Here is a 117,691-nt window from a genome sequence, read left to right on the forward strand (position 1 = left end):
CATCTCATTCTAATGGCTAACCTGTCGCCTTCCTTCGTGTCGTTATTAATGACCTGGGTATTTAAAGAAGAGTCCTTCTGCACATTAAACACAAACTCCTTTTCCAAAAACACATTCTCTCTGTCTCCACTCTTCACTATCTTTTTTCTTTTCAAACACTCATACCCATCTTCTTCGGTCAAGCCCTCTTACCATGGCATCAGTGAAAAGTCAAGGCTCTTCCCGCAGTAAAGGGAAAGAAATCACTTCCGACCCTCCCGCCGTATCTGATGTAGGCGAGGTGACAGAACACTTTGAGTCGGAGCAGTCCATTGGGGAAGTGACATAGCGTGACCCCGACAGTGAATGCGCCCCTCTGATCGATCCTTGGTACAAAGTCCACCCTCACTTCCCAAAGGTCTCTGACGACTATACGCCACCGCCGCCGGGTCACGTGTGGCTCGCCCTTGGCCAGCGGAACCCCAACGTCTCTTGGGCTCCGTTAGCATCCTCCATCCCTAATCTAGCCATTCGCCAAGGCATCTCACTTCCCGTGCCCATCCATTTCGAATTTGGGTCGGATACTGCCTTGGGTTGGAGAGAATGGGTAAATAATGAGTTAATCTGATGTGGGTTTCGTGGGGTTGTTGCAACGAGCCGGTGTCTTGAAAGCCATCGTCTCATCTCGCTGCCTGTCAAACTTCCGGGACCTCTACAACCTTCGACACTTGGTCTGACTGTGGTGTACCACCACCTACACCTTCTTTTTCTCGTGCGGCGAACTCACCATTACCCTTGAAGATGTGGCCAATCAGTTACTTCTGCCTATTCTCGATGATGCCGATCCTGCCAGTCTGGAATTTTGTCTAGAAGAAGAGGCTATTGAGGCCAAACTGAGGAAGAGGATGGCCGGAAATGCCAAATTGTAATACTGGGTTAGTTCTTCTTCTAAGTTCTCTGTAGCTGCCCGCCATGCGGCTTTTGTTGCGTTTTGGCTTTGTAAAATTGTTTTTGGGTCCCACCCCCACTATGCCATAAAGCCTTTATACTTTCGTTTAGCCATCAAAATATCTGCTGGGGTGAGCCTGCAGTTGGCCACCATGTTCTTAGGGCATCTATATGTCCAATTAGACATCCTGCGGAGTGATGAGAGTCAGGCGGGATCCTATCATATAGTTACTTCTTCCATCCATTGTACTATCTTGCAGCAGTTGTTATTTGAGCGTTGTGCTCAATATTTGACAAAGTGTAAACCTGCTCGTTTTGCTAGAGATAAGTAGTAAACATGTCCGAGGGTAATCACTGATTTTTGCGGTAGATTTGAGTCTAATTTTCCGCTTGCTTTCCGCTGGTCTGGCTTGAAGCCCATTGGTTATTCTGTTGTTGAGTCTTTTGATGAAGGTGTTGGTTTTTCTTAGAGGGCTTATAGAAATTTGGGTGCAAATTATACATGCATAGATTCTGCCATGGGTTCGTTTGTTGATATTGTTGGGACTACTACTCCCTTGGCTACTTTTGACGAGACGGGGATCACTTATTTGGCGGCCACTAATGCCGAATGGCTGCCTTACTTAGCCGATAAAGGCATCAAGTTCGTTCACTATCCTGCTAACCGAGTAAGAAGACAGTTTGGGTTAGATCAGGATATTCCCGCTGACATTTCCTTCCTTATGGAGTCTCCTACTTCGATTCGCCCTTTTTTGCGGTATACTGCCTTTGAATTCTGGAGGCAGTGTTTCAGTGCAGTTATAGTTCCCGGTTCACTAAGGGAGGGCCTCTGCACTCCTCCCATGCATGGTTATTGGCAAGCGATGATGACTATATTCGAGAATGAGCTAGTAGGTAGTCGCGGCTTCTCTCTTATTCCCCCTGATGGGCTCAGTATGGTCATCTCGGTTAACCCTCGCTTACTTCTTCCTTCCAAATCTGCTTTGACATATGCCAGAAGACAGAACTGGTCAGCCATCTTCGAATGGGATACAGAGAAAGAGGGATGATACTGGCATGCTGGCGATTATCCTCCCGGTTGGGAGAAAAAGGTTAAAGTGAAAAACATTTATGCACTAAGTAAGAAAGCTTCTGCCAAGCTTAAATCTGCCGGTAAATCCAAGCCTGCCACTCCATTGCCACCTACAGGTGCTTCCCTGGCCAGCAGAACCTGAGGCAGCAAAAGGAAGACAACTCCTCATCTCGTGTCTACTACTGAGCGGAGGGTAAGTTATCTTCTTTTTTTTTTTTTAGAAAATACCTCTTAACTTTCTTGCGGCTAACCTTGTTAATTTCCTCCTCCTCTTTTCTTTTAGTCTAAGCATAAGGAGGACTCGTCAGTTACCTGCCCTATTCTACTTGATGAGCCCGAATCTAAGGTATGTCTCTTTTCTTCACTTCTCTTTTCTTTTTTTTTTCTTTGCACGTGCTCCCTCTGCCACATGTCTTTTGTTTGCCTTATATAGTTAATAGATCATTTGGTCTTCACATCAGTATTTATATTCCCCTTCTCTCTCTCTTTTTTTTTTTTAGGAGGAGCCCGAACCTCTCTCTGTATATCGCCCTACTGCCGAAGAGATCTTCGCCTCCATGGTGGTACCCATGGAGGGCTTTTTTGATGGGGCCGATGTGGCATTCGCAACACCCACTCCCTCCACTGCTGCACATAAGGTTCCTGCCAAAGCTCCCACCCCTTCCGCCGAGCTGGTACCCAGAGAAGAGGGTACTCATACCGAAGGGGTTGGTGAGACTACACCTCTGTCTGCCGAGACACCCGCTCCTCCAGAGAGAGCCATTTCTCCTGCTGCCGTTTAGACCAAGACTGCTTCCTCTGTTCTGCCACTTGTTATTTCCACCAGTGACCCCTTTGCGCCTCTCTTCCAGGCTACAAAGGACGGTGCTTCTCTGGTTGTTACTCCTTCCTCCATTCCCGGTTCTGCTACACGTGGTCCTGACACAGACTTATCCTCTGAGGGGTCCGATGACATTCTTGAAGATCCTGATGATGCGCCTATCCTGAAAAAGAGGATTTCTGATTCTGACGAAGAGGAGAGTACTCCACCCGAGCCTGACTTTATGGGTATGTTTCTTCTCTTCTTTTCTGCTAAGTTCACTTCCTTTTTTTTTTTTTTTTTTTATATATGTACTTGCGTTTCATCTATACGCCTATCTCCCTGCTTGCAGAGACTTTTGAGGGGCCAGGAGTCGCAGCAGGCATAGGAAGGCCTGCTCCTGCCATACCCGTAGCACCCATTCCTGCCGCACTTTCTGCACCTTTTTCAACTAAACCCACTGCACCTGCTTCTACTGTACCCACTATAACCACAGTACTTGTTTCTGCTGTACCCGCAGTACTTGTTTTTGCTGTACCCGTAGCTCCCATTCCTGCTGGCCCTGGAAAGTTTCCTTTCCCCTTTATTTTCTCCTTCATTTTTTTTTTTTGTAAATCTTTTCTTCCCAGACCATGGCTTCTCATTTTGCCTTGCGTTTTTTTTTATAGGTCCGCTTCCCACTGCTCCTTCTCAGTTTGAGGCGGGCAGCAGTTCTGTCGCCATCCCAGACCCTGCGAATGATGCTGCAACTTTCTTTGCCCGCTTTGATTAGCCAGAGGTTAATGACCTTGGCCCGGAAAACTTCTGGGCTTCTGGTCCTCCTTACGTGGATTTTTATGGTTTTCGAGTTCCTGAGGATTGCGTTTCTCACTTGGTGATGATCTACAGCAACCGTGGCGATTTTATGCAAGAATTTCGTCTTGGCCGTTCTACTAGGGAGCATTTCTTGAAGATGTTGGGATGCATGCCAAACGACATTGAGCACAGCTTTGTTGACACTGTCTCTATCGAAAGGATCCTGCAGTAGAGGATCGTGATTCAGGAGCTTATCAGCGTGAGTTTTGCTGTGGGGTTTGTTCTAGATCACCTCCGTGAGGTTGCCCGAGCCCTTTTTATGAGGAGAGTTCAGCCAGCTGTTGATGTTATAGATGCCCGGATCGAGATTCTAAAGAAAGAGTTGGCAAACTTAGAGGGTCGTCGCGAGCGCCTTCTTTTTGGCATTGGTGGGCCCAATCATTTTGGAAACCAGACTCTCATTTCCAGACTCCATTGATGACGATGCAGTTTCCTTCCCCTTTTTTTCTTTCCTTCTTTTATTATGTCGTCCAGAACACTTATATATTTCCTATAGCATTTATTTGGCATGTGTTTGCCACAGTTTGGGTTTGTAATCATGATGCTATACTTTGCTACTACTTTTACTATTGCTATGACATGGTGCTAATACTTCGTAATTTTTCATTACATATTCATGAAAGCATGTTACAATTTTTTTTCTATGACATAATCATTTGAAGGAAAGAAAAAGTAAAGGAAACATAAAAGTTTTTAACAAGACAAAAGAAAAGGGACAACCACATAACTTTTTTCCCTAGGCATAATAACGTTTCAGCCACTTCCCATTGATGGGATCCATTAAGTCTCTGCCATCCATTTGAGTTAGACGGTAATACCCACTTTAATGCGCTTCCCTTATCACAAGGGGTCCTTCCCACTTTGGTGCAAACTTAGATGGTCCTGCTAGGCCTCGCTTGACATAGTCTGCCACCTTTAGCACAAGTTGTCCTTCTGCGAACACTCTTTCCTTGGTCATTTCTGCCATAGGCTTCAATCATCTTTTGTCTGTATCTGCGACTATGTTCTTGGGCCTTTTCTCTCTTTCATCAAGTCCTTCTAGATCTTCGCACCTTTCTGCTGCAAAGACTTCTCCCTCCTTTTCTTTTTCTCGCATCTGCATGACTCTCAGGGACGGTGTCATTATTTATGTCGAGCTTACTACCTCAGTTCCATAGACTAAGGAAAAAGGTAAAAAGCCTGTGGCTAACTTTGGTGATTTTCTATAAGCCCAAAAAGCGTCTGGCAGGTGCAACGCCCATCCTCCCATATACTCTTGGCTCATTTTACTGATAATCTTTATGAGAGTTTTGTAATAAGGCGATGACCAGTGGTGCTTGACTTGGTAAAACTCTAGCATCTTCCTTACATCACTGTTGACAAATGGTGTGCCATTGTCACTAATGATCTTGTGGGGCACCCCAAACCTTACCATTATATTTTCTTTGATGAAATTTGCCACTGCTCCTCCTGTGGCCTTACGGAGTGGTACTGCCTCTGCCCACTCAGTAAAATACTCTGTAGCCACTAATATTCATATGTATCCACGTGATGGTGAGTTAACTGGTCCTATTAAATCTAGCCCCCAAGTGTGGAAAGGCCATGGAGTGACCATGCTATGTAAATTCTGCAGATGGGTATTGAAAGTTCAATTAGTGTATAAAACACTATGAACGTTTAGACCCCCAATAGCAAAATTACCAATTCAAGCTTTATGATAAACAATAAGTGTGCGGAAAATGAACACAAGCTATAAATAGAACTGGTAAACAATCTAAGCCAATTAAAATCACATCCACAGCAGAAAATAAAAGGCAAAGATCAAGGGAAGAGAGATGCAAACACAAGGACAACACACGATGTGTTATCGAAGAGGAAACCGAAGCCGTCAGCGTAAAACCTCTCCGCCGCCCTCCAAGCGGTAAGTAATCCACTAGAAAATGTAGTTGGGATACATGAACAGCAATAGACCCTCCAAGCCTAATCTACCCAGTGTACCTAAGCCCTCCAAGCTTCTTGCTCCAACGAGATTGCGCCGAACCTATTTCTTTTCTAACTTCTCGGATTCCGCTACTTGACCATAGCATCAACCAATGTGAAATTGGTTCTTTCCTAACTGCTTCCCAAAGCACCAAACAGCCCTTTCACAGTAATAGATATGGTGAGAAAAGGTTTTGGTAAAAAGCCTCTCAAGGATTTAATAATAGAGAGGAAGAGAGTTGAGGAATTTGAAGAGTCTCTTAAGTAAAGATTGTGGATGAATCAATCTTATTTTTCTTTAGGGTTTCTCTCTCAAAATTCTCTCTAGAAGATCTCTTTCTTTTATGGGTATAAGGGGTATTTATACTGGGGTGAGAATGGAATGTGAAGAGTCAGGTTTTTCAAAACAGGGCTGGCTTGCGGCTTGACTGAGTCGCGAGTTCCAGCCGCAAGGTAATTGAACGGCCAGTTGTCCTATTTTGTCCTGTAATGCTCCAGCGAGCATGACGCTTCAACTTCTGGCATGCCTGGCACGTGTGCAGCTTCTGACGACTTGCAGTCACGAGTCACCCGCGAGATCCAGTCGCGAGTCCCTGTTTTTCTTGCACACTCTTGAGCAATTCTTCACACTATCTCACTCACTACCCTTACAAGAATCCCACCTAAATACAAGGTTACTAATTGCTGAAATACAAGTAAATTTGGCACGGAATAAAGCCAACAAGATGGTTGATTAAATTCAACCTTACAGGTATGAATCAAGTTGGCTTGTACTTGACAACTGTGGCACTTTTTTACAAATTCTACCATATCTCTTTTCATGGTAGGCCAGTAGTAGCCCATCTGCAACAGGCATCTGTAAAGTTTTTTCTTACCCTGGTGTTCACCACATTCCCCTGAATGTACTTTTTTTATCATTTCTTTTGCTTCTTCAGGGCCCCAACACCTCAAAGGGTCCCCATCATATCCTTTTTTGAAAAGGTCCATGTTATGCAAGAAGTAATGTGTTGCCAACCTCTTAAACTTGTATCTTTCACTGTGCTTTTGTGGCAGGTTGCCTTCTGTTAGGTACTGTATGAAAGGGCTTCTCCAATCCTCACTGACGAATACAGTGTAACTTTCCTCCCTATCTACCGCAAGCGGCAAATCCCACACTGGGTTTGGACTTGATCTGCATTTTTACCCATACTTGGCCAATAGAAGCCTGCCCTTTGAAGTCTACGGTAAAGGCTGACTTCCCCGCAGGACCCATAAGTATTGTCATGTACTTCTTTCAATTTTCTCTAGGCTTCCTCCTGCCCCACACATCTGGACAAGATCCCACCTGGCATTCTACGGTATAACTCCTCTCTTACCAAGGCGTAATCTTTTAGTATTTTTAATTATGCGGCATCTTCTCCCTTTATCAAGACTTCCCTTATAGGGATTCACCAATCCCCTTCGCCCTGTTCCTCCCGGAACTTTTCCTTCAACACCTCAATGATGGATTCTTCCCTTTTGTTGACTTCTATCCTAGTGCTATCCCCTTTGAAAATTATTTACGACCCCAGTGCGGCTAATGCGTCCGTAAACCGGTTTTCGTTTCTTGAAGCATGCTCTATTTCGAAGGTTGAGAATTTTTCTTCCATCCTCTGGGCCATCGCTTTGTATGGGGCTAGGCTAGGCTCTTTTAAAGAAAAGCTTCCCTTAGCCTGGCAAACGACTAGGTTCAAATCTCCCAATACTCTCAAATGTTTGACTCCCATTTCGAAAGCCATGGCTAGCCCGATTAGGTAGGCTTCGTATTCCGCCGTGTTATTTGAACAGGGGAATTTCAGCTTGAACAATAGTGCCACTGCCTTGTCTTCTTCATGATATAAGACTACTCCCACCCCTCCAGACTAGGTAGTAGAAGACCTATCAAACTTCATTACCCATTGTTCTCTGACCTCTTCTGCCATGGCTACTTCCCCTGGAATTCAATCATCTAGCGGGAATGCCTCCTCTCCTGGAAACTATTCCAATAGATCCGCTATAACTTGACTTTTCACCGCCCTAGGCATCCCCATTCTCAAGTCGTATTGTGACAATTGTAACAACCATTGGGATATTCTGCTGGAGAGGATTGGTTGCTATAACAAAGCTTTAATGGCATGAGACTTAGTCATCAGCCATACTTCGTAGGCCAAGAAATAATGATGCAACCTCTGCGAAGCATATACAATGGTCAGGCATGCTCTCTCTGCCCTTGGGTAACGAGTTTCTGCATCTTTTAAGGCGCGACTGATGTAGTATATTGGCTGCTCGACGCCACCTCCATCCTCCTAGGCAATTAGTGCACCAATGGCATACGAGTTGGTGGCCAAGTAAAGTAGCAGTGGTTTTTTGTAGATAGGGGCCTGCACCATGGTGAGGTTCATCATTATCTGCTGCAACCTCTTTAAGGCCGTTTGCTGCGCTTCTCCCCACTCAAAACTTTGCCCCTTCTTGAGCAGCTTGGTGAAAGCAGAAGTGATTGATGCCAACCCAGGAATGAATCTCCGGATATATGAGACTTTTCCTAAGAAACTTTTTAACTCTTTTACTGTGATCGGAGGTCTCATAGTCGCTATGGCCGTGGCTTTGGCCGAGTCCACATCTATCCCCCTGCTGTGAACCAGGAAACCCAAGAATTTCCCAAAGGACACCTCAAAAATGCGCACTTGGGGTTCATTCTTAGCTTAAAGGCTCTGCATCTTTCAAATACCCTTTTCAACACGTAGAAGTGTTCTTCTCTCCTTTTTGATTTAACCACTATATCAGCCACATAGTCCTACAGTTTTTGGTGCATCATGTCGTGAAATATGGCTGTCATTGCTCGTTAATAAGCCGCACCTGCATTTTTTAACCCGAAGGGCATCACAGTGTAGTAGAAATTGCCCATGGGCGTTTTGAAAGCAGTTTTCTCTACATCCTTTGGTGCCATCCTGATCTGATTGTATCCGCTGAAACCATCCATGAACGAAAACATGGCACTTCTTGCTGCAGAATCTATCAGTAAATCCATGTTTGGCAATGGGAACTCGTCCTTTGGACAGGCTTTGCTGAGATTTCTGAAATCTACACAGCATCTTATCTGGTCGTTCTTCTTCTTTACTGGTACTATGTTGGATAGCCAGCGAGGATGTTAAATAGGCTTGATGAATCCTGCTGCTAGCGATTTCTGCACTTCTTTGACTATCTGCCCTTCTATTTCTGTGTGAAATATCCTGGCAGGCTGGGCCACCGGCTTGGCCTCTAGGTCTACATTTAATGTATGTACAACTAGCCCAAGGTCTAATCCTGACATTTCACTGTAGTCCCAAACGAAAACGTCTTTGAACTCTTTCAACAGCAGTATCAGTTCTGACTTCTCTTTTTCTGTCAGACTTGCACTAATTAAGATAGGCCTTGGTTCTTGTGAATTAGACCCTAGGTCAACTTCTTCCAATTCTTCTTTTGCCATAACCTGTGCGTCTTTTTCTACCACAACTTCCCCATCCTTTTCTTCTTCCTTTCCCAAACTTTCTTGAGCGACACAACACACCAAACTCCCGTGTTGCCATTCTTGGGTGAGGCCTGCTTGCATCTCACTCGTGGGCCCCACGCGCCTTCATAACTTATACACAATCCTGTCATCAAGGCCTCAGACCCTGATGCATTGGGGTGTGTTATCTGACTCTACGACAGGCACTTCTTTTCTTTTCTTCTTTCTCGCCAGTAGCTCCCTTAGATTGGGTTCTGGGTCACCTTGGACATCTTCCCATCTAGGCACGAAGGTACCTTATGGCTTTGAAACTGAGCTTTCCCCGGATGGAGACCATTAGTCGTAAAACATGGTTTCCACTAAGTGAGCTTCTGCTTGCTCAAATGGCGAGGGGTTTGCAGCTATACGTATCATCCTGCCATTCAATCTTCCTTTTACACACTGATGATAGGTGGACGGGACCAATCGGTGTTTGTGCAGCCAAGGCCTTCCCAAAAGCACATGATAAGATACTTCCGTTCTGACCACATGTAAACGAGCTAAAGAAACTATAGGACCTACTTTCAACCACAACTGAATGTGGCCTGCGGTGTACTCGCCTTTTCCGCCGAACCCTGTTACTTCCATCGGGCATCCTTGGATCTTTCTTTCTGAAATTCCTGCTGCTTGCAAGGTGCTCAACGGAATGAGGTTTACGGAGGCACCTGTATCTACCAAGGCCCTCTTGATTGGGATTTGGTTTATGGATGCTGCCAAATAGAGAGGCCTCCTATGATCTGGGTGTCCCACCTCCATATCCTCATTGCTAAATGTGATCTCGGTTGATTCTTGTAGGAGGGCTCTGTCTTCTGGCATTTCTGTTGATAAGCACTCTACCCCTGCCTCGGAGGTGATACTCACCAAAGCCTCTGTGGCTATCTTCCTTTCCTTTGCTGTGAGTCCCAACTGGTCAAACAAATTTTTGAATTTGGCACTCTACTGTAGAGTGGTAATCGCCATGGCAAGCAGGGCCAAGTTCTCCTCCTCACCTTCCCCCGAGTCTACGCATATTACCACTACTGCTATACCCTTTCCCTTGTGGTTCAGGAGTGGGTTTCTTTGGACTTCCTGTTGGGTTAACTCCAATGTGCCTTCTTTAATCCTGCAGTGCACCAATCTGCGGAGCGCCCAGCATTCTGTGGTGGGATGTTGTACATAGTTGTGCAGGTGGCAGAAGAGAGGATCTCTTCTTTCTTCCTCCGTGGGTTCTCTAGAAACCTGGTTGGGTTTAAAGATTTCGTTCGTTATCCATTTGTCTAGCAGCACATCTAACTCCTTAGGAGTACATGGTATGGATGGGGGCGTATCATATTCCCTCCCTTCAGTTTTCCTTCTCTACTCTCCAGTGGTCACTGCCATAGCCTACAGGGCGTTTCTTTTGTCTGAACTTGGTTTTACGGACTAGGCTGTCTTCTTGGCTTTCTGCAACAGCTGTGCAAACTGAGAAATTTCTAGATTTTCCAAGACAGCGCTGAATTCCCGAATCATGTTAGTCGTGCACATTTCTACTAAGGTCCGTTCTTCACAGTGGTCATAGCAGTCAAGTGCTATGTCCCTGAACCTCTTGATGTATTCCATCAAATCTTTGTCATTCATTTGTTTGGTTGCTTGCAGAGTTGCAAGCATTACTATGTCCTCTCCGTGGAAGTACTTAGTGCAAAATACATCCACCATGTCATCCCAGGTTGGGATCGATCTTGGTTTTAGGCCGATTTACCAGGTGTATGCCCGGTCACACAGTGACTTTGAAAACTCTCGAAGACATAAGTCTTCGTCTGCGGTGTAAGGGCCAAGGGTATTAATAAACTTGCTCACGTGCTCAATTGCACTTCCCTTCCTGCCATCGTATTGTACAAAAGCCCTTGGTTCATACCTCTCGGGGTATGGTTTGTTGAGTACTTTTAGTGGGTAAGGAGGCTTTTGTGCGTAAAACCTATCCTTAGGTGTTTTGGCTCTCTCTTGTTCTAGGAGAGCCGCTACTTCAGCCATAGTAATGAAACACTGTTCTGCGTTCCGTGGGACACCTCCTGCTAGTGTCTCTTCTCTGTCTGCCACATGCTCTGGGACATGCTGGTTTCCTTTCTCCTTCGTCTTGTCTGCTTTTAGTTGACGGATTTCTTCCATCATTTGTTGCTGCGAGTGCTGTAGTGATTGCAATACTTCAATAAAAGTACTAACATTGTCCGTGGGAATTCTTGGCTACAGTTGAGGATCAGCCCCCGTTCTGTTGGCACCTTCTATTTGGTTAGGTTGCTGTTGGTGAGGCGTTGTTGGCCTGGACTCTGCTTGTGAGGGTACGGCACTTATATTTCGTGTCATTCTGAACTTTGGTGGCACTGTTTGCGAGGGGTTCTGTTTTTTCACCCATATCTGCTTCCCAACTCCCCAGCAGGGTCGCCAATTGTAAGGTGGTAGGCTATGCTAGTGGTGTTGGGCTGCTTCCTGCGGCACTAAACTTAAGTTTTCTGGATAAGGGAGTTGGGACCGGTCCAACTGCAACTCAAGTTGGTCCGACTTGTGTGCAAACTAGGCCAGGTCTGCCAAGAACGTGCTTACCGCAAGCAGAACTGTTTCAGGTAAGTTGTGGCAAACAGACATAATAATAATAAAATAAACAAAATATTTGGCCACTCAGTGGGAAATGACCAAACAGCCCTTGAACACAATTACAGCAGCAATATTAATCATTTTACGGAAGGGAAAGAACAAAACAGAAGTTAACAAGTATTAATATGTATGGATTAATCAGAATGTTAGGAAAATCAACTAAAGTCCGGTCCGTAGAAGCAAAGCCAGAGAGGAAAGAACATTCCTTCTCAACGCAGTTAATCTCTTAGGAAAAAGTCCTGTCATGGAGATTAACTGTCCTGAGGGAAACGGGCCTGAGTGGTTTTTTGCATAGAGGCTCCTTGAGGTTTTCACAGAGAGAAGGATTTCATGAGGGAGAGAGGGAATCAATCTACCGGTGCATGTCTGCCGTTCTAAGTCTCACTTTGTCTTTCTTTTTGGTTGTTTTCTTTCTTTCTGTCCCACTCGTTTTTTTTTTTTTTTTTTTTTTTTTTTTTTTTTTTTTTTTTTTTTTCTGTTTCTCAATTTCTCTTTTCAAGTTCCTATTTCTTAGTCAAAGTTCCCGTCGTTCCTCCCCCCCTCTCCTCATGGTAAGACCCTCTTTTTATAGTTTCTGCCATGACCAGATTTTACTATTTTAGCCCTTAACTCCCTTTGTTTGGTCTGGGTGTACTAGCCGACCATCACTGTTCCGTCTGTGTGCCACCCTCCCATCACCAGACAAAGAAGAGTATTTTGCTTGCTTGTTTGTCGTGGCACCCTTTCCTGCTACTGTCTGGGTTCTTTCTCTCTCCCTATCCCTCATGGCATGCACTTAGTGGTTCCAACTCAGCTTGCCTCTTTTGGGTAGTAAGTCATCCCAACAAAACACCTCCCCGAAAGAGCCTGAGCCGAAACCTTCAAAATAGATTTTTCCCCTCTCCCCACCACCAAACCATGCCCTCTGAATCTCTGACCCCCGACCTCACTATGCTCTGTATTGGCTGGGTACAGGTTGGTAGTGCCTGGGCCTTGTGCGTGACTTCCTTCCACATGTGTCCAAAATCTGTCTACTGCCCATTCGTCTGCCGTGGTCTGGAGACTTGCCTGTCTGACTTGCCGTCCGTTTTCTTTGACCTTTTATGTGGGCTGCTTTTTGATTTCCCACTCCTCTTAGGAGCTGGGCTTTATTTGATGATGGGCCTTATATTTCTTTGGCCCACTTCTTGATTTCCCTCATTTCCTGCCATATTGTTCTGTTATTCCTGCTATAATGATTTAATCCTGCTGGGCCTCTTTAGGCCAGCCGTTTACTCTTTCTCCCAGTGGCTTGGTATGTCCACTAGTTTCTTTTCTTACTTATGGGCTCCAGTGTCCCTTTTGTCTTTCTCTTAGGCGTCCTTGGTCCATTTGCTTTCTTTGGGCTTCCTTGGCCCTTTTGCTAATTCTGCATTCCCATGAGCTTTTACTAACTTCATTGGGCTTCCCCGGCCCAATAACCTTATTTTCATCCTTCGGGTTCATGGGCCTGCCGTAAACCCCTTACTTTCCTAGTTTGCATTACTTTGGGCTTGTGGCGGCCCTTTCTCACTTTTCTACATCATACACTGTTCATGGGATGCTATTTCTCTCTTTCCAGGCTTCTTTAAGCCCACTTGCCTCTTCAAGGCCCATTTGTTTATTTCTTGGGCCTGTGATCCATTATTCCTGCCGCTTGAGCCTAATGGTTTTGCTGTCTACTTGCCAATTCTTTGCTGCCCTTGTTATTGGACTTTCCTTCTTTCTACCTAGATTCTCACAAATGGCCCTCAACACTGGGGTATAAAGTTATTTCCTTTCCTTCTAATATCTAATTGGGAACCCTATTTAAAGCTTCCATAATTCACTATTATATGCAGCTAATCATGGATTAATGAAATCTGGTTTGAAATTTTTTTTTCCAAGCTTGGCTAATTTTAAGAAACTTAAGTGGTTTTAGGACTACAAACTATTTTACAACTGTTTTGTCATAACTTCGTTGTGACAAACTGTAAGTGATTGTCTATTATTTACATATGGACCTACCGTTTCTTTTTTACCAGTCATATTCTACCACATCACAGTTGTAGAAAAGAAGTTATGAAATAAATTGTGGTCCTAGATTTTTTTTCCCCAATCCCTCTTTCTTTGCTTGGTGTTAATTTCTAGATTTTGACATTTTGTCCTTCTTTCTACTACTGCGTCACTACAAAAAACGCGCTTTAGAGCTGCGTTTTGGAGCTGCGTTTTTTAAAAACGCAGCTTCAGTATACTGTTTGAGCTGCATTTTTTAAAAATGCAGCTTCAGGATACTGTTTGAGCTGCGTTTTACAAAAACGCAACTCCACCATTGGATGTATAGCTGCGTTTACTAAAAAAACGCAGCTTTAGACCCCTCCAGGAATTTTTTTTTTTTTTTTTCAATATTTCCTAAAGCTGCGTTTAACAAACGCAGCTTAAACTGAAACTGAAACTGAAATTGAAAACACTGTAGCGAAATAATTTTTAAATGTGTAAATAGTGTTGTGGGACCCATTTTTAATGAAAAAGTTGTTAAAAAGTGTAATTTGTGGGTCCATGAACAGTACATCTGAGCACTGTTCATGGAAAATCTGGTCAACAAATGCGGCTTAGAAAAAAAAAAAAAAAAAAAAAGGAAAACGCAGAATTAGTGAACGTGGACGCGCAAACGCGCAATCCAAACACAGTTAGAGCTGCATTTTATTAAACGCAGCTTAAAAACGTCTGGAGCTGCGTTTAATCAAACACAGCTTTATATAAATGTATGAGAGCTGTCTAGAACTGCGTTTGATTAAACGCAACTCCAGATATGTTTAAGCTACATTTAATCGAACGCAGCTCTAGGATTGCTATAAAATTTATAAAAAAAAAACCCTAAATCTCAACACAATTGACCCAAAACCTTTGAAAAATCACTCTCAGCTCTCTCAACCTAGCTCCCCGATCCCTAATCTGGCCGCCGTGCCCGCACAACCTCTCGCCGCCGTGCACTCAACCAACCCACAAACCTCACGCCTTTTAGCCTCCCTCGTCAATCAGTAAGCTCTCTCTCTCTCTCTCTCTCTCTCTCTCTCTCTCTCTCTCACATAGATCCTCTCTCTCAATACCCATGTTTCTGTTTCTCTGTTTTCATTGACACCCTTCATAAAAAATTTGATCTTTTTGTGCTGCATATTTGTTTGCTCCGATGGGATTTAGATCTGTGTGATTTAAAGGTATTTTTTTGATTTGCTAAATTGTGTAGTATGGTTTAATGGGTACTAATTTATGTTGGGTTTATTATTGTTTCTCGTTTTTGGATTGGTATAGGTGAGGATTCAATTGGGTCAGGGATCAGCAGGCTCGGTAGCGAGGAACATGCTTAAGGAGGAGGGCTTTGGTGCCTTTTACAAGGTTTGGTTCTACAAAATAATAAAAAGTTTGGATTTTTATACAATATGATCTGTTTATCTTAGCTATAAAGACATGTATGTGTTTTCAAGTATCGAACTTGGTTTTTGTTATTCAAGATCTGTATTAAAAAAATGGATCTTTACAATGATTTAGTTGAGGATTTAAATTTATCATATAGTGTGTACATTAGGGTGATATCCTCATTATTTTCAAATGAGCTATATGATTTGGAATCCCAAAGTGCATTCATGTCAGATAGACTTATATCAGACAACATCCTTGTAGCCTTTGAAACCCTTCATCACCTTAAGACAAAAACAAAAGGGAAATCTGGATTCATGGCCATTAAGCTCGATATGAGCAAAGCATATGACAGAGTGGAATGGGCATTCTTAGAAAAAGTAATGGAAAAATTGGGCTTTGATAATAGGTGGATCACACTTGTTAGTTCTTGCATTCGATTTGTCTCCTTCTCTGTGTTGGTTAATGGTGAACCCCATGGTAATTTCACTCCTAATAGGGGACTCCGCCAAGGAGATCCACTGTCACCTTATTTGTTTCTCTTGTGTGCAGAAGGGTTACATTCACTTATTCAACAAGCTGAAATTTCAGGCACAATCAAAGGAGTCTCCCTTTGTAGTACGGGTCCAAAAGTTTCACACTTGTTCTTTGCCGATGATAGCTTGCTCTTTTGTAGGGCAAAATCACAAGAGGCGAGTTCTATCATGGAGATTCTGAAACAGTATGAAGAAGCATCAGGGCAACAAATAAACCGAGAAAAAACTCAACTCTTCTTTAGTCCCAATACGGATCCACATGTGCAAGAGGAAATAAAGACTTTGCTAGGAGTGGCAGCTACTACTAATTATGAAAAATATCTCGGTTTACCCTCTTTTGTGGGGAGAGGAAAAAAACAAAGTTTTGGCTACATTAGGGAGAGGATTTGGCATAAGATGCAAGGGTGGAAAGAAAGATTACTATCACAAGGCGGGAGAGAAGTGTTAATAAAAGCGGTCCTTCAAGCTATGCCCACTTTCACCATGGGATGCTTCAAAATCCCAAAAAGTCTTTGTAAGGATATTGAATCCCTAATTTGGAAATTTTGGTGGGGTTATAAGGGGGAAGCACGAAAAATTCATTGGGTGGGATGGAAAAAATTATGCAAGTCAAAGAGCCACGGATGGTTGGGATTCAAGGATATTGAACTCTTCAATATTGCTATGCTAGGCAAGCAAGTTTGGAGATTGATCCATAACAAAGACTCTCTCTTCTACAAGGTGTTTAAAGCCAAATATTTCCCCAATTGTTCAATTCTGGATGAGGGGGTAAAGGAGAATGGGTCATATGCTTGGCAAAGCATTCTAAAAGCACGAGGGGTGGTGAGGATGGGGTCAAAATGGAGAATTGGAGATGGACAATCTGTCAGGATCCGTGGGGACAAATGGCTACCTGATTTGTTCTCTAGCCGTGTGGTGTCTCCACAGAAAAATTTCCCAAACAACACTCGAGTCTGTGCTCTTATTGATGAGGAAAATAGATGCTGGATGGAGGATCGGATACGTGAGGAATTTCTGCCACATGAAGCTGAAGCAATCCTTAGCCTTCCGTTGAGTTTCAACGGCAAAGAGGACAGGTTAATATGGGCTGAAACGGCGAATGGTTTTTACACCACTAAGTCAGCATACCGACTATTGTTACAGGCAGCAGAGGCAGCGGTCCCTGGCACATCAAACTCAGCGGCTTAGAAGCCATTCTGGCAGGAGCTTTGGTCGCTGAACGTGCCTAATAAAATTCGTCACTTCTTGTGGCGCGCGGCAAACGACTCCCTTCCAACAAAAAAGAACTTGCAGAAGAGAAATATCATTCAAGACACAACTTGTGATCGTTGTAGAGGTGATACTGAAGATGGAATCCACGCAATATGGGGCTGCCAAATGATCAAACAAGTTTGGTGGGAGCTGGAAAAGTGCAGAGAATTCTTGAACGACCATTTTGCTAGCTTCCATGACCTGCTGCAAGGAATCCTTGCCCAGAAAAATCCACACTTCGCTGAGCTATTTGCCTTTATTGGGTGGAGCATTTGGCATGATCGAAACGCAAGGAGGTTGGGCTCACCTTCTCTGCCAATTGAGAAAATTTACAGAGTCGCTGTGGAGCGCTTAAAGGAGTTTCATTCAGTCCAAGAAGATCCGAGAACACAGTTAACGGTGCATCACCCGACTCACTGGCTGCCACCGTCGCCCTCAGTGTATAAGGTGAATTTTGATGGATCCACTTTTCAGAACATCGTTGCTGCCGGTCTGGGCGTGGTTGTACGTGATTCAGAGGGTTTAGTCATTGCGGCGCTATCGGAACGAATCCATTTGCCTCCAACTGTAGCAGCTTTGGAAGCGTTGGCTTGCAGAAGATCCATCGTATTCGCAAATGAACTTGGGCTGCAGGATGTGGTTTTCGAAGGCGATTCAGAGGTTATCTTTAAACTTCTCACAGCAAAGCAACCTTGCATGACAACATTTGGACACATTATTGAAGATTCATGCTCCCTAGCATCAACATTCAGGTCAGCCACCTTCACTCACACCAAGCGCCAGGGTAACAAAGTTGCAGACAAACTCGCTAAGCTAGCGAAAAATTTGTATGAACCACAAGTATGGTTAGAGGAAATTCATTGTAATGTAACAGAGCTTGTATCTGCGGATAGGATTTTCATGCATGTTTAATGATAAGTTTCTTTCCGGTTTCTCAAAAAAAAAAAAAAAAAAGCTATATGGTTTGGATTGTGTTAAGTATTTGCCCGTTGTTTAGTTTGGTGTATGAATTTATGTAGAGGGTGCTTGTTTAAATGTCAGAATAAGAGGCTAATGAAAGGTCACATGCTTAATGGTGTAATTTAATTTGGCCGTAATTATTGTGATTTGTTTGATTCAAATTGTACCTATGTGTTGTGTCTTGATATTTGGTCCCTCCCTCCCCCGTCTGGCAACACACACATTGCACACACAAAAGCACATTAGTTGGTCTAATTGCATTATAAATTGGGTATTGACACTTTGTACTTTATAGTTAATTTTTTTTTTTTAAATTCTCATCTAAAGTATCAAATTGTTTATGTAATATGCTTTAGATTTTATATAATTTCGTTGGTTTTAATTTATGGTTTTTGTGTGGTAAGAAACAAATAGGATTGGATTTTGATGTAATGACAAGTACTTTTTATCCAAATGATGATTTTTAATGTTCAAAGTTTGGAGTCAGATAACATCATAACACTATTTGCTTACCAATTTTTTCAAACCTCACACAAGTAGAGCCCTATCTATTGTCAAACTATTGTTGTTTTGCTCTCGCTGCATATGTTCTTAGGTCCACTCTGCCATCTTTTTCTTAAGTGTATTATGAATGGCTTTCATTTGTACTAATAAGAGAAGTATGATAACCAAGTTTTATATGTATTATTTTAGGTGCATCATCAATTCCTTATTAGAGTGTCTCAAATTCTTTTTTTGATATCGTGTTTGTGTGTTACAGCATGGTCTATATGTACTACTGTTGGAGATATGGCTCACAAACCTGCATACTTTGTGCCTGGTAAGCTCTAATTTTTATGTCAACTTGGGGTGAGAATCATATGCTCAGTATAGTGAAAAAAAAAAAACTGAATAAAGGTGGATAGCAGCCTTATATGACATGATATTCTTGGTCAATAAAACAATAGCATAAGCAAATCTCAATAGAAGACCATCAAAACACTACAAAAAATATTAGAGCACCTCAAAATTCTGTTTAAGTATAAAGATAAACATGCTTGGCTATCTAAAGAATTAATTCAACTCAATAGAGGCAATTAAACATAAAAAAGGAAATCAATAAGACTCTCTGATTTAAAATTAGAAAGAAACATGTATAATTAAAAGAAGGAAGAATTGTGAGGAATATCTAAATAAGGACTAAAGGAAATGCATTGTGTGGGATAATATTGTCACCAAGCTTATCAAGTGCTTTGACTAGAGTCAAGGTGGTTGAGCAATGAGGCATGGATTTGTTGATTTTTTTTTAAAAGAGATAGTTTTAATATATGGCATCCGCTCGTGATGATTGTTTTTATTGAATTCTTAAATTAGTTACGTTTAAGGCAAACAACTGATTTTTATACATAGTTGGGGTCTTCAAAAATTATCAACAAACTCAAGATCAATAAAAAAATCCACCAGTCTTTTTTTACTTTTATTTTATTGGTGAATTAGGTAGAACATGTAACTTTCCCCTAAAGTTTAACCAACACAAACCTGAAAAGAAAGATGTTTTATTTATCTTACTCAAATACTTTAAGGTGTTTCCCTACTTCTTTCAGATCTTTTGGTGCAATAGGGCAGTGCCTCAGTTCTACAAAAAAACGCAGCTATAGGCAAAAATCTATGGGAGGCTGTAGCCGTGTTTCTAAAACGCAGCACAAAGCAGGTCTATAGTCGCATTTTTTATAAAAACGCAGCTATAGACTCGGTTTGGGCTGCGTTTTTAGAAACGCAACTCTAGGTCCCCGCAGGGGGCTATAGCCTCGCTGCATAGGCTGTGTTTGGAAACGCAGTTATAAAAACGCAGCTATAGGCTATAGCTGCGTTTTGCAAATGCAGCTATAGTCCTCTTTTTTTGTAGTGCGTGATAATTTCAAACAACCATACCTTTGATCACTTTATTTTATCCCTCTTTCCATTATTTGATATTTAATAAGCCTAGACGTTGATTAATAAGTTTATCTTCTTCTTTTTTTTTTCTTTTTTCTTTTTTTCTTTTTTTACCTACACATGTTCCCCACTTCCCCTTGAGAACGCGTTTGTAATCTTTCTAGGAAAAGGTTTTTTGTGAGCCCAAGTACTGTTTCTAGGAAAAGGACTGGCAATAGTCTATAAGGCTTCCTCATGGTAAACAAATATAGAGATTAAATTTTATAAAATTCCAAAACCAGATTTTAAGCTCTAAGGGTGTGATTGCTTAGGAAAGTGGGAGTAGCTGGGATTTATCTTTCTTTATTTCACATTCAATGTTACAACACCAAAAAGCCATCTACTCCCTCAATATCTATATTCAAAATCCAATATTTTCATTTCCTAAATCCTAAAATATCAAACGAAACTAATGACATGGTCAAAATTCCTGATTTAGAGCAGAATTTCTAAAGACCCTACATGGCCAGTAAAGTTTGTGTCGTGTGTTAAGACCAATTCAAAGGTTGATCAGCAACAAAGTAAGGGGGTTATTTGGTGGGAAAAAACTAGACATGGCAAAACGGGTCAGACCCGTTTTGACCCGACCCGTTTGACCTGCAACCCGTTTGACCCGTAACCCGATTGACCCGTTTAAAAATGACCCGTTTTAACCCGTGACCCGTTTTGACCCGCGACCCGATTGACCCGAGACCCGATTGACCTGACCCGAACCCGAACCCGAACCCGACCCGCACATTTTGTCACGTTTACCAATGTTGAGTAGATTTAGATTGAGGTGTAATTTTTATAAAATATTTACTTATTCTTTTTTACTTAATATGTTATGTACTCCATTATAGTTTGTTATTTTTTACTTGCCACCTTTATTTTCTCTTCCTACTTTAAATAGATTAAAGATTATACCAAGATTAGTTTCTAGAAAGCTGGAACAGGAGTTGCACCAAATTTGGGTATCAATTCAAGTGTTTAGTGGTAATTGGTAACAATATCACTAGTGAGAATCTAATCACAATTAAGGAACTCATAAACAATTGACAGATTGCATCTATTTCAAAAAAAAAAAAAAAAAATTGTTTGAAAAATACGGGTCAACTCGACCCGACTCACGACCCGACTCAACCCGCGACCCGTTTGACCCGCAACCCGATTGACCCGTTTTAAAAATGACCCGTTTTGACCCGTGACCCGTTTAACCCGCAAACCCGATTGACCCGACCCGAACCCGACCCGACCCGCCCGTTTTACCACGTCTAGAAAAAACTAATGTTAAGCTGTTTTCATTGCATACTTCACATCCATTCTACTTCTTTAGCTTTATCAAATGTTTGAACTTAAAGAAAGTGTTTTAACTTTTAAAATTGAAAACGTTAGAAAGACCTAACTTACATGCTCACATTCTTAAAGAAACATGACCAAAATGACAAATCAAAGCCAAAATTGTCAAGTTACATGACCAATGACCTCTTAACTTATATGCCTACCTCTTTCCCTTGTAAGAAGAGCAAGGAGGGTTGAAATTGTGGATTCAAACCCACTATACTCAACAATAAAAAATTAAAACCTTTAAAGAATTTAGGTGACAAGTTGTTAAATATTGTGGATTCAAATCCACTACAAATTCAAATACGTTGTTAAATATTAAGGTTATTACAACTGGTTTCAAACAAAATTAGGTTTAGGTTGTTGAAATTTTTTATTTAAAGGCAAAAGAAATTATATGTAGTGATTTTTTTGGCCAGGTCAGGGGTTCAATGAACCCCTTGGCTGGCTGTAGCGCCGCCCATGTGGTGGACCTTTTCAACTCTTGGTATAAATTTAAAGTTCACGGTTCTCTGTTCAGGAGCTAAGACTTTAAGCTCTTTCTCTTTGGGTTTTCTTGGAGCTATGGAACCAGAAATAACGACGCTAGGGAGCTCTATCCCAGTTCCTTGTGTTCAAGAGCTAGCAAAGGAGACGACAAGCAGAGTCCCACCACGTTATGTTCGTTTTCCTAATGAGCCTCCCATCATATCTGACACCACTTCTTTACCCCAAGTCCCAGTCATCGACATGCAAAGGTTATTTTCTGCAGAATTTGTGGACACAGAGTTGGAGAAGTTACACTATGCAAGCAAGGAATGGGGTTTCTTCCAGGTTATCCTCTCTCTCTCTCTCTTTCTCTCTCTCTCTCTCTCTTTCTCTCTGTGTGTGTGAAAAGAATGTTTAGGAGTGGAAAACTATACCTGTCTTACTGAATCTGAACAAACATGATCAAAATAATCGGTGGTTAAGTGGTAAAAAAAGGAATTAGAGAAAGAGATAAGATATGATTTGATGTAAAACATGACAAAGTGAGAAGAAAACTCTTCCTAACAAAAAAGAGTCGACTTCACTCTGTTTATGATTTCCTATTTTATTTCTTATAGTACGAGACTGTACGACTGTACAAGGATAGTAGATTATACAACTTTTAAAGTTACAAACTTGGTCAGGCCACAAAGAAGAGTAGGCATTCTATATTGTTCGTTAACTTCTGAGTTTATAATTATCTTCTTCTTTCTTTTTTCTTTAATATAAAAAACTAGTTTAAATATATTTTATTTTGAATGAAGCCTATTCCTCTTGCGCAGTTAATTAATCATGGGGTGAGCATTTCATTGGTGGAGAAGGTGAAAGTAGGCATTCAAGAACTCTTTAATCTGCCGATGGAAGAGAAGAAGAAGTTATGGCAATTACCAGGAGATCTTGAGGGGTTTGGACAGGCCTTTGTTGTGTCTGAGGAACAAAAGCTTGATTGGGGAGACATGTTCTACGTGGTCACACGTCCAATCCATTTGAGAAAGCCTCACTTGTTCCCCAAGATCCCACTCCCATTCAAGTCTCTCTCTCTCTCTCTCTCTCTCTTCACAATGATTGGTACATCCTTTTTTAAAAAAAAACAAAACAATTTATATCTCTCTTACAATAATTGGTACTTCCTTTATTTTTTCTTGACTCAATAATTTGTACTTTTTTTATTAATTGTTTTCATAAACTTATTTTTAAAAACAAAACAATTTATATGGTGTTTAAGATATGAATCTTAGTTCTTTTCAAGCAAGGTTGTGAGCCAATTTAAATTATGTATATTATAATTTGGCATGTGAAGGAATCAAAACAAAAGGCCAAATTATAGAGAAATGTTGCTTGTGAGCGATAATGAGAAGACAAAATAATTAAGATAGATGGTGGTGGAATATGTCAAGTCTTTCAGTTGAAAAATGAACATTCACTTGTCACATTCATGACAAATAGGCATGCAGCATTGTCCACTCATAAAAAACTTCTCTGATCCAATTAAAGAGTCTCGCATATCAGCTCAATTTGCACTTTATGGTATTTCCAATAAAGACAATCAAAGGTTTAAATCCCCTTTCCTCCTTCTCAAAAAAAAAAATCTATGTCCCAAATACCAATTCCAAACAACTTATTAGCTAGCTCTTGACAATAATAATAAATAATTAAGAACACTGTTATATATATATATATATATATATATATATAGAGAGAGAGAGAGAGAGAGAGAGAGGCAACACTAACTTTTTTTTCTAGTTGGGTTTACTCAAAGTCTAATTACTATTCTGGTGATTAACTATCTTCCTTCACATGTAGAGATAATTTAGACGCTTACTCAGCAGAGCTTAAAGACCTTGCCATAAAAATACTTGAACTGATGGCAAAAGCTCTAAGAATGGAACATAATGACATGAGGAGCCTGTTTGAAGAAGGGCTTCAGGGAATGAGAATGAACTACTATCCTCCATGCCCACAACCTGAGCTTGCGATTGGCCTCAATGCTCACTCAGATTCTGTGGGCTTAACTATCCTCCTCCAAGTCAATGAAATGGAAGGCCTCCAGATAAGGAAAGATGGGAGGTGGATTTCAGTCAAACCTCTCCCTAATGCCTTTATTGTCAACATTGGCGACATTTTGGAGGTAAATACCAATTTTTTGAGTAATTATTCAATGCTCTCTAAATAATATGTTTTCTCCACTCACATAATTACAAGTGTCACTAATTAATTAAATGATAAGGCCTATATTCATGCTAGCTAGCAAAATTGCTTCCAAACTATTGAGTGATTTTTCTAAAGTTTCCATCTTCCTATCCATTTAGCTAAAGAACTAAGGTTCATTCCTTAAAACATAATTAAAGATACATAAACCCACCAAATCCTTTTGCAATATACTCAATTTTAAGGCACTCAAAAGTCAAAGCAAGACCAGATAGAAAAGAAATTCTTAAAAAAATAATAAAAAAATAAAAAGAGTTATTCCAAAATTAAACTACAATCTTTAGCATACTATTTCCCATAACTATCTTATATGACAAACTATAACTAGCAATCTATTACTTTCGCATGATCCCACTACTTTTCCTCTACTAACAATTGACCACATAAAATAGTTGTGGCAAAAGATATGTAAAGTTTTTGCTCCTAGAATATTCTAAAAATTATATCTAAGGACTTAGATTGGATCTCATGTCCAGTTGCGCTAGACTCATTGAAATAATGACACGTACATAATCAACAGTAGACAAATAGGATCATTTGGATGGATCCAGTGCAACTGGACACTAGACCCACTTCTTACCCTATATTTAATTGTTCTTTCTTTTCATTTGGACACCTTATCTTGAATCAAACAAAATCATGAGCTACCACAGTCCAAAACTACCATTATTGGTTTTCCATGAATTATTTGGCAGATTGTGACAAATGGAATTTACCGTAGCATCGAGCATCGGGCAACTGTTAACTCAGAAAAGGAGAGGCTTTCTGTGGCCACATTTTACAGCCCAAGCCTAGAAGCAGATATGGGTCCAGCACCATGCCTTATTACTCCAGAATCTCCAGCATTGTTCAAAAGAATAGGCGTTGCTGATTATATCAGGGAACTTTTCTCACGCGAACTCGATGGAAAGGCATTCATTGATTCCATGAGGATCCAGAAAGGCACTTAAGACTTGAGAGACACTCTCGAGTTTAAAACCTATATATTGTATGTGCGTGCTACTAGCTTGTATACTTAAATCTGGTTTGATTAAATGCATCCAGATTTGAATAAACGCAATATTCATAAAAAAATTGTTTTTTTTTTTTTTGATGGGGATGTAGATTGAATGACCTGCAAACTCTTTGGTCAGATTACTAGAAGGGATAACCAATAACTCGCGAAAATCTGAGAAAATCATTCTACAATCTGAGAATTGGACATTAGGAAAGCATGAAAAGTTCGGTACTTATAGGTGATGTCAATATACCTATATATCAATACTGCTTCACAAAATGTGTGCAAATACTTGAAAACCCAACTACAGTGCTAGTTCACATTCTCTACAGTTTATTTTTTCGACAGTCGTGAAAGAAACAAAATACATTCAATTAAATATTGAAAGCAAGCCACTATACGGCAGAAAAGCATGGGGGCATAAGGACACATTCACACATGAAACAACCACTAGGCACTAAAACATACATTTGAAAGAAACAAATACTAGATTTTAATATACGACAATGCCCTCCATTCTCATTGATTATTTCTTTCTCATAAAACTCCTTATGGGGTATAAGGATTAAGGAGGCTACATCTCTTAATCTCATTGCCAAGATTCTTAAATTTCTCGGATACCACATCACTATCACCATTAAATATGGTTTCCTCAGACAGACCATTTCAAACCCACTTTAGTCCAGATCACTCACAGCTATAATGATATATCAAGTCAATAAAATGAAGTGGCTATAACTGTGATTAAATAAACTTTCTCAATTAACCATAGATTATTAGGATAATGAAACTAGAAAGATATTCCTCTGCCAGGAGGAATGGTTCAAATTGCCAGCTAATATAAAAATGCACCCAGCAACAATACAAAATTCATTTAAACTAAAGAAAAAAAGAAGAAAAAAAATACGGAATATATGACAAAGCTTAGAACAAGGGAAACTTAGCCAATAAATTATTGTACATTGAATATTAATTATGTCCTTTGTCACAGAAAACACCACAAGCAAAGAATCTAACTAAACTGCCACAGCTTAACATTTCTCCCGAAATCAACTCAACCGATTTCAAAACAAAAATTTGGCATATTCTGCCATATTTCCATAGTAACCCCATTATCAACTTTGTCAACTGAAAATTCTTCACCTACTCAAGCATAATATAACTCACACACCAAGAGAGAGAGAGAGAGAGAGACCAACATATCACTAAGTAATTTACTCAAAAACAAACAGATTAAAAATAGAAGTTGCAGCATAAAATCTACTATTTTTAAAATAGAAAAATAATGTACAGAAATTGTTAAATATGTTACATATATCGCTATGCTATGCGGACCAATGGCTTCATTCCCTATTCATGACCTGAAGTATATTAATCCCTAAATTCCAACAATACCTTTAAGTGATAAATTTGTCATATACTATGTTGGAACCGAGAAAAACCCTTACAGCAGGCATAGGGGTGGCCCAACATAATTTGAGGCCTAAGGCGAAAAATTTATACTGGGCTTTTATTATGTAAATATTAATTAAACAAAATTATTTAATACTAATCAAATTAAGTTTAATTTGATACATTAAATACATAAATAATACCAACTAGACTAATGTTAATTTCATATAGAGAATTGAATATCATAATTGAATTATAAATATTAATAAAAATAAATAAAAATATATTGCAATTGAAAAAGATACTTTATTTTGGATATAAGACGATGCATAGTTAAATAAAGTTGTAATCTAATTTTTAATTTTATATTTTGATTTTAAGAGAGAGAGATAGATATTATTTGGTGTGTGACTTTGTAGGATATTAGTTTACAAAAATCAAAGTCTCAAACTATCAGAAGAGATTAATCTATAATTGATGATTTAACACATTTGCAACATCTTTTTGAAATATTTTAGGATTTCAATTAAGTTAAGGTTCTATTAGTCTCATAATTTGAGTCTTAATAGAAATGAAAAAGGAAAATACGCTAATTAAAAAGCACTATAAAATGTTCAAAATATAACGTGACGTTGTCTCTCATTAATGAACTTCATCAATTTAACTAACTAGTCGCTAACCCGTGCGATGCACGGGAAAGCTACTAAAAATGAGATCAACTCTAAAATTAGAATCATTTTGCGAGTTAGACTACAAAATTAGGTAAAAGAATTAATTTCATGTTACAGTCTAGTTTTTTATTGGTAGCAAAATCACTTGCATGATCAAATTTGGTCTCAATGGATTAAGTGCAAATCCTTCATCTAGACATTCAAGTATTAGGATAAATGATGTGTTTTTGATAGGTAAAAATTAAGATAAAAAACAATTACACATATACACATAACAAAAAATATATATATATATATATATATATATATATATATATATATATATATATATATATATATTGTTTACCAAAGAACCTCAAATATGTAAAATTTGCCAAAAAGATACACCACGTATTATGCCTAGCAACCCTACAAAACCAAAAAAAAAAAAAGAGCATTAAGTTTTCTATTTTTCCTGGAAAAAAAAAGTTGAAATACAGCAGTAAATTTTATAACCATGAACAAAAAAGAATTAAAGATATCAACTATTCTAATTATTTCTCTTTTGATGTTGGTTATCCAACATGTTCTCAGGACCAAATAGAAAAAGGGCCACTCAAAATCAAATAAACCCATTTGCAAATCACAATTTCAAATACAACCCACTATAAAATTCCCCTTAAAACAACCATACATCCTCTGTAATCTGTATCCTGTCTCTTATCTTTGTCTCTCTCTCACGCAGATTTTTTATTTTTGATTTTAACAAAAAAATTCAGCATTGTAATATTAAAAAGTGTCTATCCAATGGTGACACACAACATACGAAAAGTGTTGCTTTTACTGGATTACTCTTAGCACTTCTATAAAACGTCAATTTTCCTCATTAATGGCACAATACAATCTTTTTGAGACATTTTATCAAACACACATCATGCATTATTGTTGCAACCATTCCCTGCATATAATGTGATCAAAGAACTACCTAGAATTTCAACAATAATAGATACCATAACACCTCCAAAACATAGTCAAATTAAAATTTCAACAATAAATGACTGTAATCAAGAGTATAATGGAAACAAACAACACAATAGTTACAGTTCCAAAATCCAAAAATCAAAAAAAACTTTCCAATTCCTTCAAAATCATCTATGTTTGTATATGTAATCATAAGGAAACGTTTTGACATTTACATTAGTTACACACGGGTATAAACAATTAAACATAGATTCTTACCTGAGTCTCAGTCCGAGTCGCACAAATAAACCTAATCTCCTCTTCCAAATCTTGCTTCAGGGCTCGCACAAATCGGACTGGTATTATATTTGCTACTTGAGCAAGTTTAGACCAGATGGTTTCTAAGAAGAGAGAGGAGGGGTCGCATGCTATAGGAGTTTTGGGTGAGGATTTGGGGAGAAGGAGATGGTTTCTGAGAATAAATAGGAGTGGTCGCATGTTACAGGTTTTAGTTTTAGTTTTTATAGTTTTTAGAAAAAATTTCAGAGTTGGGTTTTGAGGGAAGGAAAAGGATAGAGATTTGGGAAATTTCAGAGTTGGGTTTTGAGGGAAGGAAAAGGATAGAGATTTGGGTTTTGGGGGAAGGAGAAGGGTAGAGAGATTTTCAAAGCTGGTGGCTTCGACAAAGGTGGAGCGGTTGTGCTAGAGAAGGTGGAGTAGTTAAGGCGGAGTCGTTGAGTCGTGGGAGAGGAGGACCGATGTTGGTTTGGGTTTGGGTTTCAAAATTATGTCAGGGAAGAGTATTTAGTTAGAAGAAGGGGAATATATATATTTAATTAAAAATAAATAAATCAGATTTAAAAATTAAAAAAAAATGCTGATGTGGAAAATTGTGGAGAGTTCAAAGGCTTCGGTTTTATATATATATATATATATAGATGATTGTTTATATCACTTTTTTGTGATTAATAACATAACAATTTGTAAGCCAATAGTAAAATTTGTAATATCCTTAACATCATTAATAAAAAAAATTACAACCTTTAGAAAATATATATATATTTATATAGTTTTATAAAAATTTGGACTTTTAACTATAAAAAATTGGGCCTTTTTTCCTAAGAAAATTTTTGTTTTTTGGTGGGGCCTTAGGCCTAGGCCTAACTTGCCTAGGCCTTGAGCCGGCCCTGAGCAGGCATCAGTGTAATCTCTGAACCTAAAATTCACACAACAAAAATAATTGTCAGGAAAAGCCTTAAAATAAGTGGCATATTAAAGGTAACTATATCAGGATTTAGAGTATGTCATTAATGGAAAGAACAAGAATGACAAAAGAAGAAACGAACCTCTACACTATTTACAGCACCAAAAAATAAAATTAGTTAATATCAGATGAAATGCTTTGAGGTTGAAGTTGCAATTTTTCTACTGCAGTGGTCATAAATGGAACAAGTCTCGTGATGACATGCACATGAAGGTATGCATGCGATATTGGACCACTTTCTGGTTTATTGTGATACAAGTATGCTATATTGGACCACTTTCTGGTTTATTGTGACACTTTTCTCTTTTTTTTTGAGTAAAGGTTTATTGTGATACAAGTACGCAATATTGGAACACTTGCTGATTTAATGTGATATGCTGTAACCACTATATTAGTTTTCTTGCCATTTTCACATCCTATTTATCAGAGGAAAAGTAAAACATGTTGTTCAATGGATTGTGATCCTTCATAATAGAAAGCTTCACTCCATGCACCTTAAAAATACACTAAAAGATCTCAAAAAAAGTGGGTTGACCAACTAAATGGCCCTTAATAGTTTAATAACACTCTCCCTCAATCTAACAATAGGCTATAATTTTTCAAATCTTTTTTTATAAGAGGTTATAATTTAGCAAAGTTTCAAGCTAAATGGAGATGTTCAACATGTTTAGGATACTAGACTACATATTAACAAGGTGATTCAAGAGTTGGTGCTAGCATCAAGTGCAAGAGTTCCTATCCTTAAACACTTTAAGACTCAAGGCCAAGTTGTCTCCAACCAAGGGAGAATGATCCAAGGAATGTGAAGACAATTTTATTTTAGTTTAGTTTATTTAATTTTTAGAGGCAAGTGTATCTTTTCCTATTGGTCTATTGGATTTTATTTTAAGTCATATAAGCTAATTTGGTTATTTGTATCTTATTTTATTCAATAATTAGGCTTTGGCTCCAATCTAATAGGGTTAGGATTTAGTCCTAATAGTCTTTATAGGTGTACAACTGTACTCCTAACACAAGTTTATGATGAATAAATTTCTATTGGAATTTTTCCATTGACTTGGTGTTGATTCCTAGATTTTTTATCCTACTTGGTGTAGATTCCAAGCAACCCTAGGCACCAATTCCTAAGTTCATTTTTATTTTTTTTGTTCTTATTAATTCTCAATTCCCTCTTGGAAGGAAGTTATGGTGTTTGGTGGTAGTTTACTAAACCATACTCTAGCTGGACCTTTCAAGGTTGTAGGAAAGGCTCTGCACATAATTTCATCTAGAACACCTTGAAGATGCATGGTTGTCTTGAACGTGGCAATGAGATCACAAGGGTCACGTGTCCTGTCATACGAATCCAGTGTGGGCATTTTGAACTTGGAAGGCAATGGATGACAGTGATGGACGCAACAAAGGGGGAATCTGTCCTGTGGACGAGATCATCCACATGGTTCACTCTTCTCATGGAATCCTTCATTTCTTCCATAGCTCTCTTCATCTAGTCCATTTCTCTCTCCAAATGCGGTACCCTTTGAGTGACAGTGCCCCTAGACTGGTCCCTTTCAACATTGTTCTCAACACCTTCACATCTTGAGTTTTGGTCTCGTTCTCCACCATGTTGCTAACGTTGCATGTTAACTTCTCTAGTTAACTCTTGGTTTTGTTGTGTCAGTTTGCCATCACTGCCACCATGGACTATAACTGTTGCTGGACAGTTATGAGGGGTGGTGGTGCGTGATTTGGGTGACTGGAGGCGTTTCCACTCTCCTGGTGTCCAGGACTAGTAGCCATTGACCTAGTCCGAACCATGCAGTCTTTTTTTCTTGGAAAATAGAAAAGTTGATAGAAACTCTCTTTTTCCCACTGATGGCCCCAACTGATGAAGCACGAAAATCAGTAGGCTGAAATACTTCGGACTATGGTAATGGCTATGAATCTTGACAAGAAAGAAAGAACTGTCAAAGGTGACCGGTGTGACCCGGCCAAGGACCCTCCGATGGTTAAGTCAATTTTCTCTCTAGGACACAAGGGAAGAAAATGGTGAATGGTCTGGACTTACCTTGGGTGAATAGAATTTACTCCTTTTATAGAGAGTTAGACGTTAGTCTACTTGTTTGGATCTATTACCATCGTGGGTAATGTTGGCGGTTGATAAAAAAAAGGGTTATATGGAGCGTTGTGTGTGAAATTCCTTCCATGTATCATGCAACGTGTCGTATTCTCTATTATGTGAACATAATGGAGAATCATCCACAAAACTCACCAAGTATAATTTGGTCGTCCATGTACTAGTCATCCGTAGATCATCTCGTCTATGGAAGACTACGTTATATAATCTAGTAATTAATGGACAAGTACCATCGGATGAGTTGATGTAATTTTGTCTGTGCTTTGGACGACGACACAAGGACGAGTAACACTAAGTGTTAATCCCCATCAGAACTAATTTAATAAATAGTAATATATTTCATAATCATATTTTCGTAAATGTAATATATAATTTATGTCATACCAAAATTAAAACAATACAATTTTTCTTAGGAATTCAAAAGGTTGAAAAAAATATTAATTTTTTAATAAAAATTATTTATAACATTTTGTGTATCATTAAAAAGTAACTAAAATTTGGAAATTATTTTTTAGTTTTAAAAAAAAATTCAAACCCAATTTTTTCTACCGTACAATCAAAAACACCGAGAAATGTATAAAAAAAATTATAATATTGAACAAAACTACAATTCAAATAAAAAAGAAAGGGAAAAATAAAACTCACATCCAAGTCAAACTCATTCTCCTGAATATGTAAAACATTTGAAATGTGATGTGATCAAGCCAAATATTCAATGCATAATCAAATTCATAAATTTTAACCTATGATACAAAATGATTGTAATCAAGACAAATATTGTGTTTATACTGTTATAATCTAATCTAACATCTAATCCAACATGCGAAAAATAAATAGATAAATAAATCATTTTAAACTCGAAATTGAATTTGTTTTCTTAAAAATCTCAAAAAAATACACTAATGAGATAAGGAAGATGAGATATACAAAATATTTGTAAATGCTTAAAAACAATTACTCACGCATCTAAAACATCATATAATAAAAATATAACAATTTGGTGCTAATTTGTTAAACAATATATTTACAAATAGTGAAAGGAAGCAGCACAAAAACCATCTTCTTCAACTGCACTAATTGTTATTCATCATATTGTCCAAACTATTTTGTTGTTTTCCAAATAAATTAAAACCCGACAATAACACAAAATATGGACATATTATAATATAATTTTTCCTCAAATCTGGTCAACAACATTAAAAGTATTTAGTGTTGCAAATAAAATGATAAAAAGAAAAATACTTGCATCAAGGAACACATATGAGTTATTCAATAATAAGACAATGGGTGTACAAATTAACTTCATAAAAAATCCAACAAAAAAAAAAGAAAAAAAAAAGAAAGAATGAGAGAGAGAGGACCTTTTTTGTGTGAGAAAATAAAATATGCATAAAATGGGAGAGAGTAACAAATTTATAGTGAGAAGATGAGAATGAGAAGAGACAAAATAAAGTAAGATAAATAGGCAAATTATATATAAAGTTAAAACCACCTAAGATGAATTTGTAAATATCCAATGTATTTATATATTTAATAATGTCAAAAAAAATTTTAAAAGAAATGAAAAAAAAATAATGATGTGGCAATGATGTGGAGGATGAGGTGGCTTAACATGAGCATAATAACAATAAATACTACGCTTCAACTTTTAGATATATATATAGATTAATCTAGGTCTGATTTTTGCTGGCAATCAAACTAAGCAAAATTTCATGGTTTTAAATATAATATAAAAATAATCTAATCACATGGTTAGATTTTAATCAAATTTAGTGCCTGTTTGTTTTAGCTTTCCCAACCCAAAAAGCCCGTTTTGAAACTACAAATACAAAAAGCCCGTTTGGTTAGGTATAAAAAGCAACTTTTTGGAAAAAGTTGCGTTTTGGGTTTGTGAAGAGAACACGCATTCGCAGAATGGAGCTCTGAGGAGCATTTTACAAAAGCTCCTGCGCGTTGATGAATTTATCCATTGGGTTATTGGTTCAGCTTCCAAATTGCCCTCACTTTTACTTAAAACTCTAACTTTGCCCTTTTCTCTTCTCCCTCATATTCTTGCTCCTCTGTTACAGACCAACACCAGTCAAGAAAGTTTCAACCAAATACAAACACAGCACCACCCAACTATCATCGGTCTACCACCACAACCCATTTCAACATTTGATAATCCAAACACAAAATCAACAAAATCAAACCAAAAACAACTCAAGATCAACACAAAACAACTTAAAATCAACTCAAACCCCATTGGAAAACTCATCCCAAACCCAACTCAAAATCAACCCAAAACAAAATCAACTCAAAATCAAACCCAAAATCCACAGAAAATCAACTCAAAATTAAACCATTAACTGAAAACCCATAACCCAAACCCAAAATCAAAATCAAATACAAAACCAATGGTGGCAGAAACTTAAGGGATCTGAGAATTAAGGAGAGAGATGAGGGATTTCCTTATGTTTCAATCATCTTCATCTTCTTCATGATCATCATCATCTTCTCTCTTCCTTGTAGCTTTCGAACTGTCAAAAAAAAAAAGAGATGCAGAGACTTTTGAGGGATGAGAGAGGTGCGAAGACTTTGTGGGTTAAGGGAAAGTGAGAGGCAGATACTTTATGGGTTAGGTGGGGTAGGTGGGAAATAATAAAAAAAGTGAGAAAAAATATTATTTTAATAAAAAAGTGTGGTATAATAGAAAAAGTAAGTTTTTTGTGTAAAATAGACGGAATCTTTTAGACATACTGATGCAGTTGCTCTTATATCTCTAAACTTTTTAAATTAGTACTATTTTTTTTTAGAAAAAAAAATAGTGCTATGGATAGAATATTTTTATAACAATTTCATAATAAGTTGTTATTGGTTCTCATCTAAACCTATTAGTGACATTACTTTTTTTTTTCTACCATTAACAACTTGTCATATAAACTTTGTTGTGAAATTTTTGTGAAAATATTATGTTCGTAACTTGCATTAAGAGAGGTAATTAAAACAAAGAATTCTTTTTATATATATCTTGTCATTTTTGGTAATTTATAACTCAAACTGCCACTTTTAAAAGTATTAGCCAAATACTCAATTTTTTCAAAAAACACTTTTTAACAGCTTTTACCAAACACTCAGCTTTTTAAAAAAAAACACTTTTTCATACTGTACTTTTTGAAAATTTCACTTTTTCAAAAAGTCCAGTTTCAAAAAACTGAACCAAACTCACCCTTAGTCAACTACATAAAAACCGTTAAAAATAAATATAAATAAAAATGAGGTTTGACCATTAAAACTATGAGATCCTTTAATTGAGGACTCAAACTTCTGTTAAAATTTAGAGCCCGACAAAATATGGTATCATCATGGCATGGAGCATGTCCTTGATGCTTTCTAACTCAATGGGCATGTATGATAAACGGCTTTGGCAAACTCTTAGAGCATCCTCATCAATATGTATAAAGTTGTATAAAATGAAAAAAGTAACCGATTTTACACATTTTGAGCAAAAAAACACCCACATCAGTGGATGTAAAATTGTGTATAAATGCACAATTGCTACAGTAACCATGCATATATGCATGGTTACTGTAGCAATTGTGCATTTAATATTTTAATAATTTCCCAATTTGGCTCCCTTTTTTCTCTCTCTTCTTCCTCTGAAACGACCAACACCGGTCAAGAAAGTATCACCCAAATACAAACACAGCACCACCTAACTATCACCGGTCTACCACCACAACCCATTTCAACCTAGATGATCAAAACCAAGCACCACCCAACCATCAACGGTCTACCACCACAACCCATTTCAACATTTGATAATCCAAACACAAAATCAACAAAATCAAACCAAAGATAACTCAAAATCAACACAAAAAAAAAAAAAACTTAAAATCAACTCAAACCCCATTGGAAAACCCATCCCAAACCCAACTCAAAATCAACCCAAAACAAAATCAACCAAAAATCAAACCCAAAATCCACAGAAAATCAACTCAAAATTAAACCATTAACTGAAAACCTATAACCCAAACCCAAAATCAAAATCAAATACAAATCCAATGGTGGCAGAGACTTAAGGGATCTGAGAATTAAGGAGAGAGATGAGGGATTTCCTTATGTTTCAATCATCTTCATCTTCTTCATCATCATCATCTTCTTCTCTCTTCCTTGTAGCTTTCGAACTGTCAAAAAAAAAAAAAAAGATGCAGAGACTTTGAGGGATGAGAGAGAGGCAGAGTTTGTGGGTTAGGAGAAAGTGAGAGGCGGAGAGTTTGAGGGGTGAGAGGCAGAGGCTTTTTTTTTTTTTTTTTTTTTTGAAAATGGGGGCCTTTATGGCTATATTTTACCCCCGGGCAGGGCGCTGATCTAACATAGGCTCAGGCCGTTCTAGCCAAATCGTGCGGGGGGTTAACCCCACTAAGGATGCCCACCAACAATTGGCTGTGGATAGACATGGCAAAACGGGCGGGTCGGGTCGGGTTCGGGTCGGGTCAATCGGGTTGCGGGTCGGGTCGGGTTGACTCGTATTTTTCACATGAAATTTTTTATTTTTTTATTTTTTTTATAAAGAAAACAATATGTATTTGCCATTTGTATAGTTATGCAACATATTACTTGATGTAAAATGCATTATTTTGAATTCACTACTTATATCAAGAATAAACTCAGTTAAACTTATTAATACTTATTCAATAATTTTAAAATTATACAAATCCTAACATTGCTATCTAAAACAAAACAACACAAAGGTAAGTAAAACAAATATACAAGTTTTATTTTTACACAATATCAACATTCCAAAAAAAAAAATTACAAATGACTTATTGGATAATTCATTTGATAAATAATAAAAACATATAAGAAAGTTACAATTTTAAAAATTAATTTCATAATCTATTATCAATTGTGGTTGACACTCTATTTCAATTTGAGATATACATTAAAGTTTGATTGCTTACTTATTTATACTTAGTCTCTTTTATGAAGATCATATCATTGTTAAACAGCACACACTCTAGGAAATATCATAATTTATTTTGAAAAGCCGTTTATTTTGAACATAAATTGTTAAAAAATAGATCTAAGCATTCATAATTTATGCTAATTTGATATTTTGGTTTTACTACTTTCACACTTATGAATGTGTCTCACACATATCTAAAATTTTAAATTTGTTTTTAACTTTACTGTAACCAGATTATTTTGGCATGTACTTTACTATTTGATATCTAAAAATCTTTACTCATTACAGAATGCTCAACCATTTATTTTTTAATTAATTTGCATGCAGTTATGTAAATGTATCAATTGTTTCCTTAAAGCTCACAATAAACAATTAAACCAATATTGTCTTAATTTCACCATTTTTTTTTACCAAAAAAAAAAGTTTTAAAAAAATGGTTCGGATTCGGGTCGGGTCGGGTTGACCCTCAAAAAACACGGGTCGGGTCACGGGTCAACCCGTTTTTGCTTCGGGTCAAAAAATCGGGTTCGGGTCGGGTTATAAAATTCTGACCCGTTTTGCCATGTCTAGCTGTGGAGGTAAAGGCAGAGACTTTGTGGTTTAGGTTGGGGTAGGTGGGAAATAATAAAAAAGTGAGAAAAATATTATTTTAATAAAAAAAGTGTGTATAATAGATAAATTGATGTAGGTATTTTGTAAAAATAATGATATAAAATAATTTTAAAAAAAAAAGTAATTTTTTGTGTAAAATAAACGAAATTTTTTTAAGGTACTGACGTAGTTGCTCTATTATATGAATGCATCTTTTTTTAACTAACCAAAAAATAAAATCTAACAGTGATTCACTCAAAACCAGTTTCAAAATAAAATAAAATAAATAATAGAAGGCAAGCGTTGAAAGTTACACCAATGTGAGGTCTACCATGCATCCAATGCACACTATATTTTCTCCTGATGTTGACATGCCTTGTAGATATTTTCAACAACTGGTACAAGTTTAAAGTTCAAAGTTCTCTGTTCAGGAGCTAAGACTTTAAGTTGTTTCTCATTGGGTTTTGTTGGAGCTATGGAACAGAAAACAACGATCCTAGGGGGCTCTATCCCAGTTCCTTGGGTTCAAGAGCTAGCAAAGGAAACACCAAGCACAGTGCCACCACGTTACGTGCGTTTCGATGATGAGCCTCCCATCAAATCTGACACCGCTTCTTTACCCCAAGTCCCAGTCATCGACATGCAAAGGTTATTTTCAGCAGAATTTAGGGACTCGGAATTGGATAAGTTGGACCAAGCAAGCAAGGAATGGGGTTTCTTCCAGGTTTCATCTCTCTCTCTCTTTCTCTGATAAGAATATTTAGGAGTGAAAAAGTTGTACCTGTTTACATTCTATATGTACTAGTTACTTACAGAATCTGAAGAATCCTAATCAAAATAATTGGGGTTAAAGGGTGAGAGAGAGAGAGAGAGAGAGAGGGGGGATTTGGTGAAGAAACATGACAGAGTTTCCTTCAATCAATTCAACAGTGAATCAATTCAATGGTGGAGCCACTAGGATCACCAGCATCATGGATGCAAAATTTTCTAATACCACTTTATTTATTTTATTAACTCATTTCACAATTTACCATACATTCTTATTTTTACTTACAACCCAATAAAATAAAATACACTACTTAAATGAATAATATATTAAAAAAATACTCATTTTTCGCTCTTCTCCCATCTTTCTCTTTCCTCTCTTCCTCTGTCTCTATTTCTCCAGCAACCACCGCGTGAAAGAGATGAGCTCAACCAGACAGCCATCCGCCACCCCACCACCACACACACCCCAGCAACCACCAAAAAAAAAAACCAGCAACCCCACGGACCCACCACCACTACCCCATTCAGCCTCCCACCACCACCTCCAACCAGTGGCGGAGCCAGGATTTTAGTATAGAGGGGGCAAAATTTAAAAAAAAAATATATATTAAAAGTAAAATTAATCTAAAAAATATTAATCACTAATAATAACAAAATAAATAAACAATTGCAAGAAAATATGAATATATTTCATAGTATTAAAATAAATAAACAAAAATAACCAATTCATAATCATAGTTACTACAAATTTTACAAACTGATGTGGTAAAAATGTAATTAGTGTTATCTAAACAATATAATGAATATATGTTTGAAATGATTTTTTGTGATTGGTGAGATGCCAATTTGTAAGACATAAGTAGTAAAATTTGTAATATCTCTAACATCACTCAATGATAAAATTTATGTGAAAATAATGATATTAAATAAATAAATAAAAAATAGTGAAATAGGTGCAATACTGGACATACAAAAGCTGCTTATAAGAATAGTGAAATTGGTGAAAAGGTACATGGTTTGGTCTTTGAGAGCAACTTCTTTTTCCTTTCTTTTTCCTGTGTCACTTTCAAGTGGGAGTCCTTTTTTTCTTTTTCTTTTTTTCTCTATGTCAGGGAGTAACTAAAGTAGAATACAAATGCAAGGATCTTTTAGGAGTCAGGGGGGGCAGGTGCCCCCCCTCGCCCCCCTCTGGCTCCGCCCCTGCCTCCAACACACAAAAATCCACAAATTCACCTTCACTAAACCCATAAACCACCACCAACAACAACCAAAACAACCCCAAAACCCATTAAACCCTTTTCAAAAAAAAAAAAAACAAAACCCACCGATAAGCAAACTCATCACCACCACCGATCTACATGGACCCAAACCTTGCCACCTAACCACAAACCCAAACCACAGCACCGCCAAGCTACATGGATCCAAACTTCGCCACCTCCGCGGACCCAAACCATGCTTAGCACCGCCAATCTACACCTATTTGAGTGAGAGAGCAAGGTTTGAGAGAGGGAGAAAGAGAGAGCGAGGCCTGGTCTGAGAAAGGGAGAAAGGGAGAGAACGGTGGCTTTTGATCTAAGATAAGTAAAAATTGTAATATTTTTCTAAATGTTGACACATATCTATTGACACCTTTGGTTATATATCTATTTGTTTATAAAATACTTCTTTTTTTTTTTTTTTTTTTTTGGTAAGATTATAAAATACTTCATTTGCGTGCTGGAAATGTTTATAATTTTTTTACATTAGCATTTTTATATTAATTTTTTCCTAACATGGGTGTACAAAGATATTTGAGAATCGGACTATTCCCTGAGTACGTGTAGTCCTCCTTCTCACACACATCAAGAAATTATATAAGAATCCTTTGAATCTCAACATGTGGTTAGGAGTTTTAAATTTATGGTCTGTTTGGGATCTACTTATTTTGCTGAAATTGAAAATTTTGTGCTAAAAGTATTGTAAATAAAAATAAAAGTTTGCTGAAATAGTATAGTGTAACCTATAAATAGTACTAAAAAGTGCAATGAGATTTATGAATAATAGCAAAAATAAGCTGAATAGTAAAATAAGTTAACAAAAATAATTTTGCCAAATGCACACTTAGAATCTCGTGGATCTGAGCAAGTCTTAAGAACCACTAGATGTGATATTTTACACTGCTCTATAACATTTGGTTCCCTCAAAGATATATTTTTGACTTTGTCATTAAATCCATTACACAATTTATAAGACCGCACACATGTATTATCATATAATTAAATCATTTCAACAAGTCACATGAGTATATAAGTAGATCATGTAACTAAAAACACACTATTTTTCAAATTGCCAGCTAATAAATTGGAGAAACTTTTCTCAAAGCCAATTTGTATGAAAATTCTGCCAGACAAAAGAGTGGACTATATTTGGTTAAGATTAAAAAATAATTTTCTTATAAAGATAAGTTGGCATTCTATAATGTTTTTTTTTTTTTTTCATATAGAAAACTATTTTAAATATACATTATGTTTTTTAGGTTTTTAAAAAATGGAAATATGTTGTGTAGTTAATAAATCATGGGGTGAGCACTTCATTGATGGAGAAGGTGAAAGTAGGCATGCAAGAATTCTTTAATCTGCCGAGGGAAGAGAAGAAGAAGCTATGGCAACTACCAGGAAGTATTGAGGGGTTTGGGCAAGCCTTTGTTGTGTCCGATGAGCAGAAACTTGATTGGGGAGACATGTTCTACACGAACACGCTTCCAATCCATTTGAGGAACTTTTTCCTCAAGATCCCTCTCCCATTCAGGTCTCATCTCATCTCTCTCTCTCTCTCTCTCTCTCTCTCCAATTAAGAAACTAAATTGGTATTTCTTTTTTTTTTTTTTTTCTAATATTTGTTCAGCTAAAGAGGATACACAATATAATAAAATGAAAAGATCACAGCCAAACATAGGACAATGATGAAAAAAATTAGGAAATGTATGGTGAATCTTTTTTTTTTTTTTAGGTAACACTAACTCCTTTTCTAGATTTGCTTACTCAAAGCTGATTCCTGTTCTAGTGATTAAACTATATTCCGTCACATGCATGTAGAGATAACTTAGATGCTTACTCAATAGAGGTTAGAGACGTTGCCAAAAAGATACTTGAACTGATGGCAAAAGCTCTAAGAATGGAACATAATGACATGAGAAACCTGTTTGAAGGAGGATTTCAGGGAATGAGGATGAACTACTATCCTCCATGCCCTCAACCAGAGCTTGTGATGGGCCTCAATGCTCACTCAGATTCTGTGGCCTTAACAATCCTCCTCCAAATTAATGAAATGGAAGGTCTCCAGATAACGAAAAATGGAAGGTGGATTCCAGTAAAGCCTCTCCCTAATGCTTTTATTGTCAACGTTGGTGACATTTTGGAGGTAAATTCCAAATTTTCGAGTAATTAGTCAATACTCCTAGAATAATGCTTTCTCCTCTCACTAATTACATATATGGTGGGACCATATATGTAAGTCTCACATAATACATATATTGTTTATTTTACCCATAAATATTTTTGCATACCCTGATCACAAATCAATCCAGCCCAAAACAACACAATAATTAGGTACTTAATGTATTATTTATATTAGTGATTCAAAAAAAAAAAAAAATAGTAAAGTTAGTACTTGTTTGAATATATATAGGATTGGTTAGGTAGACACTTAGTGTAATATTTTTGTATGGTATGGATGAATGTAGGTCAATAAATAGTATAGTGTTAGTGGGTTACATTTTGATCTTTTAATTTAGTTTAATATATTTTTATAAAAATAAAGTCAACTGCATAAAACTAAAAAATGTTATACAAACTTAATAAAATAAAATGGTCACACCAAGTGACTTTGACAAAAGATAATATAACAACTAATAATAAATTATCATGTAACAATTTTAAAATATTAAAACTCATAAAAGAAAATTGTAAAATTTCATGTATTTGAGTTTTTTTCTCTTGTCTTGATAACTTAATATATTTAAGTTAACTTTTTATTACATTTTGTTTAATTTAAGTTTTTTAATCAGTAATGACCCCTAAAAAAATTCCTGGAGCCACCACTAGGTGGGACCTATATTTCATGTGAGAGCAGCATTGATTTCTACTACTGAATTATTTTTATAAATTTTTCATCTTTCAACCGGATAAAGTTTAATTACAAAATTGGTTACAACTTTACTCAATAAAACAAACATTATTACATATTTTGAAAATTTAATCATTGAATTACATGTTTTTTACTCTCTTAATACACATGTCAAATTTTGTATCAATCAAATATTATTATTTACTATATGATCTATAATCTTATATTTTATGCATAATTTTAAATTTCAAAAACTTGCAATTTAATCAATTTATTGACGACATAGTTATTGATCTTTAATTTTCTCGAAATTGTTTATACATGGAAGATATAAGAAGAAGATGTAATCTAATATAGTGGATTTGTCAAAATTCACCTCCAATAAAAAGATATTGAGTAAGGTTTAGACTACAACCAATTTTGTAACTAAATTCTGTCCCTTTCAATCCATTAAGCTAAAGAACTGAGGTCCTAATACTAATAATTAGCTCTAAAACATAATAAAAAACCAAATCACAGACTTCGACTCACCAAAATGCTCAATCTTTTAGGAGCTCAAAAGTCAAAGCAAGCTAGAAAGAACAGAAATGCAAAAAAATAAAAATAAAAAAATTGTTTTTTCTTTTCGCTTGGATACACTTATATATAGAAGCAAACATAAGCATGATCTACCAAAGTCCAAACACTACCATAATTGGTTTTCCATCCGTTGTTTTCCAGATTGTGACAAATGGAATTTACCGTAGCATCGAGCATAGGGCAACTGTTAACTCAGCAAAGGAGAGGCTCTCCATGGCCACATTTTACAGCCCAAGACTAGAAGCAGATATTGGTCCAGCACCAAGCCTTATCACTCCAGAATCACCAGCATTGTTCAAGACAATTAGTGTGATAGATTTTTTCAGGGGAAGTCTCTTACATAAACTCGATGGGAAGGCATACATTGATGGCATGAGGATCCAGAATGAGGAACAGAAATGCAATTGAGAGTTGAGGCATACCTTTGAGTTTAAGTAAGGAAATAAATGGCATAAAACCTATATTATATATGTGTGCTAGTGGCTTGTCTACTAAGTCTGGTTTAATTAAATGCAAGACAGATTCAAATAATTGCAATATTCATTCTAAAATCGTTTGTTTTGCCAAAGCAGGACCAAGAGAACTTATAACTCCACAGTAGTAAATAATAGACCACTAGATTTACAGCATGCAGATAGCACAGCACATGCAATTGATTGACCTGCTAACTCTTGGGGATAATTAACTGGCAGAAATGGGAGGAAATCATTCTGCAATCTGAGAATTGGATATTAGGAAAGCTTAAAAAGTTCGAAACTAATATGTAATGTAAATATACCTATATATCAATAATGCTTCACAAAAATTGTGTGCAAACATTTGAAAACCAATAAAGTTAGTGCCAAACTCAATTAGCTAGCACCTCCTAGCATTTCAGACAAAAACATCCCAACTTCAAATTCCCCCACTCTAGACTATCAATGTATCAACCAAAAAAAAAACCCTACTGTGTTAGTTCATATTCTCTAGTCTCTACAATGATTCATTAGTATAGGCAATTAATTTTTTAGACAGCAATCTTGAAGGAACCAATATACATTCGATTAAATATTAAAAGCAAGCCACGCTATATGGCAGAATAAGCATTGCAACCACTAAGAATCTCATTGCCAAGATTCATAGTCCAGATCAATCTCAGCTAATGATATCTCAGGTCAACAAAATGAAGAGGCTATAGCTGTGATTAAATAAAGCTCTCTCTATTAACCATAGATTCTTAGGAGAATGACAACTTTTAAGATATTCCTCTGCCAGGAGAATGGTTCAAATGGTCAACCCAGCAACAAATACTAAATTTGTAGAAACTGGAGAAAAAAAAATCAGAACTTATTATAAAGCTTAGAAGAAAATAATCTTAGCCATTAAATTATTGTACACTGAATATTATTTATGTCCTTTGTCAGAGCAAACGCCGCTAGCTTAGCTAGACTGCCCAAGCTTAGCATTTCTCCACAAATCAACTCAACAAATTTTAAAACAAAATTTTTGCATATTCTGACATAGCAACCCCAGTATCAAATATGTCAACTGAAAATTTTCACCTACTCAAGCATAATATAAATCACACACCAAGAGAGAGTGATCAACAAATTACTGGGAAATATACTCAAAAACAAACAAAATAAAAATAGAAGTAACATCCGCTATTTTCAAAAAGACAAAGTTTAGCTACAAAATTGATTATAGCTTAAAACTACAACCTTACTTAATATTTTTTTTATTGGAGGTAAATTTTGACAAATCCACCATTAGATTACATTTTCTTCTTATATCCACTATGTTTATAAAATTTCTAGAAAATTAAAGATTAATAGATATGTCATCAATAAATTGTTTAGATTGCAAGTTTTTTTAGTTTAAAATTCTGCATAAAATATAATCTTATAGATTATATAGCAAATAATATTTAATTGGTACAAAATTTGATATGTGTACTAAGAGCATAAAGAATATGCAATCTAACAGTTAGATTTTTGAAATATGTAGTAATGTTAATGATATTGAATAAGATTGTAGCCTTAGACTACAACTAATTTTATAACTAAACTTTGTTCTTTTCAAAATAGAAAATAATGTACAAAAATTGTTAATATGTTACATATATCACTATGCTATGAGGACCAATGGCTTCATTCCTTATTCATGAACTGAAGTATATTAATCCCTAAATTTCAAGTTTTCAACAGTACCTTTACATGATAAATTTGTCATATGTTATGATGGAACAGAGCAAAACCCTTATAGCAAGCATCAGTGTAATCTTTGAACCTAACATTGACACAGCAAAAAGAAATATAAGGAAAAGCCTTAAAATAAGCGGCATATTAAGATCTATAGTAAGAAAGAAAGAGAATGACAAAAGAAGGAATGAACCTCTTCACTATTTACACCACCAAAAAAATAAAATTAGTTACTGTCAAATGCAATGCTACGAGGTTGAAGCTGCAATTTTTTTCTCTGCAGTGGTCATAAATGGAACAAGTCTCATGTAATGACATGCACATGAAAGTATGTATGCAAGTTGCCATGTCAAATCCTATTTATCAGAGGAAAAGTAAAACATGGTGTTCAATGGATTGTGATCCTTTGTAACAAAACGCTTTTCACTGCATGCACCTTAAAAACACACTGAAGCATCTCAAAAAAGTGGGCTGACCAAACAAATTGGCCCTTAATAGTTTAACATCACTCATCCCTCAATCTAACAACAGGTTATAATTTAGACTACAAGTATTAGTAAGAATCAAGAGTTGGTGAAACTTGAAAATATCAAGTGCAAGAGTTCCTATTCTTCAACACTTCAAGACTCAAGAGTGATTATTTATTCTTTCCACATTATATATTTTTAAAAATTTATTTATCATTTTCTTCCTTTTTTGATACAGTAATTATTCTTTTCACATTATTGATTATTCTATACCTAACACATTTGTTCTGTTCACACCTTTATCAACCATTACGCATGCAAAACAACTAACAAGACTCGAGTGAGATAGTATCATGTTTGGTGGGGAACCATTTTTAAACATTTTTTTCACAATTTTTTTACTTCATACATCAGTAGGTTGTATAAACACTGCCAATCAATTAATTTCTTGTATCTTTGTTTCAAAATTAAAAAGCAAGAACCACAACTGTAAAAAGTTCTAGAACCCTCTCTCTAAATAGAATATCTGATCTTTATTGATTGAAGAAGAGTGAATACAATAAATGAATCTATACACTGTTGCTATCTATATATACAATCTGAGTAAGCAAACAATCCAAATCATCAAGCCACGTGTACAAGCTATAACTGCTGCTTATGTCATGCTTCTATCCACATGGCAGAGCTCCTTCATACGTGTGAATGAAGTGTTCATGATAAGGAACTGATTCAATTGCTCTGGACTTATCCAATTGCTCTGAATTTCAATTCCTTGAGTACTGCCCTGTTCTCCATCTCTGTTCTTATATCTGCTAATAGCATGGGTGCATTCCTCCTTACTTTTTACAACAATTCCATTATTAAAGAGCAGAGGGTTTTCTCACAACCACAAGAACACGTCGTAGATAGAGAGGAGAGAGAGGCACCGAGCTCTCTACTGAGAGAGAGAAATTGGGTAAAATCTCTTGCTGTCTTGTGATTTGTTTTTGCTACGATTTGTATTTATTCAGTCAATAGTAGTAAAAGGTACATGTATGACTATTATTCAATTTGGAAGCAGGCCGAGAGTTGAAATCTAAGATGCTAAAGAAACAGCTATTGAGTTTGAGTTATTGTAAACTTTAAGGAGAAATTTACGATTTTTAAGCCTACATAGTTTTGAATTGCCAAGACTGTATAGCCAGACCAGCCAGCAAAATCTCCTAGACAAAGAGCTAAAGTGCTTCAGAGGGAAGCTAAGAGGCCAAAACAGGATGCTGATTAATCAAAACAACTAGCTAGACAGGTAGGAGCAAGTAATAGACGCTAATCAACAATTCAAGAGTCAAAACAACATGCAAAAAATTCCAAACCATAGACTAAACAACTAGTCCTAACGACTAGACGGCCTGAAGATGAGTAAGAAGGTATTGAAACCGCTATTGTAGAAATAGAAATACTATTAGGCCTATTTCTATGCCAATTGCAACTTAGTTAGCTACACATATTATGCTACAACATGCCGAAATCAAAACAAAAAAAGATATTATCATGAGAGTAGAGATCACAGAGCAGGAGGGTAGGATTGTCATCCATGTTGTCCAAAAGGAACTTGGAAATTGGAATGTGAAACAAAAATACATTGGCATGAATGCGAACTCATGACAATCAATTTCTAACCTTTTTTTTTTTTTTTTTTTTTGGTTTGAGTTATACATAATTACACAAGGAACAATACCAAATCTGATTTTTCATTCTTGATAAATTTGATGCCATGGTTGAAAACAGAAAAGGAACTTCCAATCTTATCATTCTTGTAATGTCACTCTAAGGATGCTGTTTAATAAACTGGGGACATTAGTACTTCAACATTTCAAAACTCAAGCTCGAGTTTGCACCAACTAAGGGAGACTGATGCAACCGTCATAGTTCTAGGAAAAACAAATTCAAATACCTTGAAATTCAAGAATTGTGATCTAGTTTCAATGTGGGGTCATCTAGGCACCTTTAATAGACTACATTCTAGTTTCTTTGTGATGTTTGTAGTTCAAATCACACCTCCTTCTCTCCTAATATCTACTTAATCAAAAACAAAAGTACTAAGTTTGTTTAAGCTAGAAAGTTACAAGTACAATTTTAATTCAGTTTTACTATAATAAAGGTATTCCTGTAATTTCTAGATTTTATGGAGCAGAGCGTATCAAATGTCTATGATTATTATTTTATATTTATTTTGAGAAATTTTTCTGTTTGGTAAGTGCTTAATTTTCTTTGTTATCAAAAGTCCTAGTTGGTGTGAGCACCAAAATTTCTTGTTGATCTGATTGATCATACTTAACATCGATTGATGTTATTGGATATTGATACATTTTAGAATTAATATTTTATCTGCTCTAATTTCTGTATTTAATGTAATTGATTGTGAATTATTTCCATTGCTTACTTGGGTATAAAGTTATTTCCTTTCCTTCTAATATCTAATTGGGAACCCTATTTAAAGCTTCCATAATTCACTATCATAGGCAGCTGATCATGGATTAATGAAATCTGGTTTGAAATTTTTTTCCAAGCTTGCCTAACTCTAAGAAACTTAAAAAGTTCTAGGACTACAAACTATCTTACAACTATTTTGTCATAACTTCGATATGACAAGCTGCAAGTGATTGTCTATCATTTACATATGGACCCACCGTTTCTTTTACCAGTTACATTCTACCACATCACAATTGTGGAAATGAAGTTATGAAATAAATTGTGGTCCTAGATTTTTTTCCCCAATCCCTCTTTCTTTGCTTGGTGTTAATTTCTAGATTTTGACATTTTGTCCTTCTTTCTACTACTGCGTGATAATTTCAAACAACCATACCTTTGATCACTTTATTTTATCCCTCTTTCCATTATTTGATATTTAATAAGCCTAGACGTTGATTAATAATTTTATCTTCTTCTTTTTTTTCTTTTTTTACCTACACATGTTCCTCTTGAGAACGCGTTTGTAATCTTTCTAGGAAAAGGTTTTTTGTGAGCCCCAGTACTGTTTCTAGGAAAAGGACTGGCAATAGTCTATAAGGCTTCCTCATGGTAAACAAATATAGAGATTAAATTTTATAAAATTCCAAAACCAGATTTTAAGCTCTAAGGGTGTGATTGCTTAGGAAAGTGGGAGTAGCTGGGATTTATCTTTCTTTATTTCACGTTCAAATAATTCAATGTTACAACACCAAAAAGCCATCTACTCCCTCAATATCTATATTCAAAATCCAATATTTTCATTTCCTAAATCCTAAAATATCAAACGAAACTAATGACATGGTCAAAATTCCTGATTTAGAGCAGAATTTCTAAAGACCCTACACGGCCAGTAAAGCTTTTGTCTTGTGTCAAGACCAATTCAAAGGTTGATTAGCAACAAAGTAAAGGGGTAAAAGAAAATTTGGTGGGAAAAAACCTTTGTAATGTTAAGCTGTTTTCACTGCATACGACACATCCATTCTACTTCTTTAGCTTTATCAAATGTTTGAACTTAAAGAAAGTGTTTTAACTTTTAAAATTGAAAACGTTAGAAAGACTTCCATGCTCACATTCTTAAAGAAACATGACCAAAATGACAAATCAAAGCCAAAATTGTCAAGTTACATGACCAATGACCTCTTAACTTATATGCGAACCTCTTTCCCTTGTAAGAGCAAGGAGGGTTGAAATTGTGGATTCAAACCCACTATACTCAACAATAAAAAATTAAAACCTTTAAAAAATTTTAAAAAGTTCAGATACATGCTCCAAGAACCCAAAAAAAAAAAAAATTTACAGATACGTACTCCACTACAAATTCAAATACGTTGTTAAGTGTCAGGTGCTTAGAGATACGTACTCCATTTTTTCTGCAAACCATGTAGGACTGTTGATTTCTTATACCTTGAAGGTTTGGTGTAATTTATTTAAAACGAAAGGGAAGTTGGAACTTGGCAGTTGGCAGTTGGCAACGCATGTATGTACGTATATAGAAAAATGGGGAAGGCAAGTAGGTTTCTTAAGAAAATTGTGATGTTAACGGGTCTTGTAGCAGTGGCTTCAGAATTTTTTTCTAGTGGGGTCATAGTGTTGGAGTTAGGAATAGTTTTGAGAAAAAGTTTATTTATTTATTTTGTTTAACAAAGAAGCAATTTTAGCAATAATGCTACTAATGCAATACTTTCATAATAAAATTTAAGTGACAAGTTGTTAAAAGTATATAAAAAAGTTATGTTAATTGTTAGTCTAGATAAAAACCAATTGCTATATACCACTTAACTTTTTTTGTAAAATTATTGTGAAAATAGCACTAAGATAATTATATTTAAACTTATTTCAACTGAGTAATTCTACGGTACCCCCCAAAAAAATGGGGGGTACGGTACCCACTAGTAGGTAACCTGCAATACTAGGTTACTTTTTTCTCACATTTGATGGTTCCATCCTCACATTGTGCAGTTCTAACATCACATGTGACAGTTCTTTTCTCACATTTGGTGGTTCCCTTACTTTTTTCTCACATTTGATGGTTTTATCCTCACATTGTGCAGTTCCAACATCACATGTGATAGTTCTTTTCTCACATTGTGCAATTCCCTTACTTTTTTTTCTCACATTTGATGGTTCTATCCTCACATTATGCGGTTCCAACATCACATGTGATAGTTCTTTTGTCACATTGGGTGGTTCCCTTACTTTTTTCTCACACTTGACGGTTCCATCCTCACATTGTGCAATTCCAACATCACATGTGACAGTTCTTTTCTCACATTTGATGGTTCCCTTACTTTTTTTCTCATATTTGACGATTTCATCCTCACATTGTGCAGTTCTAACATCACATATGATAGTTCTTTTCTAACATTTGGTGGTTCCTTTACTTTTTTTTCTCACATTTGACGTATCTATCCTTACATTGTACAGTTTCAATATCACATGTGACAGTTCTTTTGTCACATTTGGTGGTTCTGTTACTTTTTTTTCCACATTTAACAGTTCTATCCTCACATTGTGCAGTTTTAACATCACATGTGACTGTTTTTTGTCACATTGGGTGGTTCCCTTACTTTTTTCTCACACTTGACGGTTCCATTTTTACGTTTTGCAGTTCCAACATCACATGTAACAGTTCTTTTGTCACATTTGGTGGTTCTCTTTTTTTTTTTTTTTCACACTTGACGATTTCATCCTCACATTGTGCAATTCCAACATCACATGTGACAATTTTTTTCTCACATTTGATAGTTCCATTGTTATATTAAGCAGTACCAACATCGCATCTGTTCTATTTTTGTCACATGTGACAGTTCTTTTCTCATATTTGGTGATTCATTTACTTTTTTCCTCACATTTGACGGTTTCATCCTTACAATATGCAGTTCCAACATCACATGTGATAATTGTTTTCTCACATTTGGTAGCTCCTTTACTTTTTTTTTCTCACATTTGACTGTTCCATCCTCACATTGTGCGGTTCCAACATTACATGCAACAATTCTTTTGTCATATTGGGTGGTTCTCTTACTTTTTTCTCATACTTGACGGTTCCATCCTCACTTTGTGCAGTTCTAATATCACATATGACAGTTCTTTTCTCACATTTGGTGGTTCCCTTACTTTTTTCTCACATTTGACGGTTCCATCCTCACATTGTGCAATTCCAACATCACATATGACAATTCGTCCATAGTGTCATCCAAGACCAGAAAGGTCATCCAAGTGCAAGAAGGTCGTCCAGCATGGAGTCACCTGGACGACTGCCAAACACTTAGAAATTTTCAGAGTAAATCTATATCCAAAAGTTTATGATTCGGACCATGTTCTACTATTTTGAAGTTGGAGCAAAATTCTTATTCATCGCTCTAAATTCCCACTAAGTTCTTAACTTCTGATGGCAGTTGTAGAAGTTAAGTTTGAACCTTCTAGCTTCCATCCACGTTGAGGAAATTACTAAACAAGTAACCATTTCTAAGCTCACTATAAAAGGAATTAGCCATATGAATTCAAAGTAAATTTTTCACCACTTATAGAGTTGGAATTCCTGAGTTCAAGAGAGAAAACTAACTTAAGCATCAGAGAGTTCTTGGCTACTTATATTTTTTAGGCATTTTCATTAGATCCACGTGTGCAGAAGTGTCAAATGACTGTGTCCGACACAGGTATAACCACCCATCTAAAGTGTCTATGCAATTTTGTTTCATAAAATTATTATTACATTTAGACCCATCTAAAACAAAATAAACATCCCAAAAAATTTCCACAATAACAAAAATTACCAATAGAAAAGCTAAAAACAATAAGCATAATTGATCGATTTTATCTAAAATAAACAGCCAAGTCCTTTTTAAAAAAATTATCAAAATAGTTTTGTCATTGAGAGTTTAGCATATCGATCACAATGATAAGTGTGAGCCTCATTTGAGTCAGCAGAGCCTCTACTAGCTAAGTCTGAGAAAGTCCTAATAGCAATGAAATGTTTTCATTATTGAAGACTTATTGGTGCCACAAAATACCCTTAAAACCATAAAATCATAAAAATGACCGAAATACCCTCAAAACTTAAAAAATGACCAAAAATACTCCCCTAAGACTTGAAAACAACCAAAATTACCCCCAAAACTCTCTAAAATTACCAGAATAAGTTGTACTTTTTGTATACTTATTGAAACTTAAAAGATGATAAGTTATCTAAAAAAGCTCTCTAGCATGTACGGTTTTCAATAAGTTTGGTGTGAGCTCATAATTTCAAAATAATTTTATGTAAAAGTTCAATGTTACATTGATGGTTTCCCTTTCTTCTTCTTGTTTTTTTTTAAGGCTAAATGAAATTACTAAGATAGTTAGGTTTAAATGAAGCATCAATACTAACTTTTCAATTAATTAAAAATTATCTTTTAGTTAACACTATTAATAAAAATTTTAAAATATCTAATAAAAGTTTGATTATTTACTTCTACTATTTTTTTCAATTTTTTTTTCCACACTCTTACTTCTACTAACTCCATCAACAACTTTGGACACCCCTAATACGAAATTTTTTTGAAGCCAACATTAAATCCCGTGTTCACAACCACTAAATTTGGCAATTTGAACTCTAATCAGACTTGCACTGCACAAAAAGAAATTTCAATGTTCAAATAGATACTTGTTTGTTAAGCACTAAGATTATACCATCTTAAACAAAATTGTTGGGAACAACAATTTTTCACTAGTGATGGTTTCAATGACACTTCTTTTGCATCCATATCATCTTAAAAAAATAGATCAAATAACTCTGCATGTTTTGATGTATGATTTTTTTTTCCATTTAACATGATTTTTGAAACAATTTTTTTAGTTGGCATGTTTTTGAAACATATTTGTAAACTAGCATTTTGAGTATGAGTCTTAAAGACTCGAGATTGCTTAAGAAACTCAAGCCTTTAAGACTCGAGTACAAGATCAAGTTCTAGTAATTCATATATATAGAACTCATTCACAATATTTTATTTGCAAAAAATAAAAAATAAAAAATTATACATTTTATATATTCATCAAGACAAGATTAACTACGACATAAAGATGCAACTTGCTCAATGATTTGATTATACAATAGCAACAATATAAGGCAAAAATAATGTCATAGTCATGACTCATGACAAGTCTATTCCATAGTCCATACTTCAACTTTTTTTTTTCCTGGGGCCAAACTTGATTCTTGCATTCCCTAAGGCGGCCAAACCTGATTCTTGCATTCCCTAAGGCCAAAACTGCAATTGACCAGTTGGAATAAAAAAAGAGTTATTTATTAGACATGGTGTAGTAGGTTTTGGCAGGGCACAGTCCAAGATTTCCCTGACGTACCATTCCAAGGGTCCAATAGTAGCATAGTAAACTTTTGAGAGCTCCTGCAACCTGGTGCATTTCTCAATCTAGCGAATCACCTTCAAGACTGCATAACATGCATATAAAATAGCTTAACATCACTTTAAAGTTTCTAACAAATAATTTCACAAATATCTCCTATGCATTTCCAAAATCAAAACTAAAATAAAATATATTTAAAAATCTAATATGTATAGATCAATTTTAAGATTATACACACTCCAAGTTTAAACCAAGGAACATATTAACAAATCAATTTTCACATTAAGAAAATCAATTGGTTATCACCAGGAATATGATGACAAAGAAGATCCTTTACAAAGCAAAGCCCAAGTTATTAAACTTTCAATCAAAACTTCAACGACTAATGCACAATTTACTATCAAACTACCTGCCAAAAGTTGGGGAAACTTAGACACAAAGCTTGAGAATACACACACACACACGCATATCTATGGGAAAACAGGTCATAATTGGGATCCTAAAGTTGACAGAACTATAACATTGCAAACTTCTTTTTTTTTTTTTGGAGAAGCCAACCTGGAAGTCTAGGAAGGAAATTTATTGAAAAATAACAGCAATAATGTGACAAAATGAAGATTGTTCAAATTTTTAGGTCCAAGAATGGTTTGGTTTTTGGAAATTAAATTCAATGAAATGGAATTTGATGACTTAAATTATATCTGTACCACAAGGGCATACATTCTTTGCCAAAATATGCATTCCTACAAAATGGAAAGTGAGTTCCTACTCCTTTGGGATGATTCCTTGAAATTGGCAGAATATACCTAATCTACTTCCCACATTACACAATTTCTACAATAAAAAATAAAATAGCCTACACCAATGACACATAATCCTGTGCATCAAAATCAGGCACCAAGACATTTTATTCCTCAATTTGCATTCCATGGGAACAAACTTAACTAATCTCCTCTAATTTAACCATATATATACACATAGAACTACGGCAAGCATGTAGAAATCACAAGAAATTATAAATTATAACATTGAGAGGAAATAAATAAAAATAAATAAAAAATACGAATAGAGTAAACTAATAATGCAAACCTAAAAGAAAAAACAATTGGTTGGATCTGTTGCTCATACAAAAGCTTAATGATTGTTTTGGCATGGAAAATTGTTTTTGGACCTATAATTAGGCTAGGTGCTAATGAATAACTAGCATTAGTAAGTTAGTACTCTCTCGAGAACTTTGTAAACATTATGTCAAAAGAGAAACAAAGCAAGTGACTTTAGGATATAATTTAAAATAACCATAATGAGACTAAATCCTTTCTACCATACTTCCATTTGTGGATTGAGGAAGGGTGCTTGCCAATGGTAATATAGCGGATGCTGAAATGACAAGGAATGAACCAAATTTGATGGCTGGGAACTTGAACTCTGCACATTAAAGTAAAAAAAAATTAATGTAGCCACTACATGAGCAACTAACTATATAGGCAAGAGGAATGGTATTTAGGGATGGCTAAAGCAAAACCTAGTTGCCAGGAACAATATTTGGGGTAGACAACTGGTTACTTCCACCTTTTTCTTTCTTTGAACTTTTCTCATGACAACTCTTGATCTGATGTTTACCACCATGAGCATGATCCTTTTTCTTCGGCCCATTTAAATTAGGTTGTTCAAATTATCTCCAATAATTAATTCATTATTGCCATCTTTATCTTTAAGTACATTTGCATCTTCAATATCCTTTGCATCGAATAAAGGAATGAAGGGTTCTTATCTTGTTGCTTCTGAAAATTAATCAGTAAGCCTCGTGCATTTCCCTCTGTCATAGCATTTCTCCTCCTTGAACACAAATAGTTGTTATAATCTAATAAAAGATAACCCAAATTTTCTCGACCCTCTACGGCTCTACTTGACTACTCATAAAGTTTCTATTGAATCCCATACTTATAGGCCATATCCACTTCAATGGCTTGGGTAGCAGTTACTTTTCTTTGTGAGGGCAACATGTGAGCTTGTTCATGAGGTACAATTATGCTCCTTTTTAAAAGCCCACAAAGGTAGAACTGTTGGGTGACTTTGCTTAAAAACCAAAACTTAAGTTTGACTCTCCTGGACTTCCAAAGTATTTGATTTGTGGGCTATTACATTTGTGTGTGCAGGGATAAATGTACAAACTATAAAGGTGGGCATCTTTCAAATTTGCTTAAGAGCAAGTTGAACTGTATGCTTAATTTGTAATTGTGTATGGCATGTCCAAGCTAAAACATAGTTGTCACATTGTCACAGAAAGAAGCATTTAATTTTTTGATAGGTAGAAAGAACTTGATTTATATTTTAGATTTGCTTATCTCTCATATTAGAAGCTCTTAATCTATTGAATAGAGCCCCAAGTTATTATAAAGACTCATCATTGTATGTAATTTATAACTTGAAGATTTAATATTATATAGATTACAGTACAAGATGTTGAAACCACATATATGAGAGAAAAACAAAAGATTGGATGGATAGACAAGATAACTAGCAATGGTAAAACATACCTTCAGGACGAATTTCTGACCAAGCGTGCCTTAAAAAATCAAATCAAATCCAAAATTAGAAACTTGAAACTATAATGCTTTAAGTTGATGATACTTAATATTTGGCACTGAAATATGAAACCAGTACAAGAAGAATAAGGCTAATTTGTCAAAATAGTCGCCTTTCAAGTCTCTCTCCTTGAGACATGGTTTCTAGGAACAAAATTTTCAGCAAGCTCGATGAAGGAACAAGTAGTGAGGGCATACGAGGAAATTGAAAGGTGAAATACCCAAACCAAATTAATCCAAAAATTAAAAATAAACGCACGAATCTTACCCAAAACCTAGAATATGAAATACTGAATCAAATCTAACCAAAACTAAAACCCAAATCAAATAAAAAGAAACACAGTTTCTCAATTGCCCATAAAAATTCTTACCGATAGCAATGGCGGAAGGTTTGCAGTGGTGGCTGCTGTGTAGTAGTGATAGGCTGATAGCTGTGGCACATCGCCTCTCAAGGTTCTCGTTCAACAGAGCTTAAAACCTCTTCGGTTTTTTTTTTTTTTTTTTTTTGTTTTTATACTTTAACCAGATTAGCCGGTAACTGGTATCCATACTAAAATTAATTAACGACCAGGATTAAAGGGAAGTAATATGAAAGGTTAAGATTGGAGTGGGTACCGTACCCCCAAAAAAAAGAGGGGGTACAGTAGAATGACCCATTTCAACTGGTTTCAAATAAAAATTAAGTTGAGGGTGTTGAAATTTTTTATTTAGGGGTAAAAAAAAATATTATATATATAGTGTTTTTTTTTTTTTTTTTTTTTTTGGGCCAGGTCAGGGGTTCAATGAACCCCTTGGCTGGCTGTAGCGCCGCCCATATGTGGTAGACCTTTTCAACTCTTGGTATAAATCTAAAGTTCACGGTTCTCTGTTCAGAAGCTAAGACTTTAAGCTCTTTCTCTTTGGGTTTTCTTGGAGCTATGGAACCGGAAATAACGACGCTAGGGAGCTCTATCCCAGTTCCTTGTGTTCAAGAGCTAGCAAAGGAGAAGACAAGCACAGTCAGACCACGTTATGTGCGTTTTCCTAATGAGCCTCCCATCATATCTGACACCACTTCTTTACCCCAAGTCCCAGTCATCGACATGCAAAGATTATTTTCTGCAGAGTTCATGGACACAGAGTTGGAGAAGTTACACTATGCAAGCAAGGAATGGGGTTTCTTCCAGGTTATCCTCTCTCTCTCTCTCTCTCTCTCTCTCTGAAATGAATGTTTAGGAGTGGAAAACTGTACCTGTCTTACTAAATCTGAACAAACATGATCAAAATAATCGGTGGTTAAGTGGTCAAAAAAAGAATTAGAGAAAGAGATAAGATATGATTTGATGTAAAACATGACAAAGTGAGAAGAAAACTCTTCTTGAGAGCATTCACAGCAGTGGTGCTATATTGGTATATTGGTATTTTTTAGCTCCTCAGTCACCAAAAACATGCTCTAACAATGAAGCTTGTTAGAAATACTGGAAGATTGTATTGTATTTCTTAATGAGAGAATATACATCAGAGCCTTATATAGGAGGCGTAAGTGTGCGGTACAAGTAAAGTGTAGTGCAAGTACAAGTGTGCTATACAAGAAAGGTAATTGGGCCTAAAACCCATAATATAATATAATATACATTAACAGCCCCCCTCAAACTCAAGGTGGATGTGAGACCAACTTGAGGTTGTCAACTAAATCACGAGTGCGTCTCTTAGGAAGTGACTTGGTGAAGATATCTGCAAGTTGATCTTTGGAGGAGACGGAGAAGAGCTTAAGAGCACCATGGACAAGATGATAACGGATAAAATGACAATCAATCTCGATGTGTTTAGTCCGTTCATGAAAGACATCATTGTGAGCAATATGAATGGCACTCTGGTTGTCACAATAAAGGGGAGTAGCAGAGGAGGTGGACACACCCAAATCCTTAAGAAGCCAGCGTAGCCAAAGGAGCTCAGATGTGGTATCAGCAAGGGCACGATATTCTGCTTCAGTACTAGAGCGGGCCACAAAAGTTTGTTTCTTACTTCGCCAAGAAATCAAAGAAGAACCAAGGAGAAAGCAATAACCTGTAGTGGACCTGCGATCAGTGGGATCCCCTGCCTAATCAGCATCAGAAAATGCACGAAGTACAAGAGGAGACTGAGCTGAGTAGAAAAGGCCATGGAAGAGAGTGCCCTTCAGATATCGAAGAATGCGCAGAACAGCAGCATAGTGAGTAGATCGTGGAGCAGACAGATACTGGCTCACCTGATGAACAGCATAGGAGATGTCTGGACGAGTAACTGTGAGATAAACTAGGCTGCCAACCAATCGTCTGTAAAGAGAAGGATTAGACAATGGTTTCCCCCCCGAGGGTGTCAAATGCGCATTAAGTTCAACCGGAGTGTCAACAGTCTTGCTGTCAGTGAGTCCAGCTCGAGATAAAAGGTCAGAAGCATACTTGGCTTGAGTAATATAAAGACCATCTGTGGAATGAGTAATTTCAAGACCCAAGAAATAACTGAGATGTCCAAGATCTTTCATCTCAAATTGCTGACTGAGAAAATCCTTGAGTTCTTGAATGCCACTGAGGTCATCACCAGTTATGATCATATCATCCACATATAGAAGAAGCAAAATGGTGCCTTTATCAGTACGACGAAGAAATAAGGCAGAATCATACGGACTGGCAGTGTAACCCAAGCGAAAGATAGTGGAGCTGAACTTGGCAAACCAAGCTCGTGGAGCTTGTTTAAGACCATAAAGTGCACGTCGAAGATGACAAACCTTGTTTGAGTCAACAGAGAGACCAGGAGGAGGTTGCATATAGACTGCTTCACTCAAATCCCCATTAAGGAAAGCATTTTTAACATCCATCTGAAAAAGATCCCATTTACTAGCAGCAGCAACAGCTAAGAGGGCACGAACAGATGAGATACGAGCAACTGGAGCAAAAGTCTCTTCATAATCAATCCCATACTCCTGTGTAAAACCTTTTGCAACAAGACGAGCCTTGTAGCGCTCAATGGACCCATCAGAGCGAGTCTTGATCTTATAGATCCACTTACAACCAACCACAGACTGTCCAGGAGGAAGAGTGACCAGATCCCAGGTATGGTTTTTGGTTAATGCATCAAGTTCCTCTTTCATTGCAATCTGCCATAAAGGGTCAGTGGAGGCCTCACGATAGGTTTGAGGCTCGTGAAGTGTAGCAAGGGCAGTGTAACAATGATAGTCAAGTAAATGTGTAGGAACGGATCTTACCCGGGTTGAGTGGCGATGTGGAATGTCTTGTGGAGGATCTTCAGGCGGAGCAGGAGCAGGGGACCCAGGCTCAAGGTGGGGTAGCTCGTCATCAACCTGTTCATCTTCAACCTGTCTAGGAGAAGCATCAAAAATATCTGGAGAGAAGTCCAAAGAAGGATCAAAAGTATTTGTAGAAGGAACAAGAGACTCGTCTGGAAAGATTTCTAAAACAGAGGAGTTAGTCAAGGAAGAACGAAAGTGAGAGAGCTCAACAAACAATCGGTGTTCCCAAAAGACAACATTACGAGAAACACGAAGACGATGAGAGACAGGATCATAACACCTATACCCCTTTTGAGTTTCGCCATAACCAAGGAAACAACAAAGTCTAGATCGAGGCTCAAGTTTGTTGTGCTCATGAGGCTGAAGAAGAACGAAACAAGCAGATCCAAAGGATCGAAGGTGATGATAATCAGGAGGTGACCCAAAGAGACGCTCATACGGAGTCTGATTATGAATGACAGCACTTGGAATGCGATTAATCGCATGAACAGCATTAAGAGCAGCTTCACCCCAAAATGGGGCAGGAACTTTGGCAGAAAGAAGAAGAGCACGAATAGTGTCAAGAATATGACGAAGTTTTCTTTCGGCTCGACCATTTTGCTGAGAGGTACCTGGACAAGTTAGATGATGCACAGTGCCATAGGAATGTAACAAAGCTTGAAAAGCATATTGAGTATATTCAAGAGCATTATCAGAACGAAAAGTTTTGATACGTTTGGAGAATTGGGTTTCAACCATTTTGGCAAAGTTGCTGTATATTGGTAAAATTTCAGAACGAGATTTCATAGGAAATATCCAACTATAACGAGAATAATCATCAATAAAGACAACAAAATATCGAGATCCACCAATACTAGCAACAGAAGAAGGCCCCCAAACATCAGAATGAATTAACTCAAAAATACTATTAGAAAAGGATTCACTGTTATTAAAAGGCAAAGCTGGTTGTTTTCCTAACTGACATGAAGTACAATCAAAATTTTCTTTGGACACAGAACCCAACAGACCCCTAGAAGCTAACTGTTGTACCCGAGAAGATGATGCATGACCAAGACGAGAATGCCAAAGTGCAAGAGATGGTAAGGAAGAAACTGCAGCAGCTGCAGCAGCAACAGAAACAGGAGCAACAGGTGGAAGATGAAGATTGTCCACGGGAAACATACGCCCAACTCTAGGGCCGGTCCCAAGCTCTTGTCCCGTCCTCGGATCCTGCACAATACACCCAGAATAGTCAAAAATAAGGCGATAACCTAATTCAGCTAATTGTCCCACAGAGCACAAATTATAGGATAGGTCAGGTACATGGAAGACTCCAGGAACAGAAAGGTTAGAGGTTGAAACAAAACCTAAACTATTTCCATGCATGGTGGAACCATCAGCTATATGAATATTTAGAGGATGTGGTGCAGGGTCAAGTTTGGAGAATAAGGATGAGTGAGGTGTCATGTGATTGCAGCAGGCAGAATCAAAAAGCCAAGTTTGAGACTTACCGGGTAGAACAGATAGGGCAGTGGAAAGAGATGCATTACCAGCCATACGAACAGCCTGAGCTATGATCTCCTGTAGTTCAGTGGGGGAGAGGTTGATAGTGGATCCAGAAGACTGGGACTCAGCTGAGGTGGAAGCCATTGGCGGAGTAGGCTCAGTATTAGCAACAGCAGCAGTAGATTTGTTGCGACGGAAACAAGTCTCAATGGTGTGGCCAGAACGCTTGCAATAGTTGCAGACTTTTTTGTTGGATTGCTTGCGACGATTGTGAGAGCCAGAGGAATCACTTGATTGCTGAGGTTGCTCTATGAGTGGAGTAGATGGAGTAATAGCCAAAACATTGAGCTTATTCTGGGCTTGAAGGGTTGCAAGACGAGCTTCTTCTCTAACTAGCTCATTCACAGCAGTATCAAGAGAGGGAGCAGGACTGCGATTTAGAAGCTGACCTCGAATGGGCTCAAAGTCCTTGTGAAGTGACATCAGGAATTCATAGAGGCGAAATTCATCTCTGATGGAAGCATATTGCTGAGCATCCTTTGAGCATGCCCAAGTTGGATCAGAAAGGTCAATTTGGTCCCAAATGTAGCGAAGCTGATCATAATAGTCATTGATGGATTGCCCTGGTTCTTGCCTGAGTTGATGCAATTCAACCACTAACTGATATTTCATGGATCCATGAGTAGTGGAGTACCTTTTGGCCAACATATCCCATGCAAATTATGCCTAAAACCCATAATATAATATAATATACATTAACAAAGCTAAATCTATTTTTTTTAGCTTCATTGCTACAGTGCACATCTATAGATAGATGTGCACTGTTCATGAGAGCTAAAAATAATAATAATATTTTAATAAATTTCTCTCTCTTCTTTCATTTAAAAAATATTTTCTCTTTCTTTCTTTTTCAATGTTTCTCTCTCTGGCTTCTCTTCTTTCTTCCTTTTTCCTTCTCATTTTTTTTTTCTCTCCCTCATCTACTCTCTGCTTCGCCGACTGTTCTGGGTTCATCTTCATCGCCCAGTCCTTCATTGCTAATCTTCATCGCCCTTTCCTTCATCGCCATCCCATCTCTGGGTTCTGTGATGGCGATTTGGCTGGATTTCATGGTGGCTGTGGGCGGTTGTTCTTGGTTGGCCATGGTGGTGGATCGGTTTGTGGTGTTTTTATTGTAGTGAGATATTGTAATGAGATGGAATATTTTATTGTAGTAGATATATTATTTTATTGTGATGTTTATATTATTTTATTGTGTTGAAAGCTAAAATAAATCCACTGCTGCAGCATGTGTATTGGTAAAATAAATAAAGTAACTTTTTGTGTAGCTAAATTGCTAAATTTTTAGCTCCACTGCTATGGATGCTCAAAAAAGAGTTGACTTTACTCTGTTTATGATTTCCTATTTTATTTCTTATAGTACGAGACTGTACGACTGTACAAGGATAGTAGATTATATAACTTTTAAAGTTACAACCTTGGTCAGGCCACAAAGAAGAGTTGGCATTCTATATTGTTCGGAAGCTTCTGAGTTTATAATTATCTTTTTTTTTCTTTAATATAAAAAACTGGTTTAAATATATTTTAGTTTGAATGGAGTTTATTCCTCTTGCGCAGTTAATTAATCATGGGGTGAGCATTTCATTGGTGGAAAAGGTGAAAGTTGGCATTCAAGAACTCTTTAATCTCCCAATGGAAGAGAAGAAGAAGTTATGGCAATTACCAGGAGATATTGAGGGGTTTGGACAAACCTTTGTTGTGTCTGAGGAACAAAAGCTTGATTGGGGAGACATGTTCAAAATGGTCACACATCCAATCCATTTGAGAAAGCCTCACTTGTTCCCCAAGATCCCACTCCCATTCAAGTATCTCTCTCTCTCTCTCTCAATCTTTCTCTCTCTCTCCCTCTCTCTTCAAAATAATTGGTACTTCTTTTATTCCTCTTTCTTGACTCATTAATTTGTACTTTTTTTATTAATTATTTTCAAGAACTTATTTTTAAAAACAAAAAAAATTTATATCTCTCTCACAATAATTGGTACTTCTTTTATTTTTTCTTGATTTAATAATTTGTACATTTTTTTATTAATTGTTTTCAAAAAATTATTTTTTAAAACAAAACAATTTATATGGTATTTCCTGGTAAACCATGAGCTAACATTAACACTAAAAATTCACAAGTCTGTTACAATGCATTAGCCTTATCAAAAGCCAAAATAGCCTCCACCTCAAGCGGTGGGTTACAAAAAATAGCAAAATTATACAAGGACTGCACTCCAATTTAGCCAATGCATCAGCACACTGGTTAGCTTCAAAATAAGCATGGATCACCTTGCAATTCTTGTTTGGGAACTCCTTCAAAAGGTTCCTATAATCAGTTAAGAGTGGTTCCATTAATAAATTTCCAACTCTACCTTTGTGGATGACGGGGAATCCCAGATATCTACCAAGATTATAGGTTGCAAGGATCCCCAATCCCCTACACATAGTCCTTTTCCTCCTTGCGGTGACATTAGGAGAGAAGAAGACTCTAGACTTACCATAATTGACCTTTTGCCCAGCCAAGTTACAAAAATTGTTGATAACTTCCATTATGGCATTGCAATTCTTGGTATTAGCTTTGGCAAAAAGCATAATGTCATCTACAAAGAAAACATGGGAGAAGCTAGGACCTCTTCTGGAAGCTCTGACCATATCCCACTTATTTTCTTCACACATTTTGGTAATTTAAGCCCTAAGAAATTCCATACATAAAAGGAACAGATAGGGTGAAATGGGATCACCTTGTCTAATTCCCCTCAAGGGACAAAAAGATTGAAGTTTGCTTCCATTGAAGAGTAGAGAGGTTGATGTTGTTGACACACAGCTTAGGATTAGCTTAATAATGTTCTCAGGGAACCCAAAGTGAATAAGCACCATCCTAATGAAACTCCACTCCAAACGATCATAGGCTTTCTCCAAGTCTGTCTTCACTACCATATAACCATCTTTACCTCTCCTTTTCCCAAGAGAGTAAATAGGTTCTTGGGCAATGATTACATTATATGCTCCTCTTCTCCCTTCAAGGAATGCAGCTTGCATTGGAGATATGAGTCTAAGTAGTAGGGGTCTAATTCTCTGAACTAGGATTTTAGAGATAATTTTATACACAATATTGCATAAGCTTATAGGTCTGTATTGGCTAACTGTCTCAGGTCCCAATTGTTTAGGAATCAAAGCAATAAGAGTTTGGTTAAGGTAATTAGGAATTTTCTGATTAGCAAAAAATTTCTTCACTTCACTTCTCACTGATTCCCCAACCATAAGCCAGAACCTCTAATAGAAACCAGCATGCATCCTATCACTTCCCGGGGCTTTGTATGGCTTCATGGATCTAAGGGCATCCCATATCTCTTTATCAGAAGGCATCAGACGCACAGAATTGGCTTCATTCTCATCTAGCCTCATGCACCACTCAAAATCCCAGCTTTAAACCAAAGGGCAGGTAGTTTGGTCAGTCTGGTATAGCTTTACAAAACTATTGGTAAAAACCTCTTGTACTTGTTCCACATTATGAATCCAAACTCCCTCATCATTCAAAATGCTGGTAATTCTGTTCTTACTCCTTCTAGCCAGAGTAGTCAAATGAAAATAGGAAGTGTTTCTCTCTCCAAAAATGGTCCAATCGACCCTAGATTTCATTACCCACAATTCTTCTTCAAGCTGTAAAATCTCATTGTATTCTCCAGATAGCTGCTCTTGGAGATTGATCAGGAAGCTATTAGGATTATTGGCAAGAGCTCTTTGCACTTCCAGCAATCTTGCCATAATCTATCTCTTGCTCACAAATATATTTCCAAAGACTTCATTATTCCAAATTTGGGTTTTGTGAGTGAATCTAGTGACAGCTCTAGCTAGATCATCTTCCATGCCAGCCCAAAATTCCCTAACAATGGCTGGAAAGTCATTATGGCTCAACCACATGAGTTGGAATCTAAAAGGATGATTGGAGGTATTAGTCAGATTAGGGCACAAATTAAGCAAGAGAGGGCAATGATCAAAGTTAACTCTAGCCAGATGAGTTACATTAGCTTCAGGAAAAGAAGATTTCCAATCAGGGTTAGCCCAAACTCTATCAATTCTACATTGGATGAGACCCCCCCCCCCCCAACTCTCTCTTGTTAGTCCAAGTAAATTTTGGCCCTGAGAACCCCAAATCCATCATTTGACAATCATTCATATAATCTAGAATAGCCCTCACTCTTCTTAGATAGATAGGATTACCCCCAGCCTTTTCCCCCTCAGTAATAACCTCATTAAAGTCCCCCTTAATAGCCCAAGGGAGATCATGCAAAGTGGCTATCAATTTAAGGTTTTCCCATAACATGCATCTTTCTACAAACCTAGGACTAGCATAAATGCACTAATAATCCAACTAAGGGATTGAGACCTTACCCGAATAATGGCATGGATCTCTTGTTCAATTGAAGCCAGGACTTCCACTTGCACCAAATCAGTCCTCCAGAGCAGCTTAATGCCCCCCCAGCAAAGCCAATAGTATCTGCTACCACCAACCCATCAAAAGGCAAGGATTTAATCATCTCCACAGCTTTAGCACCACTCATTCTAGTTTCTGTAATCACCATCAGAATTGGAGCATGCCATTCCACCAAGTCCATCACTGTCTTTCTGAATTGGGGTTTCATAGCACCCCTACAATTCCAAATCAGAATATTCATTATATTGAATGGGGTTTTTGCAGAATCCAAATGCACCAAGGAAGAAGAATCCTTAGTGTCTCTCAATCTCCATGCTCCCATCACCTCTGCCTTCCTCACCAAACTCTCTCGGAACAGAGTGATCGAGTGGTGCACCATTCCCATCTCCCCAATTGTTGCCCTTGTAAAACAATGCCCACTTCTCTGCTCTCTCCATGGTTGCTAAAGCTCAGGGCGTTAGACTCCCCTTCTTTACTCGTTTTTTCTGGTCTTGCTTCAAACCTAGCTACGTTTGAAAAAAGAAAAAGGACTTTGGCTCAGCCTAGTATCCTTTGATGGGCTTGTACTAGCCCCAAACACAAACATGCCCTCTTCCTTACCCAGGCCCATTACGCTTTTATGATTTCCAACAGTAACTTTGGCCTTTTGTCTGGGGTTGGCATGAGATCCCTTCCTATTTAAACCTTTTCCATCAACTATCTTATTGTGATAAGACAAGGTGTTCTTAGACTCTTCCCTAGGTGACCTAGCAGCCTGGATTTGTGGCGCCTTTCTTTTCCCCGCTGCCCTGTCTACTTCCCCTGCTCTAGGCAAGGTCTTATCATAAGGCGTTTGGGAGGACTCATTAGTTTGGCTCATAAATGAGCCATTTAGTTTGTCTCGGGCCCTGTTCATCTGCTTATGCCGGGTCACTATCATCCAATCGCCATATTCATCTTGTTGGCTAGCAGGGGCTTTCTCCACCTCTGGTGGTGTTGCTACACCTCCCTGCTCCTCCTGGCCTCCACCACTCTGCTCCTCTTCAACACCCTTACTATTCCCATGGACTAAGAATGGACACATTTCCCTATTATGCCCAATTCTTGCACACACAAAGCAAAGAGTACCAATACCTTCATACTGAATGCTCTGTTTGAGCCTCCCTAGGTAGATGGTTCAAACAAGTGGCTTGTCAAGGTTGACCTGTACACACAAATGGGCAAAACGCCCTCTAGTCACGTTGGCAGTGTAAGCATCAATATGTAGAACAGGACCAATAGCTCTACCAATCTTTAACAGAGCATTGTATTCATAGAACTCAATAGGTAGTTCTGGTAGTCTAATCCACATTGCAACTGATGAAAGAGTTACCGAAGAAGCTTGAAATTCAGGCTCCCACTGCCTAATGGCTAGGAAGTGCCGCCTTATGAACCAAGGGCCTCCCTTTAGAATGTTATCAACATCTCACTAAGTTCAAATTTGATTAGAAAAAAAATCAAATCCCAAATCAATGCAATCCATGCCTCCCCTTGGATTCCACATACTCTGAAGCTTAAAGACGAGAAAAGAGTAACCCACCTTCCTCCCAAAAGGCTTGATGATGAGGGCTTGATACAAAGGTGCTCTCATACGGGTTTTATCACCCCCAGAAAAGCACACTCTGATACTGCCATCTTGTGCATGTTCTTCCTCATTGTCAGATTCAATATCTTCATGCATGGCACTAGCAAAGCCAAAGGCTTTCTCAAATGCCCCAGGAATTTATCCCACCAACTTATCTCTGTAACTTCCTACATTAGCATGTATATTATCTTCCTTGTCCTCTGCTACCTAATGACTATCCTTGAATTTCCTGGTACTGTGGGCCAGCGTATCCACTTCCTCATCAAAGCGTTTCAAGTTTTCTCTCTCCATAATGTTAGACTGGAATATCTAATTTATATGATATTTAGGATTGCAATCTTAGTTCTTTTCAAGCAAAGTTGTGAGCTAGTTTAAATTATGTATATTATAATTTGGCATATGAAGGAATCAAAACAAAAGGCCAAACTATAGAGAAATGCTGCTAGTGAGCGATAAAGAGAAGACAAAATGATTAAGATAGATGGTGGTGGAATATGTCAAGTCTTTCAATTGAAAAATGAACTTTCACTTGTCACATTCATGACAAATAGGCATGCAGCATTGTCCACTCATAAAAACGCTATATCAACTTCTATGATCCAATTAAAGAGTCTCACAGATCAGCTCAATTTGCACTTTATGATATTTCCAATAGAGATGTTCAAGATTTAAATCCCCTCTCCTCCCTCCCAAAAAAAAAAAACAAAATCTATGTCCCAAATACTAATTCCAAACAACTTATTAGCTAGCTCTTGACAATAATAATAAATAATTAAGAAAACTGTCTTTTATATATATATATATATATATATATATATATATATATGAGATAAGTTCAAGTTACACCTAGTTCAACTCTAAAGAATTACACATTTTCTACATTATTAAATTTAAGTAAATCTAACGGTCAAAAAATTAAACTCATTAATGTTGATTACCATCCCATTTATTTTCCCTTATTTATGAATTTCCATATTTGTCTCTAGTACTCCTAAAATGTGCTCACATTCTCTCTCTTCTCTCCTGAGTTTGTATCTTTGAATTGCTTGGTGAGCTCCCATGTAGAATATAAATTTGTAAAAAACTAAGGACAATGGCAAGAATTTTTTATTTTTTTTAGAATCAAACAGTTGCAGGACACAATCCAATACTATCAAGCGTCTCTGTGGAAATATTTTTTCAATGGTTTGGGACCATGATATATTATAATCCAATACTACCAACTATCAAGGATATTATCCAATAAAATCATAGTAGTGATTGGTGGCCAAATTTGGGACCTTTGGGTATGATCAACGTCAAAGATGCTCAACGCCAATCAACTGGGGTAATAATCCTCAGTTCCACCTTCACCAAATCACTAGAATCACTACTATGATTTTATTTATTTCAACAAACACTAGATTTCAAAACATAAAATGAAAATTTATCCATATCTGCATAAAAAGAAAGTAAGATCGAGTCACTTGATTTGCTTCTCCTCTCTCTCTTTTTTTTGAAGTAAGATTGAGTCATTTAAATGAAAATCTGTCCAGATCTACTGATCTGCATAAAATTTAAAAATTTGGTGTACATTTTTGCCGAAACAGGAGGTTTGGTTATGGTGGGGTGCTCTTTAGTAGAGATAAATATGATTTGCAAGGTATTGAAAATGGCTGTGTACCCTCTAATCAAGGGGAAAGCGGAAACCAATTAAATAGGAAAATAGAGAAAAAATGCTAATATTAATTAGGCAAAAAGTGGAAAATAATAGTAATATTTAATGATTTTTTTTTAACCATTGGATATTTTAGAAATCTATGGTATAAAAAATGTGAAACTTTGTAAAAATTGTACCAGGTATAACTTGAACCTCTCTCTCTCTCTCTCTCTCTCTCTCTCTAAGAATGAGAGAGAGAGAGAAAGAGAGGCATCATTAACTTTTTTCTAGTTGGGTTTACTCAAAGTCTAATTACTATTATGGTGATTAACCATCTTCCTTCACATGTAGAGATAACTTAGACGCTTACTCAGCAGAGCTTAAAGACCTTGCCATGAAAATACTTGAACTGATGGCAAAAGCTCTAGGAATGGAACATAATGACATGAGGAGCCTGTTTGAAGAAGGGTTTCAGGGAATGAGAATGAACTACTATCCTCCATGCCCACAACCTGAGCTTGCAATTGGCCTCAATGCTCACTCAGATGCTGGGGGCTTAACAATCCTCCTCCAAGTCAATGAAATGGAAGGCCTCCAGATAAGGAAAGATGGGAGGTGGATTTCAATCAAACCTCTCCCTAATGCCTTTATTGTCAACATTGGCGACATTTTAGAGGTAAATACCAATTTTTTTAGTAATTATTCAATACTCGATCCTTAAATAATATGTTTTCTCCTCTCACATAATTACAAGTATCACTAATTAATAATATGACAAGTCCTATATGCATGCTAGCAAAATTGCTTCCAAACTATTGAGTGATTTTTCTAAAGTTTCCATCTTCCTATCCATTTAGCTAAAGAACTAAGGTTCATGCCTTCAAACATAACTAAAGACCAAATCACATACATAGACCCACCAAATCCTTTTGCAATATGCTCAATCTTTAAGGCGCTCAAAAGTCAAAGCAAGACCAGATAGAAAAGAAATTCTTAAAAAAAAGGAGTTATTCCGAAATTAAACCAGAATCTTTACCACACCATTTCTCATAACTATCTTATATGGCAAACTATAACTAGCAATCTGTTATTTTCACATGAACCCACTATTTTTTCTCTATCACTCACAGTTAACCACATAAGATAGTTGTGGCAAAAGGTATGTAAAAGTTTGTGATCCTAGAATTCTTTTAAAATTATATCTAAGGACTTAGATTGGTTCCTGTGTCCAATTGCACCAAACTCATCGAGATGATGACACATGTCCAACAATAGACAAATAGGATCATTCAAATGGGTCCAGTGCAACTGGACACTGGACCTAATCCTTACCCTATATTTAATTGTTCTTTCTTTTCATTTGGACACCTTATGTAGAAAAATGTTATGAAAATGTTGTAGACATATCATTTCTCTACGTAGAATCAAACAAAATCACGACCTACCAAAGCCCAAAACTAACATTATTGGTTTTCCATGAATGATTTGGCAGATTGTGACGAATGGAATTTACCGTAGCATCGAGCATAGGGCAACTGTTAACTCAGCAAAGGAGAGGCTCTCCGTGGCCACATTTTACAGCCCAAGCCTAGAAGCAGATATGGGTCCAGCACCAAGCCTTATTACTCCAGAATCTCCACCATTGTTCAAAAGAATAGGCGTTGCTGACTATTTCAGGGAATTTTTATCTCGCGAACTCAATGGAAGGGCATTAATTGATTCCATGAGAATCCAGAAAGGTACTTAAGACTCGAGAGATGCTCTTGAGTTTAAAACCTATATATTGTATGTGTGCTAGTGGCTTGTACACTTAAATCTGGTTTGATTAAATGCGTCCAGATTTGAATAAACGCAATATTCATAATAAAATTGTTTGTTTTGATGGGGATGTAGATTGAATGACCTGCAAACTCTAGGGTCAGATTACTAGAAGGGATAATCGATAAACTTGCAAAAATCTGAGAAAATCATTCTGTAATCTGAGAATTGGATATTAGGAATGCATGAAAAGTTAGGAACTTATAGGTGATGTCAATATACCTATATATCAATACTGCTTCACAAAAATTGTGAGCAAATACTTGAAAACCCAACTACAGTGCTAGTTTACATTCTCTGCAGAGTATAGGCAATTTATTTTTTAGACAATAATGAAAGAAACAAAATACATTCAATTAAATATTGAAAGCAAGCCACTATATGGCAGAAAAGCATGGGGGCACAAGGATACATTCACACATGAAACAACCTCTAGGCACTAAAACATACATTTGAAAGAAACAAATACTAGATTTTAATATACGACGATGCCCTCCATTCTCATTGATCATTTCTTTCTCATAAAACTCCTTATGGGCTATAAGGATTAAGGAGGCTACATCTCTTAATCTCATTGCCAAGATTCTTAAATTTCTCAGCACACCACATCACTATATCACCATTACATATAGTTTCCTCCGACAGACCATTTCAAACCCACTTTAGTCCAGATCACTCACAGCTATAATGATATATCAAGTCAAAAAAATGAAGCGGCTATAACAGTGATTAAATAAAACTTTCTCAATTAACCACAGATTCTTAGGATAATGAAACTTGAAAGATATTCCTCTGCCAGGAGGAACGGTTCAAATGGCCAGCTAATATAAAAATGCACCCAGCAACAATACAAAATTCATAAAAACTAAAGAAAAAAATAAAATAATCCGGAACATATGATAAAGCTTAGATGAAAGGAAACTTAGCCAATAAATTATTGTACATTGAATATTAATTATGTCCTTTGTCACAGAAAACACCACAAGCAAAGAATCTAATTAAACTGCCACAGCTTAGCATTTCTCCCCAGATCAACTCAACCGATTTCAAAACAAAAATTTGGCATATTCTGCCATATAGTAACCCCATTATCAACTTTGTCAACTGAAAATTCTTCACCTACTTATGCATAACATAACTCACATACCAAGAGAGAGAGAGAGAGACCAACATATCACTAAGTAATTTACTCAAAAACAAACAGATTAAAAATAGAAGTTGCAGCATAACATCTACTATTTTTAAAATAGAAAAATAATGTACAGAAATTGTTAAATACATTACATATATCGCTATGCTATGCGGACCAATGGCTTCATTCCCTATTCATGACCTGAAGTATATTAATCCCTAAATTCCAACGATACCTTTAAGTGATAAATTCGTCATATATTGTGTTGGAACAGAAAAAAAACCCTTACAGCAGGCATCAGTGTAATCTCTGAACCTAAAATTCACACAACAAAAATAATTGTAAGGAAAAGCCTTAAAATAAGTGGTATATTAAAGGTAACTAAATCAAGATTTACAGTATGTCATTAATGGAAAGAACGAGAATGACAAAAGAAGAAACGAACCTCTACACTATTTACACCAGCAAAAAATAAAATTAGTTAATATCAGATGAAATGCTTTGAGGTTGAAGTTGCATATTTTCTACTGCAGTGGTAATAAATGGAACAAGTCTCGAGATGACATGCACATGAAAGTATGCATGCGATATTGGACCACTTTCTGGTTTATTGTGATACAAGTATGCAATATTGGACCGCTTTCTGGTTTATTGTGATACAAGTACGCAATATTGGACCACTTGCTGATTTAATGTGATATGCTGTATCCACTATATTAGTTTTCTTGCCATTTTCACATCCTATTTATCAGAGGAAAAGTAAAACGTGGTGTTCAATGGATTGTGATCCTTCATAATAGAAAGCTTCACTCCATGCACCTTAAAATACACTAAAACATCTCAAAAAAGTGGGTTGACCAAACTAAATGGCCCTTAATAGTTTAATAACACTCCCCCTCAATCTAACAACAGGCTATAATTTTTCAGATCTTTTTTTTATAAGAGGTTATAATTTAGCAAAATTTCAAGCTAAATGGAGATGTTCAACATGTTTAGGATACTAGACTACATATTAACAAGGTGATTTAAGAGTTGGTGTTAGCATCAAGTGCAAGAGTTCCTATCCTTAAACACTTTAAGACTCAAGGCCAAGTTGTCTCCAACCAAGGGAGAATGATCCAAGGAGTGTGAAGACAATTTTATTTTAGTTTAGTTTATTTAATTTTTAGAGGCAAGTGTATCTTTTCCTATTGGTCTATTGGATTTTATTTTAAGTCTCATAAGCTGATTTGGTTATTTGTATCATATTTTATTCAATAATTAGGCTTTGGCTCCAGTCAAATAGGGTTAGGATTTAGTCCTAATAGTCTTTATAAGTGTGCGACTGTACTCCAAACACAAGTTTATGATGAATAAATTTCTATTGGAATTTTTCCAATGACTTGGGGTTGATTCCTAGGTTTTCGATCCTACTTGGTGTAGATTCCAAGCAACCCTAGGCGTCAATTCCTAAGTTTATTTTTATTTTTTTTGTTCTTATTAATTCTCAATTCCCTTGGTGAATTTGTGCTACATCAATTACATCATAAAACCAGTTTCTGCCATAATGATTTCACATCTTGAGAGATGCTATGCAAGTGGATTGACTTGGGATGAGGGTAAGACACTTCTTATAGAAATTCTTCTAAGAAATCTTCACAAGGATTTTCTCGAGCAACTATACACTCTTAAACAAGGTGATTTGTGCATAAATAATTATGCAAGAAAATTTGACGATTTATTCATTATGTCTGTAGTAGAAAGTAAATGTATGACCATTATTCAAGTCAAAAGTAGGCTGAAAGTTGAAATCAAAGATGCTAAAGAAACAGCTATTCGCATGGTAAAAGACTGACGAGCAGTTTTTCTGAAAAGGAAAACAAAAATCAAGGTGCATGGGAAGCTCAAGAAAACTTTGCACGTGCAACCAATGAAGAGAAAGCATGTGTCAATCACCTGACGAGAAAGTCGCCTCGCATTAAATGTGATGGAACGAGAATCTCAGGACACAAAGGGGAGATTGAACCACAGAAAACCTTTCATATTCCTATGCTCATCCAAATAGAGGACAACAAAGGAATAAAGGGGGCAACTGACGAGTAGTGTAAAATGGTCATCCATAAAGTGGTCGTCGTTACTAAGGATGACAATCATTACTAAAGATGACCATCATTAATAAGGATGATCGTCATTACTAAAGACGATCGTAAGTGCACAATTGATGCTCAGATATAAATTCCTCACTTAAATGGCATTTTAGGACATATGTGATTCAATGTTACGATCACATATGTCAACATTTTATGTAATTAGCTAATCCTTTGACAAAACGCATTTTACTTGTAATTGGATAGATCTAGGATATGTTTAATACTTCAAGGAACAAGGTTTCAAGTTCAAGTGTTAAAACCATGCAAGTCTGTCCATGAATCAAGTGAAGAAGTGTTGTTTATTAAATCTTGACAGCTAGCTCGACATCTATATCTATCGAGGTTTAAAAGAGCTGTTTCAGCCCGAAGCTTGTCAGTTGCTTGACAGATAGGGTATCTGTTGAGATTTATGAAGTTCAGTTTTTCAAGCTGATTTTCATCCAATCCGTGAATTTATATTTGGGCTTTCTTTTCTCACAACTCTAAACATATATAAGGATTATTTTGAGGGTTGTAAAAAGTTACACAAGTTGCACAAGAGCACAATTCCACAAGTGTGAAGAAAAGTGTGACCGGAAACCTAGTTTGCCCTAGTTCTTGAAGAAGCTACACCATAAGGTTTTGTGACCAAGCAACTTCATGATCCCCGTCGTGTGATGAACAGAAGAACTTTGCAGCCAACATCATTCTCAAGTTAGTGATCAAGTCGCGTACTAAGATCCGCACAATTGGTTAGTCACGTACTGGGAGCCGTGCATTGAAAGGAGAGATTGAACTTTTCTTCACACTCTCTCACACACTACCTGTAATACCCGGGAAAAAAAAAAGTAAGGTTATTTAAGTAAATTTGTTTATGGGGTCAAATTTATAATTAATATTTCTAAGGGGTTTCTAGAAAATAAGGTTGAAACCCTAGCTATATATATAAGCTTATTATGTCAACGTATATGAAGAGATGTTTTGAGAGAAGAGACTACCGAAATTACTCTAGAAGAGAAGGTTTGATTGCACAATTGAGGTAAGAGCTTAAGAATTTCTTTCTTGTCAAATCTAAGTTTTATTTAGAATTAGAGTATTTTTTATGTGGGTATTTTGCCTAATAGTGAGACTTAATAAAAAAATAAAAAATAAAAATCCAATGAAATATGATGATGTAAACGAAGAAGGAATTAGATCTATTTTTTTCCCTGCCGGTGTTGCGTTAACCGTAAGTGCTACATAGGTTTACCAAATTGAGTTTTGGTGAATAGCAAAAAGTTATGGTGTAGGCCGGTAGTCTGATAATTACGCAGGTAAAAATATATGTGTCAAATAGTATTTTTCTGTAAAAGCATGTCAGGAGCTTGATTCTGGTTTGATATAGTGCTTTTCTTAGTTTTGTCCTCATGCCAAAAGAGAACTATGGTCGGCGGCACTGGCAGGAAGGAAAAAAATATACATTTATATATGTATATATGATAAATGGAATTACCACCTTGAGAAAGCAACGCCAGCTCCTTTTCTTTATTGTTATTATTATTATTATTATATTTGTTTATTTGGTTGGTTGAGGCGGAAAAGGGAAATCAGTAGATCTAACATAAGTGATTATATATATATATATATATATCAACTCCCGAATATAATAATGGGTGATGTACTTTTGGCCCTTTATGCCTGTAGGTATGGTGTAACTATAGACTTGATTCCTAGGACCTATTAGTGGCAGAAATAAAGAGAGCAAAAATATTGTAAATTACATGGGATTTTGGTGTGAGTGGATAATGGGCAATTATTGGTTATTTTGAATAGTCTCTCTTCTGGCAGATACTGTTATAAGTTTTCTTGAATAATTTGATTATTGAGTATAGTGTTTGAAAATTGTTCTAGGTGATATCTAAAGATTTTAGAGGAATTGTTAAGGAAAAGTTTCTTTTGGAATAGCTTTTGGAGGTAAGTAACCTTATCCTAATTGGTTTTATTTTACGTAATTCTAACAATTGTATTCTAACTACTGAAAATTGTTTACAATTGTTATAATTTTATTTCCATTGTATTATTGATTTCAAGTAAAGAATTATCACAAATATATCTGACTACTGAATATATGATGTATTTTATTTAATTGTTTTTTTTTGCTATATTGATTTTAAGTAAAGAATATAGAAATATCACAGATATATTTGAATATTGAATATATGATTATATATACGTATTTGAATAAGATATATTTTTGTTAGAAACTATGATTTGATATATATGATTATGGACAATCTGACTATGAATTGATTCTGATACCCAAACCAATGAGGGTAATTCATTGGTACTCTGATACTCGGTCAATGGAGGTTATTCATTGGTATTCTGAAACCCAAATCAATGGGTGTTATTCATTGGTATTCTGATACCCAAACCAATAGGGGTTATTCATTGGTACTCTGATACCCAGCCAATGGGGTTATTCATTAATACTTTGATGCCCAGTCACGGGGATATAGAGTGACCATAGTCATAAGATTGTTAAGAATATGAATTACGTTTGAATATTTGAACTATTTTGAATCCTTAAAACTACATATGTGATTTTGGAAATGTTTGAGTATTTAACTATTTTGAGTCACTTAAATTGCTTATGTATTTTTTGGAACCTATTGTAAGTTATAGCTTTTGATACATGGAAAACTAACTCTCTTCTAAACCATCTATGATATAGTTGTAAGATTAAAGTATGTGATTTATGTGCAACTTATTATTTTGAGACTACGAAACTTCTTCACCATTTTGAAAACACATAGAATATTATAACTTTGAAAACACATATTCCATCTTATACTTTATAGATTTATTGCTTGATAGAACTTATTAGGATTTTGGTTACTTATTGAGTGGTCAACTCACCCCCCCCTTTTCCCCTCCAGTTTCAGATTGTGAAGAATAGAAAGTTTTGGGAGTTTTGATGTTGTGTTGTGAGCAGGAAAAGAAGCTTAGTGATTTTGGGATTGGATGGTCTTCTAATTGTTTTATATTTATTGGCCAATTGGCATTATGTACATGAGGTTTGGATTTTGTTCCTATTAAATTATTGGAGATCTATTTTATAAAGAAATTGTTGAGGTATTTTGGATTTATTTGATTTAATTTTTAAGGATAAATTTTAGTTGCTAAGAAGGCCTTGCGCACTTGTAGGGTGCTTACTTTATAAGCGTGTGGCAGTTGTCACGTGCCTATCTTTATACTTGGGTTCAGGGCGTGACACTACCCTTGCATGATTCCCACCTAAATACAAGGTTTCTAAATGATGAATTACAAACAAATTTGGCACGGAATAAAACTAACAAAATGATTAAATAAATTCAACCTTACAATAGAGAAGGCGAAAGTAGGCATGCAAGAATTCTTTAATCTGCCGGGGGAAGAGAAGAAGTTATGACAACTACCAGGAAATATTGAGGGGTTTTGGCAAATCTTTGTCATGTCCGAGGAGCAGAAATTTGACTAGGGAGACATGTTCAACACAAACACGCTTCCAATCCATTTGAGGAACTGGTTCCTCAAGATCCCTCTCCCATTTAGCTCTCTCTCTCTCTCTCTCTCTCTCTCTCTCTCTCTCTCTCAATAATTAGTATTTCTTTTATTTTTTTCTAATATTTTTTCGGCTAAAGAGGATACACAATATAATGAAATGAAAAGATCACAGCCAAAACATAGGACGATGATAATAAAAAAAATTAGGAAATGTATGGTGAATCTCTTTTTTTTAGGTAACACTAACTCCTTTTCTAGATTTTCTTGCTCAAATCTAATTCCTGTTCTAATGATTAAACCATCTTCCATCACATACATGTAGAGATAACTTTGATGCTTACATAATAGAAGTTAGAGACATTGCCAAGAAGATTCTTGAACTGATGGCAAAAGCTCTAAGAATGGAACATAATGACATGAGGAACCTATTCGAAGAAGGATATTAGGGAATGAGGATGAACTACTATCCTCCATGCCCTCAACCTGAGCTTGTGATGGGCCTCAATGCTCACTCAGATGCTGCGGCCTTAACAATCCTCCTCAATCCTCCTCCAAATTAATGAAATGGAAGGTCTCCAGATAAGGAAAGATGGAAGGTGGATTCCAATAAAACCTCTCCCTAATGCTTTTATTGTCAACGTTGGTGACATTGTGGAGGTCAATCCCAAATTTTCGTGTAATTAGTCAATACTCCTAGAATAATGTTTTCTCCTCTCACATAATAATAAGTCCCACTAATTACATATACGGTGAGACCAGGGGCATGACACTTGTTGTCAAGGGATTCAAATGAACCCCTTGACTTCATATATATATATATATATATAGTTTATTTTACCCTTAAATATTTTTGCAGACCCTAATCACAAATCAGTCCAGACCAAAACAAAACAATAATTAGGCACTTAGTGTATTATTTATATTAGTGATTCAAGAAAAAAAAAATAGTAAAGTCAGTAATTGTTTAAACATTGGATTGGTTAAGTAGACACATAGTGTAATATTTTTGTATGATATGGATGAGTGTAGGTCAATAAATAATATAGTGTTAGTGGGTTGCATTTTGATCTTTTAATTTAGTTTAATATATTTTTATAAAAATAAAGTCAACTGCATAAAACTAAAAAATGTTATACAAACTTAACAAAATAAAATGGTCACACCTAGTGACTTTGACAATAGATAATAACAACTGATAATAAATTATCATATAACAATTTTAAAATATTAAAACTCAAAAGGAAATTGTAAAATTTCATGTATTTGAGTTTTTTTTTTTTTTTGTATTGATAACTTCTTCTTTTTTTCTTTTTCTTTTTTTGAGAAAAAGGTAAGCGAAATTTTATTAAAGAATTAAGACAAATCGGATTGGAAAACGTCATCCAAATCCCCAGGTAGATCTTCTACCCAAACATCAATGTCTGCAAATGAAACGGCTCTCCTAGCTAAACAATGAACTAATTTATTCCCATCTCGACGAACATGTTGAAAACTACAATGTCTTAAAACACCCCCTAACCTCTTAGTTTCATTGACTATATGACCATACAAAGTATTGCAACTCCCTGAAGCATTTAAAGCTTGCACTACCCAAAGGCAATCACCCTCCAAAATAACATCAAAAAGGCTCAATTCTCTAGCAAACTCCACTGCTCGTCTCGCTACAAGGGCCTCAGCCATCTCCACCGTTTGGGGTAGACCAATTCTGACTCAAGGTAACAACAACCTGACCTGAATGATCTCGATAAACAATACCAATGCCGGCACAGTGCAACTCTTCAAATATTGCAACATCAAAGTTAGCTTTGTAGGTACAACCAGGTGGAGGGGACCAACGAGCTTGAGGACGACGCACAGACCCCTGCTGCTCCTGTTCATTGGCATCCCAGAATTCATGGACCATCATGTTTGCTCGGCCCTCAATCTCATGGAGTTGCCATGAAGGTTGACGCACTCTAACCCGATTTCACCTCTGCCACAGACACCAACAAATTGTAGCAAACAAAGCAACCTTCAAGCAAACCCCCCCCCCCTAAACAAATTCTCTAGAAGTTCAACAAAAGAGCGGCACCCTTTCCGAACCTAATATTGGAACCCCGGGTCTGACATCCAAACTGCCTGAGCTTGATCACAAAGCAACAGAGAATGCAACGTCGACTCCAAATTATCCCCACACTCCTCACAGACATCATCCACAAGTACATGTTGAGCCTTCAAGTTCACCTTTGTAGGAATTGAATCTTTCGTTGCACGCCAGATGAAATGCCGGATTTTATTGGGAACCTTCATCTTCCAAATCTTCTTCCAAACAGCTTGATCATGAGCCAACGAAGACAAGCTAGGCGCAAGACAGTCCTCAGCAGCAACAAGCAGGTGACTATGAACACTATATCCACCATCCGCTGTCAAAGGCCAAATCAACACATCCTCCTCCCCATCAATATAGACCTGGATTTGGCTAACTATCTCAGCTTCCCAAGGCAGAAAACAAGGATCTAATTGACCTAGATCCCAAATTTTTGTGTTGGGAACAAATAACTCACAAACCCGATTCACAGAGGTATTGGCCCAAGGAGAAATAATCTTGCTATGTGTCAAGTCAGGCAACCACCTATGCCTCCAAATATCAATCAATTCCCCATTCCCAACTCTCCAAATTGCTCCTTTATTAGTCACAAGCTTGAAAAATACTCTTCCATGCATAGGAACATTTTGGATGAATAGGAGCATCAAGAACACAACCGTTTGGAAAATATTTCGCACTAAACACTTTAAAAAGAAGTGTCTCCTTTTGGTGAATAAGACACCACACTTGTTTTGCTAACATAGCATTATTAAACTTCTGAAGATCCCGGAAACCCATCCCTCCAATTGATTTTGAGAAGCAAAGAGAGCTCCACTTAACCCAATGGATTTTCTTCGAGTCACCACTACCCCACCAAAACTTACGAATCATTGCTTCAATATCTTTGCATAAACCAATCGGAAGCTTGAAAACACCCATTGAAAGCATCATTGATTTCAACTACTGAATGATTTTTATAAATTTTTCATCTTTCAACCGGATAAAGTTTAGTTACAAATTAATTGGTTACAATTTTACTCAATAAAACAAATATTACTACATATTTTCAAAATCTAATCATTGAATTACATGTTCTTTACTCTCTTAATTCACATGTCAAATTTTGTGTCAATCGGATATTATTATTTACTATATGATCTATAATCTTATATTTTATGCATAATTTTAAATTATAAAAACTTGCAATTTAAACAATTTATTGATGACATAGTTACTGATCTTTAATTTTCTCAAAATTTTGTAAGCATAGAGGATATAAGAAAAAGATGTAATCCAATAGTGGATTTGTCAAAATTCACCTCCAATAAAAAGATATTGAGTAAAGTTGTAACCTAAGGCTATAACCAATTTTGTAGCAAAACTCTGTTCCTTTCAATCCATTAAACTAACAAACTAGGGTCCTAATACTAATAATTAGCTCAAAAACATAATCAAAAACCAAATCACAGACTTCGACTCACCAAAATGCTCAATCTTTTCAGAGTTCAAAACCCAAAGCAAGCTAGAAACAACAGAAATGCAAAAATAAAAAAATAAAATTGTTCTTTCTTTTCGTTTGGATACACTTATCTAGAAGCAATCAAAAGCATGATCTACCAATGTCCAACGACTACCATAATTGGTTTTCCATGCATGGTTTTCCAAATTGTGATGAATGGAATTTACCGTAGCATCGAGCATAGGGCAACTGTTAACTCAACAAAGGAGAGGCTCTCCTTGGCCACATTTTACAACCAAGACGAGAAGCAGATATTGGTCATGCACCAAGCCTTATCACTCAAGAATCACCAGCATTGTTCAAGAGAATAGGTGCTCGTGATTATTTAAGGGGATATCTCTCATGTGAACTCGATGGGAAGACATACATTGATGGCATGAAGATCCAGAATAAGGAACAGAAAGGCACTTGAGAGTTGAGACATACCTTTGAGTTTAAATAAGGAAATAAATGGCATAAAACCTATATTGTATGTGTGCTAGTGGCTTGTCTACTAAGTCTGGTTTAATTAAATGCAAGACAGATTCAAATAATTGCAATATTCATTCTAAAATCGTTTGTTTTGCCAAAGCAGGACCAAGAGAACTCATAATCCATAGTAGTAAATAATAGACCACTAGATTTACAGCATACAGATAGCACAGCACATGCAATTGATTGACCTTCTAACTCTTGGGGATAATTAACTTGCAGAAATCGGAGGAAATCATTCTGCAACCTGAGAAGTGGATATTTGGAAAGCATAAAAAGTTCGAAACTAATATGTAATGTAAATATACCTATATATCAATAATGCTTCACAAAAATTGTGTGCAAACATTTGAAAACCAATAAAGTTAGTGCCAAACTCAATTAGCTAGCACCTCCTAGTGTTTCTGACAAAACATCCCAACTTCAAATTCCCCCACTCTAGACCATCGATATATTAAAAATAAAAATTTAAAAAAAAAAAAAAAAAACCCTACTGTGTTAGTTTATATTCTCTAGTCTCTACAATGATTCATTAGTATAGGCAATTAATTTTTTAGACAGAAATCTTGAAGGAAACAATATACATTCGATTAAATATTAAAAGCAAGCCACGCTATATGGCAGAATAAGCATTGCAACCACTAAGAATCTCATTGCCAAGATTCTTAGTCCAGATCAATCTCAGCTAATGATATCTCAGGTCAACAAAATGAAGAGGCTATTGTAGGGAATTTAATCAAAATCCCAACCTGTGAGAAACAAAACAAATAGAGAAAACACACGTCAAAGAAAACAATCACACGCACAAGACAATATTTACGTGGTTCGGCAATTTGCCTACGTCCACGGAATTGCAGGGATTTCACTATTATCAGGGAAAATACAATAGTGCACAAGAACACTCTCAAGAAACCCAAATCCCAATTACACCCTAGCACTCTCTCACAGAAAAAATAAGAATAGAAGCTGGCTGCCTCTCTTTACTCTATTTTCTCTCATGCGGCTGCTCACTAGGTTAATTGGAATTACTCTTAAATCACACGGCTGCACTAGAAATACAATATATATATATATATATATATATATATAAATTAAAGTCGGCTAAAAAAGGTTCCTATTACAAATAGGATTTGGTCAACTAAGTTGGGCTTGTGGCAATTCAAGCCACACACGGGCCCACTTCAACAAATCTCCACCTTGGCTTGAATTGATCAAGCTACACTAGCAAACTCCTCCATCAGCTCCACCTTAGCCCTTAAGGGCTCACAAGCTGCAAACATCAGCCACAATCCTCCATAACACAATCCCTCATCCCTGCAACTCATCCTCCTGTCCTCAAGCTAGAAAACCAATTGAAGCTGCGCACAGTTTCAACTTCTGAATAGTGACACCCTTAGTCAACATGTCTGCCAGGTTCTTAGATCCACAAATCTTCTCAAGCATTACCAGCTTATCTTTAACAAGGTAACGGATAAAGTGGTATTTTGTCTGTATATGCTTCGACTTTGAATGAAAAACCGAATTTTTGGCAAGAAAGATTGCACTCTGCACTCTGACTGTCACTGTGTAGAATGCCCATCTCCTGCTTCTTACCCAATTCATCTAAGAAACCATGTAGCCAAATCATCTCCTTTCCAGCTTCAGTTGCTGCAACATACTCAGCTTCTGTAGTAGACAAGGTGACAATCTTTTACAGATTTGAAGCCCATGATATAGCTGTACCACCCAGAGTAAAAACAAACTCAGTAGTACTCTTTCTACTATCAATATCACCAGCAAAATCAGCATCTACATAACCCTGCAATTTCAAACTTGCACCTGTGAAGCAAAGACATGTATCTGATGAACCCTTCAGTTATCTCATAATCCACTTGATTACCTCCCAATGCTGCTTTCCAGGCCTACTCATGAATTTGCTCACAACTCCCACTGCATGTGCAATGTCTGGCCTTGTACACACCATAGCATACATTAAGCTGCCAATAGCTGAGGCATAGGGCACCTTACTCATGTGGTCCCTTTCTTCTTCTGTCTTCAGTGACTGTTCTTTGCTTAGTTTGAAATGACTACCCAAGGGTGTGCTCACTGGTTTAGCTTTATCCATGTTGAACCTGCTGAGAACTTTCTTCACATACTCTGACTGTGAAAGCTTCAATGTACCATTAGCCTTGTTTCTAATGATTCTCATACCAAGGATTTGCTTTGCAGCTCCCAAATCCTTCATTGCAAACTGTTTGGACAATTGCTTCTTCAGATTATTAATCTTCTCAATGCTAGACCCTGCAATAAGCATATCATCCACATACAATAGTAATATGATGTAAGAATTGTCAAAAGACTTAACATAGCAACAGTGATCAGCTTCACATCTCTTGAACCCAATTCTATGTATAAAACTGTCAAATTTCTTGTACCACTGTCTAGGAGCTTGTTTTAAGCTATACAAGCTCTTTCTCAGTTTGCAGACTAAATTCTCTTGTCCTTGAGCAATGAACCCTTCTGGCTGAATCATGTAAAGGTCTTCCTCCAAGTCACTATAAAGGAATGCTGTCTTCACATCTAACTGCTCAAGATGTAAGTTTTCTGCAGCCACCATTCCCAGTACCAATCTGATTGTTGACATCTTCACAACTAGAGAAAATATCTCTGTGTAGTCAATGCCTTCCTTCTGCTGGAACCCTTTAACAACTAATCTGGTCTTGTAACGTTTGCTACCATCATGCTCATTCTTTATTCTGTATACCCACTTGTTGTGCAAAGCCTTCTTTCCTACTGACAATTCAGTCAGTTCCCATGTCTGATTCCCCAACAAGGAATCCATCTCATCCTTCATGGCTAACTCCCACTTGCTTGAATTCTCATCTTGCAAGGCTTCATCATAACACTCTGGCTCACCACCATCAGTCAACAGGAGATAATTTAGAGTAGGTGAATAACGCTGTGGAGGTCTAATGTTTCTAGAAGATCTGCGGACTTCAGCTACAGGTGTACTCAGATCTACCTGTGAATTTACATTCTCCTTATCTTCTTCACCCCTTTTCTGGACAGTACCTTCAGTCAATTCATCTAAGTTGACAAACTCAAATTTCTTATGATCTATCTCTGTAACATCTAACACTACAGTTGACCTGTCCTTATACATAACCTGTTCATTAAATATCACATTTCTACTTCTGATGATTTTCATGTTTTGTTCATCCCAAAACCTATAGCCAAATTTCTCATCACCATAGCCAATGAAAAAACATATTTTAGACTTTGCATCAAGTTTATTACGAGCATCAGAATCAATATGAACATAAGAAACACAACCAAAAACTTTTAAGTGTGAAAACTTTACCTCTTTACCGTTCCAAACCTCCTCAGGAAGTCTGAACTCCATGGGAACTGAAGGTCCTCGGTTTATCAGGTAAGCTGCAGTACTAACAGCATCAGCCCAAAAAGTTTTTGGTAGTCCAGCATGCAACCTCATACTCCTAGCATGCTCATTGAGAGTTCTGTTTATGCGCTCAGCCACACCATTCTGTTGTGGTGTCCCAGGAATGGTCTTCTCCATCCTAATTTCCTGTGCAACACAATACTCACTGAACCCTCCATCTATGTACTCTCCTCCATTATCTGACCTCAAACATTTTACTTTCAAACCTGTTTCTATCTCAACCATGGCCTTCCACTTCTTAAGAGTTTCAAATATATCAGATTTATTTTTCAGAAAATAAACCCATACCTTTCTGCTTGAGTCATCAATGAAAGTGATGTAGTACCTTCAACCTCCAAGGGATGCAACCAGAGAAGGCCTCCACAAATCAGTATGTACTAATTCCAATTTTTCAGCCTTCGGTGTCCTGCCAGTTTTCAAGAAGCTCACCCTTTTCTGCTTTCCTAAAATGCAACTTTCACACATGTCAAAATCAATGGACTTCAATTCTGGTAGTTTTCCTTTTGACAGCAGCATCTTCATCCCTTTCTCATTCATGTGACCATGTCTGCGGTGCCATAGGCTTGTATCAGTACTTGCATTAGCAACTACAATTGTGTCTCTTGGACTTGAGGTCATGTACAGAGTACCAGTTTTCTTTCCACGAGCCAATACCCTAGCTCCCTTTGTAACCTTCCAAATACCACCAACAAATAGTATTGCATGTCCTTCATCATCAAGTTGTCCAATAGAAATCAAATTCCTCCTCAAGTCAGGAATATATCAAACCTTTTCCAGTAACCAAACAGACCCATTGGGCAACAATATTCGGACATCTCCCATACCAACAACATCCAAGGCTGAACCATCAGCCAAATACACCTTACCAAAATCACCTGCAACATAATTCTGTATGATTTCTCGGTGTGGAGTGGTATGAAACGAAACTCCTGAATCCAAAACCCAATCATCAAGTGGACTGTCTACTGCAAGAAGTAATGCATCTTGTACCTCTTCTATTACAGCATTAGCAGAATCATTTTCATTCTTCTTCTTAGGACTTTTGCATTGATTCCTAAAGTGACATGTTTTCCCACAATTCCAGCATTGTACTTGTTGGCCTGATCTAGATTTACTTCTGTTCCGATTAGAATTTCTAGATTTTGATCTGCCCCGATTTGAATTTCTATTATTACCTCTACCTCTTGTCTCAAGGTTTAGGGCAGAACCAGATCCTGAGATTTCACCTGCATCTCTTCTGCGAATCTCCTCAACCAGAATTAAATCTCGTATATCATTGTACTTGAGTTTTTCCTTTCCTGTAGAATTACTTACTGCCATCCTCATTGCCTCCCAACTGTTTGGCAAAGAAGCCAAAACGATCAGTGCACGGATCTCATCATCAAAATCAATTTCTACAGACGACAATTGATTTGTGATAGTGTTAAATTCATTTAGATGTTGTGCTACTGATGCATTCTCTGCCATCTTCAGATTGAACAATTTCTTCATCAAGTGCACCTTATTGTTTGCTGACAGCTTTTCATACATACCAAACAAAGCCTTCATCAAATCTGCTGTGGTCTTCTCCTTTACAACATTGTGTGCAACAGACCTAAACAGAATTAACTTGATAAGTCCTAGTACCTGTCTGTCAAGAAGAGCTCATTCCTCATCCTTCATAGCCTCAGGTTTTGTCCCCAAAAGAGGCAGATGCAATTTCCTCCCATAGAAATAATCTTCAATCTGCATCCTCCAATATGCGAAGTCTGTGCCATCAAACTTTTCTATTCCAGACGCCTTTCCTGCTTCCTCTACCATTGCTCCCACTCAAACCTAACCCTAGGCTCTGATACCAGTTGTAGGGAATTTAATCAAAATCCCAACCTGTGAGAAACAAAACAAATAGAGAAAACACACGTCAAAGAAAACAATCACACGCACAAGACAATATTTACATGGTTCGGCAATTTGCCTACGTCCATGAAGTTGCAGGAATTTCACTATTATCAGGGAAAATACAATAGTGCACAAGAACACTCTCAAGAAACCCAAATCTCAATTACACCCTAGCACTCTCTCATAGAAAAAATAAGAATAGAAGCTAGCTGCCTTTCTTTACTCTATTTTCTCTCATGCGGCTGCTCACTAGGTTCATTGGAATTACTCTCAAATCACACGGCTGCACTAGAAATACAATATATATATATATATATATATATATATATATATATATATATATATATATATATATTAAAGTCGGCTAAAAAAGGTTCCTATTACAAATAGGATTTGGTCAACTAAGTTGGGCTTGTGACAATTCAAGCCACACACGGGCCCACTTCAACAGCTATAACTGTGATTAAATAAAGCTTTCTCTATTAACCATAGATTCTTAGGAGAATGACAACTTGTAAGATATTCCTCTGCCAGGAGAATGGTTCGAATGGTCAACCCAGCAAAAATTACTAAATTCGTACTGAAGAAAAGAAATCCAGAACTTATTATAAAGCTTAGAAGAAAATAATCTTAACCATTAAATTATTGTACATTGAATATTATTTATGTCCTTTGTCAGAGCAAACGCCGCAAGCTTAGCTAGGTTTAAGATTTTTTTTTTTTTTTTTTAAATGTCAAATGCTTTACGCAGAGTCAACAGGTTTATTAAATACAATTTGTAATAATAAATAAATAATATATAAAACATACGCTGCATTCAAAATATGGAGGAAAAAAAAAAAGAACAAAGAAGAAATAACAGAATATTAGTTTTACAAAATAGAAAATAAAGTACAGAAATTGTTAATATGTTACATATATCGCTATGCTATGAGGACCAATGGCTTCATTCCTTATTCATGACCTGAAGTATATTAATCCCTAAATTTCAAGTTTTCAACAGTACCTGTACATGATAAATTTGTCATGTGTTATGATGGAATAGAGCAAAACCCTTATAGCAAGCATCAGTGTAATCTTTGAACCTAACATTGACACAGCAAAAAGAAATATGAGGAAAAGCCTTAAAATAAGCGGCATATTAAGATCTATAGTAAGAAAGAAAGAGAATGACAAAAGAAGGAATGAACCTCTTCACTATTTACACCACCAAAAAAATAAAATTAGTTACTGTCAAATGCAATGCTACGAGGTTGAAGCTGCAATTTTTTTCTCTGCAGTGGTCATAAATGGAACAAGTCTCATGTGATGATATGCACATGAAAGTATGTATGCAAGTTGCCATGTCACATCCTATTTATCAGAGGAAAAGTAAAACATGGCGTTCAATGGATTGTGATCCTTTGTAACAAAACGCTTTTCACTGCATGCACCTTAAAAACACACTGAAGCATCTCAAAAAAGTTGGCTGACCAAACAAAATGGCCCTTAATAGTATAACATCACTCATCCCTCAATCTAACAACAGGTTATAATTTAGACTCAAGTATTAATAAGAATCAAGAGTTGGTGAAACTTGAAAATCAAGTGCAAGAGTTCCTATTCTTCAACACTTCAAAACTGGAGTGATTATTTATTCTTTCCACATTATATATTTTTAAAAATTTATTTATCATTTTCTTCCTTTTTTGATACAGTAATTTTTCTTTTCACATTATTGATTATTCTATACCTAACACATTTGTTCTGTTCACACCTTTATCAACCATTACGCATGCAAAACAACTAACAAGACTCGAGTGAGATAGTATCATGTTTGGTGGGGAACCATTTTTACACATCTTTTTCCACAATTTTTCTACTTCATACATCACTAGGTTGTACAAACACTGCTAATCAATTAATTTCTTGTATCTTTGTTTCAAAATTAAAAAGCAAGAACCACAACTGTAAAAAGTTCTAGAGCCCTCTCTCTAAACAGAATATCTGATCTTTATTGATTGAAGAAGAGTGAATACAATGAATGAATCTATACATTATTGCTATCTATATATACAATCTGTGTAAGCAAACAATCCTAATCATCAAGCCACGTGTACAAGCTATAACTGCTGCTTATGTCATGCTTCTATCCATATGGCAGAACTCCTTCATACGAGTGAATGAAGTGTTCATGATAAGGAACTGATTCAATCACCTCTGACAGCTCTGGACTTATCCAATTGCTCTGAATTTCAATTCCTTGAGTACTGCCCTGTTCTCCATCTCTGTTCTTATATCTGCTAATAGCTTGGGTGCATTCCTCCTTACTTTTAACAACAACTGAATTACTAAAGAGCAGAGGGTTTTCTCACAACCACAAGAACACGTCGTAGATAGAGAGGAGAGAGAGGCACCGAGCTCTCTACTGAGAGAGAGAAATTGGGTAAAATCTCTTGCTGTCTTGTGATTTGTTTTTGCTAGGATTTGTATTTATTCAGTCTATAGTAGTAAAAGGTAAATTTATGACTATTATTCAATTTGGAAGTAGACCGAGAGTTGATATCTAAGATGCTAAAGAAACAGCTATTGAGATTGAGTTATTGTAAACTTTAAGGAGAAATTTTCCATTTTTAAGCCTAGACATAATTTTGAATTGCCAAGACTGTATAGCCAGACCAGCCAGCAAAATCTCCTAGACAAAGAGCTAAAGTGCTTCAGAGGGAAGCTAAGAGGCCAAAACAGGATGCTGATTAATCAAAACAACTAGCTAGAAAGGTAGAAGCAAGTCCTAACGACTAAACAACCAGTCCTAACAACTAAACAACAATTCAAGAGTCAAAACAATATGCATAAAATTCCAAACCATAGACTAAACAACCAGTCCTAACGACTAGACGGCCTGAAGATGAGTCGAAACAGCAACCTGAAAGGTTTATGGACGAAACTTTTGATAAAAAGAAAACTCTTGAATTGCACGATGTGGAGAATTTCGAGCGAGAATATATAGGAGAGCCAAGAAGGTATTGAAACTGCTATTGTAGAAATAGAAATAGACAAATTAGCTACTATTAGGCCTATTTCTATGCCAATTACAACTTAGTTAGCTACACATATTATGCTACAACATGCCGAAATCAAAACAAAAGAAGATATTATCATGAGAGTAGAGATCACGGAGCAGGAGGGTAGGATTGTCATCCATGTTGTCCAAAGGGAACTTGGAAATTGGAATGTGAAACAAAAATAGATTGGCATGAATGGAACTCATGACATTCAATTTCTAACCTTTTTTTTTTTTTTTTTTTTGCTTGAGTTATACATAATTACACAAGGAACAATACCAAATCTGATTTTTCATTCTTGATAAATTTGATGCCATGGTTGAAAACAGAAAAGGAACTTCCAATCTTATCATTGATACCTCCAACAAAGAAGGTGAAGTATCAAATTCATTCTTGTAATGTCACTCTAAGGATGCTGTTTAATAAACTGGGGACATTAGTACTTCAACATTTCAAAACTCAAGCTCGAGTTTGCACAAACTAAGGGAGATTGATGCAACCGTCATAGTTCTAGGAAAAACAAATTTAAATACCTTGAAATTCAAGAATTGTGATCTAGTTTCAATGTGGGGTCATCTAGGCACCTTTAATAGACGACGTTCTAGTTTCTTTGTGATATTTGTAGTTCAAATCGAATCTCCTTCTCTCCTACTATATATCTACTTATCAAAAAAAAAGTACTAAGTTTGTTTAAGCTAAAAAGTTACTAGTACAATTTTAATTCAGTTTTACTATAATAAAGGTATTCCTGTAATTTCTAGATTTTATGGAGCGGAGCGTATCAAATGTCTATGATTCTTATTTTATATTTATTTTGAGACATTTTTCTGTTTGGTAAGTGCTTACTTTTCTTTGTTATCAAAAGTCCTAGTTGGTCTGAGCACCAAAATATCTTTTTGATCTGATTGATCATACTTAACACTGGTTGATGTTATTGGATGTTGATACTTTTTAGAATTAATATTTTATCTGCTCTAATTTTTGTATTTAATGTAATTGATTGTGAATTATTTCCATTGCTAACTTGGGTATAAAGTTATTTCCTTTCCTTCTAATATCTAATTGGGAACCCTATTTAAAGCTTCCATAATTCAAAAGCCGGTAACTCTTATAAGAAGTGTGAAGGCTTTAAACCCTTGTGGACACACACACACAGGCGAATAAACTGTTTACCTCTCAAAAAAAAAAAAGCTTCCATAATTCACTATTATAGGCAGCTGATCATGGATTAATGAAATCTGGTTTGAAATTTTTTTCCAAGCTTGGCTAACTCTAAGAAACTTAAGTGGTTCTAGGACAACAAACTATTATACAACTATTTTGTCATAACTTCGATATAACAAACTATAAGTGATTGACTATCATTTACATATGGACCCACTATTTCTTTTCGACCAATCACATTCTGTCACATCACAGTTGTAGAAAAGAAGTTATGAAATAAATTGTGGTCTTATATTTTTTTTTTCCCCAATCCCTCTTTCTTTGCTTGGTGTTAATTTCTAGATTTTGACATTTTGTCCTTCTTTCTACTACTGCGTGATAATTTCTAACAACCATACCTTTGATCACTTTATTTTATCCCTCTTTCCATTAATTGATATTTAATAAGCCTAGATGTTGATTAATAAGTTTATCTTCTTTTTTTTCTTTTTTCTTTTTGTCTTTTTTTACCGACACGTTCCCTTGAGAACGCGTTTGTAATCTTTCTAGGAAAAGGTTTTTTGTGAGCCCCAGTACTGTTTCTAGGAAAAGGATTGGCAATAGTCTAAGGCGTCCTCATGGTCAACAAATATAGAGATTAAATTTTATAAAATTCCAAAACCAGATTTTAAGCTCTAAGGGTGTGATTGCTTAGGAAAGTGGGAGAAGCTGGGATTTATCTCTCTTTATTTCACGTTCAAATAATTCAATGTTACAACACCAAAAAGCCATCTACTCCCTCAATATCTATATTCAAGATCCAATATTAATTTTCATTTCCTAAATCCTAAAATATCAAACGAAACTAATGGCATGGTCAAAATTCCTGATTTAGAGCAGAATTTCTAAAGGCCCTACATGGTCAGTAAAGTTTTTGTCTTGTGTCAAGACCAATTCAAAGGTTGATTAGCAAAATGACAAATCAAAGCCAAAATTGTCAAGTTACATGACCAATGACCTCTTAACTTATATGCGAACCTCTTTCCCTTGTAAGAGCAAGGAGGGTTGAAATTGTGGATTCAAACCCACTATACTCAACAATAAAAAATTAAAACCTTTAAAGAATTTTAAAAAGTTCAGGTACATGCTCCAAGAACCCAAAAAAAAATTTACAGATACATAATCCACTACAAATTCAAATACGTTGTTAAATGTCAGGTACTTACAGATACGTACTCCATTTTTTTCTGCAAACCATGTAGGACTGTTGATTTCTTATACCTTTGAGAAAATTGTGATGTTAACGGGTCTTGTAGCGGCGGCTACAGAATTTTTTTTTTTTGGGGTCAATAGGGTTGAAGTTAGAAATGGTTTGGAGGGAAAGTTTATTTATTTATTTTGTTTAACGAAGAAGCAATTTTAACAATAAATGCTACTAATGCAATACTTTCATAATAAAATTTAGGTGACAAATTGTTAAAAGTATATAAAAAAAAAAAAAGTGATGTCAATTGTAAGTCTAGATAAAAACCAATTACAATATACCACCTAACTTTTTTTGTAAAATTATTGTGAAAACAGCACTATGATAATTACATTTAAGCTTATTTCAACTAGTTTCCAACAAAATTTAGGTTTAGGTTGTTTGAAATTTTTTATTTAGGTGTGAAAAAAATTATATATAGAGGGCGTTTGGATTGCGCTGAAAGTAGCTGAATGCATTGTTGCGTTTTCCGGCTTTTTTTTTTTTTTTTTTCTCTTTCAGCTGCACTAGTTGACCAAGTTAACTGTGAACAGTATATTCGTGCACTATTCACAGACCCACAAATTCTACTTTTCAGCAATTTTTTCATTAAAAATGAGTCTCACGATACTATTCATACATTTAAAAATTATTTTGTTACAGTGTTTTCAGTTTCAACAAAAATAAACTCAATCCAAACGGATTCATAGTGTTTTTTTTTTTTTTTTTTTTTTTTGGGCCAGATCAGAGGTTCAATGAACCCCTTGGCTGGCTGTAGCGCCGCCCTGTTGTAGACCTTTTCAACTCTTGGGATAAATTTAAAGTTCACGGTTCTCTGTTCAGGAGCTAAGACTTTAAGCTCTTTCTCTTTGGGTTTTCTTGGAGCTATGGAACCAGAAATAACGACGCTAGGGAGCTCTATCCCAGTTCCTTGTGTTCAAGAGCTAGCAAAGGAGACGACAAGCACAGTCCCACCACGTTATGTGCGTTTTCCTAATGAGCCTCCCATCATATCTGACACCACTTCTCTACCCCAAGTCCCAGTTATCGACATGCAAAGGTTATTTTCTGCAGAATTTTAAGGACACAGAGTTGGAGAAGTTACACTATTCTCAACAATAAAAAATTAAAACCTTTAAAGAATTATAAAAAGTTCAGATACATGCTCCAAGAACCCAAAAAAAAAATTTACAAATACGTAATCCACTACAAATTCAAATACGTTGTTAAATATTGTCAGGTACTTACAGATACGTACTTCATAATCAAATTTAAATCACAAGTTGTTAAAAGTATATAAAAAGTGATGTTAATTGTGAGTCTAGATAAAAACTGATTACAAGATACCACTTAACTTTTTTTGTAAAATTATTGTGAAAATAGTACTACCATAATTATATTTAAGCTTATTCCAACTGGTTTCAAACAAAATTTAGGTTTAGGTTGTTGAAATTTTTTATTTAGGGGCAAAAGAAATTATATGTAGTGTTTTTTTTTTTTTTTTGGGCCAGGTCAGGGGTTCAATGAACCCCTTGGCTAGCTGTAGCGCCGCCCATGTGGTGGACCTTTTCAACTCTTGGTATAAATTTAAAGTTCACGGTTCTCTGTTCAGGAGCTAAGACTTTAAGCTCTTTCTCTTTGGGTTTTCTTGGAGCTATGGAACCAGAAATAACGACGCTAGGGAGCTCTATCCCAGTTCCTTGTGTTCAAGAGCTAGCAAAGGAGTCGACAAGCACAGTCCCACCACGTTATGTGCGTTTTCCTAATGAGCCTCCCATCATATCTGACACCACTTCTTTACCCCAAGTCCCAGTCATCGACATGCAAAGGTTATTTTCTGCAGAATTTGTGGACACAGAGTTGGAGAAGTTACACTATGCAAGCAAGGAATGGGGTTTCTTCCAGGTTATCCTCTCTCTCCCTCTCTCTATGAAAAGAATGTTTAGGAGTGGAAAAACTGTACCTGTCTTACTGAATCTGAACAACTATGATCAAAATAATCGGTGGTTAAGTGGTAAAAAAAGGAATTAGAGAAAGAGATGAGATATGATTTGATGTAAAACATGACAAAGTGAGAAGAGAACTCTTCCTAACAAAAAAGAGTCGACTTTACTCTGTTTATGATTTCCTATTTTATTTCTTATAGTACGAGACTGTACGACCGTAAAAGGATAGTAAAAAATACAACTTACTTTTGAAGTTACAAACTTGGTCAGGCCACAAAGAAGAGTTGGCATTCTATATTGTTCGGAAACTTAGTTTATAATTTTTTTTTCTTTAATATAAAAAACTAGTTTAAATATATTATTATATTTTAGTTTGAATGGAGTCTATTCCTTTTGCACAGTTAATTAATCATGGGGTGAGCATTTCATTGGTGGAGAAGGTGAAATTAGGCATTCAAGAACTCTTTAATCTGCCAAGGGAAGAGAAGAAGAAGTTATGGCAATTACCAGGAGATCTTGAGGGGTTTGGACAGGCCTTTGTTGTGTCTGAGGAACAAAAGCTTGATTGGGGAGACATGTTCTACATGGTCACGCGTCCAATCCATTTGAGAAAGCCTCACTTGTTTCCCAAGATCCCACTCCCATTCAAGTATCTCTCTCTCTCTCTCTCTCTTCACAATGATTGGTACTACTTTTTTTTTTTTTTCCTTGACTCAATAATTTGTACTTTTTTTTATTAATTATTTTCAAGAACTTATTTTTAAAAACAAAACAATTTATATCTCTCTTACAATAATTGGTACTTCCTTTATTTTTTCTTGACTCAATAATTTGTACTTTTTTATTAATTGTTTTCAAAAACTTATTTTTAAAAACAAAACAATTTATATGGTGTTTAAGATAGCAATCTTAGTTCTTTTCAAGCAAGGTTGTGAGCCCGTTTAAATTATGTATATTATAATTTGGATATATATATATATATATAATAGAGAGAGAGAGAGAGGCAACATTAACTTTTTTTTTCTAGTTGGGTTTACTCAAAGTCTAATTACTATTCTGGTGATTAACCATCTTCCTTCACATGTAGAGATAACTTAGACGCTTACTCAACAGAGCTTAAAGACCTTGCCATGAAAATACTTGAACAGATGGCAAAAGCTCTAGGAATGGAACATAATGACATGAGGAGCCTGTTTGAAGAAGGGTTTCAAGCAATGAGGATGAACTACTATCCTCCATGCCCACAACCTGAGCTTGCGATTGGCCTCAATGCTCACTCAGATGCTGTGGGCTTAACAATCCTCCTCCAAGTCAATGAAATGGAAGGCCTCCAGATAAGGAAAGATGGGAGGTGGATTTCAGTCAAACCTCTCCCTAATGCCTTTATTGTCAACATTGGCGACATTTTGGAGGTAAATACCAATTTTTTGAGTAATTATTCAACACTCTCTAAATAATATGTTTTCTCCTCTCACATAATTACAAGTATCACAAATTAATTATATGATAAGGTCTATATTCATGCTAGCAAAATTGCTTCCAAACTATTGAGTGATTTTTCCAAAGTTTCCATCTTCCTATCCATTTAGCTAGAACTAAGGTTCATTTATTTTCTTTTTTTGCTGAAACTAAGGTTCATTTCTTAAAACATAATTAAAGACCAAATCAAATACATAGACACACCAAATCCTTTTGCAATATGCTCAATATTTAAGGGGCTCAAAAGTCAAAGCAAGACCAAATAGAAAAGAAATTCTTAAAAAAAAAAAAAAAAATTATTCCAAAATTAAATCGCAATCTTTACCATACCATTTCCCATAACTATCTTATATAACAAACTATAACTAACAATCAATTACTTTCACATGATCCTACTATTTTTTCTCTACCACTACAGTTGACCACATAAAATAGTTGTGGCAAAAGGTATGTGAAAGTTTGTAATCCTAGAATTTTTTAAACTTACATCTAAGGACTTAGATTAGTTCCCGTGTCCAGTTGCACTAAACACATTGAGATGTGATACATGTCCAACAATACACAAATAGGATCATTCGGATGGGTCTAATGCAACTGGACACTAAACCCAATCCTTACTTTATATTTAATTGTTCTTTCTTTTCATTTGGACACCTTATCTAGAATCAAACAAAACCATGAGCTACCAAAGTCCAAAACTACCATTATTGGTTTTCCATGAATTATTTGGCAGATTGTGACGAATGGAATTTACCGTAGCATCGAGCATCGGGCAACTGTTAACTCAGCAAAGGAGAGGCTCTCTGTGGCCACATTTTACAACCCAAGCCTAGAAGCAGATATGGGTCCAGCACCAAGCCTTATTACTCCAGAATCTCCAGCATTGTTCAAAAGAATAGGCGTTGCTGATTATTTCAGGGAACTTTTCTCACGCAAACTCGATGGAAAGGCATTCATTGATTCCATGAGGATCCAGAAAGGCACTTAAGACTTGAGAGATACTATTGAGTTTAAAACCTATATATTGTATGTGTGCGCTAGTGGGTTGTATACTTAAATCTGGTTTGATTAAATGCATCCAGATTTGAATAAACGCAATATTCATAATAAATTGTTTGCTTTGATGGGGATGTAGATTGAATGACCTTCAACTCTGGGGTCAGATTACTAGAAGGGATAACCAATAACTTGCAGAAATCTGAGAAAATCATTCTACAATCTGAGAATTGGACATTCTATAAGGATTAAGGAGGCTACATATCTTAATCTCATTGCCAAGATTCTTAAATTTCTCAGCACCATTAAACATGGTTTCCTCAGACAGACCATTTCAAACCCACTTTTGTCCGGATCACTCGCAGCTATAATGATATATCAAGTCAATAAAATGAAGTGGCTATAACTGTGATTAAATAAACTTTCTCAATTAACCATAGATTTTTAGGATAATGAAACTTGAAAGATATTCCTCTGCCAGGAGGAACGGTTCAAATGGCCAGCTAATATAAAAATGCACCCAGCAACAATACAAAATTCATTTAAACTAAAGAAAAAAAGAAGAAAAAAATCTGGAACATATGATAAAGCTTAGAAGAAAGGAAACATAGCCAATAAATTATTGTGCATTGTATGAATTATGTCCTTTGTCACAGAAAACACCACAAGCAAAGAATCTAACTAAACTGCCACAGCTTAGCATTTCTCCCGAAATCAACTCAACCGATTTCAAAACAAAAATTTGGCGTATTCTGCCATAGTTCCATAGGAAACCCATTATCAACTTTGTCAAATGAAAATTCTTCACCTACTCAAGCATAATATAACTCACACACCAAGAGAGAGAGAGAGAGAGATCAACATATCACTAAGTAATTTACTCAAAAACAAACAGATTAAAAATAGAAGTTGCAGCATAACATCTACTATTTTTAAAGTAGAAAAATAATGTACAGAAATTGTTGAATATGTTACATATATCGCTATGCTATGCGGACCAATGGCTTCATTCCCTATTCATGACCTGAAGTATATTAATCCCTAAATTCCAACAGTACCTTTAAGTGATAAATTTGTCATATATTATGTTGGAACAGAGAAAAACCCTTACAGCAGGCATCAGTGTAATCTCTGAACCTAAAAATTCACACAACAAAAATAATTGTCAGGAAAAGCTTTAAATTAAGTGGCATATTAAAGGTAACTACATCAAGATTTACAGTATGTCATTAATGGAAAGAACGAGTATGACAAACGACGAAATGAACCTCTACACTATTTACACCACCAAAAAATAAAATTAGTTAATATCAGATGAAATGCTTTGAGGTTGAGGTTGCATTTTTTCTACAGTGATCATAAATGGAACAAGTCTCGTGATGACATGCACATGAAAGTATGCACACAATATTGGACCACTTTCTAGTTTATTGTGATACAAGTATGCAATATTGGACCACTTTCTGGTTTATTGTGATACAAGTATGCAATATTGGATCACTTGCTGGCTTAATGTGATATGCTGTAACCGCTATATCAGTTTTCTAGCCATTTTCACATCCTATTTATCAGAGGAAAAGTAAAACATGGTGTTCAATGGATTGTGATCCTTCATAATAAAAAGCTTCACTCCATGCTCCTTAAAAACACACTAAAAGCATCTCAGAAAAGTGGGTTGACCAAACTAAATGGCCCTTAATAGTTTAATAACACTCTCCCTCAATCTAACAACAGGCTATAATATGGCAAATCTTTTTTTATAAGAGGTTATAATTTAGCAAAGTTTCAAGCTAAATGGAGATGTTCAACATGTTTAGGATACTAGACTACATATTAACAAGGTGATTCAAGAGTTGGTACTAGCATCAAGTGCAAGAGTTCCAATCCTTAAACACTTTAAGACTCAAGGCCAAGTTGTCTCCAACCAGGGGAGAATGATCCAAGGAGTGTGAAGACAGTTTTATTTTAGTTTAGTTTATTTAATCTTAAGAGGCAAGTGTATCTTTTCCTATTGTTCTATTGGATTTTATTTTAAGTCTTATAAGCTAATTTGGTTATTTGTATCTTATTTTATTAAATAATTAGGTTTTGGCTCCAGTCAAATAGGGTTAGGATTTAGTCCTAACAGTCTTTATAAGTGTACAACTGTACTCCTAACACAAGTTTATGATGAATAAATTTCTATTGGAATTTTTCCAATGACTTGGTGTTGATTCCTAGGTTTTCAATCCTACTTGGTGTAGATTCCAAGCAACCCTAGGCATCTATTCCTCAGTTCATTTTTATTTTTTTATTCTTATTAATTCTCAATTCCCTTGGTGAATTTGTGCTACATCAATTACATCATAAAACCAGTTTCTGCCATAATGATTTCACATCTTGGGAGATGCTATGCAAGTGGATTGACTTGGGAAGATGGTAAGACGCTTCTTATAGAAATTCTTCTAAGAAATCTTCATGATTATTTTCTCAAGCAACTATACACTCTTAAACAATGTGATTTGTGCATAAATGATTATGTAAGAAAATATGACGATTTATTATTATGTCTGTAGTAGAAAGTAAATGTATGACTATTATTCGAGTCAAAAGTAGGCTGAGAGTTGAAATCAAAGATGCTAAAGAAACAGCTATTCAGTTTGAGTTTGTAAATTTTAAGGAGAAATTTAACATTTTTAAGCCTAAACATGATTTTGAATTGCCACAAGACAACTGTACAGCAAGACCAGCAAAATCTACTATACAGAGCTAAAATGCTACAAAGGGAAGCTAAGAGGCAAAAAAAGGATGCTGACAAATCAAAACAACTTGCTAGAAAGGTAGAACAGCTGAAGGAGAAAGAATTAGACTGTAAACAACAATTCAAAAGTCAAAACAATATGCAACAATTCCAAACAGTTGGAAAAACAGGGCAAAGTTAAAGTACGGATCCTCTAGTGAGTTTTGGAGTTCTGAGGAGGTTCAGCGCTCGTACGGTGTAGTGTTATGGAAGTTTATTAGAAGAGGATGGGATCATTTTGTGAAATTTACTAGATACAATGTGGGGGTGGATCAAAAGTTAGGTCCTGTGGCAGGGGGAGTCTACTCTTAAGGAGATATTTCCAGATTTGTATCCATTAGCCCAAGATAAAGATTCCACAGTGGCAAATTATGTAGAGTTCAGACATGAACAGGTGTATTGGCATCCTGTGTTCCTCCGGCAGTGCAAGATTGGAAAGTAGAGGTATAGAGGTTGTGACTTTGTTGTGGGATCATCTCTACAGTACTAAGATACTGATTGAAGAGGTTGATAAATTGGTGTGGATTCCATTGAAAAAAAAAGAGGGTTTCCTGGTGAAGAGGTACTCAGAGCCTTGAAAGGAAAGGGGGGAGAGAGGGGGTTGGGGGGGCATTCCTTGTTTAAGTATTTGAAAGTTAGTATCCCATCAAGGGTGGCTTTCTTCTCTTGGTTCTTGTTGCGTAACTTTCGGGAGGGTTTTGACAACGGATAACTTGAGGAAGAGGGGTATCATTTAGACAGAATGGTGTTTCACGAGGATATGAATCATTTATTTCTTCACTGTGTAGTGGCGTCAAGACTAGTGTGCTATGGTTTACTCCCTGTTTGGTGTTTCTAGTGCTATGCCCATGTCAGTTTAGAAGATGATCGAGGGTTGGAAATGGTGCTTTTGGGAAGCATGGTAATGGGACTGTTTGGCAAGTAGTTCACTTGTGTCTTATGCAGTGCATTTGTTGTGAATGTAACGTTCGGTGCTTTGAGGATCAAGAACTTTGCATGGTTAAACTAAAATACATATTCCTAAAGTCCTTATATGAGTGGACGTCATCACCTACCTCAATTTTAGTTAAGGGGTTCCTAGATTATTGCCTCCTTGAGCTTTTCCTAGATGTTTTTTATTGATATTTTCTATATTCTTCTGTTGCTAGTGTGTCCCACTGTATACAGCTAGCGTACTTTGGCAGCACTTTTTCTGATGTTAATGTAATTATTTACTTAAAATAATAATATTTTAAAAAATCTAGTTGTAAGTCATAACACCTAGATGACCTGAAGATGAATCAAAACAGAAACCTAAAAGGTTAATGGGGGAAACTTTTGATAAGAAGAAAAATCTTGAATTGCATGATGAGGAGAATTTTGAGCAAGAATAGGAGAGCAAAGAAAAAGGGAATTGAATCTGCTATTGTAGAAAAATAAATTGACAAATTAACTACTATCTGGCCTATTTTTGTGCCTATTACATCTTAGTTAGCTAGACATATTATTTTACAACATGCTGAAAAAAAAAAAAAAAAAAAGGAAGAAGATAGTATCATAAGATTAGAGATTGATGCAACCGGCAAAAGAATCCCAGGAAATTTCCTTACCAAACTGCCTCCAGTATCCGGGAACTCTTAACTCATAGATTTTAAAGAAAATTACAGAAACAATCAGACTTCGGCAGATAACAACATGGTTAACACTATGTCAATCCATAGTTTCCTACCTGGTTCAATTTATACAGAGTACTCAAGTTTTCCAATTTCCAATGAATGACTCAATTATAACACGCATCAAACTGTCCACAGAAAATACAAAAGGCACCTTATACCACAGAAAATTCATCTATATCCAAATTGTTTTGAGTAGTATGTTGATTAAGTTATGTAGATGGAAAAACTAAAACGTTTTTCAAAACATCTACTTAAACACACCTGGAAAAGTAGAGAAGATAATTCATATCCCTGTTTAACATATAATTCCTATACTTTGACAAGTCAGGAAGATAGGAGATGACAACTGTAACCATCCCGATAACAGTTCCAACATAGCATGTGCCTGAATTCAGGTACAAATTTTTATCCTCAATGACAAACACAGGCTACTTTGGACCAAGCACATGCATGAAATATATTGAATTAAAATTAATGCTCTTCCTTTCCCGTAAAACCTCTGTACCCAATATTACACTCATTACAGTTTCTCTTCTATTTTACAACTGATCACAAGTGCACCTATATATTATGCAGTCAATTTTAGTCCATATTGGGGCATACAACACCAACCCCCCAACTCCCCCAATCACCACAGAACATATGAACAATTGTCTGATTTTCTCTCTTCATCTTTTCCCATCCTCTCCAAGAGTAGTGAAATTTTCTCATTCCCTTCCCTTATGTTTGAAATTTCTATGACTAAGTGTTATTGTTCTTCCCTTTTCAGCCTAGTAATCTACTTGTTTTCACTCGAAAATTCTCACTTTAATATAATAAGTACATCAATGCTCTTTGGGATTACAGGGGCTTAAGGTTCGAAAAAACATTCTTTTTGATAAAGAAAACAAACCCAAATCATAACTCATGTCAAAAACCCAACTTCAAAAAGATCTCATAGCATCTCATACACAACAATGCAAAGACAAAATCAGAACCCTTTATAACCAGCATAAAAGTAAAAACTAAACCCAAAAAAATAAAACAAGTTAGAAGGAAAAATCATACCTTTTTAGCACAAACCATCTCTCAGGGAATGGAATGAACAAGTGACGAAAGCCATGGCCAAGTTGGGTTTGGGGTTGAATTGCTGGACACATCTTAAACCCTAAACCCTAATCCCACAACAGCACAGAGCAAGAGAAAGAGTATCTGAGTATATATGTATGGAGAAAGTGAGAGGATTTGGGTTTTGTGCAGCGACTGTGAGAGTGGGCTATAAAGGTAGCACTAATCACGAGGCAAACAGGCTTTGTGTTTGTTTTTTTGTTTTTTTGTTTTTTTTTTTTTACGTATCCGAGGTGAAAAGTTTGTTTGGTTTGAAAATGAAACCCCGCCCATTGTGTTCTGTCTTCAAAAACAGAAATCACACGCACACACAGCACAGCACAAGTACTCACACAACAAAAACAAAGACACAAATCTCTGTCTATCTGTCCCTTCGTTGTCTTCAAGCTCCATCTTTAAGTTCACGAATTTTGATTGCATTCCAGGCGCGTAATTTCCACCTCCCAATCAGAACTCAGAAGGGACAACCTATTTATTTTGTCACGTCAGCTCATCAAAATTTGATATCTTTACGGGAAATTACACTTTACTGTTTTACCTTTGATACCATTTTACACCCTAAATGCATGTCTTACATTTTAAATGCATGTCTTACGTTTTTTTTTTTTTTTTTTTTTTTAGAAAATTCTTACGTTTTAATCTATGGTCATTGTTACGTTTTACACCCCGACATTAAGTTTTTTATTAATTTGAATGGAAAAATTTGGCATAATGTGAAAATATCTAATTATCTATATTCTTAATCTCTTGCAAACAAATGAGAAATTACATTTTTATCACTCTAAATTATGTTCTTAATCACACTTTGTACTCTAAACTTTAAATTTTCATCCAAGTTAACAGCAAACTTAATGTTAGGTGCAAAGTAAACAATGTTCATAATTAAAGGTGCAAAACATGCATTTAAAAAGTTTATGGTCCAAAGTGTAAATGAGATATAGTTTAGTATGATAAATGTAATTTTCTCATCTTTTAAGGGTTCAGTTAATGTGTGCAGGCATATATTAATTATTCAAAAAAATTTATAGATAATAGAAAAAAAACTATCAAAAAAGTTAGTCATTTTTTTATTTTTTCATAAAAAGTTTTATAAAATTGTTTTTTAATGTATGCCAAACGAAAACTCATTTTTTAAAATAAAAAACTTTTTTTTTCCTATTTTATAATGCCACTCCTATTGACTATATAAAAAGTCAATTGGTAAGCAAAACTCACCGTTATTTATTTTGTCTTTTTTTTTTCTTTTTTTCAATTACACCATTTTGGTTTGTGCTTTTTTTTTCTTTTTTTTAAATATTTATATGAGTTGGCATATATATTGTGATACTGATACAAAAAATTTCACAATATTTTCATAATTATTAAAGTGTCAATTTCTTATAAGTTGAAAAAAATTATGAGACTGTGACTAACCACAACTGAAAATAAATGTTTTTGCGAAAATGTTTTAACACTTGTTGTTATCACAATATTTTCACAATTGTTAAGGTCTTAGTTTCTTATAGATCAAATAAAAAAAAACTAAGTCCACAACATTTTCACATTAATTTTACAATAAATCATAAATGGTAAGTTACTATTGATGGATAAAAAAATGATATCAATCGTAGGTCCATTTTAAAATTCGTAACAACTTACCATCTATAATTTATATATATAAAAAAAAAAAAAAATGGAATGCTTCAAGCTACAATAGTATAGCTACAGTGTTTTGGTTTGTTCAATTCGCACTATTCATTAGCTTTTTATTTTTTTGTGTAATATCTCCCGTTGAACACTTTTTATTTATTTTTATATACATATGAGCTGTTAGTTACCCTCTTTAATATAATAACACAACAAATTGTCACAATATTTTCACAATTATTAAAGTGTTAATTCCTTATGGGTCAAAATAAAATATCATACTGGAACCAGCCGCAACTAAAAATAAAGGTACTATGAAAAAAGAAATGTTACATTTACAATATTTTTCACAACACTTTCATAACAAATCATAGGTGATAAATTGTTATTGGTTTTAATTTAAACTTACCAACAGGATTACTTTTTTGCCCACCAATAACAACCCATAATAACCTACTACTTATAATTTGTAATAAAAATGTTGTAGACAACATTTTTCTTGTAAAAATGTTAAGACATCTTGTTCTCATTACAATATTTTCACAACTGCTGAGGTGCCAATTTTTACAAGTCAAAATAAAATATAACAAAGCTATAAAGGTATTATGAAAATTGTAGGTACTCAGGAATTCTTTGCCTTTGGCTTTGGCTTTTTTTGGCTTGATTGTCTTGCCTTGCCTTTGGCTTGAATTCTTTTGTCCCACATTGGAAAGATATTTTTCCTCTTTCTACCTTATAAGGGATGAACCAATGGAGTAAGAGTACCATTAGTTTGTGTTTCTATAAATTTTTTTTTATTAGTCAATTTTTGTTGAGCCAAAATTTACTATTCACATACAGTTTTCTTGGATTGAATTTTTGTATTTTGTTTTGTATTTTTTGTCTTTATACATCATTTTAAGTAAAAACACACACTTTTACACACACACACACTTAGGATTAAAAAACTTTTCATCCTTTATATTTGGGGTAGTTCACAATTCCTTTTTAAACTTTAAAATCAAGCAATTTTCCCCATAATATTTTAGAAAATAGCAAATACATCATATTGTTATTCTCTCAATTAAACCCTAATGAAAGCTTATGATTCTTAAAATATTCCATTGTGTAATTTCTAAAATACTCCCACTAAATTTTAACATCCCAAAAATTTTCTTCACATATTTTGAGTTTTAGATGATAGTAATGCTTAGAAAGTTAAAATGGTAATATAAAGTGTTTTAATTGTTACCTAGAGAACATTGATTTTTTAGGTTTAAATCGTCAAAACTTATAATTTATCTAATGGAAAATTCGATGACACATGCCTTTTGTTATCTTTTTTCTTTCTTTCTTTTCTTGCCTAAAATAGGTGTTCATTAAAAATTAATTAAGCTAAAGATTGCACCTAGACTCATATTGAGTGATAAAGAAGAAAGTATGAATGACAAAGTTTTCATTGTGTATGGTTGAAGGTATTTGATGAAGAGTTTCAATTGTAACATATGACATCATTCATTATGAAAATTAAATATTGTGACAAGGTTTTAGCAAAATTCAGTTGCTTATTGTTGGAAGATGATGATATTCATTATCATTCTTAAAAATTTTTAATGAGTGGATATTGCCTTTAGCAAATAGGTATCAAAATTCATATACAAACGAGATTAACTTTGTATGACATTCATTTTTTATGTATATAGTTTCATATTACTAAGCTACAATATTATATGTAAAAAGAGTGAATGAATGTGCCTTGCAGGTGCCATCCACACTAGTCTTTAAAAATGCTTATATCAAATTATCTATTTTACACTATATTTCATTAAAATTTTATTTTTTTATCAATTTTTTATTACTCTCTCAAATCACCTCTATATGATTAAAGAAAATATTAAAAAACATATTTTCATATTAACAATAATCGTATATATTTGCGCTGTTGATATAGTTAGAATTCTATTTTGCAAAAAAGTGATTTTTTTATGTGATACTATAATTACTCTAAAGTTTATAAAGCTTCTTAACCTACCATCCCACTAAAAATTATAAATTTATTTCAATTGTACAAGGGCAAATGCCACACCTCATAAGCCAATTCTGTAAATGTGCACATTGATCTGCAGAAAGATCGTGAGCGATGTGACTAGGTTCCACTTGATCATTAACAGGATCTTCCCTTGCGAGTGGTTCTACAAAAATTACTTCATCACTTACACTAGCTTTGTTAACTCGGATCGTTTGAGATTGGAGAAAAGAAGAAGTTAGGGTTTGAGTTTGAAGAATAAAATTGAGATTTGGGGATTTTCTAAAAAGTAAAAACACCGAATGAGATGAAAGGATTGTTTTTGTTGGCCATTAAAGATGAAGAGTTTAAAATTTTAAAAGAAGTGTAACCGGCAAATGTTTTGGCGGAATATTTATGCCTAATCACACACAGGTTATTTGTTGAGCCAATAAATAAAATAATTGTGCGCAAGTGGAAACCAAAAGCCTATGTGTAACTATATATATTATATTATATTATATAATGAATTGGGTTCAAGTTACATCTGGTATAACTCTAAGCAATGTTACACCACTCAATAACTAGTTATTGAATTCATATTTTAAAATTTTAACCATTGGATTATATATTCTATATGTTTTTAATATGCATAACAATATTTACGTCAATCAGTTGTTATTTACTATTCGATCCATAAATTCATATTTTAGTCATTATTTTAAACAACAAAAACTTGTATTTTCAAAAAATTGATTGATAACATAATTATTGATATTTAATCATCTTGAAATTTTGCAAGCATGGAGAATACACAAAGATAATGTTATTCAACGGTGGATTTGTTAAAATTCGCATTCAATTAAAAAATATTGAGTTATGTAACATTATTTAAAGTTACACCAAGTGTAACTTGAACCCAACTCATATATTATATATATTATTTATAATATATATATATATATATATATATGAGTTCAAGTTACACCTGATGTAACTCTTATAAACTTACACATTTTTTACGCCATAGATTTCTAAGAGATCTAACGGTTAAAAAAACACCATTAAATGCTATTGTTTTTCATTTTATTACCTAATTAATACTAGCATTCTCTCTCTCCTTATTTATTACTTTTCACCAAATAATATTTTCTTCAACACAATCTAACAAAAAAAAAATTGAAAAATAATCCCATTTTACACCATCTCTCTCTCTCTCTCTCTGTATATATACTACGTTATTACACCTTAAGCTATATTAAAAAAAATGATTTGCAGTACATGGAAAATCCAAACAATTCTATATAAAACCTGACAAGTTGAACGGGCTACAAGAATATATAGAGTTTCATCATATTTGAAGGAGTTATATAAAAATTTTAATTATATATCTAGATTGATAGAAGAATTGGGTCTTTGGTTCAGCGGTCGAATTGTAGTTTGTTTTGAAAAAAAATAATTTTTGAAAAAGGTTAATTTTTTTCCATTTTTAGGTGTTTATTTGTAGGTAAAATATAATCATACTTGTAAAATATTTTCCGGTAATAATAAAATCTTTTATAAAAAAAGTTGTAAAATGTTTTATCTTTAAAAATTTGGTAAAACATATTCCAAAAACATATAGTGACTTCCCCTCTCCCATCTAATCGCAAGGTCACAAATCCTGTGGTTAAAGACACTGCTCTGATGATTGGTGCCCACGGTCTGGTAGGAGAGGGGAAGTCACTATATGTTTTTGGAATATGTTTTACCAAATTTATAAAGATAAAACATTTTACAACTTTTTTTATAAAAGATTTTATTGTTAGCGAAAAATATTTTACAAGTTTGACTATATTTTACTTGTAAACAAACATCTAAAAATGGAAAAAAAAAAAAAAAAAAAAAAAAAAAAAAAAAAAAAAAAAAACATTTTTCGAATTTTTTTTTTTCTTTTTCAAAACAAACGGAATGTTAGATTCAAGAACTATGGTAATAAGCCTCTAAACCTATATTAGTCGAGCTTGATTGGCCAATTCGACCGCTGAACCAAGGACCCAATTCTTCTATAAATCTAGATATATAGGGTGCGTTTGAATCGGCTTCAAACGAATTCAGGAAATCAATTTCTGGAAAATAGGGCGTTTGGCTGTCACGGAAAATATTATTTTCCGGAAAATGTTTTCCTGTTGACCGAAGTTTGAAGCCTTGACCACGGAAATGAATTACTACCCTCATTTTCACTTCAATTCATTTCCGTGGCTTGCAAAACGCAGAGAGAGAGAGAGAGAAAAAACAGAGAACAGAAAACATAAGCGAGAGAGAAAGAACAAAAAAAAAACAATCGAACGAGAGAGAGAGATCAAGTGCGGAATAGATCGACGCCAACAAACGAGATCGACGCCCTCTAACGAGATCGAAGCGCGGAATAGATCGACGCCAACGATCGAGATCGACGCCAACGAAGTCGATCGAAGCCAACGAAGTGCGAGAGCGAGATCGAAGCCAACGAAGTCCGATCCGGCCAACGAGCGAAGCTTATAGCTTGAACGAGAGCCAACGATCCGAGAACGCCGATCGATCCAGCCACCCAGAGCTCCGATCCGGCCAACCAAACACAGAAAGCACGAGAGCCAACGGTCACGCCGAGCTCCGATCTACCTCACACCGGTCACGCCGAGCTCTGCCAGACGACCACCGCGCCAAACGCCGCGGACCCACGGTGAGAAAATGACCTGCTCAAACTCACACCGATCCGCCTAGGGCGCACACCTCACCTCCGACCCACACGTCCGATCCACACACTCACTCACCTCACCGATCCACTCACCTCCGATCCACACTATAAATTTCATAGTTGTTTATTTATATAAATATTTATATAATTTTTTACATGTTTTTATTTATTAATTTTTGTATTATACATTGTTTATAACTGTGTATTTGTTGGTAATGGATATCAAAATTTTGGGACTTTTCTGACTGCAGGTTTATTAATTTTTTCAATTATCCATTGTTGATTAAACTGTGTATTTGTGGATTATGCATATGAAATGTGATGATTGGTTTATGAAACTGTGTATTTATGGGTGATGCAAACACCGGAATTGATTTTCCGTAAAACGATTTCCGAGACAGCCAAACACCCGAATACATTTTCCTTTTCCGGAAATTAGCATTTCCGGAAAATATGTATTTTCCGGAAAACGTTTTCCAGCAACCAAACACACCCATAATTAAATTTTTTATATAACTCCTTCAAATCTGATGAAACTCCACATATTTCTTGTAGCGCGTTCAACTTGTCAGGTTTTATATAGAATTGTTTAAATTTTCCATGTACTGCAAATCATTTTTTTTTTAATATAGCTTAAGGTGTAATAACATAGCTTATATATATATATAGAGAGAGAGAGAGAGAGAGAGAGAGAGAGAGAGAGAGAGAGAGAGAGAGAGAGAGAGAGAGAGAGAGAGAGAGAGAGATGGTGTAAAATGGGATTATTTTTCAGTTTTTTTTGTTAGATTGTGTTGAAGAAAATATTATTTTGTGGAAAGCAATAAATAAGGAGAGAGAGAATGCTAGTATTAATTAGGTAATAAGGTGGAAAACAATAGCATTTAATGGTTTTTTTTAACCGTTAGATCTCTTAGAAATCTATGATGTAAAAAATGTGTAAGTTTATAGGAGTTATATCATGTGTAACTTGAACCCATCTCATATATATATATATATATATATATATATATATATATATATATATATATATATCATATCATATCATATTATATATAATAAAAGTTGGACTCGCTGTAATTACGCCACATAGCTTCACTAAATTGCAGAAATTTTATTAAAATTTTAGATTTTTAAAGAATTAAAAAAGAATAGTATACTACCAAGACTCTAATTTATTCTTATCATTAAATAAAATTAAAAAATTAACATTATTTTTTATTTGTTAGGATATATTTCTTAAATTAAGGGATAATATTTAATATACAAAAATTTAATTTAGATAATATTTATCATCTAATTAACATTATTTTTTTATTTGTTAGGATATATTTCTTAAATTAGGGGATAATATTTAACATATAAAAATTTAATTTAGATAATATTTATCATCTAAATTTTCAAAAAAAATCTTCAAGAGATGATTAATATAAATCTATCCCAAGAAATAGTATATATCTCCAATAATTTGATAATCTCTATCTATCCCAAAAAAAGTATATATCTCTATCAATTTGATAATTTCTACGTTGATGGCATTTAAAATATATATATATATATATATATATATATATATATATATATATATATCAAAATTCCTTATATCTATCAACCACATTCTCTTTCTCTCTTTTTAATTTTTTTTTTTTAATTTTTTATATGTTACGTTATGTTGAATCAACTCTTTTTTTTTTTCTTTTTTTCATTCTATTCATATGACATTTTTTTAATTCCAATTTTTATGGGATAAAAACAAACACATTGATTAGATATCTTTAATTTCAATAAGATTTATATAAATTATATTTCAAATGGTACTCTACCAATATATATAACCCTATATATCATTTTTGGAGTGAAGCTTATTTCAATATGTGAATGTCTAAATCCTATGACAATAGATGTATGTATTCTTTCTTCTTTTATTATTATTATTTTCATTTTGTTTATTTTCTTTAGTGTTATTATTGGTTTTTTGTCTTCATGTGATTTTAATTAATGAATTCAAAACATTCGAAAACATTGTCAAGTTTCTAAAGGCTCCTTCTTTGTTTTTGTATTTTGTTTTTATTAAATTGATTAGGTTTTGTGTATTGGTTGCCTTTTGTTTAAACTAATTTTCTTAGATTTGATCTAATTTATATGCTTAGGGTTAGGGTCTTAGAATTAATGATTAAACATGGTTAGAATTAATAGATTAATTTTAACAATTTTCTTATTTGATTTTTATGTTACATCAAATTATCAAGATGTTCTACACGTGTATTCTTGAATTATCAACTTTAATTTTAATTTATAATATTATTTGTGGGGACCGGCCCAGAATAACAAGTTGGCTGGGCCTTGGGCCCGTCCGAGGGCCATTCTGTCCGAGGAAACGTCGCAGCCCAGAATCCCTGCCCAAGCCAACTGGGGCAAAGAAAACACGTCCGAGGAGTAATTCCTCCTCGGACATTCCAAAGTCCAGGTCAATGATGCATCCCAGTTACTGTAGCCCTCACTCCAAACACGTAAAAAGAAAGGAGACTCAAAATATCCCAGCAAAGGCTATCACCACCACATTAAATGCACCACAACTACTCTCCTGGCCGCATTAATGAAGAGAAGACCCCTGAACAGTGTTACCTTGGTCACTGCAACTCACAAAGAACTGGTAAGGACGTCTGATGGGACAGGTACTCAAGTGGGGGTTTGGATGATCAACAAGTGTAGAGCCCAGATGATAAAAGAAGGTCTATATAATATGTAAGAGTCTCTCAAGAGAGGGGGACGGGAAAAGAGAGAAGAGAGGGGAGGGGAGAAAGAATTCTCTGTATGAATGCATAGCCATGAATAAAACTTCCACTTTCATATCCATTTTCTTCATTCACACTTCTACATCCACTAAAGACATGCAACGAACCGTCTAAGCCAACTAGAACCAAGTTCTTCAGCCCATACTCTACAAGATTCATTGTGTGGGACCTTTTGGGCCAAGGCCTGACCGTCCAAGACCGGGTTAACTAAAATCTTGTCCCTACATTATCCTTTTTTGGAGTGAAGCTTATTTTAATATGTGAATGCCTAAATCCCATGACAATGTAGGTATGCATTCTTTCTTCTTTTATTTTTATTATTTTCATTTTGTTTATTTTCTTTAGTGTTATTATTGGTTTTTTGTCTTCATATGATTTTAATTAACGAATACAAAACATTCGAAAACATTGTCAAGTTTCTAAAGGCTCCTTCTTTGTTTTTGTATTTTGTTTCTATTAAATTGATTAGGTTTTGTGTATTGGTTGCCTTTTGTTTAAACTAATTTTCTTAGATTTGATCTAAGTTATATGCTTAGGGTTAGAGTCTTAGAATTAATGATTAAATATGGTTAGAATTAATAGATTAATTTTAACAATTTTCTTATTTGATTTTTATGTTACATCAAATTATCAAGATGTTCTACATGTGTATTCTTGAATTATCAACTTCAATTTAAATTTATAATATTATCAAGATTATATTAATTTTAGATTTATCAATTGTTTAGTACTTTTTTTAAAATAATTATCAATTTAAAATTCAATTTGGAATTATCAATTTAATTTAGTTTTAGGAAGAAATCTTAGCCCTTATTTTAGTGAGATAATTATTTACACTTGATAATTTTTTTCTTGTATCTTTATTGAATCTATTAAAATATATAATTATTTATACATTTATTTTATAAGTTTTTTCATTAAACCGTGCAACGCACGGGCCTATAACTAGTATATATAAATATATATGTGGGGTACAAGAATTTAAATAAGGTATTTGCGCCACATGTCATACCCATGGCCGAGGGGGCCATTATCGTGCTAAGGAGGTCACACGCTCAAACAGTAGGGCCACGTCAACGATACGTTACCAGAGGAGGTCATATTGTATAGAAAAAGTTTCGGGGAGGGGGTCAGCCCTGACATGACCGAAGAGATGGTGGCTGCCACCACATTTAATGCATCCCACCAAACCTCCTGGGTGTATTTATGTGAAGAACACCCCTGAACAGTGCTGTCTTGGCTGCCATAACTCACAAAGGGTTTGAGAAGGTGTCTGATGGGACAAGTACTCAAGTAGTGGCTTGGACGATCAACAAATGGAGGGCCAAGATCATCTAAAGGGAGCTATATAATGTAAAAGACCCTTCATAAAGAGGGGATCGGAAAATCTGTAAAGAACACACTGTAGCAACAAGAACTAAAATTGTATCCAAGTCCAACAGAACTATATTCAAGAATCATTCTCTTCGGACTTTGCTGAGGAAGGATTTCCTTACTTTGAACTTGTCTTTCTTTGCTTTCTTAATGTCTTTAATCCACTGTGCGTGTTGCCTAATCCTTTGAAACCTAGCTTTTAAGCCCACTCTCTACAAATTTATTGTGTTGGGCTCTTTGAGCCTGAATCCTTCTACCATTTGGGCTTAAGAACCAAAACGCCGCCCTTACAATACATACATACATATATATATATATATATATATATATATATATATATATATATATAATATGATGTTGTATAAGAATAAATTGTTGGGTAAATACCAATAGGATGAAGCCATTAGGAGAATACAAGCAACATCATGATATTGAGTAATTAATCATTTATTAGTTATGAAGTTTGAGAGATCACAAAGCCGTTTAAGAAAGGATAAGCGTGCAAGTAGTTATTCAAATGTTCATAAGCATGCAAGCTATTATTTGAGCACGTAAGAGCATCCCCATCCCAAAATCCAATCCTATCCTATTTTACCATCTCAAAAAACTACTTTATCAATTAGGGCCATACCATTTTATAATATTCCCAACATCTCAACTTTTATTTTACAATACTACATACTAAAATAATATAAAATATGCAATAAAATAATATAAAATTATCTACCACACTTATTTCTAATTTCTATCTATCTGTCACTCTGTTAGCCACACCTCTACATAATAACCACCCTCTCATCCACACCACCTCCACACACCAACCACCGTGACCCCAAACCCACCACAATCCCAGCAAACACTAACCTGCAAACCAACCAAAAACCAACCATAAACCCCGCCACAAGCCATTAAAAAAATTATAAAAAAACCCAGTCACCACCACACAGCAACCACCATGACCACAATCCACCAAATATCCGGGCACAAACTGACCAAAAAACACCCACAAACCCAAATACAAATCCATTAAAAAATAATCAAACAAACCCACATAAACCACCACCATGCCCATTGCCCTCTGCCCACCACCACCACGGCACCACAAACCCACATCAGCCATTACCACCATCAGTCACCCATCTCCACTACCACAGAAACCCTCCACCACTATAAACAGCAAATATAGAAAAACCCACAACCAAATCCATCACCATACCTATGCCGATCTCGTCGCTGCAAACCACGTCGAAAACCCATTAATACGCCGCTGCAAACCACCATACCATGCCAATCTCGCCACAAAAAATACCTAGAAAATAGCGCCGGAAAGAATGAGGGAGACCAAGCAGTGTTCGAATTTGCCCAACGTGGCGTTAGAGAAATGCTTCGCTGTCCATCCAGTTCTGTCAGAAATCATTTATATCAACTTCCCTAGTCTCACCTCCACGCTGGACCCATGACCCACGCCAAAATAGCCCACCGTGGGAGAGAGATGTGATGAGAGAGAGAGGCCGTTGTGAAGAGAGAAAGGAGATGAGAAACATAAAAGAGAAAATAAAGTGAGAGGGAGAGTCAGATATGTGAATAAAAAATATTATTTATTTTACAATTGTGCTACAGTGCGATTCTACATTTAGAATCGCACTATAGCACAATTGCAAATTTTTTTGCAATAGTTAGATTTTGCAAGACCGGATGTTGCTTGTTTTTTTGCTTTGATGCTAAAATTCCTCAACATATACCATTTACCTTGCCCAATGTGAATGCTCTAAGAGGCATACAAGTGTGCAAGCTGTTATCTGATCACATGAAACGGACATGGGCATGTGAGTAGTTATTTTATTAGAGAAGTTACTTATTCCAAGTTGTGAGATGACATGAATAACTACTAATGATGGGGTATAAATAAGAATCAGTTACTCTTTCACATGACAGTAGGGGCAAAACCAGGCTTAACATTGGGGGGGCCAAGGCCCTTACAAAATTTTTAAAAATTAAGTAGTAGTAGGTAAATATATGGACTCACAAATATTTTATGAGGACTTGGCCCCACAAGAAAATAATATTTTATAAATAATTGGCCCCCATAAGAAAATAATTGGACCCAGCTATACATGTCCTGTCTCTTTCCCCCTTTCCGAGATCACTTTATTCATTTTTTTAGCTTTGACTTTTACTTTTTTAGCATTGGCTTCCTTTGGAAGCTTCAACACCACTTCATCCACTATTTCTCCTTTAAGAATCTAAGACTTATATGTGTGTGTGGTTGTGTGTGCATGTATCATGTAGTACTTTGAGTTTTTGAAAATTTTGAATCAATGTGATAGTTTAGTCTCGGTCCCTCCAAAGTAAAAACCCCGGTTCCGTTCCTGCATGACAAACACATAATCTAACAAGACAAATTTCATACCTGATCAACGGAAGGATACCTTTATATTTGTATGTGTGTTTTGTCTCATATGAATTATCTAGGAGTAGTCTTGTTACATAATTTAGGAGTACCATAACTTAAATTAGGAGCGTTGTGACTTAATCTTGGTTTTGTACTTGTGCAATCTTGTAATCTGATATTTTTGATCCTTTGCGATATCAATAATATTGTTACTTTTTTGTTCTATTCTTTTATTTTCTTGGTTGATCGGTACTTTTGAAAGTCCTATCGGTGTAGATAGTGGCAAAGCCCATCTTTTTTGTGCGAAGTCTTGCCTTGCATATAATGACTTAGTGCAAAAAACCCATTTAGAATCAGTTGGCCCTCAAACATCTATCAATCTTATGATGTAAAATTTTTAATTAAGACCTAAAAATTTAATAAATAAAATTTATTTTTAAAATATTATACTATTTTCAAATGTTTAAAATTTTATTAATACGTTTTACTGTGTTTAGGGTAGTTTAAGATGTAAAAATTTTACTCTTTCTTACTCACTCTATCAAAATTAATATTAGAACTAATAATTTTCAAGAAAAATTCATTAACGGAATCCATTATTCAATAACTGAAGTCCAACATTGCCAAGAGAGACAATGACCATCCAAAATATGAAATTTACTTTAATAATGATTGTTTTGTTATTTTTAGAATTAAAAGTTTTAAAATCCATTTTATAAATATATGAAAATAGTCCAATTAATGTTTCAAATTATATAAAAATGTTGGATTACTTTTTCTAATTCATGTATCGCTTATAAAATAGGGCAATTATTGGTTTACATTGTATTAGCTATGTAAATCTTACATGGCTGGTATAATTTATATTTATATATATGTGTGTGTGTGTGTGTGGGTGTGTGTGTGTGTGTGTGTGTGTGTGGGTGTGTGTGTGTGTGTGTGTGTGTGTGTGTATATATATATATATATATATATATATATATAGAGAGAGAGAGAGAGAGAGAGAGAGAGAGAGAGAGAGAGAGAGAGAGAGGGGTTGGATTCAAGTTTCATGTTACACCACCTATATTTTATAATTGGATGAAAATTTTGATAAATCCACCGTTAGATTATATTATTTTCGTATATTCTCTATACTTGTAAAATTTCAAGATGATCAAAGATCAATAATCATGACATCCATCAGTTGTTTAAATTTAAGTTTTTGTAGTTTTAGATAATGCATAAAAGATGAGTTTTATGGATTGAATGCTAAATAACATCTGATTGGCATGCATGTTAAGAACATATAAAATATTTAATTTAGTGATGGAATTTTCAAAATATAAATTCAATAACAAGCAAGGATGGACCCAGGTGGGAGGCCAAGGGGTCCTAGACACCCCTAAGTCCAATTTTTTTTTTCCCCAGTCATTCTATATTTCATTTTTGTAGTTGGCCCCTCTTCTCCCCAATCAGTCTAACTAACCTAACCTAAATAGCAACTATCCAACCCAAAAACTTAACAAAAACAATAAAAATATTCACAATGATGATTGGATTTTAGCAAAAAAAAACTATTTTACCACCAAAGAACAAAAAAAATCATGTATTATTGGAGAAACTAAAACTAAATTTTTTACCACTACAGTAAACTGGTATAAATACCAGTTGACTGTAGCAAGTCGTTAAAAATAAAATAAAATAAAATATTTTATTAAGATTATATCTCATTTTTCAATTAAAAAACTCAATTTTTCTCTTTTCCTTATTATTTGAATGAGTTGTTTATATTATTTTAAATGAAATGATAAAAAAAAATAGAACATTTGATATTAGGAGTATTGTAAAATGGGGTGGTAAAATAGACAAAATAGTTTTTTGAGGTACTAAAAGCTAAAATTTTTAGCATCATCATGAATGCTCTAACTTCAAAAAAAAAAAAAAAAAAAAAAATCCTAGCTAGCCTAGTATTAAAAAAAAACATTATTTTGTTTTTGTTTTTGTCTTTGTTGGTAGATGATTGCATCTTAATGTATTTAGAAAAAACGATTTTGTGTATTTATAATTTTTTAATACTATATGAATGTCTATTTGAAGGTTTTTTTTTTTTTTTTTTACCTCGGCCCCCGCTAGCCTAAAATCTTGGATCTATCATTAACAAGTTATTAAGTGTTGTAATATTACTTAAAGTTACATCGAGTGTAACTTAAGATTTGAACTAATTACAACCAAGCCCAAGACTATTCAAAAGTGACAAACTTGGTCCTAAACACACATTTTGGTCCCTAAATGCCATATAGGTCCATTACTTATTCTCAGCCTCTCTTCTCTCTCCTCCCTCATCCCTCTCAAACCCTTATCTTCTTTCTCTCATACCTTTAGGGCGTGATTTTTTTGAGGTGAAATAGGATGGATGGAAAACTTTAGAGAGAAAATGGGAAGGAAAACTTTTTTGGAGTGTGTTTGGTTAGGTGGGGAGAAAGGAAAATAAAAGGTGGGGCCTAAGTGTTTTTTCCCCAAGCCCACCAAAATGTTTTCATCCCAAAATGGGGAGAAAACTGGGTGAGGATGCATTTTTTCTAGATTGACAAAAATGCCTATGTGCAAGTGCACATGGGCTTTGTTGTTTTTGTTTTTGTTTTTTTTTTCTTTTTATTCTATGGGCAGTAACATTGCCTTTTCTTCTTCTTTTTTTCTATTCTTTTTTTTTTCTTGTGATTTTCTAGGGTTGGGCATGATAGTTGTTGTTGTTGTTGTTTTTTTTTTTTTTTTTTTTTTTTTTTTTTTTTTTTTTTTTAACTAAACGTGATTTTTTTTGGTACATAATTTTTATTTTTTTAGTAAATATGGGTTGATGAACTCTGGGATATCAGTGGACTGAAAATGCCGGGCCTTGGTAAACTTGCGATTGAATCCTAAGAAAACAAGTAAAAACTCAGAGGAGACCGGTGGTGGCCGGCCAAGAACCCTCCGATGGTGAAGTTAGTCTCTGACTGAAGAAATGTAAACTTAGTTTCCCAAGAACAGAATAGAATGCCTTACTCTTTCATTGGCCTGTGCTTATATAGTATACGGGAAGCAGTTACTTGCTTGGTAACCGCTCCTACAGTTGAGGAATCCAACAGGCTCGGAAATAACTGATTCAGAAGTTCGTACTTCGCAACGGTTGGGTTTGGCTGGTGACGGTTTGTTCTTCCACTCGGCGGAGACAGTAATCCTCCATTGTCCTTTATGGACGAAGAGATGCTGCCAAGCTCGTCCGTCCTTTACAGTCGGACGAATGCTAAGAAGCCCGTCCGTCCTTGAAGGACGGACGGATGATAGTAAGTTCGTTTGTCCGTCTGTGTTGAGCACAGACGGACGAGTAACTGATGAATAACCTCGTCTGTCCTTTGGACGACGCATATGGACAGGAGAGAGACTTAGCGAATTTTCGTTGCACATCAGTTGCCCCCTTGTTCATATGGGTCGTCTAAGGAGACGAACAACCAGGCGTTGTACCTAGAAAGCCCATACGTCAAGATGCCACGTGTCACACTCTCATTGGTGACGAGTTTCGTCGATCCATTTTTCGAGACAAATGCCACGTGTCACTCCCCTATTGGTTGTGTCGTTTTGTATGCCCAGGTCAATTCCCTATAAATAGGGGAATTCCTCCGTTGCCCCCTACATTTCTAAAATTTTCGTTCTTTGACA

The 117,691-nt window shown here is 35.7% G+C and overlaps 2 protein-coding genes and 2 long non-coding RNA genes across 13 annotated transcripts; 2 read left to right on the top strand and 2 right to left on the bottom strand.

The window, feature by feature from the left end:
• The first annotated feature begins 14,546 nt into the window (after positions 1-14,546).
• On the top strand, positions 14,547-95,722 carry LOC126726369 (protein SRG1-like). Of its 10 annotated transcripts, XM_050431604.1 has the most exons (7): positions 14,547-14,759; positions 15,031-15,114; positions 18,643-18,702; positions 92,780-93,072; positions 93,515-93,762; positions 94,201-94,525; positions 95,326-95,722. In XM_050431604.1, exons 3-7 carry the CDS (start codon positions 18,672-18,674, stop codon positions 95,578-95,580), a joined length of 1,152 nt encoding a protein of 383 aa, XP_050287561.1. In that variant the 5' UTR covers positions 14,547-14,759; positions 15,031-15,114; positions 18,643-18,671; the 3' UTR covers positions 95,581-95,722. The 10 variants fall into 10 exon arrangements, 9 of the variants coding, with proteins under 9 accessions (XP_050287561.1, XP_050287569.1, XP_050287567.1 ...); XM_050431607.1 differs by lacking the exons at positions 14,547-14,759; positions 15,031-15,114; positions 18,643-18,702 and adding exons at positions 87,838-88,162; positions 92,011-92,227 and having other exon boundaries at positions 92,997-93,072; XR_007655842.1 differs by lacking the exons at positions 14,547-14,759; positions 15,031-15,114; positions 18,643-18,702; ... (2 more) ...; positions 94,201-94,525; positions 95,326-95,722 and adding exons at positions 37,204-37,515; positions 40,105-40,346; positions 40,634-40,958; positions 42,384-42,700; positions 80,412-80,519.
• Positions 21,584-24,963, top strand: LOC126726370 (protein SRG1-like). The gene is made up of 4 exons (XM_050431613.1): positions 21,584-21,971; positions 22,448-22,695; positions 23,469-23,793; positions 24,569-24,963. The coding sequence occupies exons 1-4, from the start codon at positions 21,621-21,623 to the stop codon at positions 24,821-24,823; spliced, it is 1,179 nt and encodes a 392-aa protein (XP_050287570.1). The 5' UTR covers positions 21,584-21,620; the 3' UTR covers positions 24,824-24,963.
• LOC126726380 (uncharacterized) lies at positions 52,381-55,167 on the bottom strand. The gene is made up of 2 exons (XR_007655847.1): positions 54,052-55,167; positions 52,381-52,810 (listed from the first exon to the last, which is right to left on the bottom strand). It is a non-coding gene; the product is annotated as an uncharacterized LOC126726380 (long non-coding RNA).
• Positions 95,723-96,439: 717 nt separating the features above from the next.
• Positions 96,440-101,479, bottom strand: LOC126726377 (uncharacterized). Its single transcript, XR_007655843.1, has 2 exons — positions 101,070-101,479; positions 96,440-96,725 (listed from the first exon to the last, which is right to left on the bottom strand). It is a non-coding gene; the product is annotated as an uncharacterized LOC126726377 (long non-coding RNA).
• Between the last annotated feature and the right edge of the window lie 16,212 nt (positions 101,480-117,691).

The sequence above is a fragment of the Quercus robur genome, chromosome 5 (genome assembly GCF_932294415.1).
Source record: "Quercus robur chromosome 5, dhQueRobu3.1, whole genome shotgun sequence".
NCBI classification, from domain to species: Eukaryota; Viridiplantae; Streptophyta; class Magnoliopsida; order Fagales; family Fagaceae; genus Quercus; species Quercus robur.

Coding starts and splice junctions, on each gene's coding strand:
- LOC126726370 (XM_050431613.1), top strand. CDS start 21,621: ATGTGGTGGACCTTTTCAACTCTTGGTATAAATTTAAAGTTCACGGTT. Junction 21,972..22,447: donor AGGAATGGGGTTTCTTCCAG/GTTATCCTCTCT, acceptor CCTCTTGCGCAG/TTAATTAATCATGGGGTGAG. Junction 22,696..23,468: donor AAGATCCCACTCCCATTCAA/GTCTCTCTCTCT, acceptor CTTCACATGTAG/AGATAATTTAGACGCTTACT.
- LOC126726369 (XM_050431603.1), top strand. CDS start 92,722: ATGTGGTGGACCTTTTCAACTCTTGGTATAAATTTAAAGTTCACGGTT. Junction 93,763..94,200: donor AAGATCCCACTCCCATTCAA/GTATCTCTCTCT, acceptor CTTCACATGTAG/AGATAACTTAGACGCTTACT. Junction 94,526..95,325: donor ACATTGGCGACATTTTGGAG/GTAAATACCAAT, acceptor ATTATTTGGCAG/ATTGTGACGAATGGAATTTA.